Source organism: Macrosteles quadrilineatus, unplaced genomic scaffold, assembly GCF_028750875.1.
Source record: "Macrosteles quadrilineatus isolate MER2022 unplaced genomic scaffold, UCM_ALF_1.0 Scaffold_7__1_contigs__length_78375512, whole genome shotgun sequence".
Lineage (NCBI taxonomy): Eukaryota > Metazoa > Arthropoda > Insecta > Hemiptera > Cicadellidae > Macrosteles > Macrosteles quadrilineatus.
Window position 1 is genome coordinate 20,215,645 of NW_026542600.1, and position 144,179 is coordinate 20,359,823.

The 144,179-nt window shown below is 33.9% G+C and overlaps 4 protein-coding genes across 8 annotated transcripts; 2 read left to right on the plus strand and 2 right to left on the minus strand.

Moving 5' to 3' along the window:
• Nucleotides 1-15,542: 15,542 nt before the first annotated feature.
• Nucleotides 15,543-67,934, minus strand: LOC128997980 (plastin-2-like). Of its 2 annotated transcripts, none has more exons than XM_054423863.1 (14): nt 67,745-67,934; nt 44,301-44,468; nt 41,389-41,497; nt 38,985-39,138; nt 37,327-37,534; nt 36,658-36,812; nt 34,560-34,665; nt 33,725-33,938; nt 31,879-32,017; nt 26,695-26,834; nt 25,957-26,108; nt 23,961-24,062; nt 23,276-23,377; nt 15,543-19,817 (listed from the first exon to the last, which is right to left on the minus strand). In XM_054423863.1, the coding sequence occupies exons 1-14, from the start codon at nt 67,835-67,837 to the stop codon at nt 19,749-19,751; spliced, it is 1,911 nt and encodes a 636-aa protein (XP_054279838.1). In that variant the 5' UTR covers nt 67,838-67,934; the 3' UTR covers nt 15,543-19,748. The 2 variants fall into 2 exon arrangements, with proteins under 2 accessions (XP_054279838.1, XP_054279839.1); XM_054423864.1 differs by lacking the exon at nt 67,745-67,934 and adding an exon at nt 45,962-46,024.
• A 6,394-nt stretch (nt 67,935-74,328) lies between these two features.
• Nucleotides 74,329-99,392, plus strand: LOC128999128 (protein O-linked-mannose beta-1,2-N-acetylglucosaminyltransferase 1-like). 2 transcript variants are annotated; one of them, XM_054425491.1, is made up of 14 exons: nt 74,329-74,443; nt 79,923-80,069; nt 80,616-80,772; nt 83,234-83,469; nt 84,640-84,795; nt 85,989-86,093; nt 86,595-86,754; nt 87,917-88,020; nt 93,228-93,404; nt 93,785-93,917; nt 94,442-94,582; nt 96,110-96,283; nt 97,318-97,449; nt 99,229-99,392. In XM_054425491.1, the coding sequence occupies exons 1-14, from the start codon at nt 74,431-74,433 to the stop codon at nt 99,311-99,313; spliced, it is 1,920 nt and encodes a 639-aa protein (XP_054281466.1). In that variant the 5' UTR covers nt 74,329-74,430; the 3' UTR covers nt 99,314-99,392. The 2 variants fall into 2 exon arrangements, with proteins under 2 accessions (XP_054281466.1, XP_054281467.1); XM_054425492.1 differs by lacking the exon at nt 97,318-97,449.
• Nucleotides 99,393-100,898: 1,506 nt separating this feature from the next.
• On the minus strand, nt 100,899-119,684 carry LOC128998648 (uncharacterized). Of its 3 annotated transcripts, none has more exons than XM_054424874.1 (6): nt 119,578-119,684; nt 117,925-118,143; nt 108,544-108,749; nt 106,292-106,430; nt 105,407-105,537; nt 100,899-101,413 (listed from the first exon to the last, which is right to left on the minus strand). In XM_054424874.1, the coding sequence occupies exons 2-6, from the start codon at nt 117,965-117,967 to the stop codon at nt 101,120-101,122; spliced, it is 813 nt and encodes a 270-aa protein (XP_054280849.1). In that variant the 5' UTR covers nt 117,968-118,143; nt 119,578-119,684; the 3' UTR covers nt 100,899-101,119. The 3 variants fall into 3 exon arrangements, with proteins under 3 accessions (XP_054280849.1, XP_054280847.1, XP_054280846.1); XM_054424872.1 differs by having other exon boundaries at nt 100,941-101,413; nt 105,407-105,540; nt 117,925-118,087; nt 119,578-119,679; XM_054424871.1 differs by having other exon boundaries at nt 100,941-101,413; nt 105,407-105,540; nt 119,578-119,673.
• Nucleotides 119,685-123,944: 4,260 nt separating this feature from the next.
• LOC128998856 (uncharacterized protein K02A2.6-like) lies at nt 123,945-128,006 on the plus strand. The gene is made up of 2 exons (XM_054425213.1): nt 123,945-126,473; nt 126,576-128,006. The coding sequence occupies exons 1-2, from the start codon at nt 123,945-123,947 to the stop codon at nt 128,004-128,006; spliced, it is 3,960 nt and encodes a 1,319-aa protein (XP_054281188.1).
• Nucleotides 128,007-144,179: the final 16,173 nt, after the last annotated feature.

Sequence of the window (144,179 nt, forward strand, 5' to 3'; positions counted from 1 at the left end):
GAAACCCCACCAGGGGGCAACCTTTTTGTTGTACTCACACCTATATGGAATAGCCAAATTGCATTACATAAAGGTGTGAGGCGATTTTAGTGATGGAATGATCAATTAATGTAAAGAGTATATTTTGAAGTAATAAGTAAGTAAAGAACGTTTATTTTTTTTCTTTACAAAAAGTGATAGCACTAATATTGAGAGGTCTGGTAACAAGGCAGATTGGCTCTTCTACGGACAGATTGGCATAGATAAGATTGATATTGACCCTCAGAATCTTGTTATCTTGTCACTTGTTATCTTTAAGACAGATTATACCCGTTCATATTGCAGTGTTTACTTGGTTATTTATTATCTGTGTATATTTGTCCGTGATTGTTTATATTTATTTATAGGGAAAATTGAAACATTTTGTGAATTTATAAAACTGAGGTCGATTGCATTTTTGCGAATTTGATTTCAAAAAAAAAAAAAAACTTTGCAATTCAAAAATGAGACGTCAATTGTACGGTCCCAATTACGTAACTACGGCAAGCGATAGGGCTCAGAGGATGGCAAGCAGGCGTCATGTGTCAGACGAAGGGCTTGTGTCCGGTAGGGTTGGTGCGTCACACGCAGAAACAGGAAACGTTCGTAGCAATCATGTCTCTCCCCCCCCCACCGATTCGTTCCGCGCTGGTCACGTCACATTTGTAGGAGAAGAAATAGAGCGTATTGCGAACAATGTAGTCGGCGATTTGAACATGTCGAACAGTGATTGTTTGTTGGATTTAGATAATGACGTGTTGGAACAAGCTGTGCACTCACGTTCGCATCTCACTTTTGATTCGACCGCAACAGAATATGTCACGATTGATGAGGGAACCTTTCGAGATCGACGATCGTCAATTCGCGCGATTGAACCAAGGGTTGAAAACAATGCAATGTCTTCGAATTTCACATCGTCTCCTCGTGCAGCGAACCACGAACAAATTCGTTTCGTAGCTCCAGTACCGGCGAATCAATTGCAGGGTAACTTCGTTCATCAGGGATTGTCAAAAACAGATTCTATTGTAATAATGGAACTTTTGAGGAAGTTGAAGGACGTCGATGCATCGAATGAATTTGAGTTGGTTACATTCCTTAAAGATTTAATGCCGATTTTTAACGTATCTCCGTCCCACGACAATGAAATAATTAAGTTGCTCTTACCAAAGGTCAAAGGTCAGTTGTTTCAGTTATGGATTGAGTCCGTAAGTGCTCAATCAGGGTGGAATAATTTGCACGTCGAAATTCTAGATAGATTTATCCCATCAATGCGACGAAGAGAAATAGAGTCAATAGAGTTAGATCGTCCACAACGCATCGAAGAAACTTTCTCAGATTATTGTGAACATTTATTATCTACTGCGTTTGCTCTTAAGACAAACTTGTCTGAAAACGACGTCATAGAAATAGCGCTGAATAAATGTAGGCCGGAAACAAAGTCTCATTTTTCGTTCGATTCTAGGCCACACACAATTCAAGAACTTCGTAGACTAGCTACAAGAGTCACAAGTGCCGTCAGGGCGGAAACTCGATATTTTGGACCGACGATTTTCACACCACAATTTCACACACCCCCACCCCAAATTATTCCTTCTCAGAGACCCCGACAACCTTTTCCCCGTCGTAACGACTCCAACGATCTTAGGAATAGACCCGCCGAAAGAATCATAAAATGTTTTCGTTGCAATCAGGAAGGACATTTAGCCAGAAACTGTAGGAGCTCTTTAAACTGGTAAATGACATCGACGAGGGGGCCCGGTGTCATACAAAACTCGCGACCATCCCCAACAAAAACAAAATGGAAGCCGTAGATTTAAGTGGTAAGTTGCCATTTGCGCATGTTACGTTCGACAGCTCATTAAAATGCATTGCTTTGATCGACTCTGGTAGTAGTAGGTCATTAATTAGTAAAGAATTATTCAATATGTTGAAAGATAAACAACTGGTGTCAAATGTAAATAAGGTAAGTCATTCTATGGGTACTGCGTCACAGCACAAAATCACCGTCAGATACGAAGCTACAATTCATTTGAAGTTAGGCGATTTTTCCTGGAACTACGAATTTTGGGTTGTGAATCAACTGCCGTTCAAAATGATTTTGGGTTATGACTTCATGACTTTCACAAGGATGTCCATAGATTTGAATAAGTCAATAATAAAATTCAACTTTGCTGACAACGAACACTCTCTTTGTTTAGTAGGCGACGATGAGATTCCGCGTTGCGAAAAACAAGATTTAGGCGATTCTCCCCTCACTCCTGAACAGAAAACAAAATTTGACGATTTATTATACAGCTTTAACGACGTCATATCAAATAGAATAGGCACAGCGAAAACAGAACCGTATAAAATCAAGTTCAGCGATAACATCGTTCCGTTTCGTCAGAGACCTTATCATTTACCACCAGATAAGATGGTTATAATGAGAGAGACAATACAAGAGTTATTAGATCAAGGTGTCATTGAGAAAAGTGTTTCTGAATTCAGTTCTAGTGCATTTCTACGTCCAAAGAAAGAAGCTGGTAAGTATAGGCTAGTTGTCAATTACAAGGAGCTAAACAAATACATCGAAATGGATAGTTTTCCGCAGCCCGAAGTTGATAAAATTTTTCAATATTTTAAAGGTGCTAAATATTTTACTACGCTCGATTTGAACAACAGTTACTATCAGTGTTTGTTACATCCTGACAGTCGAAAATACGCAGCTTTCAATGTAGGGTACGCATTGTACCAACCACGAACTTGTCCCCAGGGTATTAAAATAGGTAGTCAGGTGCTAGGCAGAATTGTCGACGAGGTGTTAGGAGATTTGAAATTCAAGTGCGTCGTCAATTTTGTAGATGATCTTTGTATTTATAGTCCTGATCCAGAGACACACTATCGCGATCTGAAACAAGTTTTACAACGATTGCGGGAGGCCGGATTGACTGTGAAACCAAGCAAGGTCACTTTAGCGAAACGCGGCATTCGATTTTTGTCACACGTCATCAAAGACGGAAAATTGTATGTCGACGAAACCAAAGCCGAGGTGATTAGTAACTTCCCGCGACCACGAAATTTAAAAGCAGTTCAACGATTTTTGGGAATGGCAGCGTATTACGGGAAATTCATTCCTGATTTTTCCAGTGTTAGTCGTCCACTCAATATGCTAAGGAGGAAAGGTGTCCGTTTTAAATGGGGTAAAGAACAGGAAGAAAGTTTCAATAAATTGAAGGAGTGTTTGTCTTCGCCTAAGGTGTTGCATTTGCCCGATTGGAAGCAGCCCTTCGTTCTGTCGTGTGATGCAAGCGAATTTTCCGTCGGATGTGTCCTTGAACAGATCAGAGATGGTAGAGCTGTCCCCATAGCGTTTGCGAGTCGGACCTTCTCAAACAACCAACTTAGATATAGCATGTATTTAAAGGAGTTTGCTGCCGTACTTTTCGGTTTAGAAAAATTCAAAGATTATTTGGCAGACAGACCATTTGTCATTAAAACTGACTGCATGGCTATTACGTATGTGATGGGTTGCGATAAAAGTGTCGGAATGTTAGCTAGATGGAAACTACGACTCTCACAATTTCCTTTTGCCAAGATCGAACATTGTAGGGGCACCCAAAACATTGTGAGTGATACTCTGAGTCGAATGTTCGAACCTGAGGAAGCTATAAAACAAAACAATACTCCAAAACCTGATCAAGTTTGTTTTTTACAACATTTTCCAGAAACGTTCGAATCACTCAGTGATAAGCAGAGGGAAGATGAAACCCTAGGTAAAATCATCACTGATCTGGAGAATGGTATAACTGTACCTCATTATTGTATAAAAAAGGGCATTCTAAGATTCCAGAGAAACATCAAATGTTCCCCAAAGATTGTGGTACCTAGTTCAATGCGTGTTATGATGATGAAATATTTCCACGACATATCCATTCACTCTCATTGGGGCATAAAAAAGACTACAGCACGCCTAATAAAGAATTTTACATGGGATGGAGTTTTTAACGACGTAAAAAATTACGTACGTTCATGTGAACTATGTCAACTCTCGAAACCAGCCCAGAATTTACAGATAGGTTTGATGAACTCAAAACCACCCCAGAAATGTTTTGAACGACTCCACATTGATATGTTTGGTCCACTAGTAAGATCTGTTTCAGGAAATGCTTATGCTTTTGTATGTATTGATTCATTCTCTAAGTTCAGCTGGATTATTCCAATGAGAAAAGCAGATTCAAAGACAATAATTAATGCGTTAAAGGATAAGATTTTTTCACAACATGGGTTGCCAGAAACCATTGTATCGGACAATGCATCCATTTTCAAGTCCGAAATGTTTAGGAGCTTTTTATTTGGTTTAGGGGTGAAACACATAACTACATCAGTGGCTAGGCCTAATTCAAATCAATCCGAGAGATTAAATAGAAATCTCAAAATGATACTCAAAATCTATCATTCTCAAACCCAAAAGAAATGGGACGAAAATATACCTTTCCTTTGTATGGGATTGAACTCTGCATTACACGAAACTACAGGTGTGACTCCAGCTTATGCATTCCTTGGTAGAGAGTTAAACCATTCACTCAAACTACACTGGGACCTTGGCGATGAATGCTCGACTGAAACAGCCGAGGATAGAGTGAGTAAAATATTAGAACACTCTAAGAAAGCTCATCAAAAGATAAAGGAGAGATACAATAAAAATAGAAAACCGTCTCCATATACTGAAGGTGATCTGGTATTATACAAAAAATATACGCCTAGTAACAAAGCAAATAAAATCAGTCATAAGCTAACTCATACCTGGGATGGACCGTATACTGTAATTAAAGTATTAAATCAGGTAAATGTAAAAATCCGTCTGAATCGGGACCCATCCATTGCGAAAGTAGTTCATGTATGTCAGATAAAAAAGTATTATTCGAGAGATTAGGGAAAAAATCATTGTTGTTAATGCCTACGTTTGTTTGAGGGGGTACCGACTCGTTTTTTTTAAACACAATATTGTTAATTTTAAGGCGGTAACACCAAACCATTTTTTTCTCCAACAGTGAATAGTGTGAAGAGAAATGTCACCCGTCGCTGTGAGTGTTTTGGGAGACTCGCAAGGGGTCAGGCTGGTCAGAGTGGGCGGCGGACAACAATCAACTACACAACAATGGTCGATTGAACACAGTGTTGCTCACGGCGGATGGACTACTCAAGATCTCAAGTGCGCTATCAGAAACCAAGTGTCAGTGCTAAAACCCACATGCATAATTTTCATTGGAATTAATGACATTTTCAAATCCATTGCCCCAGAGAAAACCAAAATCAATATAAAGACAATTATCCGTTTACTGAAATCCCACAACAAAACCATCTACATTACCACCCTCCCTCCCACTTTACATACCCCCCATATTCAACCCAAAATTAAATCCTTAAATATTTTTATCCAGTCTTTAAATAATCCTCCATCCATTCAATCAATAAAATTCCATAAACTATTCCCACCATTCGCACCAATGAATCTATCATTATACAACAAGAAGTATCGAAATGGGAAGCCAGACAACGTACACCTATCAAGTACAGGTTTCAAACAGCTGGTGCGCCACATCTCGATGACCACACTCGGCGCCACACACGAGTCGATGACCTACTCCCCACCCCACCCGCCCCACTCTATCGCCAACAGCTGATCGCCGATAGTGAACCATGAATGAACTGCTGCTGTCTGCTTCATTGAGTGCTAGGTAATTCTACAGTGTGGTTAAGCGTGCGCGTTTTTCACCACTCGTGTGGAGTAGATGTAAGTGGTAATTTGTGAGACACTTTGGTGTCAGGTATTGTCAGCTCTCCCATCTCAAATCGCTCTCGCCCTCAGTACAAATAGAAATAAGGCAAACAAATGAAATGAAAAAAAAATGGAAAATGGAAAAAAAAAGAGAAAATAAATGTTAAGCAAAAAAAAAATAGAAATAAGAAAAAATGAAAAAAAATTGTTTTAAAATAAAATTTTTCCCAGCATGTTTTTCACACTTTGAAAATATTAATATTGAATATTTATTATATGAGTATTATTAAAAAAAAATGTAAATGTGAAGAAATTGTTTCGTGTTTAAATGTATGTAAATTGTAACTGTGTAAATGTGAAACTGTTGTGTAAACGTCTCTCCGCCGTCACAAGCGTCGCGTCGCGCCGCCGGTTTGAAAATTGTCCCGGGTTGGACGAAGTCTTCTTGCGGACCTTGTGGTCGCTCGGGCCAATTTTTTTGGCAAGGGGGCATCATGTACCGATTCAAAATGAATGACCAAATGAAAATTCAAATCAAACTGAAAACGCGCGAAGGCAAGGACCAACAACGGCCAATCACGTGAGCGCGGAGGAACACCAATTTGCTGACTTGTGCGGACGTCTTTTTTCTAACGGTCACTTGGGACCAAGCTCTGAGCCGCGATGTACGGAAATCTTTAAATTCTCCTTTTCAATTTGCAAAAATCACTTTTGGTAGTCGTAACGTGTATTTCGTCAACGAATCAATTGTTCGATCTCCGGAGTGCATTGATATCTAAAACCGTGAAACAGCATTTACTAAATTACGAATTGAAACAAAACGAGTCTTTAAGTTCGACGTCGACCGGCAAAATTCGTCAGATTTGACCATTTTCGTAGAGCCTATCCCAAGTACAGTGTCGTAATTATATGTTTATGTGTCGTCAAAATTGTCTTCTGTGTATGTAAGTAAATGTTTTGTGTAAATTGTATTTATATCATTAGGAGAAGCCAATCTGTCCACATTCATATTTGTTTAATCATGTTTCTTGCAGGTTTCATGTCTTAGTGTGTAAATTCAGTCACATTGCTTTAGAATTATTGCCATTTACTTATTTTAAAATACATACTGTGATACATTTGTAGATATTGTTATATTAATAATTTGGGTAAATTTTTATACCAGTTAAATTTCATATTAGTTTTGTGCTTAAATTCAAATTATATTGTTAGGGTAATCAGCTGTCTGTCACGTAAAACTGTTACAATTTGTTCTTGCTTTAATACTTGGGTTTGAAATCACTTCAAAAATACATAAAGAGATCACTGAGAGTATTTGATTGGGTGCAAATTCAGGTTTCAATCAGAGCATTGTCCCGGTTGAAGGTTAGGTGTCAATACAGGCTACAAGGTAGGCTTCCATTAACGCCATAAAAAATCATATTTTTAACTTAAATTAAACAAACGACTCAGTAGTCGTTTTGGTCCAGTTTGCTACTGAGCAACAAAGTGTGCTGTACACAGATCTACGAATAGCCCCTTTGCACATAAGATCAACTGGCCAGTTGTAAGTAAATACCATACTTTGGGAAGCCTAATAGCCTAAAATAGATTGAATAAATTAAACCTAGGTTCCCGAGGCTCTGCTGTCAATATTTCAGGAAAGAAAGTCAAAAAGACCACAATCAATACTCTCTCACATTAAATTGAAGTGTAATTAGTAGAAACTAGAATATTATTAATTATAGCTGAAACTTGAATATTATTAATTTTAGCAGAAACTTGAATATTAATATTGATTATTTGTAATATTTGTATTATTTATAGTGATAATACACAAAGCTTATTCTTTCATCAATTTTATTAATTCTCCTGTGTTAATCTTTTCAAGGTAATCGGCTTAACCGGACAATTGCAATAAAGTACAATATCATTAAGTAGTCAATTGACACATAATTTATTATATATTGGTTCATCAATATTTTGCATAATCGTTTCAATATTTCAGAGTCGAAACCAATGTTTTAACAAAGTTTCAACAAAGAGTGTAATTTTGCATTCAGAGTATTTGATATACTTTTTATTGCATCTTAAGAAGTGTTACGTTTAAGATTATTGAAAGCACTTTCAGGAGGACATATCAGACCTCTCAACGGTCCATAAATCGGACTTCTGGGATACACAATTATCAGGGCTCAATACAACATCTTACTTCCACTGCCGGCTCTGTGATTGGTCCTCAGTTGTCTGATCAACTAAATTAAATTCATTGAAACCCCACCAGGGGGCAACTTTTTGTTGTACTCACACCTATATGGAATAGCCAAATTGCATTACATAAAGGTGTGAGGCGATTTTAGTGATGGAATGATCAATTAATGTAAAGAGTATATTTTGAAGTAATAAGTAAGTAAAGAACGTTTATTTTTTTTCTTTACAAAATTCAGGCATCTGTCAATCACAATGCCAAGAGTCTTTGCCTTCTCACACACTACCAGACTCCGGCCGTTGAGTCAGACAGACACTCCAGCATCTCCCAAGGTATGGACTTGGTCCAGAGGCGCTGTATGCAAGACAGTGCACTTATCAGGGTGTTGGATATAGTATTCAAACATTTTATTTCAATAAACTATGGTTTATATTATATTTTCTCTTTTTCCAGCTGCTATGAAAATGAACTTTAATAATTTTGAGACATATGATTTTTGAATGAATTGTTATGTTGTTGAAAATAGAAATAATAGTTTGGTAGCATTTTACTATGATTGAGTAACTTTTCTTTTGTGAATAATTACATTATTTTCTGCCCAGTATCTAGTCTATTTCTCTTTCCATTTTTGACTTTTAACATTTGGCGACGGGGATGCCATTTGGCGACCGTGACAGGACTGTATGAGTTCTTAATCAGATAGTCACTATTGAGATAATGGAAAGAAATAGGAAACTAAGAAAAACCTTCAGAACAGCATTTACCAGAATTTATAATGGGATAAATGAGGAGCTATGCAAAGATGAGCAAGACCTACACAATATACAGGGTAAATTGAGTTCTCTGGAAGGTAAGATAGAAGAACTAAAAACTTTGGACAGGGAAATTTTAGATTTCTTGCTTGATTCTGAAGCAGATGAAGAAGAGTTAAATGAAGAAGTTAGGCTAGCAGATGAATATGTAGAGAAGTTTAATCAAATTAGTTTAGCTGTACAGAGTAGGTTGATTAGGGCTAGGGCCACTTCACCTAATTCCAATGGGTCTGTAATGAGTAAATCTACTGCTGTTAGGACTAACCTGAGGCTACCTACTATTGAATTCACAAAGTTTAGCGGGGATTTGAAGGATTGGCTACCTTTTTGGGCACAATTCAAAAGAATAGATGATGACGAGAATATTGACGATATTGATAAATATCATTATCTTGTGCAGGCTACTTTAGCTAATTCTAGGGCTCGTCAGCTGGTCGAAAGCTATCCTGCTACCGCTGAGAACTATTCAAAAGCTTTGCAAAGTCTTAAAAGTCGTTTTGGTAGAGATGACCTTCTCATAGAAGTGTATATTAGAGAGCTTTTGAAGTTAGTGCTGAGTAATTTAAACAGTAAGGTAGAAGTTTCTTGCATTTACGATAAACTGGAAACCCAGTTAAGAGCATTGGAGACATTAGGAGTAACAACTGACAAATGTTCTGCTATGTTATATCCTCTTATAGAGTCTTGTTTGCCCGAGGAACTGTTGAGAGCTTGGCAGCGTCACTCCGGCTATGAAGTTGATGCTGAACTTAAGGATAGACTTGATGGTTTGATGAAGTTTCTGCAAAAAGAGGTTGCTAGCGAGGAAAGGATTACTCTAGCTGCATCTGGTTTTGAAAATAGTAAGCGACCTAACCTACAGCCTAAAGTAAGTAAATCTACTGTATTTCGACCTAAGCCTAGTTACGCCAGACATACTGAAATGATGCCGACAGCTGCTGGTTTAGTTAACCCAACGATGTCTGATAATTTAAAAACTAAAGATGCTAAATGTATGTTTTGTGGTTCTAACCACTTAGCTGAAAACTGTAAAGACAGTAAATTGACAGTAGATGAGAAGGTGAAAATCGTTGGAAAAAATGGTTGTTGTTTTACTTGCTTGAAGTATGGTCATAGGAGTGCGCAATGTAAAGTTAGAGTAAAATGTCCCATCTGTGGAAAGAGGCACACCGCTGTTATGTGTAGGGCATCTGCTGCAGAAGGAAGTTCATTGAGTGAACAACCAGTCAAAGAAAGTTATCTAGCAAACAGTGTTCACACAGAAGTGTTTTTACAAACTTTTTTAGTAAAAATTAGAAACCAAAATCGAGAGCGAACAGCACGTGCATTAATAGATACGGGATCACAACGGTCTTATATTTTGAAAAATACAGCAAAGGAATTTGGCTACGACATAGTCAGAAAGGAGAAGCTAGCTCATGCTTTATTTGGTGGCACTAGTACTGAAACAATGGAACATGCGTGTTATAAGGTTAGATTAAGTGACTTAAATAACAGTTATGCATGCAATTTTGACGTTCTTGATCAAGATATAATTTGTAACGATGTTACAACAGTTAAGCCTGGTCCTTGGTCCATTGAGCTTGGAACACTGGGAATTAATGTAACAGATGGAGACGGGCCTATTGAAGTTCTGATAGGTGCAGACGTTGCAGGGAAACTTTACACTGAGAAACGATATCTGCTTTCCAACGGGTTAGTTGCAATGCACACTTTGTTGGGCTGGACTTTAATGGGAAGAACCACAGTTGAAGGGAATGACAGGTCCAGTTCTATGGCAGTAACTTCTTTACTGTCCCCTATTGATAATAAATCCATTTCAGATTTGTGGAGATTGGATGTTTTAGGAATCAAGGATCCAGTGGAGGTAAAGAGTGAATCTTCAGTTAAAGGTAGAACAATGGAACATTTTGTAGAATCTGTTTCAGTGGAAAATGATGGCAGATATCAGGTCAAATTGCCATGGGTTGAAGATCACCCGCCGTTACCCACTAATTTAAAAGTAGCACAGAAGAGACTCAGTAGTCTTACAAATAAACTTAATTCTAGTGGATATCTTAGTTCATATCAACAGGTGTTGTCTGACTGGGAGGAATTAGGTATCATAGAGAAGGTTAACGATGCCGATTTGGAAATTGGTCACTATCTACCGCATCGACATGTGATAAAAGAAAACAGTCTTACCACGAAATTGAGACCTGTATTTGATGCATCTGCTAAAGAAAAGAATCAGCCCTCGTTGAACGATTGTCTAGAAAAAGGTGACAATCTAATTGAATTGATTCCGTCCATATTAAATCGTTTTAGACTACACATATATGGAGTTGTTGCTGACATCGAGAAGGCTTTTCTACAGATTGGTGTACATATGGATGATAGAGATTTTCTTCGTTTTTTGTGGATTAATGAAGATGGTCAATTGGTTGTTTACAGACACGCTAGAGTGGTCTTTGGAGTTACCTGTAGCCCATTTATGCTAAGTGCAGTAATAAAACTTCATTTAGAAAAAACATTAGACTTGATAGATTCGGGATCGTTAAACTACTCAAGGAAAGTAGTAGAGACACTGTCGAGAAGTTTCTATGTAGATAATTGTATGGCAAGTTTTGATGACTTTTCAGATTTGAATCAATTTGTAGATCAAGCGACTTCTGTAATGAAAGCTGCTAGATTCTGTCTTCGGAGTTGGGAGTACACAGAAATTCAGAGTTTCAAAAATGATTTTACCTTGACACCTATCTTAGGTTTAAATTGGAACAAAAATACTGACATGATTGAGTTGAATTTTGAAAACTTTGTTTTTAAAGAACCTGAAATAGTCACGAAGAGATCTATTTTGTCTTTTGCTCACAAGTTGTTTGACCCCATAGGTATAACTTGTCCTGCTACACTCTTACCTAAGATATTGCTGCAGAAAACGTGGGAAAGTAAAATTGGATGGGATGACAAGGTTTCAGAAGAGATAACACTTTTGTTTTTAGATTGGGCAAAGCAACTTGAGATTTTTTCAAATTTGAAATTTCCAAGATATTTTGGAAATGAAATCGGAGGGAATATTTCTTGGACAGTTCACTGTTTTTGTGATGCAAGCCAGGACGCTTATGCGGCTGCTGTTTTCCTGAGGGGTGAATCTAATGGACATACCACAGTTCAATTAGTTCAAGCGAAGAGTAGAGTTACACCTGTCAAGAAGATGACTATTCCTCGACTGGAGTTATTGGCGGCTACCATTGGCGCTCGTCTAACTGACAATGTCTTAAAGAGTATGGGATTTGAAGATGTCAAAACATTTTATTGGGCCGACTTAACCACCGTTTTGTCATGGATTCGTCGAGAAGATTACTGGGGAGTGTTTGTTTGGAACCGAGTAAAGGAAATAAGATCCCTTAGTAACATTGAATCTTGGAATCATGTTCCAGGCCATATGAATCCAGCTGATTTGCCGTCACTTGGATGTTCTCCTAAGCAGCTAGTAGAGTCGAAATGGTGGGAGGGACCACAATGGCTAAGAAACTCATCAAACTTGTGGCCTAACCAAAACTTCAGTGATGATTGTGATGAGAAAGAAGTAAATTCTGAACTTAGGAAGATCAAATCAACTACAAAGATTCTGATTAATTCAAAACCTGAACCAGATTGTTGGTATTACAGATATTTCTCCAGATTTGATAAAATCGTCAGGTTGGTAGGCTGGATTTTGAGATTTTGTTGTAACACAAATATGTCTAAACAAAAGATATCAGGAGGATTGTCGGTTGATGAATTGATTAAGGCTCAAAATAAAGTGTTTAAACTTATTCAGAAAGACACTTTCCATAGTATCAAGGATGAAAAATTGAGTTAATTGTGTCCGTTTGGAGACAGTGATGGCTTATTAAGGTTAAAAACAAAAATCACAGAGAGACCTGATAGTAGAAGTTTTAATCTTCCCATCGTATTGCCGAGTAACCATCCTGTTGTTCACAGATACATACAATACAAACATGAAGAAAATTCACATGTTGGAGTCCAAGGATTGCTATCTATTCTCAGAGAAGAAGTTTGGATTATTAGTGGGAGAAGAACTGTAAAATTAGTTATTGACAAATGTGTCAAATGCAAGCGATACTGTGTTAAAAGCTAGAAGATAAACAAGTGATAGAAGGTGTGAGGAAAAATTAGACCACCACAAAAATACCTGAAGCAATAATTAATATTTTGACTTTGCAAGTCAAAAGGTGGGAGAATGTTGGATATAGTATTCAAACATTTTATTTCAATAAACTATGGTTTATATTATATTTTCTCTTTTTCCAGCTGCTATGAAAATGAACTTTAATAATTTTGAGACATATGATTTTTGAATGAATTGTTATGTTGTTATTACAGAAATAATAGTTTGGTAGCATTTTACTATGATTGAGTAACTTTTCTTTTGTGAATAATCAAATTATTTTCTGCCCAGTATCTAGTCTATTTCTCTTTCCATTTTTGACTTTTAACACAGGGTTCAGTTTGAGCCCATTGACAAATGACCACTTGGCGATGCTCTCCGGGTCAGCGTTGAGTTTGTCAATTGCTTCTTTCATGAAAACAGGCTCAAAAGAAAAGTGCAACTGAGAATCGTCTGCATGAAAAGTGCCGTAGAGTTTTGTACACAGCTAGGGAAGTCAGCTGTATAAAGTGTGTAGAGAACAGGGCCCAAGCAGCTGAATGATATTGACCATAATGGTGCTGCACCAATTCATCTGGGGAAATCATAAATAAACTCTCCAACCACCCAGACACAGCTTTTGCATATTGTATCTCTGCAGATATTTGGCACCTTAAGAACATGTCAGCAGGTGTCGCTGTGGTTTTCAAGAGTTTCTTTGGCAAACCAACTTTGGCTGACTTTATCAACCAACACCTGACCAGTCAACAAATTAAAGATTGCTCTACACACTACAGTCTATGGATTGGTTACAAAAGCTCATTACTTTAGGAAGCCCACTATTGGATACTATGAGAAAGCATTTGAAGCGCTCACAGAGGACTTAGTTTGTCGCCACTGGTTAATTGTATTCATAAGATCCACTAAATTTGAGAAAACCCCACGATCAAATCTGGTGATCTTAGGGCCAAGGAATATAACCAAAACGTGAAATAACCCTTCCTGGAAACAGTACTTTCGACAGCCATTGAATCCTGAGCAATGTGCCCGGTGAATCTTGTTACATAAGATAGCGTATTGTTCATGAAACGCTGTGACCTTAAAAGTGTGCCAGCATATCAAATATTACAAATCAAAGCTTTCCTAACCACCGGTTCAACATTCTGCAGCATCGTAACAGTTGTTTCAAGCAAGAGGCTACTTGTTTCTGGATCCCTTTGCCTTAAAATTGTTAACCCACCTCAGAATTAATTGAATTTTGGCTGTAAACAATATCATGGCATCCAAGATGAATGTTAACCAAGAAAAATAGCTACACTGCCGTGGGTTTGCCATTTCACACATACTCATCATAGGCGAACATAGGGTATGGAACTGTCCAATAATCCATGGCTACTAAAATGGAAGGATACACATCAATGAAACAAGGGTGGCTCCAGAGGGCAGACCAGGTGGGCCTATCCAAAATGTTGGTGGATATTTAAAAATTATAAAAAAGAAACTGAATTATATGTAAAGAAAGGGAAAGCATTCAAACTAATTATTTTGCATTTAAATTTTAAAATTACCCCCTTTTTGCGGGTAAAGCCCTTCAAACCTCTCGTATTCCGATCAAACTCTCTCTTGATCCTTGTCTGGCCTACCAAAAAATTGTACCTGGAGCCGCCCCTGCAATGAAAGACGACCCAACCCCTCGCGACAGTAATTGTGACACGTATACCTACTATTTGTTAAAAAATCATCTGGTTCTTGTTTGTCATCCCCTATAATGATGTATATTACAGATTATACTACTCAGGAATATAGCGTTAAAAAATCATCTGGTTGTTGTTGGTCATCCCCTATAATGATGTATATTACAGATTATTGTACTCAGGAATATAGCAAGTAATTGGTTTTATCTTATTGGTTAATGATAAGAGGCGCAATCAGTCAAGTTGTAGATGTAGTATTCTGCTGGTATCAATTCAACATGAACGTTTTAGATTGCTAGTGGATGTGTTACCTAGGATATCCTAATCAATTTCAACTTGAAAAACAATGGTAGTCAATGAAAAAGTCCACTCATTGCTGTACCACACAATGCCAATTTGGGGAAACACGTCTAGTCTAAGTAAAAAATCTGCAATTCCTTTTTTCTCAACTCTTAAACATTAGGCAATATACTTTTTTTATTCAAAACAGCGTCATAGGATATTAACAGGTTGTCTGTATGTTCATATTTCAACCTAACTAGTTGAATTGGCAGATAAAAACATAATACACTGATGTCATGAAGTGGTCCGATGGAATCATGTTCTGACATTGGAAGTAATACAGCAAACGCTCACTTTAAACTTGTGGCTTACAGGTAATCCACAAGAAAACGTAAGCATAAAGCAACTGATAGCAGCATATGCCACTAAAATCTCCCGCTTTGTGTGACTGGGTGAACTTGACTTATTTATGGAAAATATATACAAAAGAAGTACCAAAGAGGTGGGTTAAAGCCAATAAGTGTTTCCAACCATTTGTTGAAAAAATTCCTTTTTACTGGCCAAAAGATAAAAGTCACTTACCATTTATATAAGCACACATTACTCAGATTTTCTCACATGAAGGAGGAAAAAATAAAAGTTTTTATCATTCACATAGTCTGCCACAAATTTATAAAGTTTATTTTTGTAAAACATAATTATTTGCACTAACATTATGTTCATTAAAACTTAATTAAATAAGATATGTTATACAGGAATGATAAACACAATATAGTAACAAATATCTTACAAGTGCTAGGCACAAAAATGAAGCTTTACAATAAAAACATTGCTTTTGAAGAATAAATATCTAAACAAAATAAATGGGAAATTAGCTTTTTAGCAACAATTTAATTGAACTAAGGCCAAACAACATATTACAATAACTCCAGGGTTATGGCAGACAAATGTCGAGAAGCACGTTGGTTAGTTAAATTAAACATTACAAAGTTTAAAATCCTTTAGCAGTACTGATTAAATTACAAAATGTATAAAAGTTACCTCTAAAAAGTCTATAAATTGTACTTTTTATAAATACAGACTTTGACACTCTTATAGTTTCCATTATTATAGTAAACATCATTGAATGTTGAAAATGTAAAGGGATATTAATGTTACAAATATTTTATATCCAAAAGTCAAACAGAAAAAAATGTGAAAAAACAATTAAATAAAAAGCAATATCAATTTAACTGATCAAAACATTGGAATCTCGAGCATTTAACATTAAACTTGTTTAATGGATATATTGGTGATCTAAATCATCAGTTATGTTAAAACATGTTCATAAACTTTATAACTTTGAATATTTCCAAATAATTAGACACTCAAATATGAATGTGAGAAAATATTTAAAGTTGCAGGTTTCAAACAGACAAACCTTGTATATTCAAAATATAGATTTGCATGAGGGACAAATCAGACATTCAAGGCCCTGCTGAAATTCATTGTAACCTTAGATTGTATTTGTATGACAATATAATTGAGATCTAGTTCACAATGTGTATCACCTAACTTAAAATAAAAATCAAATTAAGGTTGAAAATGCACTGAACTTGTGTGGTAGCTCCAGTTATTGTCCGTACTGAAGAAACAAAAGCTTGGAATCTGAACATCGTATTTGTTCTACTGTGAGTCCACATTAAACAGGTTTAGTCTGTTCACACTACTTTAATAGTAAAAGTTATAAGCAAAACAAGTTTTTCAATTTTTAAAATTGGCAGCTCAAAGCTTATTTATTATTATACAATTCCACTTTATCAAATAAAACCTACTTTCCACAAATAAAAAATAAATATACTTTATAATTTAACAAACTGATAAATAACATAAAAATTGTAACTGTGCATAAAAATATTCCAACCATAACATACCGAATATTTAAAAAAAATGTAATAAAACCTTTATGACTTAAACTAAACTCAAAATTGCACAATAGTATTTAGCATTATACTTTGGACAGTACCGAAACATTCTCCTTAGCTCATTTCAAAACACACTCTTGTGTTACTCATAAACATTGTTAATTCAAAACATACATTATACATATATACTCTGTTGTTGAATTATCATCCTTATAGATCAGCTGAAGACAATTTTAAGGTATGTTTCAGTTCGGTTCATTAACCAAATTAAAAATGAAGTAGAGAACACATTTTTATTCACAATTTGATTCTTATTATCTAAGCATATTTAAATAGATATGACAATCTATTTGTGAATTATTGATTGACCTTTTGCATGACAACCGTAGGATAAAGCAAATATTGTAAGATGCCTAAAATAGGCTTTCAAATAAGAGAGAAAAATTTAGTCAATATCAGCACACATAGTATAACCAAAATTAAACAGACATCAAAATTGACTTCAGCCTTACACTAGAATGAGACTTGTAGCATTCAAAGTCAATGTTGATGGTAGTTTACGCAACGATCACAGTGTTAACGACACAAGTAGAAATTTAAGGTACAAGCCCTGGTGAAAAAACTTCTACCAGTGTCGTTAACACTACTTATGCGAGTTGTGTACACTACTTTACCTACGACCGTTTTTTAATTACTAACAACCACTACTCATAACATTTAAGGGAGGTAATGTTTGCGTTTATAACCTCTCATTACCACTGTCAATGATCGGTCTTAACAGCTAATTAGTTAGAGTTTGAAGCATTAAAAAGTTACTTCTTTTCTCTCAATCCATGAACCTCATTGGTCCGCTCCTCGTTTGGTTAAGTAAAACAATGCTGTTAAGTGAATCTTTTTAATTCCAAGAACTCAACTGAAACGGCTAGTTCAAAAAACGGCTGTTGGTAAAATATGAAACCAACACAAAGAAACAAAATTTTCTCTAAAAAAACAAAAATAACTCCTGAGTTAATCAATAAAGTAATTAAAATACACAATGATTTCCATAAACTCTAGCTTGATAAATATTGTACTATGAGTTTGAATGTATCGCCACATCTTAAAATTATTTGTGAGCAATTTTAATTATTATCGGGTGAATAGTAACATACACCCTTACAAAGATTACTATACCAACACTCAATGTCGAAAACACCACACCAAAATTTGTATTATGTTATACAGAGATACTTGAGTCGAGAATTTAAAAAATCTTATCATTCATAACAACACTAATTCCACACACACACAGTATTAATGGAAGTTTGTACTGGACTGTAGCAGTTAGGTTTTACATTAAGTAACACAAAAACACATCTACACCATGAGTTACTTGGTTGAAGAATAAGTAAAGTTACTAGGGGGTAGTTGAAGGTTCTACACACAAGTTACATAGCTCACACATTTCACTTCTGATTTTTTAACCATTACTTATGAGTTAAGTTAAAGAATACTTCAGCATTGTAAAATATTTCATCACTAGGGCATAAAGTGAATCTTTTCAATCCTCGCTAATTTTCTGACCTCTGCTTCAACTCCATCGTAAAACTTGAGCTCTGGTCAAAAAGTCACTTTTGCCAGTGTGATAAACTACATTTTTCGTCATATCGCACCATTTTAAGCAAACTAAGTTACAAAACAAAAATACTTTCCGTGTAAAGATAACATCTCAAAATGACTTGAACTCGTTTTTAATTTTGCTAATGCAAACACACAGCTTTTAAGTACGTTATTCAATTATTATGTCTATTACAACTGTGTTAGTGTACATTATACTATCAATATGTAAGGAAATTTGTTAGTTTCTTACATCATTTTGGAAACAAATTAGTAATATATTCAAACAATGTCTTTCAAAATTACTTAAGTTGGAATGTATTAAGACTATTGGTTTATCAAATGTAAAACATTGTCTAAAAACAATTATCTTTTAAAAACTTTCACATTATGCAAATTTCCCCTATAGGCAATAAGCTATTACCTTAGATCTCATGGTAAGGACTACACCCAAGAATGATTCACAAAGTTTGTTTTGATGTCCACAGAAGCCACAAACACTAGTCGTTCAGATTAATATATGTGTTCATTAGCACAATAAGTTGAGTAAAAATGATCCGATCTTGATTAAATTTGGTACAAACATCTAAACCTATATTCTCAAATCAACATGATCAGACTATTTTTATGGGGTGAAAATTGTTTGCACGCTTATAAGTTAGGGGGAAAAAACAGTACATTGAAAACTTCCATGTGATTCTTGTAAGTCAACTGTTGTAGTTAGCTTGTTTATGGATATATTATGAAAAATTTTGGCAATAATTTGATTTCATTTACCAAATTAAAAACACACTATCATCTTCCCTGTAGCAGCAAACTTAAATACTCATTAAACCTAATGCTATTTAAATAGAGAATAAATCTGACATGATAACCCAACCAATCTGACATGATTGTAGTAAATTACAGTAAACCAGGCAATTGGAAATTCGCTTAGTCTACAAATTTGATGCAGCGGGGGTATTCTAAACTGTTATTGGAATGTAACTAAAATGATAGTAAATAAATGCCATTTGATTATTGGTATAAAAATTGTCTTTCCAATATCCCATACAAAACGATTTCCATATAGATGATTTTCTGATAATTTGAATGATTAACTTGGAATGTTTGATTATATTTAAATAGAAAACCACACTAAAATAAATATAAGTGTCAAACAAATCTTCGCAGCAGTAGCTGAATTCTTGTTATTTATAAACCTGATAAAGGATGTAACATCAATTTTCATGAGGGTGACTACAAAGCTTACAAAATACTTAAGATTAATGGATAATGAAGAGCATTGGTAGCGTTATATACAAGTGATCTGGAAGCACCGTAGCTTTTGCGTGTTTAGTAGTTATTTACAAATGGTATCGTTGTTACTGAGGCTTGGAATCCATGTTGGGAACGTAGTCCATAGCCATGAGACAGGCAAACATGGTCATAACCTAGAACAAATTAACACTCATGACATAAAACAATGTAGTTCTCACAAAAAAACCTAAGTATGAAAATAAAATTTTTCAGTTAAAATATACCTAACCCTTCTTGTAACTGTTGATTTGAATTTGAAACTAGATAAGTAATGTTAATAAAGTGTTTTACAAATCCCGAAAATGTGTTAAAGTTTTTCGAAAAGCCGCCAAAAAAATATATTTTGTATAGTTTATTTTGCTTTTTTATATTATGACCACACAATAGTTATTTGTGTAACTAGTGGGCGAAGTGGCACTTTGCTGCACACGAGAGCAAGCGGCTCGTGCGGAATGATCTCGAGTGTAGCAAAAGGCCTTTTGCCTCCGTGTTACACATTATATTTTTCCTACAGTCACTATAAAGCATATAAATAATTATATAGTCTTCAAACACTATACAACACGTTTTTAGGTTCAGCTGGCAACACAAATAGGTGCCCTAGAGAAAGTAGTCCCCGGTCAGTATCACTTTGCTATTTTTCCTCGGCAAGCAATGTGCTCCGCGACTTGAGAAAATAGTTCCGTATGTTTTTGTAATCTGAAGTGGTTCCCGCGCCTAAAAAAAATGCTTTAAAGGTATTTTCTTGTTTATTACGATGGTAGGAATGTTTTAAAAACGTTTGAAAGAAAAGTCCAGAAAGTTCAGAAATACCAAAACTATAAACACGAAATGACAGGTTAAATCGTAGTTATAATAGTCAATCAGCTGCTCATAGTATTATTATCTTTAAGTGTTGCCAACCTATTTCCAAGCGTACACGGATTACTTGCATAATAGAACCACGCTGTTTTGTGTTGTTTCATTGGAATCCTGATGTGCGCCAAAGTATAAACTGTACGACAAAGTATAAATATGCAGTAATTAGCAGCTTTCTGTACTATAAACGGTACAAGGAAGCCAACTTTGTCGGGTGACTGTAGGAAAAAATTATTTTTTGTTATATTTATTTTAATTTTATGTTTTACTTTACAATTTTATGCTGAATAAGAATCCAGCCCTCAAGTGCAACAAATAATTTATTTTAGTCAGTTAAGGTACACAAAACCCAAAAAATGTTTTTTGCATGACAATAAATGCAAGCGCATGGGACAACAAGAGGGTCAACTAATCCGAGTGGAAAGGGTTAATATGTATTTTCCTCTCTACTTCGATATCAAGACTATTATAGCCTATAAAGACCCAGAACACACTATTAAAAAATTAGTTTTGCACGTAGTCTATAATCTACTAAGGTTTTCTGGTGTATCTGTCGCTATGGATCATTCTATTCAGTCATTTTAGTTCAGATTGTCATCTGTTGACTTGTAAATATACCGTATTACATAATATTGATTAAAAATATTTTAAAATTTTAAGAGGGCTTGTCTTGTGCAGTACAGTACTGCATGCCCTGTCTATGTAAAATAATGTAAATTTAACTGGGACGGGTGGCGTCGTCCTGTAATTCAGCTACTAGGAGGTCACGAATTGTGGATATTTATAGGGATGCGATGCTCCCTGGTGTGGATTAACGTCCGCACTAGTGAGTACTACGACTATCCGCGGTACTATCCTGATAATTAGACCAATTCGTAAATTACAAGGAAAAAATGTGGTTCCGATTCCACTATAAACTGTAGGTCCCTTAGGTGCCATTAGCTGTATGGGCTATTAATTAACAGCTGTGTCTAAGGAACATGTCAGCCTTAGTCACTAACAAGACTACAAGATCGCGTCACTCATCCTACACTCATCCTTCACTCATATTTGGGTTAAAATACACACATAGTGGCGTCCCCATCTTAAATAATTGATAATTGATGTATAAGATATCAATAAAAAAACCCTTTGTTTAGCAGTGATTAAAATGTAGCTAAACTAATTAAAACAATTAATAATTGTTTTCCAAACGAGACTAGTAAATAATTAACAATAAATTACAATATGAAGAGTTTGCTAATTTATTGATTGATGGCTAATGCAAGCCCCTTTACTAAATATTTAAACAGAGAAACATTTTAGAGCCTTTCAGACATATTTATTAGATGAAACCATAGTTTAGCATATTAATTTTTACAATATATGTATTTCGGCGTCAAGAATGTCTGCAGGTAATGTGTTCTGAGGTCACAAATAAAATACAGATCTTAGTGAAGAATGTCAAGACCTCATGTTAATTAAAATGATCTGCATGTTTTTTTTAACTATATTGCCAAAGTGTGTCAAAGACCATAAAATTAAACCTCGGCGTTTATCAGATGCTAAACAAATATATTTTGTTTGGTCACATTTAGCAATGACTAATAATTGTTAGATGTTTAGGTTTTATTGTTTAATAGATAAATTAAAGTTTGATCACAAATAAAAATACTGTTTAATTATATTTCCTTTGATTATTCTACATTACATTGTGCGTAGCTATACACAGGAAATGCAGTACTGTAATGTATTGCACAGGACTGGCCAACGTTTTCTCAAAATTTCAAAAGTGAACAATTCATTTTATGTGATATAATTTAAATTTAAAGTAAGCAGATGGACTATCCAACCACCATGACTGAATACAATGGTCCATAACGATGCACATACCATCAAAATATTGTTATAAATCCATGACTTTAAAATCTAATTTTAAAGGTGTGTTCTGGGTCTTTAAAATAATATTTTATATAGATTGCACTAAATAGAACAATACTTATACAATATCAAACACGAAAAAGGTAACTAATTTTAAAATTTTGCCAGCAAAGCGGGTGTAAAAAATTGTGATATGTCAGCGGTCACAATGCTACTTCAATGTTGTGAGCCGCTCCGTTACCCACAGATAGTAGTGGGAGAGGCGCGGCAGCAGCGGACTCTTTTGCTTACCAGCCGAGTGTGATCAAGTTAGACGTAAAAAACATTAACAAAAACGTAAAAAACAAGGCAGCTAGCATTAGGAAGAAGACGAGAAGAGGTACCTGGGCTGCCGGATATAATTTATTATAATGAAAAACCTGGCTAAATTCATAGGAATAACAATTGACGAGTACATCTCCCGGGAACCACACAAAAAACATCCTATCCAAAAAAAAGAAAGTGGCCTCCTACCACTGTCTTAAAAAAACTAAACTTTGGAACATGGCTGATATAAGGAACATCGTTCGTAGAAACGTAACATCACGGCTACTGTATGAAATTGTACTAATCTTTTGTGAACACCCTGTATATAAATTAAAACTATACCTATATCAAACACTCTAACTAAATTGAGAACATTCTCTTACTTACTTATACAGTTCATACCACACAAGTTGACATTTTAATGTAGCTAAGCTACCTTATGTTAACAATACTTGTTCAATAGTATTGAACTCCTGTTCAAAAATAATATCCATAAAAAAACTTGTCTTAATCTTAATATAATTGTTTCTGTAGAAAAGCTATTGGCATATAACAATCCATGACTTACCATTTTTGGCTTAACTTCTACAATGTCTTCTGCGAGGGCATATACTCTTGCACCCATCCTCCAAGCAATAGAAATGGCGTACTTGGCATTCGCAAGCTTGTCCTGAAATCATAGGATATATTGTTAGGTTCTGTAACACAAATTATTGAATAACATCTATTGATAAGGGAATCTGTCCAACAACAAATGCTGAAACTTAATTGACTTTCTTTCACTTAGGTTAGGTTAAATCTAAATAATAAGGGAGTTAACAAATTATAAGGTTTTTGCTGTGTTGTATTAATTATTTTTGTCACTAGAACAATATTTAGATATTCATGGACAAGTCTTCATCCACACAGTCTAACAATATTTATCATAAGAGTAATGTACATTAAATGAGAACATGTTTAGTCCGAAAATTAGTGATTTGGCAGGATTTCAAATTTTAACCTGGGACCTCAGGGATCAAAGTCTCAAGCTTTACCACTAGACCAGTTCGCTTCTCATTACACAATAGATGTCTGTATATTTAATTCAGATTACACTATTCATATTTTCTCTGTAAAATGTTTTCCATTCTATACATCAACACCAATATTGGACATATTGTAACAAAATGGTCCCAGGAAAGTGCTTCTTGGTTATTTTCAAGGATTAACACAACTGACTAGTAAAATTAATTTATGTCTAAGTAATTAATCACCTCTTCAGTGTCCCCTTCTCTGAAATTCTCATAATTGATGCTTCCTGGTCTGATAGCATCCATGAGGTCTAGGAGCACTTTAGCATCTCCTATAACTGGGTCCTGAAACATGACATGTTTTATAGAACTAAGAACTGGGAAAAATGAATGTATAACATGTCTCTGCTCATTCTGTTGAAAAGAGGGAAAAAGGCAATACAACGAATTACAAATGCATACATTCAACAACCAATTAAATATAAATATAATAAATATTTCACTTATACTAGAGTCAACAATACACAACTAGTTGATAAATCAGAGAGCAATAATATGAAAACATACTTGATTTTGTAAAATAAGGACAAGTACAAGGTTATAATTATAAACCTAACGAATATTTAGACTCACTGATGTCACACCAGTCAATAGCCACCAATAATTCTCATAAAAAGTTCTAAGAAACATATTTGGTAGGTTAATGCCAAAAAACTTTAAATACATAGGTAAGAAAGTTCTCTATTCATCAGTTGGTATACAGAGAACATAAACAAAAAAATCAACATTCTTGTATAACTATTTTCTTTTTAAGTACAAAAATTAAATTTAAAATGACTACAAATAAAGAAGCTTCAATTAATTACACTACAGTAATATTAAGGTATTCATGATATTTTATGGCAACATGTCAACGCTAGACAGAGCCAGGACTATTAGCGTAACTAGTCCGTCTTCTTCGCCCCAATGCAAGTATTACCCGTGCGCCCCTATTTGTAGACTCATTCTACCCCCCCCCCCTAACCACCAACGAAACTAACAACGACATTTCTCGTACTTCCACACTTCCTGGATACTATCACTACACAACGATATTGTACAAGCCCTATCTAACTAGAGAAAGATTATTCAAAGAAATATAATTTATTATGTGCAGTAATTTTAATGTTAATTATTTTAAAAAAATTATTGAAGGTAAAATTAAGTTCCTAAACATTTCCAAACACCATTCATAACTGAAGTAAGGATCACTTTACATACTTACAATTAATTAACATACTTTTTAAGATTATAAAATAGAGACTTCTTCTTACTTTACTTTAAATTTTATTTATATTTATTCAGTCCCCTATATACAGCATACATGATATTGCAAGCTAAATATAATATACATGTTCCGTTTCTCAAACTGATTAATTTGACTAGATAATGCATTCTTACAGTCAGAGAGCTGCCTACAGTTCATAGTGACAACAATGTACGTTAATTCCTATTCCCTGACAAAGTCCCTCTTTGTTTGAACCGCACGATTGTTCAACAATGACTGACAGGGACACGTGCGTAGTTACTAAAATAGTACTGTAAGATTTTATCTATCTATTTTTGTAGCTAACAATGATAAATAAACACGACTGTCTATTCTTCTGATAAGAACGCATAAGCGCAGATGTGTAGTCGGCGCGGAGGAGATGATGATAATAGTAAACAAAAGGGTCACCAACATTCTGTTGTGACTGTAATGGAATAAGGTACCACAAATATTTTTGTTACATTTATTTTTGGTAAGCTACAGGGAGTTTTGCTTCAACATATTTCTTATCTTAACATTTTCCATAATATCAGTTTTTTGTGCCCCTCTAAGGCTTGCACACCAATGCACCACATTGGTTGCATTGGCGTTAGTTACGCCACTGTTCAGGAGTTAAGCCTCCTTCCCCTCTACATAGGAGGGGGGGGGGAGGTTAAGTCCTTTGGGTCCTAAGTATGAGCCCAAGTAAATCGCACATACATATGTATTCATCTAACCAACAGATGTTAACACACACACTATCATGCCTCAGAGGGTTGGTATTCTTATGGTTCATCGTTATTCCTATGAATGATTTTTGCTACTCACTTTGAAACTTTAGTTTGATTGTTAAAACTAGAATGCAATTCTATTTCTACTGGCAAAGTTGCAACAAATAATAGGTCCCTGAACAACGTATTACGTACAAGAAAGGCACGTCTAATTACTAACCTGGAAGCCCCTGAGTGTGGTAGGTTTGCCTGCAGAATGCAGTTTGTTGTTGACCCACGTGACGATCTCTCTTTCAACTATTGGACTACCAGTGTTGGCAAGCTGGGTAAGGATTGAGAGTGTGTAGGCTCTCATCAACTGCCAGATCAGCGCTGCGGTCAACAATAATACATGAGTTTCAGAACAAATTACGAATTTGAAGAGGCATACACTAATCTCTTGAATTTTAGATTGCTTGCCAAAGACATGTAGGTGTTTGCACACACCAGGCCACAATCACTTACTGTTAGTTCTCATGGTTGACTGACCCAAAATTTATATTTTGATACCATTTTACACTAAGAAAACTCATATAGTTCATAAAAGGAACTGTCCTATCCCTTCCAGGGGAGTATGAGTGTATATGGAAGAAAGGACAGTTAGTGAGCCATGCAAAGGCAATCAAATACTGAAGAGAATATAAATCTGTTGACTTGACTTTCAAACAAATTACCATTAATTTTATTAAAGAAAACACCCCTCCTAATTTCCCCGTTGTTCTAAGAAATGATTCCAAAATTAAAAACTTAATGATTAGGGACAAATTATTTTGTCAAGTAAATTAAATTTGCATACTAATTCTGTATGATTGTCAAAATTGAAAAGGTGTAAGAAGACAACACAGAATTAGTGTCTTGTCAAAGAATAGTCGTCTTTTTACAATTAATTGTGCAACCATATGAAACAACAAACCCTTACCTAATGTCAAGGTGGCATTTCCATCATTGATGTCTTGTCCAGCAATGCCTACTAAAGAAAACTTAAGTTCTTTTCCTAACTCTATGGCGTAGTTGCAGTTTTCTAACTTTTCCATGAACTTTCGCAGTTTTGAAAATTTCCTGAAACAAAAATATTTATGTCACTAAACCTGTATAGAGTTAATAAATAACATTAAAAAAACATAAAAAAGTTAATGTCTTATTCACTGTAGCTGGTGAATATTATTAAAATCATAAGAGCAATATTTTAGAGAAAATTATGGAAAACAATTTTGAGAATAGGAATTATTACTTATTCTTAAAACAATATGTTTTACTAAAAGGCTAGTACATACAGGTATAATTGAGTAAATATCAGGTATATTATTGAGAATTTGGACAAAAGTAATAAAATCCTATTCTTTGAAAAATTTTAACAAAGGAGTTAAAGTTCATTTTACACTGATTATATTACATTCTCACAACTTATGTTAAATAATGATGGGTAAAAATAAAAAATAAAATGTTAGAAAGAACATGAAAACAAAAAAAACAGAGTTACAACAATTATTTGGATTTAAAAGGTCAGTAAGAAAAAGGTAAAAATAACATTGATAAAGTTATTCAGCTCAAGCTATGCTTTGGAAAACGTTGATTGTTAAAAACGGGTAATTTGCTTGTTATTAATGTGAATAAACAACAAATAACTTATACTCTATTTTAATTTAGGTTGGATGGCTATAGTTCATATTATAAAACTTGAAATATTTAACAAATTAGTAACACTAACAAGTGAAGGGGAACAAAACATAGGCAAGCTTGAAGTTGAATACAAGTAACAAGATGCCAAAAATAACATAGGAAACACTATTCCTTAAACAGGATGGCCCAACAAAATGCACATTATGATCATTATCAAGAATGTGTAAGTTATTATGTTCATGTAAAGTCCAAACAAGGCCACGGTTGATATGAATAAGTCAAAATTTAACATTTTCACCAGAAAATAGTAGGGTGCAACACGGTAACAATACACTGTACCCGGTTGGCACCAAAAACCTAGGAGCAAATATTTTGTTTTGAGAACCACAAATGTTTTGTACCTTTGACTACTGTTTATGCAGTAATGAAACTTTCATTTCATTGGAGGGTTAATGCAATGCATTTTACAAATAGAAAGTATTAAAATTGTGAATTATCAATTTTGAATCTCAACATAGTGCTGTGCTTAAATTTTTTTTGAAGCAAGGAAATCAATTTATTCAAAAATATTTTAGGTTTATGAGGGCATCGAACAATAATGCAAGTAGGTGAATATTTTTCCAGTATTAACAAACACAATGAAGTGGTGCTTATTTGCATTTATTATGCATGTGGTAGCCTAACTAAAGTGATGTACCCGCAAACTTGAAATCAAAATAAAAGACCAATGCCAATTTTTCCAAGTGTTTTAAATACAGAATAGAGGTTATCAATACTTTTTTTGGCAGGCAGTAGAAGAAATTTATTTCTGTTCTGTTGGATATTTTTATCACAAGCAATATGCCACTCATAACAACCTTTGCATGCAACTAACATACCTGTATTTGTATTTGACAGCAAATAATAAATCATACTGAAATAAATAACACACCACTTTTAGTACGTTCAACTGATATAGAATCTGGAAAATATTTTGAGGCCGAAGAATACTATTTTCACCGGGTTGTCTTATTTAACTTAGGCCTAGTTAGAAGTATTCTAATGCCTGCAAAAGGACAAAAAACCTCTCCCAATATTTGTATTTGTGTATAAACACTGTCAATGAATTGTTTACAGTTAAATCCAAATAAACTTAATTGCAATACTAATATTATTGTTTATAAAAAATACAAGGACACACATGGATCTTTACTATGGGTTCAACTTACTAAATTTTCTAAAGAAAACAACTCCGAAGATTATAAATAACTAACAAATAACTTTGAAATGCACAAGTTATACTAGTAGTATCACTACAAATGTTGCAAACTTATTTATATTTAGATGACTTTTATTTGCATTTATTTGCAAATAGTGATGTAAAATACCCGGGTATTTAAAACTCGGGGTAAATACCCTGGGTATTTACCCGGGTAAATACCCAAAATCCATAAATACCCGGGTATTTTGGGTATTTATGAAATCGATTGAAATTCATATATATTTACCCCTAAATATGTTATTGTTATCAGTACATGATAAATTAGGATAGTCTATAACACCTTTTACAGCAACTTGAAGCTTTGCTAGTACCTTTTATTTTATGATTTAGCACTTTTTTTAATAATACATAAAGTTTTTAAATAAGCATGGGGTTTCGTGTCTAAAATCGAGTAACATCAGTTAAATTTAACTTACTAAAAAATAGTATATTAAAAAAGGCTGTGGCTATTTCAATTTTTATCATTGAGAATGCTAGATAGAGAATGCTAGAAACTAAACACTCCCTATGAAATGAAATCAAGACAACACCTCATCAGAGAAATAGTGAACCTAAACCTACTTTTACTGTTATTAAATTATGATAGTTAAAATTTTTATTGTATAAATGGCTTGGAAGGCTAGACAGACCTAAGGCCTGATTGACATAGGCAGAATGGCAGAATACTAAAAGTACCTAATTAAACTTTTCTGTGTTACCACTTAGTTGGAAACAATAATATAGGCCTATTTGGATAAACCTACTAAAAAAATGTATCTCCTTTTTGAATGATTTATTGTGCTATAGAATCAAATGTTTTGTATCACAAGTTTATGAAATTAGTTTTTTTTTTTTTTTTTTTTTGATACCACTGATACCAAAAAAAGATCTAGAACAAAAATACCTATTATTAGGCCTAAAACCTGCCATCCTACACATTGAATTTTAATTATTTTCCTAAGTTGTTGAAACATAGGCCACTACTAGGTTAAATTTTCCTGTTTTTCTAAATAATAATTATTACTTTGCAAATTATTTTTCTTCACTTTCAATAAAATAAATTCATCTATCTATAAAAAAAAAAAATTCATATTTAGATTGTATTCATCTATCTAAAATAAAAAATCATAAGTAGTCAGGACCAGTGCAACCATGCGACCTGGGTATTTATGGCGATTATACCTAGAAGTAAAGTGCTAGTAGTGACCATATGAAATTTTGTTTAACACATTTTATCATCATTTTACTATCCTTACAGGGTAATAATTCCAAAAAAACATCTCAATCTTCTCTAACTTTAATAAAAATTATAAATACCCAGTTTTTGGGTATTTACCCGGGCCTGGGGTAAATACCCGGGTAAAAACCCAATTTATATTTACCTACCCACTGGGTATTTACCCGGCCCACATCACTATTTGCAAATATGAAAATTTACCACAGAAAAATCTGCCAATAATATTGAATAACATACAGCAACAGTCAAGTTAGACGTTTAAGTTAATGATACAAGTAAATAAAAAAGAATATAAAATAAATCAATGAAACCCCATCTCCTGAATCAAATAATAGATTGATAAGGAATCATTTTGAAATAAAAAACCATTAAAATCCTCCTAAAAACCTCTATTAAAATAAGGTTTGTAAATCCAATTTCCAATGTAGTTCCAGAAATATATGGAAATTGCAATAAATTGCATTAATGGTTCTACTTTGATATTGCATGATTTAATACCATAATCTATTAACAACAAATCAAACGATCACAAGTGGCCTATCAGGAATCAAGAAGATGGAGAAGAAATGGACTAAGAATTACATTAGGACAAACTGTTGAAAGAGACATAGAGATAGAACAAGACATGGGCAACAGAACTGGAAGAACCAGTGGGATGATTGGAGAGTTTATTAAAGCATTATGTTCTCCTAGGAACTCAAGATATATTCAAGAAAATAACTAGAGTGAGTGAGTAAGTTAGTATTGGTGCTATAGTTTAAAGAGTAACCTAATTTAAGCAGCTTTTCGGACATTGAGTTCAGTCAAGTAGTTGTACATTAATTTGAAAATAAATTTCATGTTGAGGGCCCCTGGATTACTGTATAGCGCCAATATGATGGGATAGTTTACCCTCTCAAGTAAGTTAATCCACATTTGTAGAGATCAGCTGATTTACCTACATATGTTTTGCCTAGGGATGGTCAAGTCTCGAAATTTCGGGAAATTTTTGGGAAATTTTAAATCTCGTTACACGAGACGAGAATTCTTTTTGGCCGAGATTTTTATCGAGACGAGAATAAAAAAAAAAAGAACAAAAATATTAAAAACGCCTGCAGAAAGTCAATGCAAGACCCGCAATACAGGAGCGTGTTGTAGTTGCGTTTCCTTTGCGAAGGCGTTCTTATTTAATTAAATCTTTAAATGTAAATATTACTTTAATTATTTTAATAATATTACTTTAATAACATTTTAGAAGTTTTGTTAAGTGTAAGCAGTGTGAGGAATGTTTTATTACTATAAAAAGTCAAAACAAGTAACTATTTTATAAAAATTAATACTGTATTGCTTTTATTTTATGATTTATTTTATTTTAGGATAAGTTGAACTCTATCCTAACTGATATCACTATGTTTCCTAATCGTAGGCATTTTTAATAAGTTAGGCGTGATTAATAAACAAATGTTATGCTGATGTTTTTTAATAAAAGATTGTAAATATTATTGCCTATTATCATTATTTTTGTATTCAAACAGTCATCTAACAATGTTACAAAATCAGGTAAAAATTTTGAACGTGCATTTCCCGTTGTGTATGAGAAGGGAAATCCCGTCTCGATCTCGTCTCGAAATTTTATGAGAAATAAAAAATCTCCTCTCGTCTCGTCTCGAACTAAAAATCCAATCTCGTCCATCCCTAGTTTTGCCGTTAATACAGCATCATCAGGGTGACAAAAACACAAACATAACTGTCGCACAAACACAAATAAAAAACTAGTACGATACGAACATAGCTTATTGTATTGAACGAACATATTGTGTATTGAAAATTAAGTAATCAAACTGAAACCTTTATTGTTAAAGTAATTTACCATTCAACAATTCAAAACAGTCGGACCAATTTACCAGTTTAGAAGCCAACCAGTAGTATTATAACTGCTCTCAAAAAGAAATTTTGAGGTCTGTTCTTAGATTTAAATCCTTCTACAATACATAAAACATGTAAATAATATGAAAATAGCTAGTTACCTGTGTACTCTGTTCCAGTTGACAATGCCAGGTTTGATTATGTCATAGAGTTGAAATATAATGAGGCCATCAGCAAGGTCAGAGTACAACCAGTTGACATGGGGAGTTACACCCATGGAGTTCATCCAGTTTCTGTATGCTGCAAAACAATATTGGTAAGTCTTGGTACAAAAATAATAAACTGTTCTAGTAAACATTTGTGACTAACGAGCATCTTATTTAATCAATCCAATTCAAGGAAATAGATCTTATATATTTTGAAAAAGAGAAATCTAAAAGTATATCTGCATTAAAATCTTTAAAAGCATAAAAAAACAGGCTTGCAAAACTAAATCACAATCGCCTGTAAGCACAGTTAGTTCATAATGGATACATTTTAATTTGTTTGTATTTATTTGTTATAATGAAGTTTTCTATGTGGTCTTCCTTTAGTGATTTTACAACTTTGGCTGAGCTTGTGCAATATTATTGTTATGTTTTAGTTTTTAGTAGATTCTCACCTAAGAAGAAGATCAGATTTCAGATACCATAATGTTGTGAGAACTTGTTTTTGATTAATTGTGATGAAAAAATGCAGTAATAAACCCTCAAGTAACACAAACTTACAACCGTCAAAAAACCGTTATTAACTTCAAAATTATAAGACTTGCATTGGTGAATATGGAAAACCAGGTAAAGTAAACTTCTTTTTATAATCCATTCAGACTTCAAATACCTGGTCGGCCATCTAAGTATGACTCTCTCACTCGCTGCTTTGTCAATAATCTTGTAAACAAACAAGTTACAACGTATTCATAAAGCTCTATTTTATACATTTTACTGCTGTTTTTATTTACTATACAGTACACTCTCAATTTATCCGAACCTTTAGGTTATCTGATGTCGTTTTAGGCCTAAATATATATATATTTTTATTCCCGGTCGGGAAACAATAATAATTACCTTTTAAGGAATGTTTCTGTTGAAAATAAAGCAAAAATAGCAAGTAATTTGTGATTTATTAAAATTAATACTACAAATTATCTGCAGTAACCTAGAAAATGAAAATAACACACAGTACTATGTTGGCTGCTAACTGCTGTTGGTTGGTAAGCTGGACGTGACGTCTGCAGACCATCAACAAAAGCAGTGACATTTCTACTCGGGCATTGCCGGCTCGTATAGCCTTTTGCCAGTGTTTGTCATTACAATGTTTTAATATTGTCATGATTGTGTCAAGTAGGGCCTATAGTAGTTTACTTTAACAACTATAGGGACTACTCTTATTCTGTTTTTATTTAATCCTGTAGATTTTTGACTAAGTATCATTTAATAATATGTAGCCTACTGTATTTACAGTCTTCCAAGACAATTTAACAAGTGTTAAAGCAGTTTGATTTATTATAAACACTGTCTTATATAAAAAAAAAACATTATCCATCAGAATAACATTTAATAATAATTTTGTATTCACTATTAAAACATATACCTTACTACAAGTCTTTGACTTACTAATGTGGTAACGTAACTCCTAACCTCAAAATCTAAGAGACCTCCGTGTTATCTGGGATTCTCGGTAACCGAGGTAGTGCCATTCCCAACGACCTTAGTTAATTGAGAGTGTACTGTATTTAATACAATGTTTTAAAATGTATAATTTTTTGTGTTTACTACTGATGTTTTGTACTTTTTCAATCCAGACAACTTCTGAATAAAATGGAGTTTACTGTGTAAAATAAAGATTTATCCTATTTGAAGAACTGTCAGGAGAAATTATAACTATCTCAATACAATTTGCGACTCAAGGTTTAACAACTCGCAAAGTTGTAATTTATGTTCAAAGAAATAATAAAGAGTTGGTTCATACTTTTCTCTTCACGTGTTTCTTCAAGGTTTTCCAAGCCCTCTATCTTCTCCTCGGGCTGTTCAAGACCAGGATAGAAGTTGAAGAGGTTGGCCACGAACGCAAGGTTAAGCTTGTAGATTCCTCCGACGACGTCACTCGGAGTCACAAAGGTTCTGCAGCCAAGCTTGCCAGCTTGCTGGAGCATCAGCTCAGCTCTCTTAAGCAAGTCTTTCTCCTACAAATAAAAGAAGTGATGAGACAACATAATACATACTGTCATAACGTCACCCCCAATCTCCAACTGTTTCAGATACTGTACTAACTCCAACTGTATTCTCACTTTTAGCTTTCAGTCCCTCTCTGTTATGTTCAACTATGGTCCCAACTGAACATAACTGTATATTAGAGTTTAAAACATATTTAAATTTAATGTACCATCACCACTACAGATAGAGGAATAGAGTAAAAAATGAAGATATCAGAAGAAAGGTGGTTGAAGGAGGAGTTCTTCTCAAGGATTCAGGTCAAACTGTGGCACTTAGGAGTCCTTCTTAAGGATTCAGGCCAAATTGTGGTACAAGAGGAGTTATTCTTAAGGATTCAGGCCAAACTGTGGTACAAGGAGGAGTTCTTCTCAAGGATTCAGAGCTGAAGTGGGTCAGTACAAAAAGCAAGATTAAGATAGTTTCAAGATAAGAGAAGAGTGTGGGAAGAGAAAGATCTCTAGGAAAATGTTGATGGTGATAAATGGAGGGAGACTGGGAGGAAGATCTAGAAGAATTTGCCACAAGAGAGGAGTTGAAATAATAAAATTAGTTGTGGAACCATAGTTAGTGCAATCATAGTCAATTCTTACCATAAGTGCTTCCATGGTGACACCTTTCTCAATCGGGGCAATCTGTTTGATGAGGTGAGAGTATATTTCAGAATCTGTGATGTCTTCATGGAAGTTATTGCATCGTCTGTGAAAACATCAATATATAAATTAATCATACACATTTTTAGAAATGGATTTAAAAATGGTTAAAAGCATCATCAAGAATTGCATTATGTGACAGATTATTGCAAGAATTTTCCATTACACAGCCTTGGTCCAAGGAGAATCAAGAATTATTTTTTGATTTAATTCAAAATCAAAGCACTTTCAAAAAAAAAAAAAAACAAAAAAAAAAACATAAGACTTTAAATTTAAACAATACTGTGTGTAATGCTCAGTTTGTAAGTAAGATTTCCAGTTTGCATTTTAGGTAAATCTTTGAGGCAAGATGAATTCTTCCCAATTGTTTAGGATAAACTTTGGTGCAGGAGAAATTCATCTTGAATGTTTAGGATAGATTGTGGTACAATATGAGTTCTTCTGGGAGATTCAGGTCAAACTGGGATACAGGATGAATTTTTCTCAAGGATTTAGGTCAATCTGTGGTAAAAGAGAATTACTTCTCAAGGATTCAGGCCAAAATGAGGTACTGGAGGAGTTCTTCTCAAGTACTCACGTCAAACTGTGGCACTTAGGAGTTTTTCTTAAAGGATTCAGATTAAACTGTGGTAAATGAAAAGTACTTCTTAAGGATTCAGGCTAGACTGTGGTACAGGAGGAGTTGTTCTCAAGGATTCAGGTCAAACTGTGGCACTTAGGAGTTTTTCTTAAAGGATTCAGATTAAACTGTGGTAAATGAAAAGTACTTCTTAAGGATTCAGGCTAGACTGTGGTAAATGAGAAGTACTTCTCAAGGATTCAGGCCAAACTGTGGTACAGGAGGAGTTCTTCTCAAGGATTCAGGTCAAACTGTGGCACTTAGGAGTTCTTCTTAAGGATTCAGGCCAAACTGTGGTACAAGAGGAGTTCTTCTTAAGGATTCAGGCCAAAGTGTGGTACAGGAATAGTTCTTCTTAAGGATTCAGGCCAAATTGTGGTACAAGAGGAGTTATTCTTAAGGATTCAGGCCAAACTGTTGTACAAGGAGGAGTTCTTCTCAAAGATTCAGGCCAAACTTTAGTACAGGAGGAATTCTTCTTAAGGATTCAGGCCAAACAGTGGTACAAGAGGAGTTTAGTACAGGAGGAATTCTTCTCAAGGATTCAGGCCAAACTGTGGTACTAGAGGAGTTCTTCCAAGGATTCAGGCCAAACTGTAGTACAGGAGAAGTTCTTCTTAAGGATTTAGGCCAAACAGTGGTATAGGAGGAGTTCTTCTCAAGGATTCAGGTCAAACTGTGGCACTTCAGAGTTATTCTTAAGGATTCAGGCCAAACTGTGGTACAAGAGAAGTTCTTCTAAGGATTTAGGCCAAACTGTAGTACAGGAGGAGTTCTTGTTAAGGATTCAGGCCAAAAAACAGTGGTACAAGAGGAGTTATTCTTAAGGATTCAGGCCAAACTGTGGTACAAGAGTAGTTCTTCTAAGAATTCAGGCCAAACTGTAGTACAGGAGGAGTTATTCTTAAGGATTCAGGCCAAACTGTGGTACAAGAGGAGTTATTCTAAGGATTTAGGCCAAACTGTAGTACAGGAGGAGTTCTTGTTAAGGATTTAGGCCAAACAGTGGTACAAGAGGAGTTATTCTTAAGGATTCAGGCCAAACTGTGGTACAAGAGTAGTTCTTCTAAGGATTCAGGCCAAACTGTAGTACAGGAGGAGTTCTTCTTAAAGATTCAGGCCAAACAATGGTACAGGAGGAGTTCTTCTTAAGGATTCTGGCCAAACAGTGGTACAGGAGGAGTTCTTCTTAAGGATTCAGGCCAAACTGTAGTACAGGAGGAGTTTTTCTTAAGGATTCAGGCCAAACAGTGGTACAGGAGGAGTTCTTCTTAAGGATTCAGGCCAAACTGTGGTACAAGAGGAGTTCTTTTCAAGGATTTAGGTAAATCTTAGGTACAAGAGTTCCTCTTGAGGGTTAGGATCAAACTTTTCTATAAGTGGAATGGGATCTTTTGCAGACACTGGAATGGTACACACCTAGGTACTCCAGCTCTTTCCAGATGATGGTTGACCCATCGTAATAGGATTGCTTCAGGTGAGAGTTTCATCAGATCCTCAATGCCTTCTCCATCAGTCAACAGAGTCGTGAGTCCTGGACAGTTCTCCAGGTTGATTTGGTTGAACAGTCCTATCTGTAGAGAATATAACCAAGAATTCATGAAGCTCTTTAGCATATCTACATTCACTATTGATATTGCACCATGTGTCGTGGAGCCAAAAACTGACTTGACTCACAAATATGAATTTGTATTTTTTTACGTTCAATTTCTGTCATATTGGATGGCCAAACAAAGGTGATGTGTTTATATCTCTTGAATTCCTAAACTAAAAAAAAGAGAAAAGGCAATGGTGTATACTATGAAACATACAAAAATTGGCACAACGTAGTGTTGTCACTTGAAGATGGTCATGACACCAATGGCTGTCATGATAAAATGTCGTAGTAGTTGCATTGGATGTAAGTATTTTCATAAGCCAAAGCATAAGATAATAGTAGTACCTAACTCAACAAAAATCACACCCCTTTTGTCCAATAGAACATCAACAAGCAAGTAGTTTTTTATATTAATATTCCATTAGATTTCATTGACTGATGCCAATTTGGAACCAACCAAAGATAGTGGCAGCATAACAAGTAGTACTTACCCTAATGATTTGCCACAGCAGTCCAAGCACCAGATGAGGTTTGCCCTTGGCCAGGTCATGAGCATCAATGTTGACTATATTACATCCGATACTTCTGCTACTGTTAAGAGCCATCGTTAAGTTCTCCAACTTCTTATATACTGTCAGGTTCTTCCTGTTGAGAGCTCGTGGGTCGATTGTGTCAGGACAAGAATGGTTGATAACTTTGCTGAAAAAGTAAATAACATGTACCCTTAGGTTTACACTTTGAACCCCAAGTATCAAAAGATTGAATTAAGCCGATTTATATAATGTTTTTCCTAATATTATGAAGACAAAAATAAAAATTCTAAATTCTTATGATAAATGTTATTGGTACTGTAGTTTACACACAGCAAGAATATGTAAAGAGAAAAAATATCTGAGGTACAACTCACAAAGCATCCACCCATCTTCACTACCACCTATTTTAGGTAAGATTTACCTTCAAGCAATTTTTAGGAATACGTTATATGTTCATCACGGAAGTTAATTTTAAAACAAATTTTATATGATTCTTAACTTCACAAACAAATATTAAAGCAAAATATTAGTATATTGAGTTAATGCTCAATTACAGAAAATATTCTACAAGATTTGTGTCAACAATAAAAAATGATGAAGTGTGATATTATGAAGTAAGTAATTTTAAAAACTGTAAAATGTGTACAAAGTCATTTTAGAGGATTAAATTTGTAAGTAAGCATCTCTGATTTCTTGAGAACTGATTTATATAAAATTGAACCACTGCAAAGTAAATATTGGGTATAGCTATAGATGAGGATGGATAAAATCCCATTTTCAGGGGTGTAAAACTTTTTTATAATATAAGCTAGTATTTTGAATTTTCTTAACCACTTACTTGCAAGAATAAATCACTCATCAGACTAAGTCAAACTGTAGTTGCCAGATTGTAAATGATAAAATATCATCAATATACATATTGTAAAGTAACCTGATTTTACTGATCTAGGCATAGTTGAGTAATAGCTCAGCAGAATTATCAGGTCATAGACCCATCTAGCTTGCATCAGCTTATTGGTTCAATTGCTAACTAAGAGCTGCATACATTTTCCAAATTATAATTTCAATGAAGACGACTAATGATTTGAGAGTTCTAGTCCAAAGATTTTACGAAGTAAATATAAAATAATGTTCTTAGTTGTTTCCTTAAAGAATTTAGTTTATTATGATTTACAAAAAATATGTTAATATTCAAAATCACTCACTTACATATTCATATACTATAAAATGATCATCTATAGTATTATGATCATCTTTAATCAGTGCTGTCTAAACAGTTTTTCGCCAATAACTAACACTAGCAATAATGCAAAATCAATTGAATATCAATTTAATCTTTTTGCAGACCCAAGCCTACTTGTTATTGCCTGGGCATTTTCTATTATTAGTTGATGATATAGCAAGTAAATGTATTTCTCAAGTGTGGTTAATAGACTTATACACAATAACACCAACTTTATAACAGATGGTCTCATACCCTTGTTATAAGTATACATTGTAAAATAGATAACTTATATGTAAACAAAGCAATTATTCTGTTATATTCAATAGTGTAAGTATATTCAATAGTGTAAGTAATACAAATGTTTAGCATTTGTAAAGTTTACAGTTCTTACCATAGCAATATCCCATCTTTGACTTTATCATAGAGAAGTTTGCCCTCAGGGTCTATGGGAAGTAGATGGGATAGGTCCGGATCACTGCCTAGGTTACTGTTAATCCAATCAGAGAACGCCAACTGTTCCTCTAGCCTTACAGAATGTGTCGTTCCTGCAAAAATACCACACATTATGTTTCATAGATTTGAGCATTCAGACACAAGTTAACTGATTCGGACTTATGTCCAACCTTAAATTACACAATTACTATACAACAAATACAGTACTATGGAAGTGCATACAATCATTGTGTATTTTATACAGTATTTAAAAAAAACCAGTAACTGTTCTGTGTTATTTTATTGTATTTGTTATGTCCCGAACAATATTCTTGTTAACTTTGTTTATATACAGTACACAGAATTAGACATACATTTATTTTATAATAATGTCCATTGCTGTATAATAAATACTGTACTGTATATCCACGATAAACGATTTATCATGCTTCTACCGTTAACAAACGGAGAAATGGGAGCTTGAGCTCCAATTATTAGGGTTAAGCATGTAAAAGTTGGGTTACAAAGGATGTGACCTAACACAAATTGTCAAAATTAAACACCTCAATATCTTAAATTTTTGGTACAACACCTTGATAACTCGAACCTAGATTATTTGAAAACTCAAATTTTAGCCTCCCCCTTCAGTTTCAGGATACTGCGGTCCTCCTGTAGTTGAATTAAACCATTGACAGAATGCACTCTTGTCAAACATAACTTCAATTTCATCAAATGGTTACACTCATCAGACACACGTGTGATAGTGATTAGTCTCATTTAATCATAGGTAAATGATTTGATGTCGATTAGTGTTGTGTAAAGAGTGACATTTTCATCATGAGGACAGAGTTGGAAAAGGTTGACAGTAGCACATTCTATCAGTGTTCAGTGAAACTATAGGGGTAGCGGATTTTTATCCCCCTGGAATTTTACCCCCTGGGCAAACGTGACGTCACAAACCAGGGGGTAAAATTCTGGCCGCGAACTTTTGAGTTCTGCGACATCAGCTCGATGGATTAAACGCGGAATTAAACGTATATTTTCACAGTTGTGAATTTAATCAGAACACATCAAATTATAAGAACCTAAAATGTACGGCCCGGATTTTTACCCCTGGATTTTTACCCCCGGAATTTTACCCCCTGGCCAGACATATAAATTAGTGAGAATGATTAATTATCTTGATTCTCTTTTAATTTAATAGTAAACATTTTATTATTAAGTAGCCTATCTTAATTTATTTGTAACATCAACTAATCGAACAGGTTTTTTATTTTAAATTTGAGATTCGAGTATCAGGATTCGATCTTTGAAGCCAACTGTTGATTAATATAACGTATAAACAAACATCAGAATGGTAATTAATTCAAAGATTTCTTTAACGATTTATTTTATACAACCGTGGTAAAACAATGTTTTTCATTTGTATTGTAACAATAACAAAATATGCCTTATTGGTTCTTTACGAATAAATGTTAACCCAATTATCATTTAAATGAGCTACTCAGTTTATTTTACATACTTATTAACCAACAGTTGGCCCCAAACGCAAATCCCGAACATCAAAATTAAACAGTGAATTCTGTTTACTTAGTTGAGATTACAAAATAAATAAATAAAGATAGGCGACTAAATAATGAAATGTTTACAATTAATTAAAAACAGAAATAAGAAAATCAATCATTCAATTTCTAAAATTGGCCAGGGTGTGAAATTCCGGGGGGTAAAATTCCGGGGGCAAAAATCCGGCCCGTGCATCTTCAGCTGTCTAAACGCTAGTTATATGGAGAGGGGGTAAAATTCTGGTTTTTATCGCTAATCTAATTAATCACGCTCTGGCTATTTTCATTAGACTTCCAAATCCGCGGGGGTAAAATTCCGGCCGCGAACAAACTTTTGGCCACTCAGCTTACTACGTCATAGTGACAGCTTTGCCCAGGGGGTAAAATTCCAGGGGGTAAAATTCCAGGGGGATAAAATTCCGGCGACCCAAACTGTATTCTGCTTATATTTATATTCTCCAATGCCATTAAAATATAACATGATAGGTTTTCTGACAGCTGATTTTAATTAAAACTTTGATCAAATTGATGGCTTCACTGAGAATATAAATAAAGCAATGGTGTCCATCACAAAAATGTATACAATTGTTAAATTCAATGCAACTAAGTGCTTTTATGTGCTCTTCAATAAGTAAATGTATTGAAATTTTCATTTAATATGAACAAGGTAATAGTGATTGACTTGACTAGTGATTTTCCCATTTGCATTATTGGAACTGTTTAAGTCCAACACCTGCACCAGAAGTCTGCAATAAACATCAATACTGTAGTACAAAATACAACAATCAGCTGATAGCTGACCTTCACTGGAAGCATCAGACATTCCTCCGAGAGTTTCCAAGTTCTCTTTCTTGGAGACGACTTGTTTGAACGTGCTTCCCACCTCATTGGCTTTCAGTTCCAAACACAACTGTGGATAAAACATACAACATTATATGACTTGTCATTGATAAAAACCTAACCTCAAATCACACTTTAGAACAGATCACCTACTTAGGAATTTATTTTAACAAAATATCTTTGCTTCTGATCATTAATGAAAACTCATACAATCATCAAGTGGGATACTGCTTTCTGCACAATTAAAAGATGTAAAATAAAACAAAATCACAAAACCGTTTATTAAGATATACATTTAATTCAAAACACAAACGTCAGAATGTGGATGGATGTTTGAAAATCGATTGATAAGGGAACAGGTACCTAATTTAATACACGACTAACAAAATTGTTTGGCAAGTGGTACTAATTAGCGAAATTCCCCTGTAATTGTTTAGAAAAAATGTTTGTCGCTTGAAAATATATGTGATAATGAGTGTAAAACAAGATTGTAGAGTGTGAGTGTTTAACTATTGTTGATTATGCCAATAGGAAGACATAGATTGGCACATAATTGTGAATACATTACATATTTAGTTTCTACACAGTGTTTTTAGGCTTAAACCATCTGACAAATCAGAGGGCACAGTTTCAACCATTTAAACTCCAGGGATATTTTAGTAATTTAACTATGTCTATTTTTATTGTGTTTCTTCTTATTTTATGTGCTCAGAAATCCAAATTATTCTTAAAAAGTTTAAGGTTAACAAACTCAATAACGATTGTCAAAACGTAGCTAAATACAAGAAGCAAATTGCAAAAAATCGAACAAGTGCATTACCACCGAGCTCTGCCACAGAAAGGAGTTGCACACTAAATGATGGGATTGAACCCTTGATCTATAGCCAGAGCCAATGTCTTAGTCCACTCAGCACTGCGTAAACACAAAGCTCAAGTGTGGTTGTAAACTCAACTCTTAGGTCGCAGCACTGTCAGTTACAGCTTACAGCTTTTATTGGAACTGTGCTGGTATGGATTGGTTGATTTGCCAGAGAGCTTGAAAAGTTATTCTACAAAAACCTCATACAGTTAATTATTAAAACTATTATATTAAAGAGATTAAATCTATATTCAAGAGATTAAATCTATATTAAAGAGATTAAAAAATCTATTATATTGAGCAGCAGGCTTGAGTGAGTCTCTGGCGCTGGTGTGAGGGGTTGTTGGCGGCTTGTGTGAATGGGATTTTGAGGATTACAAAATTTAATTTCTTGATGTTTACTTATTTAATGTAGAACTTTAGATTATTTAAACTAACTTATATAAGTGAATAAGTTTTAATTTATTTATATTTTAGAGGTTAAGTGGTAGAGAGGACTTACAAGTCCTAACATCGCCTCTTAAATAAACATAAATAAACATTTTAAGCACCTGATATTCCAATTGATTTAATATGATTGCCTGTATCGCTTCATCTGCAAATGAAACCAATCACAATACTGATCATTGATGTAAAAATGAATAAAGATCGAATGACATTTGATCTAAAGGTGAGGTAAAAATGCATTAAGAAGGCATCTTTAAAATAAACAGATTATTACATGTTATGAAATTTCAAATGAAAGATTATACATAAAATGTAAAAATTTAACGCTGACATGAGCAGATTCTTGTAAATAAGCATCCTGATTGTATGACCACTCTAATTTAAAATTGTGCTTTTGTCTTTAATTATTTTAATTTTGAGAATGTCATTGCAAAAATACCTCAAGAGTTAAATAATTAATTCTTTTATAGCTGTATCGGCTCTTCTAATACAGGTACAGTTCTCATTGTATATTACAGCTTTTTGTTGCTGCTAGTTGAAATTGTCTGTCGTCATAAATGCAAAAAAATAATACTGCTACACCCTGTTAGTAAACCTTAAAACTTTTTAATGATATTGAATATCAGAACCAACTTGACCAAGTTGAAACAATTTGTCAAAATTATTTAACTTCTTTTAAATATGAATACTCATAAGATAAACATGGGAAATTCCAGAGTCATTGGGACCCAAAAGGATTTAAAGGACTTATAAGTTAATCGGGAATATAAACTATCGTAATGCCAAATTTAAGACCAATCCGACCAGTAAATAATGTGTGAACTTCAATCAAGAAAAGAAACACACAAACTTATAATATTATATTGTAAATAGTTACAAAAGAAAGTGTCAGTATGACTATAAACTTGTCAGCAATCAAGTTAACAGTTCCATAAATGTCATTATCAGTCAGCACTAATGGTGAAAAAGTGTTTCCATTAGCTGTTGACAGTACGTGGAAAGTGATGAAACAAGAGTTTGAGTTTACTTACACTGTAACTCACACTTGTGTCCAGTTTAATAATTAAACCAAAAAAATGTATATAAAGTCACCTCTCTTGAAATCAATGTTATTACAAATAATAAACTACAGACTGGGAACATAAAATCAAATAAGTTTTTCTCAACGATAACATATATTATAACAAATAATTACAAAGAGGAAACTTGAATTCTTGTTGATTTTCTTTAAAAGTAATCTCATTAAAAATTGACTACACAGGAAACTTGACGTTTCATCAATTTTACTAACTGGATCTTTATTTACAAAGATATTTTTACAGTTATAAATAGTTGAAACTCAATGAAAAATGTAATCTTGTCGACTTCATTTCAGCACATTATCAATAAATCATAAAACAGCATACATTCATAATACATTTTATCAACATGGGCAAACTTTTTATACTTTTTCTTTTTCCTTGTAATATATATATATATATTACAAAGTTTCTACATATTGAATAAAAATACAGTTTAGGGAATTTTCATCAAGAGAAAGATAAATGAAACAAAATGTGAGGAGTACCTTTTCAAACTCGTCGAAGGTGAGTCTTCCCTTGTGCTGTGTTTTCTTTTGGTCATCGTAATCTTCTATCATCCTCCTGACTTTCCACCCGGGCATCTTGAAGCCGCATTGGTCGAGGGCGTTTTTGAGTTCTGACAAATCAATGTAGCCATCTCCGTTTGTGTCGATCTGAAAAAACCAAATTGTTATTCAACAAACAACAAAATAGTTCTCTAAAATTGTTTTAACATTTTTTTGGTTTATTGTACATAGTCAGATGAGAAGGCCAAGGATGAATAAAAATACTTCTGTCTCAGCAAACCTGCAAACTATGTTAGATAACCACTAGAAGGAATTTTGGTTATACTATCAAAAGTACATTTTTACAAAAGCTATATCTATAAACAAGCTATTTACAGAAATTGACTTATTGCTGCATGGAAGACAAAAATTATGCGTACAATTTTTGATATTACTGAACAGTAACTAAACTGTTTGTTTTCAAAATGATTAGAATGATAAACAAATCTAGATTTTTTAAAGTTTCGGTAAAAAAGTGTCATTTTGGGATTACAGAGTAGGAAGGCCAGGCTCGTGGTTTGCATATGATACACTATGGGCTAGAGAAATATTTGCACCTCCCCTCTCCCTCTCCATGCGAAGGAATTTTCTCTTTCTTGCACCCCGAACAAACCTAAGATATCTTGCCCTCCTGCCCCTTTTACAGAAGAGGCCCCGCCGAGGACTGGTTCGCAAACTAATTTTAAGAGTTGTTGCATTTGGTTTTAGTCCGTTCAAAAAATTTTGGCGGTTTGAGGCGAAGTTCCCCCACAACTTTTTTTTCTGCTTCATGTATGTTGCATCGGATTGACGTTTTTACAAATCTCAAATGTTGAGGCTATGTTTTAATGGTAGGATCAAAAAGCGGAGGGGATAGATTTCTTCCCCTAAAACCGCCTAAATTTTGTGAATGGAGTGTAGTCTTATGGGACAGTTTGGCTTCTAGAGACCCCAAAACGAATAGGTCCAACCATGAGGAATAGGAAAAAACATATTTACCAGTACACGTAAATTCCCTAATAATGAAGAACAGTAGTACTTGATAATTTTTAAGTAAAACGTCTGATTACATTTTATCAGCACACTGATTACAACATATTGAGGCCATGGTTTGTCAAGTGCTAACAAAAAGGAAAAGCAATATCTAAACACTCTTCTGTGGATATTCGTTATAACCTTTAACCTTTTGACAACTATTATATTTTCATACGTTTTTTAGTTGAAACGGAATAAAATCCTTTAAAAATATTCAAAATCTATTCTAATTGGCACATAGAGCAATTATGATGTGCTAATTAAGATTTAGTTCAATTTTTGGAGTGATAGCAATTGATCATGGACTAGGGCCTACATTATTTTATTGTAAACTGATCCTGATATTACAACTATATGTTTTAATAAACAAATTCAAAAATAATCATTTCATGTGTACTCTGAGTGAGAAATTAAGTAGGTAACAAATTAATAGAAGTAGTAAGCCTATTTAAATCACCCAAAATAAAAGAAAGTCTTAAGAAATAAATATTTAGGTTGCTTGAAACTCTTTATCAAATCAGCACATCAATATATAAAAAATTCATAATAGCAACAAGAAAGCTAATCGATGCACCAGAGAGACTCACGTTTTTAAAGGCTTCTGGAACCTGAGCCAGAAATTCATCTTGAGAGTATTTCATGTTTCCCATTGGAACAAGTCCTAGTAACTGACATACCAAACACCCCCCCCCCCCCCCAACCACTTCTCGACTCCCGCACCATTCCCTATTGATAAGCATTCTTATCACCTAATACAGCCTGTCCTTCAATGAGGGTGATAACTCTATTCTGGTTGTCTTATCAAACCAAAGATACTATAAGTGCCAGCTGTTCCTTGGTTCCAGAGTTTCTCAAGGGATTACTTATTGGATTGAATCAATTTCAAGTCGAATTGTATGTACAGTACAAGCAACGAAAATATAAATAGCTGCTAATTTATGGAATACTTTGGTTATGGAATGCCATGGGGAAAATAGATTTAATGTTGTTTCTATTTAGTAAACTAAAAAAAGGTTTATCAATATTTAATCAATTCTATCATGAGTAATGAACTTATAGTATAAATTTATTGTTTTCCCCACTATTATAGAATTTATTTAGTAACATAGTAAAAAGAATTGGCCCGTAACAATAATTAAAAATTTTATCACCAATTAATTGCAGTTCTCAAAAACGTGCAAGAGAGTAACTATATATTTCTTTGTACACAATGCTAAGTTCTTCTCCTATGCCGAACAAGTATAATGTTTGAAATACTTTGAAATAAGACAAAACTTAACGAAGAAGCTATTGTATTTTGAACTGATTCTACGCCTATGGAATGGCAAGTATGAGAAGTGAGTGAGGATGTAGAACAGGCCCGGTCCCACGACCCAGGCTACACAATGAAACAGTTGTAATTTGCAATCTCAGCCTCATTCATTAGTCCACACTTCTTCACTCAGATCTACTGGTAATTGTAATGTTCGGCCAGTCCCTTCTACATAACTATCTAACATGCTCCATTAATTCCCAGTAGCAATCTTAGAAGAAGAACGGGCATTTCAAATTGAAAGATATAACTTTTATAGTATTTGTTTCATAAATTTTGCTAGGTGTAATTAATTAGATTAATTCTTTATAGCTTTTAGTAGAGTTGATATCGACAGTTGCTACATTATAATTAATTGAACAATGTATTTAAAATAAAAGAAAATACTGCTAACCTTCTCTATATTGAAGGTGCTGAAACGCATACCAAACAGTGACTATGATATAAATAGTGGTGTTCCTGTAAATTAGTGTTCAAAACCCCAACGCTTGATGTCCAACGTGCCACTCATATTGTATCAAACCATATCAACATGCATTAAGATGATCCAAAGGCAAATTAAAAAAAAATCGTTACGGTACCCATTCTCAGCTCATGTTAAATATTTGTAAAAATAAATATTTCAAAATTAAAAAAAAAACTTTGTATTCTACAACAGAAGGTTAAAAAATGCTACGCAAAAACACTAAAACGTTTCCGTTAAACGTCACAAATCAAATCAGATTCATTCATTGCTGCAAAAATAGCGTGTATGATTAATGGTTGAATCATCAAGATAATCACCAATGAATCACAAAAAAGTATTTTAATAACATGAATGATCGTCCTTAAAGAGTCCTTGGAGGCTAGGGGCCATTATTGGAATATTTCAAACGGCTGTTGAAGGGTTATTTATTATCCAAAAATATGTTTTTCAAAAGTCATAGTGATTGCAATTCTAGTGCACTGTGAGATCAGAATTTTTTAATTGTTTTCCAAGGGAGTCCACGGAGGCTAACGGCCATTTGGATTTGCCCGCCATAAGAACAATTTTAATTTTGTTAATTTCAAACAGCCGCTGAAAAGTTATTAACCATCTAAAAATATTTAAACACCAATCTAATGTTAAATATCTAGTGCACTGTAGGATTGGACATTTTCTTCTTACTTTTGTAATTATTTTTTGAGTTATAACGTCTAGGCTCCAAGGACTCTTAAACCATTATTCCAAGATACTCCTCCTTTTTGCAGTGCAAAATAAACTACATCAGTATAAAACGTCCACTACTAATTCTAAAAGACGGCTGTGTTTTCAAAACACTACAACCCAGGCAATATGATGGCAGGACAGTACAACTGAGTAATGAGTCATAACTCGACAGCTTGTAGGTTAAAGAAAGAGAGAGAGAGAGAGGTACAGGGAGGCACAGGTTGTAGGTGTAGGAGTGAACGGCACGATGCCAACAGTCAACAATACAATTCCAGGCACCCGGCCACTGCCACTGCCGCCAGTCCTGGTGGTACGTGAGTGGACAGCAAAACACTCAAAGTTACTGCTCAACATACTTTACCCATACTGGAGTAGTTTGCCAACATCAAGTAGTCAAATTAGCGGTTAAAATTACAGCATGGGTTTAAGTGAAGAATTTTTCAATAGAGAGTAAATGTTCCTATGAGAGACATATTTATGTCTTCTACATTGAGCCTGCGGGCTTTGAGCCATCGGGTCGAGGTTATACAACGTAAATAAAAACTAGTGATTTGCGGGGTTTGAACCCGCACCTACAGTATAGAAGTCTTGTATAGAAGACCAGCCGAGCCCAATCAAGCGGCAAATCCCGGCCTAGCTCTGACTCCAACTTTTGTTTGAATTTCTTAATAACATGTTGTAATTCAAGTTGATTACTTGTAGTATGACGAGTTCTTCATATCCGCGGTACGCTGCTACGTATTCCGGTATGACAAATTGACTGATATTACTAGTTCTGAGAAGTTTGTGTGCAATGAACTCTGACGAACGTTAACAAAGCAAAGTTTCAAAACCTCGGATGATGCATGTTGATACTTTACAGAGACTTAGCATAAGTCGAATGGATTTTACATTCAAGAAATAATTCTCTTATCGAAAAATGCGAGTAACTTTCGAAAACGTTTGCCTACCATCGCTAATCTCCCGAGCAACTGTGTAACAACGTTTACCAAGTATGTCAAAAAGGCCAAGCCCTTATTGGACAACTTTGACACCCGCCCCTATGAAAACTGCAATGCCTAATTTAGCGTTAGGTTATATAGGTTTACAGAAGTCACTTAGCCGCCCGAGTTTTTAACTCTTTCTGTGTGCCTTTTGACTAAAAAAAGGGCCATTTAATTCCCATATCAGTTCCAGTGGGTTTAACGCCTACTGAAACGGGAGTTATTATACATCGATGACTGAAACACCTCGATCGGATCCCGTTGTGCGCGTTACCTTTTGATCCATTGCCCTCACCACAAGATAATACTTAACACAAATTTTTGATTATTATCTAAAAAATAAAAAAAATAGAGGTAAAATAAATGAAAATGCATTTTAAGTAAGCTCTGGTTAATCATAGCCTTCTACTTTTTATGACTAAAATAAACTAAGTTAAATCCCAAAAATATGAACTTGAATACCACACAACGTACAACCGAGTACGTAATTGCAAATGTAAACAGTATCTCAAACATTCCCACAGTAAATAAACATCCTTTCTGGGACATGCTTCCGTAATTAGAAACAACACTAGCACAAAATAAAGAGTATTTTGTGCTAATAGTCATAAACGGAGGGCCAAGGTGAGCAATTTCCGTTGGGTTTTGCAAGTTTGCCGAACCGAACATGTGTCGTGTTCATCATGCGTAACTCATGCGTTATGCGTCATGTGCGTGTGGTCGCCGGTCGGTACTGTAATGATAGGCTATTTGGCCCCAGACATGCGAAATCAACGCCTATTTAGACGTAAGCAAAGAGTGAATGCAGTATTTAATTTTTGCTGGCTAATGTGGGTCCTTATATAAAAAAAATTACCGTGGGGTTTATTTATTTTATCGTATAGATTAATATTACCAAACCTAATTATTTTTAATTGTCAAAATCACAATGTGATAAAATGGGAAATACTACGACGAAGATCGGCCAGAATTATCCAATTGAAAAAGTAACATCGCTTCTTCAAAAAGAAACAAAGACGGGCACGAATTACGAAAACAAGAGTAGATATGTTGATGATGGAATAGTCAATGGGTTGTCAACACAAGCAAGTTTTAGGTTTGTCATACTTGACCAAATAATTAATCCAATACAGATATAATTGTGTTTCTAATTTAGCAAACCCTAGTTTACTTCTAAGAGAGGAATGCAAAGCACTTCAGTGACGTGTATACAAGTTGGACAGAAGCACGTGTAAATAAACCTCAAACCTAAAATCTTTGGAAGCAAAAACATGCAAAAAACGAACAAATAATTTATAAATCGATTATGAGCAAAGTGTGAGAATGTATCGGCTGCTGTATCCTGGGAGCTGACAGCTGATCCTGGGTCGTGACGCATCACAGCAGAGGAATGCCGCCTCTCCTCTCCTGCCTGAGCCTGAGTCACCGATATGGTAATGACATCGTGCCCATCAACCCAAGGGCACGTCCTAGTGTTTGTACGCATTTAAATGCCCATTCGTTTCGTCAACCCGAAGTTTAAAGTATTCGTGTTCATCTAATGTTTGTACGCATTTAAATGCCCATTCGTTTCGACAACCCCAAGTTTAAAGTATTCGTGTTCATCTAATGTTTGGCCTAGTTTTAATGCCCATTAGCTGCTATAATCTTCTAATTTGAAAAGTATTCTTGTGGTTTAGTGTTTGTCACGTTTAGATGACAATTCGTTTCCACAATCTAAATTGAAAAATAATCGTGTTCGTGTAATGTTTAAAAACGTTTAAATGCCCATCCGTTTCGACAACCCGAAGTTTAAAGTATTCGCGTTCATCTAATGTTTGTTCGCGTTTGAATGCCCATTCGCTGCGATAACCTTCTCATGTGAAAAGCATTCTTGTGCTTTTGAAGAGTGCATGTTTCTGTTGCTGCTGAGATAAATTTTCGTATTACTTAAATGTTTCTGCGATACTGTTTGGGTGAAAAGTACCGGCTTCACTAAAAACATTCCTACTGAGGTGAAAATATTTTAAATGTCCATTCGTTACTTTTCCTGGAGTGATCTTGTTCAAGACTTATGTTTCTGTTCAAGATAGTATGTTTAAGTCCAATGCACTTATGAAAACATATGGTTCTCAGTTGAAGAGAACTATTTCTAAATTGGAAACTCCCTCATATAAAGGTCACATGATAGATGACAACTATTTTGCTATTAAAACGTAGCGCAGCTCGTGGCCGCCACAACAGAAGGCGATTGACTTGATTGCAATGTTTACAAACTTGCAATGTTATTGCTACTGAACACTTTAGTCGGCTGATCACATTGCCGAGACACAAACAAGTGTGCTGTTAACTGCAAACAATCTTGAATTCATAAACACGCTGGCTAATAGAGGCTAAATACCCGCATAGCTGCTAGTCTACGTTGCTCTTTAATGTGCAAAGAATTTGTATAATGAATACTTTATTTATTCGTAAACAGTTTTCGTAGCGATTTTGATCATTGAGTAATTAATTCAATTTCTTTAACAAATAGAAACATTACATAGATTATTTACAACGAATACTCTTAAATTAGGTTCCTGCATAGCAAAGCTAATTCAGTGAAGATGGGAGGAAAACTACCGGTTCATCTATTACTACGTAGCTATACAATATCTTAAACACGTATTATGAACATCTGTTAATTTTGTCATGTGCTTTTGACTCTTCTAACATCGCATTTTCGAACAATGTGTTCAGGTTTGTGAGTAGAATGTCAAGTAAATCAAGATGTGAAACGGTTAAAGAATAAAGTAAAGTGCTACTTTTTACGAGGCGGAAGCGGGATGCGAACTCAAGACAGCTATGCCTCTTCATCGTAGATTTGGCCCTCATAGTCCGTCATGGACTCACCATAGAACGAAAGGATATGTTTCAAACTAGTCTATATCAAGTGTTTGGAGAAACTTTCTCACTCACGTGTGATGCTTTTGCAAGAACAGTTAAGTATACTCATTGTTCACGCTATGCAGATATGTTTCCTCGTTATCTCGAATGTAGGCAAGTAAAATCTCACTTAAATGACTCACGAGAAACCCCGTAAACCCGCTATCTGAAACTGACCTAAAGTGACTCAGAGCGATTAAGAGGTTCATCGATCAATTGCCAATCGACAATTCAAACTCGCAACTGATAGCTTTTAAAGCACACCGCCGACTCCATTATGTGTTTAGATTCGATTAGATAACATATGGTGGTTTATACATATTGGTGGTTTAAATAATACTGTATTGAATTAGGTGGAGTAAACGGAGTCAACACTATATTTTCCTCTCGTGGTTGGCACCAAACAAATTTAAATCTATAATTTTTTATTACGATTAAATATTGTTCAAATACCAAAAATATATTTAAAATAAATTTCTACCAAAGGTTTGAAGTCTTTAAAAGGTAACAAAGCATATCTTGTGGCCAATTTGTAGCAATAGACTAATTCAAGCTAATCGCTGTATCCACAGATTTCCTCTAGAGTGTTTAAACATTATGGAAGTGCAGTAAGTAATATATTTCATATGAACAATATACATTCATGACTATATTATTACATATAATTATTGAATTTGCAAAAACTTCATGACAATGGTTTAATTATTGCAATCGGAAGCTTGGATTTGTGCAAGTATCCTTGAGCCGAGGACTTTAAATGGATGGCAACTTAAAAGTTGGCTGTACATAGCATTTCGAGAATTTAAGAAGATTGAACAACAGAAAATGAAGAGTGTGGCATAATTTACACTACCGGTAATCACACTTATCCATAATTACCTTGACGATTATTGATTGTTCTTTATCAAAATTTTAATCATACAGTATTCTTAAAATTGCGCCCTCAAACAATTTGCCTTAATGTAAATTGGATACGGCCTTGTATTGAATTTAAATAAATACGAAGTAAATTAAGTTATCGAGTTGCTAATTCTGTTTATCGAAACATTTTTTATAAAGCCAGCGATTTTTATAACGCTGATATCGAAATATTTTTGTGATTTAAGTTATTTGTTACACATTAGTACACACTTGTTAACATTTTTATGCAATGGCAGTGAAATTAAGGTATGATGATGTTTTAGTATTTTTTTAAAACATTTTATTAATTATGTGATATCCTAGCCTACTTTAGGCGATTCTCAACTGTTAACATTTTAAATGATACCTTTTTTAGCTTTCCGATTACTATAGTGTTTGTTTGAACAAAAATTCTTTAATTATATTGTTAAAGAAGTCATCGTAAAACACTATGTAAGCATATTGCATCTGGAGAAATCTCTTGCCTTCTAATGTTTATTCATCCTGTTTGTGTTAATAAACAAAACAAATCAATTATTTATACAATAAACATGTTCAATGACACAATAAATCGTAGAAAAAAAAATTGTTTAAAACAGGGTAATACGAGTTGACACGCAATTTCGAGCGGAGCTATAACCAGTCACGTTCGCGTTTGCGGAATCGATGAGTGTGTGATAAGGTTACCAAGGTTAAGTTGCGGCAGAAAACCTTGGAGTGTCGCCGGCACAGGACATGGCGACATTACTGATAGTACAGTATATCACCACTACAATGCTGTAGCTCATGAACACTGCACCTTATCATCAACTACTACTGCTGTGTCGCCGGCGCAGGACATGGCGACATTACTGATAGTACAGTATATCACCACTACAATGCTGTAGCTCATGAACACTGCACCTTATCATCAACTACTACTGCTGTGTCGCCGGCGCAGGACATGGCGACATTACTGATAGTACAGTATATCACCACTACAATGCTGTAGCTCATGAACACTGCACCTTATCATCAACTACTACTGCTGTGTCGCCGGCACAGGACATGGCGACATTACTGATAGTACAGTATATCACCACTACAATGCTGTAGCTCATGAACACTGCACCTTATCATCAACTACTACTGCTGTGTCGCCGGCACAGGACATGGCAACATTACTGATAGTACAGTATATCACCACTACAATGCTGTAGCTCATGAACACTGCACCTTATCACCAACTACTACTGCTGTGTCGCCGGCACAGGACATGGCAACATTACTGATAGTACAGTATATCACCACTACAATGCTGTAGCTCATGAACACTGCACCTTATCACCAACTACTACTGCTGTGTCGCCGGCACAGGACATGGCAACATTACTGATAGTACAGTATATCACCACTACAATGCTGTAGCTCATGAACACTGCACCTTATCATCAACTACTACTGCTGTGTCGCCGGCACAGGACATGGCGACATTACTGATAGTACAGTATATCACCACTACAATGCTGTAGCTCATGAACACTGCACCTTATCACCAACTACTACTGCTGTGTCGCCGGCACAGGACATGGCAACATTACTGATAGTACAGTATATCACCACTACAATGCTGTAGCTCATGAACACTGCACCTTATCATCAACTACAGTACTACTGCTGTGTCGCCGGCACAGGACATGGCGACATTACTGATAGTACAGTATATCACCACTACAATGCTGTAGCTCATGAACACTGCACCTTATCATCAACTACAGTACTACTGCTGTGTCGCCGGCACAGGACATGGTGACATTACTGATAGTACAGTATATCACCACTACAATGCTGTAAGCTCATGAACACTGCAACCTTATCACTAAAACTATAAACTACTAGTACGTGGAGGGGGGGAGTCTTAAGTCTACTTTAAGTTTCCGATTGAGGTTACAGTTCTACATCCCCAAGGGACAGGACGTATCTTGGGCGGACATCTTTCATCCGTGCTTTTTTTAGAAGGTCGCAGGTTTGATTTAAAGTAAAAAGATTCTAACCCCAGTTGCCAATTGTAATTTAGCTATCAGTTAACGGCGCTATTCGACAAAAGGGCAACGATATAGTAACAATGCCAGGGTTTGAACTGACCCCTACAACAAATTCAAAACAATGGCGAAAACACAATATAAACCACCTATACAATATGTACTGGACTGTAGTATTAGTAATATCGAGTAGTGTTGTGGGAGTGAATTATGGTGTGAGGACAAGTTTCAAGTCGACATTCAAGTGTAGTTGTAAATGGCTGAAAGAACCGTAACCCTGGAGTTGTTGTCAAATAAAACAGTAAAGGTTGAGGTCAGTAGCCTGTACATGTAAGCTGTAACGTACCAAGGCCCTGCACTGGGCTGCTGACGATACAATGTCAGTGACAGTCCGTGCTATACTGCTCTCTGCTCAGTGTCATATACATACAGAAGTCAGCAACTTGAAAGGACTGAAATTATTTGTTTATTTATGGGGGACTGAGGAATAACATTGCAGCTAAAAAGAGTCGCAGATTGAAATTTGTTATTAAATTAACGGTTTCACTTGTTAGTGATCGGGTATTCGTGGGTAATCCTATTGAAGTATGTTGATACACACAGTATTAACATTAACAGGATTATACTGTTAAGGTCTCGGTTGCTCGAGTCATGGTTTTTCAGTGGTTGATTTAGCTATATGATATAACATGATCTAGAAGGTACATAAGGAGATTTTGCAAATTGGTTTCTATGGCTAAAAATATCCGACAATGTCTAAATATGTGCCGTATTATTTTTTACATTTCCATAGTTAACTAATCTTCTTTACCATAGAACAGATTGAAATAGAAGAGAGGATTTTAGAGAATTTTTAGCAGACAATCTCCAATTCACACTTAATAAGTTTTGTACCCAATTTACATTGCATTAAAAAACACAAATCATCAAATCAGATGGCTCTTAGTATGAAGATTTTATAATTTTTTATGATATACCGTACTACAATAATATAATGTTGTATTTTTCAACTTTTGTAACTTAAAAAAAAATTATACTACAGCGGGATCTCAATAACAATTAGTCTCACGGAGACTATTAAATAAAACTTGTTATCTATGTTGACTTTTGCAAAACATGAGATTAGGGGAAAAATAAATTCTAGGGGGATTTGAAAATTACGGTTCGATCCTGAGAAAAGTCAGTAGCTTTTTGATGGTTCAAAACTGGACTCAGGCTGTTCCTAATCATAGGGCTTTAAATAAATGATCCTGGCTAATGAAACAGCTGATCTTAGTCAGTGACAAAGCTACACAGATCATCTCACACCATTCTACACTCATTCTTCACTCATATTTGGGTTAAAATACGCACCTAAGTGGCGTCCCCATCTTAATGATTGATTGATTGATTGATTGTTATAAAGGGTAATCTGTTATCGAGGTTCCACATTGTTTTAATTTGATAACGGCACCGACGACCGACAATAGAGTTTGGTCAGAAACCGGTACTGACACATGACTAGTTTTCAGGACGAAGAACGCCGTGAATCATCGGTCCCGATCTTAGGTATTCGTCCTATCGATCAGTAAAAAGGGCTTCCACAGTTTTCTCTGACGGCCTACAAACATACAACACTTCCGTGTAGTCAGAGTCACTGAGTCATCAGCGTTACGTGTACCTACGTTGTCGTATGTCGCGTGGAGCAAGTGACTCATGGTTTCAGTATACCCCCCCCTCCCCCCTCCCGGCGATGGCTGGTTCGCCATTTGGTCGAATATTCAAATTTGGAAGTGAGAATACAGAACGGGTTGAAACTTATCAAAAATGATACCAGTACAATTGTTAACGGCTAGTGATCGATTACGTCTCAGTACGCTGATGTATAATGCAGGGTGTTTTTTTATCACAACCCATATTACAAGTACGGTAAGACCGTTAAACAACAATATAAGCTCATATTTTGGTATCCCTGTTTTCATTACTTCATTGTCAATCAGCTGATATGCATTGTTGCATATTTATAGAGTTTCAGTGTTATTGGGTAATTCATTGTAAATAAGACTCAATATGGCGTTTTCGGAAGCTCAAAGAGTCTGTATAGTAGCCTATATTGGTTTTATACCAAGGAATTTGTGAAAAGTTTCTAGGTGTGATTCCAGTACCTAAAAAATCAACTATTGTCAGAATTGTTAAAATTCAATGAAATCGGATCAGTAGAAAACAAAAAACAATCTTTAGTCTTATTTACAATAAATTATCAATAACACTAAACCCCAAAGATATCTATGCAACATTGCAAAAATAAAACAGTGATACCATCATAAGCTGGTTTTGTGGTAAGAAATATGTGCATGGTTGGTTGAATTATAATAAATGCCCATATAAAATCCCGCATATGTGTACGTGTAAATACTGTAACAATTAGTACCACGAATGGCACGAATACTAGAAAAGACCCGGTATGGATCATAAACAAATTACGTTTTTGACCCGAAAGTAAACAAAACCATTATACTAATAGATTAACATAGGTTTTGTTTACTTTCGGGCCAAAAACCTAATTTGCTTATGTTTATTATCCATACCGGGTCTTTCTAGTATTCGTGATTAGTACTGATTTATTTGTTCACGATAACGTTTTGAAACGTGTATTTAAGGAATAATTTATTATAGTTCGCCTGTGGTTGAACTTTAATAGTATTTCAAAATGTACACAGCATGTTGTGATACTTATCGAACGTGTGTGAGTGATAATGATGACGAAATTTTACTCATGTAACTGGACTAAAATCGTAGATGTGTACTAAGTAGTTAAAAATAACGATTACGAATTTTACAGTTTTGTAGAGGTTGGCGGCTAGTTGTTAAACAATAAATGAAGTTTAATTCATGTGTAAATTTCACTGCCATAACTCAACTCCGAACGGGGTACGTATGGATTTTACACAGCAGGAAATACATTTGAACATGACTAAATCGAAAGTTTTTAAGGATTCACTAAAACATCCCCATTTAGCAAAAAACGTAAAACACTTGGACAGTTGAAAAAATCGCCAATTCATGTAATTCCAGATTTTTATATAAATCTTTGTCATTATTATTTTATACACCGTAAGAAAAAGTCAAAAGAAAGTAGTAAATCTCAAATTTCTAAAACTAACAAACAAAATAATTACTCTTTTAAACTCTACTATCCTGGTCATTCACCAGTGAAACGTTGGGTCGTTGGATAATTCGATGGTTCAACCAAACTAAGTTTTGCATATAGATAGGCCATAATTTAACTAATCAACCATTTAGGCATTTTTCGCGTAGAAAAGCGAATTATTTAATTTAGTCTAACATGTTTGAATGTTACCGGAAATTCGACAAAACGACAGGAAACATGAGATAAGACTGATAATTGATATACAGTAACGTCTCCCGATTTATGCTATTCTAGTGAACTCGTTCATTTAGTTATTGTTGATCTACTTTTGTACCGGTAAACATACAAACTCGCGTTTTTTTTTAATCGTGCGCCCCATAGAAAACTTACAAAACCCCCACTTAAACTTGGAACGAACACTCAGGTTTTCTGCTACGGGGATGGAAAAAATGTGTGGGGGTTTTTTAATGTCAATAAATATAGAATAATACAGTACAGTAATACAGTATCTTGTGGGAAATTTTCTCCATAACCATTAAACGTACAACAACACTTCAATATACGTTATGTTTCTTTTTAAGCTCGAACCGGAGGCTGTAATAAAAATTGAAAAAGGCCCCGACTCTTTGCAAAGTTATCGTGTTCATGAATACACACACAGACATACACAAACACACACTATGTATAACGAATAGTGTCTTGGCCTTTGGGAACATCAAAATTAAAAAATTAATCGGTCCGTGCCGCCTTTGTCTATTAATACAACTAGAAATTCCATCCCCATGTTACATTTATAGCCAGGCTTTTCATCCAAATTTTCGTAGTTGATGTGAGCCACATACAGATTGCGCTGATCTAAACAACTAAATTATGTCGAGTACACAATCCTTTTTACCGAGTCAAACTTAAGAGAATGACATAGCAACTGTTATGACCCATCAACCTGGTCAGCAACATAAAATGAGGTATAAAATAGAATTTTAGACACTAGCGCATTCTGTGACTGGCTCATACAACTACGTTCTTTTTAGGTAAAAAATTGGCAACAGATGGTACATATAGATAGGAAGTCTACTTCAGTATCCAATCGTCAATGGTGCCGCCAACGGCTATAGCATGGGTTTTAATGACTCGCGATTATTAAAACACTCTAAAATTAGTGAGTAAAATTTACATCTATGATTTTTATACATATTAGAGATATCTCAAAGAGGTATGGTTGGAACTGAAATTCTCTTTCGCTATTGTTTACAAACTAAAATGGACTAACAATGAATAATAACCTACAACGATAACATTCAGTTTTTAATGCTCATGTAGTTTTATGACATCGCAATGCAGTGGCACAATCCTCCTAGAGTGGCACGGATAAATTGCTTAGTCACGATTCAAGGATTAGTCATTTATCGTGTTAGTCATTTGGAAAAGACGGTGATCAAGAGCAAAATGTAGGACTTTTGTGTAAAGAATGTTCTCCTCGCGTTAAAGACTTTTAATTTTTCTAAATAGATTGACCTCAAATTTGTGGACCAACATGTCACGACATTTACACACAGCTAAACAATTTTGTGCAATCTCATCCAAATGATATCTCGCCCCGCATATTAACATTTGATTAAACACACTAATTTGGTGTCATTTCGTTCACGTGAAAATTTTACAAGGTGGCGACTGGCGGTGATTAAGGAATCCCAAAGACTTAAAATTGACTTTAGGTAGGAAGAGAGAAAAAATACATTTTAATAAACAATTGTATATCAAGGGCTACAGAACAGTTAGAGCATTCAGGAGGCGTTTAAGTTTTTGAATAAAAGTGTCTTTTGTATTCAAAAATGGAATGAAGTGTGGGAACAATAAGCTGAAATCAATGGTTTCCCTTTTGTACATACGATGAAAACGCATTAGCAGCATATTGTACACAATGTATATAATTTGGTAAAATAAGCTAATAGTCAAACCAATTGACAAGGCGAAATACCACTTTTTGCATTGCCAGACTTGGTTTGTGTTTAAAGATTAAACCTTTTTAGTAATGTGAAAAATTGACTGTGAAAGGCCACTGAAAATGAGTTCAAACATTCTGAAGGAGAATAGATCTCAAAACCAAAATTGCATTCAAATCAATCAATTTCATAAATGATGATACAATTTCCCCCCCCCCATCCTCTTTCCTGCAAATTCACCCAAAAGGAACCTTTTCGACGTAAAAAAAGGAATAAAATTCCCAAGTTTATGGATGTTACTAATCCAGAGATCCCGAAATTTTATGTTCATACATATTAAATGAAATGTCTTCCATTTCACATTTCTATGACTTGCATGTTCACTCTAAATCACATTATCATAAAGAAACTGACAACTAACTAACTGTGGGGGGGGGGGGGGGTCGTTATTTTATTCCAATGTTTTAAAGTTACTCTAAGCATCTCCTTATTTTTCATGGACACAGCCAATTGTTATAATGTTGACAATGCCTCCATTTTACAATATGGAGAGCCACTTTTAAATTTCGGGGGGAAAACGCATAAAATACAATGGGTTTTTAAAGTTCTACCCGTTTTTGAAAACGTTTTTATTATTTGTATTTTCATTACTCTTTTCTTTTTCGAGGTGTATCCATTCGAAAGTTAAAATTTAGAATTTCCAGTATGGTGACCAACTTAAAACTAACCCCCCCCCCCCCCCCCCACCCCCCCCTAAAACTGGTCTGAATTTTTTAAGTTCAAGTCAAATTAGGTGTATGGCAAAAAACTATAATTTACAGTCTCAGTTGTAATGAATTATAAGATTACCAATGAACGGTACAAGAGGTAAAGACTAGCATTGACAATTGATAGAAAGTAAGGACAAATAAACACAATACAAAATTATAAAGGTAGGCTACTGTTGTATAAACGTTTTACGAGTTTTTGCAGACCTACCAAGTGAACAATAACATAGGTTTTTGGATGAGATGGTACGACACGAAAACACCATTGGTTATTGGCTGTATTGCTGTATTTGAACCCTGCTCTACACGACAAGACCGCTTGACCAGCCTTCATTTCATGGAAAGGTTCGAAGTTTGGTATAAACAAAATGGACTACAAATAAAATAAAATTTTTAATACCGGTAATCAAATAACAATTTTAAACTGTCATGAAACATTTACAACAGAAGGTATAATAATAATAATAATTATTATTATTTTTATTATTATCCTAAAGCATTAGAAACGCTTTAGTTAATATTGATGACTTGAAAGTTTAATCGCTTCATATGAGATGTCCAAACTTAACTAACTGTTCATTCATTTATTTGTGTAGTTGCTCAAATTTTCTCAAAACAGCCTCTAATATATTGTTAGGTTATACAAAACTATGATGTCATAGGGATTCAAACCTTAATTCGTTTAAGAAGCTGTACACAGTCTGGACAATATAAGTAAAATCAACTTATTTTAATTGAGTACCTAACTTTTGACGGTTTTGCGCTTTGGCTATATCACAGGAAACAACACCTTACTATTACTAATTTATTTAAATATAATTTCAACAATGGTTAAGCACAAGTAGTAAAAGTTAAAAAATGCTCTCAACATACACCGCTAAGAGAAATACCTTCAATCGTCTTTAGCTCCTAGGAATACAAATTTAATAACAGCTGGAGTAGAATATTTGAGATGCTAATTTTAGATGTGGAGTAGGAAGGATTATTCGATTAACATTTCACAATATTGCTAGTAACTGGTTTTTAACATATTTGCTACATCCTGTAATTTCTGTTAGTTTATTTTATGCTTTCCTCTTAAAGATCTCTAAGTTATCAAAACTGCAGTCTATATACTTTCATCACGTCCTCTAAACTCCCTAAACTGACTAACAGTATGTCTAATTTTTATTAATAACAAAGGAAATGTTTATCTGGTTCTCAAATAAACAGTAAAATATCATTTAGATAGCTTGGTTAGCAAGTGTATTTTTTTACTATGTATGTCATATGTCTATCGCAATTCATTAAATCATCAACTTATAAAGGCATACTCGGTCATCAAAAGTGTCATATCACCTGTCATATAGATAAACTTATCATATTTATCATCAGAGTGCTTGATATTATGTAACACGTTAATCCTTAAACCTCTGAGAGAATTATCAAATACCCCCGCCGCAGCCAACCTGCAGACTAAGCGAATTTCCATTTTACCCGGTATAATTTATACTAAATCTTCTCCTTAAAAATATCACATTTATTCCGGCTATTTAAATAGAATTAGTTTAACGAGTACTTAGGTTTGCTACAACAGAGAGGGTAAAAAAGTCTTTTAGTTTTTTTTGTAAAATATTAATAGTTTAGTAAGAAATAGATGCATTTTCAAAATTTGATCTAAATATGTTCATAAACAAGCAAACTACAACAGTTTACTTATTCTCCATAAGAATAACATGGGAATATTAAATTTATATGTTATTTTTAATTTTCTCTGTAACCATAAGGCGCATAATACGAATTCAATATACTAAATTATTTGTTTTTTTAAGCTCTACAAAATGGTTTGGAAAGAAATTGCCAAATTCTATGTTTTTTGGATCAAAAATGGGAAAAATCTATTTTTACTCCATAACCCCCCCCCCCCCCTCCCTTAAAACCCGTTCCCATAGTTTGATTATGCTGGTTCGCGGACTCGTTCGAATAAATGTAGGTTTACACCAAATTTAATCAAAATCGGATCATTTTTGCTAGAGTTATCGTGCTAACGGACACATGAATTTGAGCGGATGGTGTTTTCTGCCTCTAGGGACCTCAAAACAAAAAATAAATCGGTCGCGGGTCCAGGTCTTACCATGAGTACTACGGTAATAGCTTCTTATCTATAAGTAATATCTTGTTACACTCACTGGGGATATGCACAGTTACAACACTCGTATTAGGGATAAAGCAGCAATTGAGTACAATAGGCTCAGCAAATCACTGTCTAGTCATGTAGTACTATCCCTTAAGGTATATAATAAGGCAATTAATCTTAGTAAGAAAAATATACTGTTAAAGTTTTTAAGAACAAATTTTTGAGTGGTTATTAAAAAATCCTTTCTATTCACTTAGTGAGTTTTTCTTATTAAAACATATAGAATTTTAATGTTTAAAATCTGTTATGTATAATTTTTTATTCTTGTATAGTTCCTATGAATTGTATATTTCTATGATATGTGATATTACCCTTATAGAGACTTGGCATTTCTGCTGTAAATTTGACTTTGTTAATGCTTATGTAGCCTGAAAGACAATAAACAAATTCTTATTCCTTATGTTCGCTAAAAAGTTTACAGTTACAGTGAACTGGGAATTTGTTTTTTTAACAACCTAAACTATTCACATCTTACAATATAGCCTAGGCCTACATATCAAATAGGAATATAAAACTGCATGTAACTTTTAGCATATTTCCCATAGAAAGCTATTAATAAGCTAATATTAATAGTATAAATAACATCATGAAGGTAAGGCCTGGACCCGGGACCGATTTCTTTTTTGTTTTAAGGTCCCCAGAGGCCAAAAACACCCTCCGTTCAAATTCATAATATAAATAATATAAATATATGCCCGTTACCACGTCAACTCGAGCAATAAAAGATCAGACTTTGATGAAATTTGGTTTAAAAGTGTAAAACAAAGACGTTTATACGTTTGGGAACCAGCAAGATCAGATTATGGGACCGGGGCTGTTTATGGGGGGTTTTATGGGGTAAAAATTGGTTTTCCTATTTTTGACCCTTAAAATATAACGTTTTGCAATTTCTTTCTAAAAATTTTTTATAGCTTACAAAAAAGAAATAACTTAGTAGCCTACATTGAAGCGGTGTTGTATCAGTTTAGAGAAAATTAAAAATACCCCCGCCGCAGCAAACCTGCAGACTAAGTGAATTTCCATTTGCCATTTGATCAAAATATGTTCATAAACAAGCAAATTACAACAGTTTATTTATTCTCCATAAGAACAACATGGGAATTTTAAATTTACAGTTTTTTTTATTATTTTCTCCGTAACCATTAGGCGCGTAACAACGCTTCAATTCACTAAATTATTTGTTTTTTAAGCTCTACAAAATGTTTTGGAAAGAAATTGCTAAATTTAAAGTTTTTAGGGTCAAAAATGGGAAAAAACCAATTTCTACCCCATAAAACCCCCCATAGACCCCTGTTTCCATAGTCCGATCATGCTGGTTCGCGAACTCGTTCAAATAAACGTAGGTTTACAAGTTTGTACCAAATTTCATGAAAATCGGATGATTTTTGCTCGAGTTATCACTCTAACGGACACATATATAAATATATATATATATATATGAATTTGAACAGATGGGGTTTTTGGTCTCTAGGGACCTCAAAACAAAAAAGTAAATCGGTCCTGGGTCCAGGTCTTACCATGAGTACTACGGTAATAGCTTATTCCCTATGTGGGAAATTCGCTAAAAACTACGGTGTTATGTGTGTGAGTTATATATTTAACTTAGGTTATATGAATGTGAACGAATGGTGTCTTTGGCCTCTGGGGATCTCAAAACGGAAAAGTAAATCGGCTCTGGGTCCAGGTCTTACCATGAGACCTACGGTAAAAGCTTATTCCCTATTTGGGAAATTCGCCAATATTCCCTATATGGGAAAATGCTGAGAGTGAAATTCTATCCCCAAAGCTATTATCAGGGTAGCCAACCTTCCTACATTTTTGGGACAGTCTCATAATTTATGTATCCATCCCTCCTTATGCATTTTAATCCAGGGTAGCAAAATATTCATATGAACTTGCATTTAAGTTTGAATTTAAAATACATTCAACCAATTTACACTGAGAAATTAGTTTCATTCAATTGTACTAACAAATAATTTTGTAAATTTCACATGTTCGATAGGGTTAAGTTATATGTACATAAAAATAAAATTGTGCTATTTTAATCAAACTTTTAAGTTATCATTATCAGATCCTTATAAGAACTAATCTTGCCTTAAGAGGTGCATGCATAGGCCTACACATTTTGTGTTACGATAGAATAGGCCTAGTAAAAGCTTGTTGAATAAGTCGATTAGTGTTTTATGTTGATGTACTTTAAAGCGAATTTCCAATTTAGGGAATAAGCTATTACCGTAGTACTCATGGTAAGACCTGGACGCGGGACCGATTTTTTTTCGTTTTGAGGTCCCTAGAGGCCAAAAACACCATCTATTCGAATTCATATATATATATATAGGTATAAGTTATATATATATGTGTCCGTTAGCACGATAACTCGAAAAAATGATCCGATTTTGATGAAATTTGGTATAAACGTGTAAACCTACATTTATTCGAAGGAGATCACGAACCAGGGGGGTTTTATGGGGTAAAAAGAGGTTTTTCCCATTTTTGACCCAAAAAAATCAAATTTAGCAATTTCTTTCCAAACCATTTTGTAGAGCTTAAAAAAACAAATAATTTAGTATATTGAAGCGTTATTATGCGCCTCATGGTTACGGAGGAAATTCCAAAAAAATTCACATGTTATTTTTATGGAGAACAAGTAAACTGATGTAGTTTGCTTGTTTACGAATATATTTTGATCAAATTTGGAAAATGTTTTTATTTCAAAGTAACTATTAACATTTTTTACAAAAAAAAAACAAAAAACAGTTTTACCCTCCCTGCAGCAAACCAAGTACTTGTTAAACATTTTTAAGTAGGCCTAGACATTTTGGTGTATCAGGAAAATGGAAATTCGCTTAGTCTGCAGGTTTGCTGCGGTGGGTTTTTTTTAACTTCTGACACATCTCGTCAGGCTAGCTTTAATTCTTTTAAGGATTTGAAGATGGCATGTGCAATGTGCATGATTATGATGAAACTTAGACCATAAGGCAACAACAGGTAATTTAACCTTTTAGCGAATTTCCCTCTCTATAGGAAAGAAGGTAATAATATATATATATGCAGTGCTCAATATGAAAAAAATAAGATGCTGGAACTGTAAACCTATTTAATGTCATTAGTACCTATTTATGTCAATATTTTGGTCTTTCCGAAAGAGAGGTACTGGAACTCCGTTCCGCCACGTTCTCCCGCAAATCGAGCATTGTATATCAGTGTGTGTGACAATGAACACGAAAACTAGAGCAATTTCGGTCCGATGTTGATGGCATGTATGTGTTTCATGTAGAGCTGGTCAACGTCAGGAAGATCAGCTAGGCCTAATCGGAAGAGGATGACATAAGGGTTTAAATTTTTTCAAATTAAGACTAGGTTCTTAACAAATTTGTACCCTTTGAATATCAAATTGTCTAATTTTCATTAGGCTATACCCATCATATAGAGCTTTAAAAAACAAATAATTTTGTATGTTGAAGTGTTGCTGTGCGATTAATGGTTACGTAGAAAATTAAAAAACTGTAGGCCTAACTTTATAATTCCCATTTTATTCTTATGGAGAACAAGTTAATTGGCTGTAGTTTGCTTGTTTACGGATATAGGCCTATTTTGATAAAATTTGGCAAATAAATTTGTTTCACAATAAGTTATCTACTGTACTGTTAACGTTTTAACCCAAAACACTTTTTTTCTTCCTTGTAGCAGCAAATCTATGTAGGCCCGGCAGTACTCGTTAACCTAACGTTAAAAGCTAGTTGTTCTGCCCGTGCCTCCCCAAGGGGAGAGAACGCAGAGAAGATATGACGATTATTTACTGGCTCGTCCAATGAAAAACTGCTGGATTATTAAGCGCTTGTTCTTGATGTAAGATGTAGATCAGTTTTATCTACGTCCATGTTACGAGGAAAATGTGTTTTTTTTCTCAGTCAGACACATAACGACTCCTTCCAATCTCTATAGTTCGTGTGTCACTTGACTAAGAACTTACACAAAATTTGCCAGCTCAATTGCTGTGTTTTTAAAAGTACAACAATGAACTTAACAAAAACAAATCCAACAGATGATGTAGGTATCTCCAATATTTTAAATGTGATTAAAAATGCATGTCTTTAATTAGGATCTTGCATTTAGGAGAGGGTTTATCCAAAAACTGATATTATTCACATCAAGACCTTTCATTTAAGTATGCGGTTGATAAATGCTGCCAACCTCGTATACTCGTCAACGATCGGCACTAGTACAATTTATTTCTGCGCGAGTGTTGAAGCGCTGTAGGCTACTACGGCTACGGCCTCAAAAGACGCAGGTTGTCACTGTTGTCAGTAAACTGTCAAGCTGTTTACAGTACCTTAACCTCTAACTTTTAGATAATATTCGGTGCGAAGAAAGTTTGTTTGTGATTTGATTATTGTAAGTTACTGTTCAATTGTGCATTAGATAATGACCAAACGGAAATGCACATTTAATAGTGAGTTACAAGCGAAATATCCGTTTATTAAACATAAGTTTGAGACGAACAAAAGTGATGTGACCCACCATTTGTGAGTGTCCTTCGATCAGTTCCCGGTGTTTACGTGCACTTGGTGAAGCTATCCACTTTTGAGGAGATTTCTAAGTAAAGATATGTTCCGTCCAATGAACTTACAAATAGGTTTAATATGATAAAAACTCAATTAATAAACAATTTATGTTTTACAAATTATTACGTCTAGATTGCATAAAAACACTAGTTTACAGCTATTATTTTTTTAAATCTTTCCGGGGGAGGATCCCCAGACCCCCCGGATCGGGGTGTCAAACATCCACGATTGAAAATAACTCTTAGTAAACTGCTTGTTAATATGTAATTATCTTAAACTAGGCCTAGAAATGATATAAACTGGTAATTTTTCGTAATAATTGTCCAAAGAGATCCTGGTGATACTCATGGGAGACAAATCTGCAAGTTTAGGGTTTAGGTTAAGGTATCGAAAGAAGAGATGCAAAAAGCTTGCATTATCATATCTGTGACTACAGCTAAAACATTTGTTAATTGGTTTTAAAAACAGATAAACACTTACAGCATCAAAAGTCTCCTTAAGTTCCGAATTTTCGTCACTCATTTTACCGTTGCCGTTCGAAATCACTTTGTATCTGTCAACAGTTGACGCCATGCTCGACCTTGCCTGTCTTCAGTGTCTTCTGTCTATGTTGTGTTTAGTGTGTGTAGTAAAGTAAGTAACTATAAAATAAGCTTAGTGACAGTGACACTCCGTCGGTGACAGTGTTGAGTGTTTCTGCTTCACTCCTAGTGATGGGAACTATCCGATAGAAACAAACGATTCATCCGGTTGTTGCGCGCCAACCGATTCATCCGATGGTTACTTTAATTTTCATCCGGATGAACCATCCATTCTATCACAGGTGAATCAGCCGAATCAACTATCTAGTCTGTCTGTAAACCACCCGTTCCACGTTTTCATTCAATTGTAAAACTATCCGTGTGGAATTTTCGTTAGTTTAAACTATGAATTAGTCATTTGACAACTGAAACTGTTCTTTATTTAATGGTGAAATTGTTTATTTGCCCGATGAGTTAATTTGTTTAACTTATTTTTCTACAAAGGGATATTAAATGGGTTATTTATTCATCCATTATCAGGTGAATCATCCAATCATCTGCTCATGCTCAGAACAACAGTAACTTAAATGCATTTGGGCAGATATTATTAATTACGTAGTTTAAATTATGAAGACTTTTTAATTTGTACAAACAGCTTGTTACCTTTTTGGCGTAAAATTATTACGTGAGTAATAAATATCCAATATACCGAGTGGTCATAATTTAGACACATCAAAATATTAAAATTAAATAACCAAGCAACTTAGATAAAAGGGAATTATCTTCTTAAATAGTGAATAACAAACCTTAAGGAAACATTAATTATTTATTTTAAATAATTTTAAACTAATGAAACATAAATAAATATATAGAATAAAAATAAAACAGAAGAGGCAAGTAATTTTTTAACAATACATATTAGTTCTTTAATCACGCAACACATATTATTAATTACTATTTGTTGATGATCTATTTGTTCATGCACGGGTAAATCCTCCGAAACATGGCGCTGGATAGGACCGCCAAATGCCAACATAACCAAAACTATCTATCTGATCAGGCGCGCGAACTGATGGTTTATCCATTCGTTCTCTAGTTGGATAGTTTTATCTGTCTCCGAAAGCAGCACGGACGCTCCCCACCCCACTACACTCAAAACCATCGGATGAATCATCCATCTGAAGACTATCGGATGAAAGCAAAACCATCGGATGAAACATCGGATGGTTGAAATCAGTCGTTTGTCCCATCACTATTCACTCCACTCCCACTGTTTCGTTTCACTGTTTCTCTATTCTGTTGAATGAATAAGAATAAGAAGTGTGAATAGTGGGCGGACCCAGGGCTGTCTTGATTTTGACGCCATTCACCGTTAATTTGATCATCAGTACTATATCAAACTCACATAAATTAATTTACTTGTCTCTATGAATAAAATAAAATATTCAGTAAATAAAATATATTGATGTGCATAACAGTTGATACTGTGCTCGGTTTGAGTTAGCATTGATTATATATCTCCAAAAGGAAACGTGTAACGTTATGGTACAAATTTACCACATATTGTTGCGGGAACTCTTCAATCATAGATAAAACGGTACTTACGTATTATACGGAGGCCACTTATTTTACAGCGCGCTGCGGCGGTTAGGTTAGGTTGGGTTATCATAAGTTTTTATGACTCATCTCGTATAGTTCGATTCATAACGAAACTAGGAAAGTTCTACAAACATATTTATGATAACCCAACTTAACCCAACCGCCGCAGCGCGCTGTAAAATAAGTGGCCTCCGTATAATACGTAAGTACCGATAAAACATACTCCTCAAACTTCAATGTCAATTTAATCGAAATTTCTTCAGAGCTGGCTGCTTTTTTTAATTTAATTTGCTTTTTTTTAATTTTTTGTGGATGCTTATTTGTTTTCATTATTGACCAACTTATTGTAAACTTTCTTGCACATACCAACACGATTGTTCAATAAATTAAGCTCAGAATTTGAGTAATACGGAGGTGTGTTTTTCAGCCGTTCGGGATAGGTTTAGAGCCCTCTTAAACTAGAGCGCTGGCAACTTATTTGATACTCTTTTATATAAACAAAAATATAATTTCGGGGCAGGAAAAGTCTGTGATGGCACAGAAGTCAGGGGTGCCCATCCCCACCTAGACTCATGACGCACCCCCCCCCCCACCCCTCAATTAGGCACCAGCCCCCCCCCCCACCATAAAGCCGGGTTTATACGATGCCAGTTGGCGAGAAAATTTGCAGGAGACAACTGACTGGCTTGAAATTACTGGCTTCATGTAAACACTTCAGGCCAATTGGCAAGCCAATTGGCCCGCCAATTGCCCCGAAATTCAGTTGTCTCCGGGAGTAGACTGAGGACAATGAGCTGGGCCCAGTGAGGCCCCCACCCCTCGAAAACCCAGTTGTCGTGACAATTGGCACCGTGTAAATGGTGTAGAGGCCAAATAGCACTGTCCTGTATTTTGGCAGTATTACCCTGGTTCGCTGTAAATGCCTGGGCAAGTGTTGGCCACGTCTGAACAGGTTCTCGTTCAACTTGCCTGGCCTACGACAATTCCGCAACCACGTGATGACAATTGGCTAAGACAATTGGCTTGCCTAACTGGCATCGTGTAAACCCGGCTTTTGAGGTACACATCAAATGTGAAACATTATTCCCCCACCCAGCATTATTCGTAAAACTAAAAGAATATTTTTAGATTTTGAACATTCAAACCCAGTTAATCTATATAAATAAAATTAGGGGTTTGTCTGTAAATTGCTCAGAATTATACATATTTTTGATCATTTTTACAATAAAGAAGTTGAAATATGTCTTATATCTCAAATTCTGTCTCTCTGTCAAGGCCCAGAAAGCATTTTACGCAGCCACAGAAAACTAGAGTACTGATCATGATTCTAATATTTTATAATTCTATTAACAGGATTAGTGAGAGTGTCCTTAGCCAATAAATTATGGCCTCACGATTAAAAAAAAAATAAATAACTGACGATCAAAACCCCAGTTTGTGTGATTTTTTCAAGTTTTCTTTCTCCATGTTTACGTCAACGTCATAGAATACGTCATATATGAAATTACGATCAGCTGCTTGGATAAAGATTCCTTTATCTAGCTGTCACTGATATGTTTACATAAATGAAACGAATACTGTGTAAGTCCTAAACATTTCCGATCACGTTTGTAAGCAAATCCAAAATCAAGTGAGATTAATAACCACGTGGCTTACATAACGGATTTGATTTATCACAGGTAGGCCTACTTATATATGTAACTGTAAATTAAATTAAATAACAACCATCATCTAGGTCGGGAACCGGAGATTCTGGATGTATCAAGTTGTACTTGAGTTTTGATTACCGGGAAAAGGACCGTGAATCAGTGTTGTCCAGGACTGAGAACGGTATCCTTCTATTATAAATAAAATTATGGTTTTACGAGAGCTTGCCCCGTGGTCGAAAACTCGACCAAAAGTATGTATTCTGCAAATTTCTATATTTTCAACCCACACTGTAAAAATAAAACATTTGATTGGAATTTCTTTAATCTGTTTTGATTTTCTGTTTATATTATTTTGTTGTTATTTCGTCACCAACATAGCAATCTGAGAAGTTAATTTCTGCGAATCTGTATCTGTAATTTGTTTAAAGGGAAAAGTAGTCAGAATTATAATGGTCATTTTAAAAGACTTTGACAGTGCCTAACATGACTTACTAAAAAAATTGATATTTAGTTGTGTAAATGGAGAAGCTTAGTGTTGGTTTTAATCGTACCTCACTGGCAGACATCAGCAGTGTGTTGCAATTAATCATAAAAATAGCCAAAACAAATGAATTACTTATACCTGGTACTGTTCAACAAAAATCAATAAACTACTGGAGTCCCTTGTCATAAGTCAAAATAAAATCGGGACCGCTAATAATTAATTATTCTTAACATTTTGTTAAACAATTGAAAACAGAATATTTTATAAAATAATAAATGTGTTTAACAACAGAACAATAAATCAAATCTAGCATGAGGCAATTATTAATTAATTAACCTTTGGTTTATGATACATCGTCTCCCATCTAACAGATATACTGTTTTTTGTCAAGAGTCGACGAAATGGTAGGTCTACGACCTTTCCCAGGGTCTCCTGGCCAAGAGTCAGTTGTAAAATATGTTTGCGGGGGCGGCCAATTTGTCCCAGAGGGTTCATGGAGATTAGTGCTGGACATGTTAACGTATCAAGATTATCTGGATAACTGTAATACTGAAGTTTGGCTATAATAAGGAGGTATAAATAGATTATAATCATATTATTTAAATATGCGAATACACTTCCAGGTTCCTAAAAATGCATCGCATAAGAACAGTTAAATATGTTACCAACCAGAAGCAGTCAATATAAGGCCAGAGAAACATTTTTTTTTTCAATATAAGCAGTATGTAGTGCAAACATTTTTTTCTGCAAACATTAGTTGCAATCCTTTTTTTTCGTCCTAAGACGCTAGGACCGAGCCTGGGATTGTTTTTCACATTACTTCAGGCCAGACCTAGGGGTTGCGGCAATATCACTTGGATAAAATCCATTGGTGATTGGGCGGGATTTGAACCCGGGACCTCAGGTACTGAAGTCCCGCGCTCTAACAACTAAACCAGCTCGCTCCCCGAGTTGCAATCCATTAGCTTTTCATGGTTATTTAATTGGACCTAAACTGTTGTATATTTCAAGAGATTTAATTCTAACCTTTTACTTAAAACCTTTAATAACTACTAGAAAACACCTAAATCCCATTATACGATGCTTCCAAACTAAACATAATCACTGATGAACCACGTTTCTGTTTATCTTAGTAACAAAATCCGTATTGATCTTTTAATTCAATGATCGTCAGTTTTAATTTTAACAAGAAACGTCAATATTTTATTGGTTCGGTTATGTTAGTTAATCTTTTTTTTTTAATAACCACGTAGGAATAAGAAACATTAATTTGATAACTACGCATTCATTTAGTTTTGGAATTACGAATTGAGTTTCTATTTCACGGTAAACATTTACTAACGGTCAAGATTATTTTTGTAAAACAAGAGAAAGAAAAAATTCTAAATTTCAATGTAGCCGTTGTCTGTTGCCTCAACATTTGACAAGTTATGATCATTTGATCACACTAATTTCTTTGTTAAAAATAGTCCCTTTATCTTGACCGCTTCCTATATAAAAATGACTGTAAGAGTCTAAGAATGGTACGGGAAATTCCCTCCAACACTCAGTGCTATGATGAAAACACTGTTATTGTGTGATGAGAATTGTACTAGGTTAAAGCTGCCCGTCAGAACTATTAAAAGACAGACAAGAAACACAAACATAAAGGGGTCGATTTAATCTCATAAAGAAAACAAGAATTGACTTATTGTGCTTAGGAAAAGTGAAAATAATCGAAAGATATGAGAATGAATTGGAGAAATAATGTCCATCTAATGATGAACTATACAAACCCCATAGAATGAGTCAAGAGTCTGCATAGGTACTCTAAGGAAGCATAGTTTCAACAAGAGGTCGGACAGATGAAGACACCACGCACAGTGAAGACATTAACCTATGGCGATCAAACCAGCTAAGAAAAAACATAAAACCTCAGAGTAATAAAACAAAATTTTTTTGTTTTATTACTCTGAGATAAAACTAAGAAAGAATATTCTGAAGTAATGTCACGTCTGTGCGCTTGTATGTCCATGAGACATTTATTTTGGACTGTCTTCTTGATGACACAACAGCCAATCATTCGATGGTTAATGCAACTGAATAAAAAGAAGTGCCCATCATGTTATGATTCAAATCTAAAGAAATTGTTCGAAAAGACAGGATAAATATGAATTAGGACTTTTTTCAATTAGTTCTTCAAAGTTAAACCAAATTTTGAAAGATGGCCAAAACTGAAATCTTTGATAAGTATTCAACCGGCTTACATTAGGAATAATTTAAGAACTTACGAGAAAATGCTTTCTTATAACGGAGTTAATTATTGTAATCGCTTACCTAAAAGTTTAACAATAGCTGTTTCTTTTTTTAACTTCATTATTGGTGTTGGCGAGTTTACGTAATCCAAAAGAATATTGCAGACCTCTTTCATATTGGCATTCAGATCCTCATCATATTATACCTACCAATTAAATTGATTTCCCAGCTTGATAAAATACAACCTAGAATATGGTCGCACTATTTCAAGATGTTTTTGAAAACGTAATTTAACTACATTAGATTCCTCTTTTCGAATGATCATTTGACTACTTCGCGTATATTTATTTTTAACATAAGAAGGTATTTATTTGCACAGATTTATGCAGACATATCTTTTTCCATCCACAATCAAGATACTGGTACTCATCTTTATCGCTGTATTAAAATTCACCGAGTATAAGGGGTTGTGGAGTTCCTGAGTTCCACCATCCTTATTGATCTGGACCAGAACAAAACGCATCTCGGCGCAAGTCTCTCATCTCATCTCCCTCTGGTCTCACTTTGATAGCAACATTGAGGTTATGTGACAAGTGAAATGATGGTTTTTGACTACATTTGATTTTGAATAGAAGGAAAGGTAGTCAAACTAATTTTTCGTGATATGAAATGTAAACGATGACAGCTTACCGTAAGTAAATTAATAAATTTATTGATTGTCAGAGGTTTTTCAGCAACATTAACATTATTTACACATTTTAATTATACACAATCAATGTATCAGTCATTAAACATATACTGTAAAACATGGGAGTTCGCATTGCATTTAAACAGATAGTGGTCATAATATTTATTGATGTTCGCTTGTCTAGTAATGTTATATAATTGTTATATATAATCACGTGCTCTACATTGTTTACTATCCCGCTTTGACACTATGAAAAATATATGCGGGATAGAAGAAACGATATTTTATTATAAGCCAAACAGTAAATATTGAATTTATTTTAGTGTATGATGTACAAAGTATTTTGGCCTAGATTGACTACACTAACACTTTCTGCCGACGAGTAAACTAGTTAGCCACCCGTTAAATAAGAGTACTTTGCAAACTGCAATCTATATAATTCACTCGTGAAAGATCAAATGAACTTAATAATTATACGATAATTGATATGGAAAAAATTGTATACATTCTTTGGACGTAAATAATTAGCATTTTTTAATAGTTTATAATGTATAAATACAAAAAAGTTGTTCATAAAAATATAAAATCTAAACATAAATTCAGTTTCGAATAGGGAATTGTTGTTATCTTTCATATAACTTTTGCTCGAATTTATAAGTTATAAATAAAACGATCTGACCAAATACATCAATACATTTTATTTTTCGGACCCTAAATTATACAGCATCTACTACAACGCATTTGAAATAGTTAACTGTCATACATGGTCCTTGTGATCCCATTTTCCACTTAAGAGTCTGTTTGAGGAAACAAAAAGAATTCCGCCACAATAATTAAGTAAATTAATACGTTGGGCAACCATTTCGTCACCCTATCAAAAGCCTACCATTTCGTATATACGCAAAAAAGGGTAATTCATCAAGCAGATGCATTATCAAGGCTACCTAGTGCTATTAGTTCTGTAGAAGATCAAGTAGATGCCTATTCACTTACTTGTCAACACTATTGATTTCCTTTGAAGAAGTTTGCGTCGAAACACTAAAAGATCAAGCATTATGCAAAGTAGTTAAATATGCACTTTAGAGGCTTCCTCGATCTGTAAACATAACTTATAGTGTACACAATTGTTGTTTATTTTTTTATGTATAGTAATACCCGTCAGCCTAAGAGATGAGGCTCTTGAAGTTAGTTCATTTTAGTCATGCGGGCATAACCAGATTTATAAGCTGATACAGTAGCACTCAATTCTAGCAAGACTGTCAAGTCAACGCTTCTCCAGTTTTCACATTAAAAAAGCAATTATTTAGGATTTGAGTTCTTGGTCTTGTTGTAGTCAATCAAGCTACTGGGAATAATATTATACAGTAAGTAGTGTTCGAATAACTATGTAGATTATTTGTGTAAGAAATTAGCTAAAATAACTTTTATCATTTTACAAATTTAAAAACTGTGTCAGCAATCTTTGCTGTCTTGTACAACTCGACGAAGTCCTTTGTAACGATGATTTATTTAATGGCTATTTATTTTATTAACAGCTAAGGAGAATTTCTAACAACTTTATTTAGAGATCCTAACATCCTCCCTTTCATAAACTTAGGTCCTATAGTAATATGTTCTATCACCTAATTAAATTAACATAGATTAGAAATAGCAATATCACACTATAATCAAATGGTATGGTCGTCGCTTGTCACTGCAAGCGCTTGATTTATACTGTGTTATAAGCCAATCATCGGTCCCATAAGGAGACACGAATCTCGGCTTCTCAAACAATAACTTTTGAGATTAATATTGAATAAACTATAATCAAACATGGCAAGGCAATTTGAGGTAGTCTTACAGCTCTCCGAAAATCACTGTGAGAACCAACGTATACAAACGCTGTTTAACTAACTAACATTACTTAAAATCGAAAAATAATTATATTATTCTTTGAAAGGGTAGCTTGAACTTCTAAAATTTTAAGTCAGGTGTGTTTGTCAACCTTTATACAATTAAAATTATTTAAAAACATTTACAAGTACTAAGGTTTTAGAGGGAGTTCGATTCCAGGGCCATCTCTCGGTGATTTGAGGAACTCTCTACCGAGGAACTCTGTCACTACCTAGCGGTGACTATACGAACACGAACTGACTGTTCTGTGTTGTGTTGTTGTTGTGTTGTGCGTGCGCCTGTTTGAGTCTTGAGGTTATGTTTTTTTAACCAGTTCCAGTTTTTAATCAGTTTAGTGTTTCAGTTTTGACAATCTCTAAAGAAAAACATAGAACTTAAAATTTTTATCTTAGTTAAATATAGTGTCAAACTAAGAAAGTGATTTTTGAACTAAGTTTTGTTTTTTGAATGGTATTGTCAAAGGGGGCTTACTATTTTGTTGACCTGGGTCAACAAATTCAATAGGTAGGCCTACATTTAGCAAAATAACCACTAAGAATGTGGATATTTACGTGAAACTTATAACGAAGGAATATCAACATAATTCTACACGTAGCCTATGTAACATTTAGTAACGATTAACAAATATTTACCTATTTGAAAAAAAAACCGCCGTAAAAATATAATTTTATTTTGTTTAAGTTACCCAGGTCAATCGCCAAAAAAGGTAACTTACTTAGAATTATTAAGGTTAACATGAAACTTGGAACGAAGGCATAGGTACCAACATGTATTCTATACATATGTAAAATTTGGTAGGTAATGATAAAAAAATATTTAAATATTTTTTTGACAAAAATCCGCCGTTAATAACTAATTTTATTTTGTTGAACCGGGTCAATCGTCAGAAAAAGGTTCTTAGAATTAAGCTCTATACATGCAACTTTGAACGAAGGTTTATCAACATGTATAAATCATAAATTCCGAGGATAATGCAAATCTTAAAAATCGTTTCAGTTGGTAAATGAAAATAAGCGTCCTTCCAGATGAGGTTGACTTGGAACGATCATTTGACAGTGTATGCTCAAAAGTCTCATCGGTCACATTTGCCTTAAAGAGACTAGCAAAGTACTATACTTAATACTTTTAATTGAAATGGCAACCATATACTTACAAGTTCTCACGAAACTCTTTTCATCTAGCTTATACCAGCCTTATCCATCGTTAAGACTTACCTCACTTAAGGAATTGTATTGTGGGGTGGTTGTACAATGTACAGCCCAAGTAGCAAGAAAATGTATACCGGTAAACAATATTGTAAAATATATTGAATCAATATTTACCCAATATTAAAAACTATTGATTTAATATTGCAATAACATTTTACAAATATCGATTTGAAACAAAAGACATTTATCAGTAAATATTGAGTCGCAATATTGAAATATATTGAAACAAGGCAAAATAAATATTGTTTCTTTAAGTTTTTAACATGGTTTCTATATTGATTCAATATTTCAGCCTAAACATAAAAACACAAAATAATAAAGATTTAGTATGAAAATCATTATTATCAGCAGTTGAGTAAAGTGATTAAATAGGTCATAAAAACAAAATTTTTAAAAAAACTAGAATAAAATTTTTTTGCCCTAGATGGGTCTCGAACCCATGACCTTTGACTTAGGCCTATAGGCCTTACCTCTGAGCTATCTGTGATTGTTGAAATTATGAGTTTTCAAGTGTTATAAGAGCAGCCGACGGTTGCAATGGTCGCAATACTTGAAATATTTTTGATTCTACAGTATAATATGATTCTGTTAATCAGTTTAGGCATCAAGTAGTTAAATTGTTTTTCTGTGAGTTGGAGAGGATACTGGTATTTGAATATAGATTATTTAATTACCATTAGGTTAGTAATGTTATTATAATTGATTGTTATATGATTAATTGATCTTTTCCCTTAATTGATTGATCTTAAACTATTAAACATGTGCTCATATAAGTTAAAGAATATTAATTAAAAAAAAAAAAAAAAAAATATAATGAATTATATTTTAAGCAGGTGTTCCACCACTGTATCTAGTACCACAACTATCACAACATTATCTTTGACAGATCCAATTTTCTCTAAAATCGTCTTATATTCTGCTGTCATAGCATTTATGTTCTTATAAATAAATCAATTTGTTAAAATGCATTTTAGAATGTTTCATACTTAAATCCAACAAAGGCCCAACGATTCTTTCCTTTGTAGGGCCAACAAATACAAGTTTCCGTTGGGCCAACGTTGGCAAGGAGTTAAAATGTCCTCCAACCATTCCCAACCGTGCCGACCATTTCCCAAAGTTGGGCCAACAATGTGTGCTACTTGGGTATGCCTTGAAGTACATACCCCTAGAGGAACCTTTTTGCTTATTTTAACCCAATAAACCATTATGAAGTTTAGTGACGGACTTTACAGACCATCAGACACCCTGTATTATTACAATTGACAGTGGCATATGACAACAATTTCTACAATGATGATAGCTGATAAAAAATCTCCTAAAGTGCACAGTAAAATGTTATAATAGTAGGTTTGTTTATGCCAATGGTGCAAAATTGGTTTGTTAACTACTAACATGTAGGCCTACAGTATTGTGTTGCCGATATTTATTGAATATTTCATCAATATTTAAACTAAGTTGATAACAAGATTTTTCTATAGATATTGTTCAATATTGGAAAGGAATGAAAACAATATTGTTTGAATATTACCTTAACAATATTGTTTTACAATATTGAACAATATTGGGAACATATTTAAACAATATTGTTTTAATATTGAATTATAATATTAACACCAATATTGTGCAATATTGGCAAAATATCAAAACAATATTGTTTTAATATTGAAGAAATCAATATTTTTGTAAATATTGGACAATATTGTTTCAATATAATGATAATATTGTTTTGCTACTAGGGAGGTTATCTTTTTTCTTGGCTTTTCAAACTCCAAAAAAAGGCAGTAAGAACCATTGCAAATCTAAAAAGAAGACAATCTTGCAGGGGGGCATTTGCATCTTTGGGTTTATTAAGTCTGCCCAAAGTCCTACACCTGGTCTACAGTCTGGAAACAGTGGTTCATTGTTTTTTTGAAATTTAGCTTAACACGTGGTTCAGACATACACAACACAATATGAGAAGACGGGTAAACTTCCGTCTGGGCCAGCACAGAATGGCAGTATTTGAAAGCTTACACTCCCAAGCTGGCATTCCTTTCTTTAACAGTTTGCCCAACTGGCTCAGAGATAGAACAAGTCCCTCCTAAATTAAAACCCAACTAAAGCACTTGTTGTCCATTGTCCTCACAGACATTTTACTTGGTGGAGGAATTTTTTAATTCACTGTTGGTAGTGTATTTAAAAATGAACGAATGAGAGTGTGCCTGTAAATGTATGTCTGAATTGGTATTGTGTATGACTGTTTTTATGTTTATTATGACATTTGCTGTGGAAAGTCACTGTAAGCCTCACCGTAGTACTGAGGTGCACAACAGTCAGCCTAGTTACTGCGGGATGGCACTAGTGCTATCTAGGTAACTGATAATTCGTTGACGATGTTTTAGCTCATGTACGTGCTAGCCTGGTATTATGCACAGCAACTCTGTTACTTCTGCTGGTCTTCTCAGCGCAGAATTGGTTGTCATGGTTTGATGAAACGTCTGTTCAGCAAAATGGAAATGATAGCTTATTTAATAACACTCTTGGTGAAGGTAAACAGTTTTTCTTACAGTATGTTATTTACTGTTAGTGTAAGTGACAGAGACAAAGCAAAATTCATAAAGCACATTATTTTCTGTTAGTGAGTAGGCTTATGTTTCAGACACATAAGCCAGAAACATAGTTTTGACACAAGTAAACCATTAGACAATAATATTATGTTACACTCTGAAGTTGGGGCATTATCATGGAGAGAATTGCCAATGGTGATATTTGGAGTTTGGTCCTTGACTACCACGCTAGAAGTTAAACTTATTAGATAATATTTAAAGTTACATACGTGATACCGGATACCCTTTTTAAATATTTGTTTTTCTTGTATCTGAATTATTGCACTTAATTTAAGTCTATTATAGTTAATGATTAAATGAAGAGAGAACTGTCTTTGAAATAGGCCTAGCAAATTTACTAATTAACCTTTTAATTTTATTAGGATATAAATTTTGACAGTTTAATTAAATGTCCACAAACTCAAGTCCCTATTCAGTATATTCAGTGAATTGGAAATTACATCACTCAAACCATAATATATTTTTCAGGTGGGGAACAGCGACAGGTACAAGATTTTATAGAAATTTCTGAAATCCTACCAAATTGCGGGATCAAGGAGCAATGTCCTGAGGAGTCATTTCCTGTCCATATCTACACAGGGCAAGATAAGGACGATCAACCCAAACTGTGCATAAGGGGAAAATAGTAGGTCAAACTTATAGGTCAAAATTTATATATTTGCCTAGTAATAATAGGAGATAAAAAACTATTTGTTCCAAGTAGTTAGGAGGGGGTAAGTGAGATCTAAGGGAAAGTAGGATATACAGATAAATTAAACTACAACTTTTTCTTGTGGTAGCCTCACATACAAAAACAATAAACAGTGTCAGCAATGACACATAGTTTTTCTTATTAGCATTTCAACAACCCTTATCAGGGGTAAGCGGTGGGAGTTACTATGATATTTTAATGGGGAAAATCACTTAAGCTAAATAGCTTTTGAAATGTAATTTTTACAGCATTAGGGGTTGTTCCGTTTTGTTTAGAGTTAAAATGACCTTAACATAGGCTACCAAATTTCATCAAAACAGGATCACAGGTGAAGTATGTAGTTCACACTCCATCCACATATACACTCAAACAGACGTCACTTCGAAAACAACTTTTTTAGGGTTCAGGGGGACCCAAAACTTATATTTCCATACAAAACTCAAAATAAAAAATGTTGACGAAAACAAAATTTTTTTCCAAATGAATACTGTACTATCATTGACTATATTGTACAGTGAAAAAGACATGCCATCAATATGAACCAGCTGTCTCAAATTTTTTTAGAGAAAAAGAACATAGTTCTGTAAGCTAGTCACATAATGTGCTAGTTACTAATGTTCTATTTTTTACCTTACTTTTTGTTGCGCGGATATGGGTCACAAAAGCTGTTATGGCTTACAAAAAGTTGCTTTGGTCAGTTTGCCTTGGTTAAAAAGTCTGTGTATTCAACAGAAATCAGTAATGTACATCAGCAAAATCTGTTGGTGACTCACATCAACTACGACGATTTTGATTTACAAACTGACGACAACTTTAGCTTGGGAATGGATCAATGGAATATCTAGTTGTATCAATGGTCAAAGGTACTATAAGAGGAGCAAGTAAAAATTGAGCCAAACCTTGATTGAAAAAAGGTATTGTGATGTGAAGGTACAATTATAGTATGTAAAGTTGTAAATAGTAAATATGCATATCTGACCAAATATTTAAAAACATTATTTCCCCAATTTTCATGTAAGATTTGGAACACTTTTGGGATTTGTTCGGGACAGTAATCTAACTCTAATTTTGTGATCGTAGAAAATGTCTGCAAAGTTCTTGCGATTAAAAATTCACAATGTTGCAAAAATTGACAACGGGCCAACCTCGATCTTTTCGTTTATGAACAAACACCTTTTAGTACACCTTGATCATGATGACATCAAGAATTTTAAGAATAATCATGGTATGGTCGTAGTTAAGAGATGGGTCATCATGTTATCACGAACGTGTAAATCAGATTATAGCTAGGCTGATTTTGTTATAAATGCACAATACACCAAATTTACTCAAGATAATAGTGCTCTAACCTGTAAACATGTGAGACGAGCTCTTAACCCATTTGCATCGGATGACGTACCAGTACGTCAATTCAGTGATGTACAGTATCACGGCTGACGTACTATTACAGCTAGACTGATTTTGTGATAAATGCACAATACACCAAATTTACTCAAGATAATAGTGCTCTAACCTGTAAACATGTGAGACGAGCTCTTAACCCATTTGCATCGGATGACGTACCAGTACGTCAAGTCAGTGATGTACAGTATCACGGCTGACGTACTGGTACCCACGTCATTCATGAAATTTGAAAATTTGGGTTTTTCAAAAAATGAACCATTTATACTTACAATATATACATATAATATTTAAATTTGTTTATTAAAATCTTATTTTCCTTGAATGATTTCATATTTACATAATACAGGCAGCTATTTAACTATTTTTATCAAAAGTATGAAAAATAGTGAAAACGTGTCCTAAATACATATACATATAAAATATATTATTTTTGTATACATTATAGGTTTTATATTATTTTCAGCTATAAAATACTATAAAACAAAATAAAAAATAGTCTAATTTCTGGCTTCTTTTTTTCTGGCAGGTATATGTACCAATTTTTTGTAGAAATATATAAAATAGTGTAAAAATATCCTAATTCTAAATACATATACACATATGTGAAAAATTCAAAATAATATAAAAATATTTATTTTATTATTATTTTCAGCTATAAAATAAGCCTACTATAAATCATCATAAAAAATAGTCAAAAGCATAAGTTATATTTTTATTTTTAATGTTTCCGTGATACTGGGATTTTTGGTTAAAAAATAAAACGGTACAAATGGGTTAAATGTCTAGTGATTTTAGTTTTTGGGGTTGAAAAAAAGACAAGCTTGATTTAAAAAGAAAACAGAAAAAAATATGTATAGTTTTAAACAATACACTTCTTGTTAACACCAGTTTTAAACTAAGCATTTAACCATGACTAAGTTCCTTGCCAGTTGGAATTGGAAACCTGGCTGCACCATTCGCAAATCTTAATGGTCAGTGTTGTTGTTTGCAGTGTCATAGGCAACAACATCAATGGAGGAGGGAGGGGATTGAATGCTGCCATTGTTGACTCAGTCCACTTCCAAGTTATAGCAGTGCACAACTTTGACCTCTATAGCCAGAACAGCACCTCTCTAGAACTGTGGTTGGCCAATCAGGTCCTAGATAACGACATCATTATCGTCTTCACGTTCGATGAGGCCTCAAAAGAACTTAGCCGCAAGGCGAAATTGTCACTCTATAGACTAGGTAACTATATTAACCTAAATACTGCAAGTAGATTTATCATACTCCTGTGAAATATGAAGCTGTCTTTCATGTGTTTCATATCCAATCACACTAAAATTTTCTTATATTGACTAAAATAATTTTCTTGAAACTCAAAACTGGTTTGAAATTAGACTTATGTTTGAAACTAGTTTGTAATCTTTTAATTTACCGTCTGAAACCAGCTGTAAAAAGTTTAAAGTTTGAAGAATTAAGTTTTACAGCATGTTTTTTTAATCCTATCTCCTTTCATGACTTTGATTTTGTAAGAAATTCTGTTCAAAATGTATAAATGAAAGATGAACAAAATAATAATGAATGTTTTTGTAGCCATATTTATAATGTTACTATAATTTACATAATTTATTAAAAATTTGGTTAAGTATACTTTAATCAGAGTTGATATAAAAATTGGTGTCCGCCCCTGCGGACGAACCCCCCCCCCCTGAAGGAATCTTGAAACAATGAAATGAAAATTAATTAAGTTATGAACAGCTCAATGCATTAAAAATAAAGCGGTTGTTTAATTATGCATTTAATCATACTTTAAGTATACAATGTTATAAAAAAAACTGTTAAAAATTATAATCATGGACCTCATCAGGTAAAAGGTTCTGCTAGAAAGATTACCTGCTTTTTTCTACTGTCAGAACATATAAATAAACACATAAAAATGATCAAATTAAGAGAAATTATGATTTTACTTGCGATAGAAAACTGGTTAGTATACGGTTTCTATTTAGACCTCTTTAACGAAGAACTTAGATATTTTTAATTGTTCCTTCATCATTAATAACACATTATTTAAATTGTGTTCATTTTATCCTTACATTTTGTATCAATCTTTTACATGCATTTGAATATCTCCAAATCTTCATAAAGATTGAAGGGATAAATAAGTATTTTGTAAATGTTTTTGAAATGGAGTGGTGTGTTCAAAGTAGCTCAAAAATGTGTTAAAATTGTTTTATCGTCATACAATTTTTAATAATTGAACTGTTTAAGGGAAGGGTCATTTCTCGACCCCTAGAACAAGATACCGGTTACCCTTATGAAAAGATTTTCATCTATTTTCACTATCTACTTTGATGGTTTATGATGACTGAATGATTGAACTCGTATGGTAATATTTTTAATAAACAATGATTGCAGGAAGTGGCAAAATCCAAGATTTGCAATTTCGATCGCAATGGTACATGATTTCACAGAAAGGAATCAATGGTTTCACCTCTCTTGAAAAGTTGAATTTTGCCAAAAATGACCGCTGGGGAGAAGTAATTGATGAGAGAATTTGTGTGCCAAGGCAAAGTGAGTATTTGAATTTTTAAATAGTGAATTTGAGTATATAAGCAAAAGAGTTTAACATATAAACCAAGATTTATTTGAATGAGCTGATTGCAAATCAGTGGGTGTGAATGAAGGGTGAGTGTCGAATGGAGTGAGATGACTTGTGTAGTTTTGACTGACTACAATCACCTGTTCTTTTAGTCAGGATCGTCTTTTAAAAGCCCAGTGATGGACAGTTTGGAACCAATTGGTATAGTGATGAATCTGTACATAGTAAAAATTCTCCGTTTTTACTATTATTATCGAGCTATTTGAAAATTCTCTACACCAAGTTGATGGTTAAAGAATGATTTCTCATGCAATATTGAAGTGTGCTTCTAAATACCAGAAAATTAATCCATTGTTAGGATGCTACACAGACCTATTGCGACTTTCTGCTTCTTTTTAAATACTGTACAACTCTTACAATCAGGGCCGTCCCTAGGGATGGCGGCGCCCTGAGCAAAAGTTTTTGTTGCGCCCCTCCCCCCAGTAATAGTCACATTCGTATATCTTAATACTATACAAATTGCCAGGGCCCGCAGCTTGCCGGTTGCCCAACCTTTTCGGACGGCCCTGCTTACCATAAAACTACCTATATCTCTATTCTTCTATGTGGGGAGCGCAAAAAGCCCATCAGTGGCTGACGTGCAACAGGACAAGGTTCGCCTCTACAGAATCAATCAATCAATCACTATTCTTATAATGTAAGACTTGATAAGTAATCAATTTGTTACCTGATGTTTGTTAAGGTGTGTCTATCTGCGTTAAATGCATTTTTAGACCACACCACAGACAAAGACGGACTAGTGTTTTCATAGACTTCTTGGGGTGCGGACCACATGCACAAAAACACAAACTCCTTTGCTATCCAGTTGCGGACTGTGACATAGACTCCTCTAGAATGAGTCAGCGCGTCCCACAGTCTGAACCCCGCTGGTGGGATTCGGCGTACGATTCTTAGGAAAACAATCTGACGTAGCACTGTGTATTGTGATTGTGTGTATTAATACCTTGAGCCTGCGGACTCCGCAGGCTCAAAACCGTACCCTTCTGCAGCGTATACCCAGCAGCTAGGAAAACTCGCCTTTACCATTTTATTTGACTCAGGATTAAAAGTTAACTTTGACAATAAAAGTCCATGATGTAAGCACTTACTGACTTGCTTATTCCAGTTCCACCAGTCACTATTACTCCTGACCCGCCTCCAAGGAAGAATCCGATGAGAGAGAAATTTTGTGAAACAGTCGATGAAATGAAGTGCAAGGAATTCTGTGGAGGTAAAGTAATACCATTAAGCTTTAAGCTATACGTTATCATCAAGCAAGCAGATAATCCGTCATGTAGTTGTAATATGGACACATACACAATTAATACCCTTTGAAATTTTTCCTGGCGGATCACATAGCCTCGATGGTTACAGTAAAGCGGCGTAAGGATAGAGTGGCACTTGCACCACTTGGGTATTGTAGGAGATATTTTTTATATATCGCCATTGATGATTTATAAAGGTTTTTGTAAGTAGCCCTAACAATTTTTTTGTTTAATTCATATATTTCATTGACACTTGCAACACAATTTTGGTTATTCATAATTACCATTTGATCATCGCAACAAGATGATGTCTTCTTGATCACAAGAGATATTCTCAATTCAATCGCGGTCGCTTGTTCAATCTATGAGCTTACAATTGAACAATATTGTTTATGTCATCACAATTTTTATTGTTATGGCACAGTTGAAATATAATCTTATAAAAAATATGTTTTTTATGTCTACAGCTATAGCTCAGCACGAAGCTATCTACCCAGCTCTGTTGACCAATCGTAGCTTGATAGGAAACCCAGTCTACTCTACGCCCTTGATTGTAGTTGGCGGTTCTTCTCTGGATACACTTTCTCTCACTCTTCAGACTTTAATCCATCAACCAGGTATCCACAGGTAAGTACCTCGGATAAACACGAAGCCACACAGTTATGACCCAACTATCAACCCAAAAGGCTAGGTCATACTATAACTCTGGAACCAATGTGTGACTGGGAACTCAGAAAATCCTATTCTAGTCTTTATTTTTATTATCAAATGATGGTATTCAAAAGAATTATCTAAAAATTGCTTCACAGGTATTTAGGGTGATTTCTATGAAAGTTATAAAAGTATTGACTAAGAAATGTTCAAATGAAATAAATAAAAAAAAAAATCTTTACCGTTTGTTTGTGGACAATGTTAAACGTTTAACTAAGTATAGGCCTAGAGTAAATTTTAGTAATGTTGGATGGAAAAATTATTACAAAGTAAAACATAACAATACTTTTAACACTTTAAGGGTAAGTGTTAAGAAATAAAATATGACTGTATTTTTTCAAATAAAAGAACTCAGTAAAGATATTTAAAATTGTACATTTAACAAATTGTTAAACACAGTTTTTATTGAACATATTTTGTAATTCTGAAGTTCAATATTTTAGGACAACTTATATTACCTATCTTTTCTCAAGAGTAATTTAATTTTAGAACCAAAAGCATCATAACGTATCATAAAGAGTGGATGATTTTTGATTTTGAGAGAACACCAATAGAACAGCACGCTCAAAGTCTCCAACGGCTTTCTTTCTAAAGAAATATTTAGGAAATTTAAAATAATTTCCAACAAGTTTCTAACAGTTCTGATGCTGCATATTGTTTTACAGTTTTTTGTGTGCTAAGAACATTTGTAAATTAGGAGATGTGAGAATCAGAGGGTTGGTGGAGGGTGAAAAGGGTTTAATATTCAGACTCAGAGGTTCATTTCTGATACATCAATTGCTAGAAACCTAATGCTGTATAGGCTACATACAATACTCTCCTCTATGTGGCACTATTGTAACAAATTTTTAAAATCCGTGATTTTGTCTTATAATGTATGTTATATTTTCTACTATAGTATTTTAGGATTACTAAACTTCCCAGCCTACAAAATAATCTCCTTTGGATACCAAAACGAAACAAAAGTTATATATTAAGAATACTAAGCAAACTTAAAAGGCATGCTTCCATGACCAGGCAAATTAAAAATCTTTTATTTACAAACTGATTATTCCAGATTTGTGTCTTATGTTATCAGCCCAAGTGTACTTGTCCTCTATCCAGAAGCTAACGAAGAAATGGCAGAGTTGGTAAGATTGTTCTCCTTCCAACCAGTTCCGATCAACTCAACAGCTAACAATGGTAATTTATAATCTTAAATCTACAAGTACAATACACGTCTGATAATGTGATAGCTCTTGTTTGTTTGTACTAATGTGGTAATTGGTAGCACAACAAGGCAGCCAATGTAGGGTATTTAAGGTCCAATTCCTATGCGGCAACTGATACGACTCTAGCCACGCGTCTAATTCCTATCCCGCGACTCCCTAGTGACTACTGCAATTACACTCTTGACCGTAATGGAATAAGCACAGTTGGCAGCGAATATATTACTTGGAGAAGAGGAGGAAAAGGAAATATTCATGTGCATGGTAAAAAACAATGAACAACCTAATCCATTGTTCATGGTACGGTGAAAAGAGGGGTTTCAGAGTATTCTTATTCAGAGACATCTTCTTCAAGTATTGGGCGTGCTTGGGGTTGAAAACGTATGGGTGGTGACGAACCAGTTCCATCAACTTTGAATCATCTATAAAGGTACACACCTCAAACTCCGTATGTATAAACTATAAATTCGTTACAGCCGCGCGACTGAAGCGACTGGACTGCTCACGGAGCAGTCGAGTCGTGACTACTCTAGCCACGCGGCTCTAATCGCACCAGTCGCGTGGCTGTGGATGCTGGATAGGAATGGGTTGCATTTACTTTGCATTGAAGCAGTCAAATTTTACCACGCGACTAGAGTCGTAACAGTCGTAGGATAGGAATTGGACCTTTACTGAGGGGCAAATTGTTATTTTGTTTCAGGGGTCAGGGAAAATGTCCCTCAAACAATTTTAGTTTAAAACACTTTAAAACATGCTTTTGGGCTATATAACAGCCGGGATTCCCCTTCTTAAACGTTTTTATACACTTACTTGTTTCTACAAGTGTTATGAATATTTTTAACTAATCCATACAAACATAATAATATGGTAAAATAAAACTAACATTTTAAATAGTAAATAATGCACCAGTAGATCCAAAAACGACTTATTTCCTTGACTAAAATTTAATGCTTGAATAAATAATGATAAAAAAATTGTCCTCTTTGTTGACTGTGTATACCGTAAAATACTAGACTATAGACACAGCAATACTTGGCAAGGCCATACATGATATGAAACAACAGATTTTGCTTCTATGCGCTTTTGGCTGAAACTTCTCAAACTGACTAAAATGTCTTGTAATAACCAGTAGTACATTGAAGAAGCTAGCAAGCTAAACACGTGCCTAAGTTAAGTTTGTTTTATTTCTTCAACGGCTGTAACAATGATTTGAAGCGCTCTGCTCCTGTGAATTGTTCATTTTCATGCATTTTATTTTGCCATCCCAGTTTCAAGAATTTGAATTTTATTATATTTACCTTTTGTTGTTGCTTGAGTTCTTGTAGGTAAGATGTTTGTGTCCCCCTATGTATTTTGCCTCCTTTTGTGGCATATTCAGGGGTCTTCTTGTTCATTCATCTTCTTATCACTAACACTATAGTCTATATATTTACAGTAATTTTTACAGTCACTAATATTGCGGTCACCCCAGTCCAAGAAATGAAATGGAGGATGAAAGATCTTAAGCATGAATCCACTGCATGTCCGTAGTCACAACACACATTGGCCCGACCGCAATACTAGTGACTGTGTGACTAGTGTGTGTGAAAATATTTGTATACAAAGTTAGTAATAAGGTGGTGAATTGATTAGGTTGGCAAAAATAACATCTTATATACAAGAACTCAGGCAAGAACAACAAAGTCAAAGTCAAAGATTTTTATTGTCTTTAAACACATGTGTGCAATTGACAAAGTCACAAGCATATAATGTATGTAAATAGCCTATTCTAAGTAAAAGGTACATTGAAAAATAGAATATTAATTTATAGATAAAAACAATAACAAAATATAAAAACACCAGGGAATGACATAACAAACAATTAATATAAAATCTAAACAATTATCCAATTTAAATTCTTAAAGTACTAATGTCACAAGCTAAAAATTCATCAACAGTATAAAAAATATGTTCTCTTAACCATATTTTAATCTTATTTTCAAACTGTTTTGAAGTTATATTCCACATGTTTTCTGGCAGTTTATTAAATAATTTAATTTTCATATAAACATGACTGTTTCTTGTTTTTTCCAACCTTACAGAGATTAAGTTAAGAAGATAGTTTTTCCTCGTTTGATAGCCATGTATTTCTTTTCTAACAGACAATTTACAAATAGAATTCTTAACATCCATCAGGCAGCAATATATGTACAAATTTGGAAGAGTCATTATTTTAAGCTCTTTGAATAAAGGAACACATGACTCCCTATCTGAAACATTTGTAATGACTCTTACAGCTCTTTTTTGCCACTTAAAAGCCTCTAATGCACTACACGAGTTGCCCCATAAAGTTATGCCATACTTTAAGTGAGAATGAAAAAAAGCATAATAGGCAGTTATCAGCATGTTTTTGGTTACACAATCTTTCAACTTTCTAAGAAGGTGAATTACTCTAGACAGTTTTCTACACAACTGCTCGACATGAGTTTCCCAACTTAACCTACTATCAAGATAAATACCTAACAACTTAACAGGTTTCACATCTTTATATATAGAAAAGTCCAAAGAAAAGATAATTTGTTCAGTCTTTTTCTCATTAACAATTAAAAGATTAGAATGAAACCATTCCATTGCTATTTCTAAGGCTTGGTTCTCAGTTCTTATTAGATCATCTAGGTGTTTTTTACTGTTAAGAAGTGTGGTATCATCTGCATATAACACTGTGGCACAAGGAATATTTGAAGCAAAATCGTTCACAGCAATAATAAATAAAAGAGGTCCAAGGACTGATCCCTGAGGCACACCCATTAATATTGTTCTAAAGCCAGACTTATCACTGCCCTGTACCACCATTTGTTCTCTACCACTCAAGTATGATTTAAATAAATTAAGTTCTTTACCTCTGATACCATAGTGAAACAGTTTGTCTAGCAGTAGCTCATGATTCATGCAATCAAAAGCTTTAGTAAGATCTATGAGTAAGGCAGATGATAACAGCTTATTTTCTAAGTTTTCTAACACTGTTTCTATCACATTCTCTACTGCTTTTACTGTATTTTTACCTTGCATGAAACCATACTGTTCCTCACAAAACAAATTATTAGTCACAAAAAATGTATCAAGTTGAGCCTTAATACAGGATTCAAAAACTTTACTTACTATAGGAACCAGAGATATTGGTCGGTAACTAGATGGGCTCAACTTTTCACCCTTTTTATAGACTGGTATCACTTTTGTTACTTTTAGTGCTTGCGGATATATACCCTGTTCCAAGATCATATTAAACAGTAAAGTCAACGGTGTCACTATCACCTGACATATTTCCTTTAGAACTCTATTTGATAAACCATAGTAATCTTCACTACATGATGAACTTAAGCTAGTAACAACTTTAGTCACATCTATACCTTCAATTGTTCGCCAAACCAGATATTTATTCAAATCTTTTTTTCTTTCAAGGACAAAATTATTTACTAATTCTACTGCCTTGTCATGGGATTTATTCTTATCACTAACAACATTTATACTACCGGTACTTAAAATATTAACAAAATAGTCATTAAAAGTATCTGAATCAATTAATACATTTTCTTGCTTAGTGACATTACAATTTGACTCAGTTTTTATTAAAGCCCACGCAGCTTTACATTTATTTGAGGAACTTAAAATGTACTTTTCATTTGCAACTTTCTTGCAATAGTTAACTTTGTGTTTGTACCTTTTTTTTACATCTATATATTCTTGTTTGAAGATATTTTCATTTTCTGTGCCCAAGCTATTTTTATATCTATCATAAAAAGCATTTACATACACTTTAAAGCTCTTCAATTCTGGTGTATACCATTTTAAGTCAGGCTTTTTTCTAGTTTTCACCTTAACTTCCTTAACCCTACAGCATTCATTATATGAATTTGTCAACAATAAATTAAAATGATTGAAAGCTATATTTACATCTCTTATACTACATAACTGCGTCCAGTCAATTTGGGACAATTTACTTTTTAAATTGAAAAGTGCTTCAGGTGTCAGTTCTCTGACTTTCTTAGTCAAAACATTGTTAGGTATCACACTTTCCACAGAAATTTCTTTAAATTGAGCATATACCCCCGCATGATCCGATAAATGAGGTTCTATTACACAACAAATTGTTTTCTTTCTATTAAAATTACTTACAATATTATCTATGCATTTCCCCCCCCTAGTCGGTTCCTCATTCAACCAATACATGTCAAAGGATCGCAATAAATTCAAAAATGATTCTCTTTCATGTGATTTTGACAAAATGTCTATATTAAAATCAGCTGAAATAATATGCTTCGACCCAGAAAATTTACCATATAAGTGTAACAAAAACGATTCAAATAGATTAAAAAACATACTAATATTAGAATCAGGAGTTCTATACAAAGTGGAAACAACTACATTATCATTAGGTAACAAAATGGCAGTAACTTCAAAAATGCTGTCACAATAGAATTGTTTCACATCTATAGCTTGAACCTCAATCCCATGCTTTACAAAAATAACACTTCCACCCCCTCTATTCAGTGAGTTATCCCTAGCACAAATATTACCCAAGTTGTACCCAGCAGGCATATACAAACGGGATTCTTCTTCAAACAACCAGTGCTCATTTATCGTTAAAATATCACATCTTAAACTACTTAAAAAAACATCTATTAAATTTAACTTATTTCTCATTGACCGGACATTACAGTGATAAATACTAAAGTTTGTTGGTGAGAGTTCTATGGTTGACGGTCTAGTGTTGGTGGTGAGTCGTTTCCCAACAAAGACTCGGTGCCAGGTGGGAGAGGTTGTTCTTCATTTGGACTCGCTGGATGATTTTCCGTCTTCCTTGCCGTCACAGCCTCAGATATCTTTTCAGAGAGCCATTTTTTCCCTTGCTGGTTTAGGTGAAGACCCTGACGTGTGTGCGAATGTCTTCCAGCATTGCTCGCTTCCACCAAGATGACATTGCTGTATTTTTCACTAAGCCAACAAAGGTAAAGCTAATCATTTTCATAGTAATTATTTTAACTTTTTCAAAAAACTGTGATGACATGCTCACATAGAAAATCTTCCAAGACAATTTTTACTCAATTCTCCAGTTCCTCTTAGAAATTTCATGATTGTCACATTTAACACATGAACTTAAACTACAGTGGTTTGTCTTTAACTTTTACATTTGTCTGATTTCAGAACACATATTGTTTGGGCTACGGTTAGTAAAGAAACGCTTTCCAAACAAGAAATATGCTATAGTTCTTGATGAAGGCTTAATCTTGTCCCCTGACTTTTTATTCTACATGGCTCAGTTGGTTTTTCTTTTCCAAAAAGACGACTCAATTTTTGCAATATCTGCTTGGAACTCAAATGGTAAGTTTGTTTTCTTGATTATTTATGTATTAGCTAATATAGTTATACTAAATTTCAAATGTTGAATACTTAAAAGGGGTTCCAAGTCATTAAAATGGTCTTATAACTATAAATTTAAATTGATCTTCACAACTGTTAATGCACGACCTATGGTTGGTCAGAATTTAACATATTCATTGGGGTTGTAAAACCCTTTATAAACTGGGCACAATATTTCAAAAAATGATGATAAATTTGAAATCACTTAAGTCTTAAAACATTAATACTCTTTTTCATAATGAGTTTATGTATTATGTCAAGTTTTTTACTATGTTGGAAGTAGATACATACTTAGTTGTTTTCCCACACCTCAGAGTATTGTATTTCTTTTAATCTTCCAGGTTACAAAAACATCTCCAGTAATCCTCACTTGGCTTATCGATCCGAACATTTCCCAGGACTTGGGTTTTTGTTGCCTCTCAGTGTTTTCGATAAATACTTAGAAGGGAATTTCTCCTCTTGCTGTAGCCAGCCGTAAGTGTTTGATTTATTTTAAATTTTGAAAAATGTCTAGCTATGTAAATCTAGGAGAATAATATGATTGATGTAATATAAGTGATGATGATGGTATGGATTAGTTTATATTTTTGTAACGTCAACATACTCTGGTGTGGGAATTTTGAAGGCAAATACTAGTGAAGGGTGAATATTGTTAAAAGGAAATGCTAGTAATGGTCGTACACCAAAGTTTACCAATACAAAACTCTAAACTGAAGACATAGTCTCAGAAGTTAATAATTGATCTAAAACTAATCTAACAAACTGGAGTTTTTACAGATCACAGTTTTGGTAGCCTTTAATATCCTTAGTAGCCTGTTACTCATGTTACACTACCATTTTTAAAAGTATTGTTTTGCCAGATTCTTTAATGAAACACAATCAATCATTGTATATGAGTGAGATATGTTTACGGTTTTATAGTTCAATTTTAAGATTGAAAACTTTTGTGTTGAAATCTTTTGTGTTGAAAACTCTGATGGTATGTGTTTTTCTTACAGAGCAGTTCTCGGCTGGAATATTAATGGCAGTGTTGTGATTCCTGATGTGTCGAGAGTTCTTCGAAGACCCAAAGACTTTCTTCACTTCCCTCCAGAAGACCCTCAGTTCCAACTCTTCACTCAATCTAGAGCTACCAACATGTAATTTAAATAACATTAACATTAATATTTACTAAAAGTTTAAACCCTAAATGACCTTTCAACAAACCCGCTGAGGCAGGCTCAAGGCGGGTTGTTCCGATAAGTGGGCCAACCACAGGGCACTGTCACATTTCCAATTCTCGGCCAACTAATGGCTGTGACGCACAAAAGTGCCATAATGTGTCGTATATTATAGCTGAATGTAGTTCTATAAAGCGCTGACTAGTAGCTGCACTTGCTAGGTCCAAGTAAAGAGCAATAATTACAAAATATATTAGTAAATAAATATAGGATGGAGAGGACACAGCTAACTCACCTGATGAAAGGTTGCAGATGAGTCAAAGAACACATAAAATCACACACATAATTTACTTAATATTTCGCCTCTTTCAGAGGCTTCTTCAGAAGTAGGCCTAGATGGTAGTTACAAAACAACAGTTGAAATAGGATGACACAGTTTGAATTCAAAATGTCTGACAGGTTGTCCAACTGACACTGCACAAAGCACTAAATACAGGCACATTGCAATATTGTATTTACATATAATATGTACATTGAAAAGCAAATTAGTATTTAATCCAAGCTAAATGCTTTTTCCTAAAAACATAACCTTAAAATATATTAGTAAGGATTGATGCAAAACCACTACAACACTGTAATCTAAGTCTGTAACAAAAAGTGCAAATAAAAAACGACGACCACAAAAAAGTGAGGAAAATCGTGCCTCTATGAGAGCATAAACAGATAAACACATGTGACATGCACACTGGCTGGTTAGTAACTATTGACATCATGTCTTTGGGCAGTTATGAAGAAGATAAACTGCACCCACATCGAACGTTATAAGTGAAATATGACGTGGTTCAGTTCCCATTCATCACCTCCCCCTGAAGCCACACAGTTTTGACTGTTAAAAAAAAAATTAATAGATGTGTTAAAAATAGGCCTTTTTTATTTAAGTTGTTGTTATTTACTTTAGAGGCTTATTAAAAACGTGTCATGCAAAAAAAGAAATATAAAATACAAATTTGTCACTCAATAAAGGTTTACAGCAGGGTTTTTTTAATAAAGGGCCCCGGGGCGCAAAAGGGTTTAAGGTTTTTTGGATGCGCAATGAAGAGAAAAACCCCCCTACAAGGTAGGTGAAGAGGAGCACATGTATCTCTTGGGGCCCGGGCCATAGCGAATCACATACAAACCGCAGGCCTTGTTTTCAGTTTAAAATTTGAAGATATTCTTCCAGGTGTCATGTTGGGAGCAGTGTATGGAAGCAGAAGCTACAACACACAGTTTTTATAGTTGAACATTGTGTGTGAGATATATTTCTCTTTAGCAACCCAAATGCAGCGACAATCTACTAGAAGTAGGAGGGGTGTGTATAAAAACCTGGAATACATAGTTATATTATGAATGAAAATTAGTTTAATAATTGATCTCTCTCTGCAGGCACCCCTAATTACCGCCACTGTTGGGTACCTAATTCAGTTATGCAAAACATCAGTTTACAAAGTTGATCGCTGGTTCTAGGGATGATTCTGCTTGGATTGAGAAGCCTCAGGAGTTGGTCAAAGAAAGATACTTCCAACAGCTGGTGAATCTCATCCAGGAAAGCACAACCTTCCATTTGTCTGACTCTGACCTTCATTTGTGTCGGGAGGGAACTAATGCTGCTGCCTTGCAAATGCTGCATGAGTTTTCTGGGTTAGTTGTTACATGTTACGTAGATACTAGAGACCAATACTTCATTGATATTACTTGTGTTGTTTTCTGCTGTTATATAATTGATTAATTAGCAAAGTAATAAACTACATTCTAATTTTGAAATCCTATTATACAGGATTGGTAAAAAGTTTAAAGACTGTTTCCACTGTTGAACAGACAACGTAAATAAAACTAACTGGCCTACATCTAGGCAAAAAAATGAAATTTTTGAGTGATATAGTAGATTTGTTCATTGCTCTGTAATAGAATATTTTTTGAAGAGCCTCAAATTATCAAATATAAGCTAACATAAAAAGTGTGTAATTTTATTGTACGGTTTTAGGAACATCTGAGCTAGAGATTTGTATATAGAAATTCAAAATGAAGTGTTCTTTTATAGGCTTATAATTAGGCCTAATTAAAATATCTGGGGCAGTTCCTGAAAAAAACTCAACCAAGAGCAATGGACAAAAATGCTATTTCACTATAAAAGTTTGTTTTTATTAGTCACTATAATTTATCAAGTTTGCTTAACTGCTATTGTTCGTTCAAAAGTTATAAAGTGGCCCTAGGTATTTGTTAACCCTGTAATATGATAGTAAAACGATCTTTATTCATAAAAAATGTGCAAAAAAACTCTTTACAGCAGATAGGTAGACAAGTGTTTGAGTTTAAAAATCTAGTTATCATTATTCAATTTTTGAATAATTAAAACACAGTTAAAATCAATCTGAATGATTGGAACTTTTTTTTTTTTTTAAAGAGGTTGGCGGCCTCTTTCAACCTTGCATTTGCCCGTCCACATAGACTAAGCGCCCGTGCGTGGATCGCTTAACAGCAAAGCAAGGAGTGAGCCGGTACAGTACAAAGGTGAACTGTACTGATAAAATGTTATCGGCAGTGACCAGGATCCGAACCCACGACATCGCTGCCTTGGGCCCGAAGTCCGCGACGCTACCGACTGAGCCACCGACTCACTAATTATATTAATAATACTAATTAATATTGGAACTTTGCAAGCATTCTTTTTACAGGAGGGTTTTTGCCATTTACTACAGTGAAATGGATTACAAAAACTCAACTACTTTGAAAACGATTGCCAGATGCTTTGGAATGTCCATGCCACCAGATATAAAACCCCAAGGGTTGTACCAAGATGTTTTCAGGTGGGCTTATCACATTTGTTAGATATATTTAAACTATTTATTTTCAAACTTTATATGAAATACAATGAAGCCAATATAGTACTCTAAATATTTGAAACTTTATTTTATCCAGTTGTTGGCCTTTATTCATTCTCAGCGTTACTACAAACCTGAAAATTTTTTTTTTATGACATGCTCTCAAAGTCATTTTCTAAAAAGTTGTCTCTGGTGCTGGCAATAACTATAATTTTACTTGCAACCGTTTTTTTTTTTTAAATAGCCGTTTTATTTCAGTTCTTAGAGTAGAAAAGATTCACTTAACTTAACAGCATTGATTTTTTTACTTAACACGGGTAACGGACCAATGAGGTTCAAGGATTTAGAGAACAAAAGTAAAATTGTAATGCTTCAAACTTCAACTTATCAGCTGTTCAGGCCATACTAATTTATTGTCAATGAGTGGTGCAATTAGTCTTAGGTAAAAAGATTCCTTGCATCACTATCAGTGGCAATGAGAGGTTATAAACCAAAAAATAACCTCTCTCTTAGAAGTTATGAGTACTGTAATGAATGTTAGTAATTAAAACACTGTTGTAGGTAAAGTAGTGTACGCAACTCGCGCAAATAGTCTTATCGACACTCATAGAGGTTTTTAAGGAACTCGCCAAGGCTCGTACCGGTACCTTAAATTTCTACTCTTGTCTTTAACACTATCATTACGAGATTGTTGCGTAACGGGATATAACAACAATCTGATATCTTTAATGGGCCTGGGCCCACTGGTTCCAAGAGGCCGAGGGGGGCAAGAGGTTTTAGGTTTGTAGGAGGCAAAAAGATGAGAAAAATTTCCTCCCAAGGAAGGAGGGAGGGGCGCAAATACTTCTCGGACCCATAGCAGGTCACATGCAAACAGCAGGCCTGCTCTTTCCCATTATAATAATAATATAATACTTAAAGAGATGTTTCTATCAAGTTTCATTTCAATGTTCTCTCTCAACACAAGTCAAGCCTGATGGTCGTGTCTTTAAAACTATACTACAGGGTGTCCCGGAACTCTCTACCAATATTTTAGGGCATTGCTCCTGGGTAAGAAACATAACTAAATATCATATTTAAACTGTCCAGAAGTCCTTAGTTACTCACACAGCCGCCATTTTGTTTTTTTCAGTTATTTATTTTTTTCTAAAGAATAGTTAAACATACGAAATGGAAACTTTGCACAAACATTTATGACAACTAGACAAAGCTACCAAAAAATTATCACAATTTTTTAAATTCATAAAACAAAATGGTGGCCATTTAAAATTTTTGTAAAATCAATGGTTTTTGAGTTATTTAAGAAAAAAATTTTTTTAAATGGCCGCCATTTTGTTTTACGAATTTGAAAAATATTCATACTTTTTTTGTAGCTTTGTCTAGTTGTCATAAATGTTTGTGCAAAGTTTCCATTTCGTATGTTTAACCGTTCTTTGGAAAAAAATAATAACTGAAAAAACAAAATGGCGGCTGTGTGAGTAACTAAGGACTTCCGGACAATTTGAATATGATATTTAGGTACGTTTCTTACCCAGGATCAATGTCCTAAAATATTGGTAGAGAGTTCCGGGACATCCTGTATATTGAAAATTAATTAATAATTCTGAAAAACCCATGGAGTATTCAAGAATAAATATTTTTCAAAATATAGAATAGTTACCGTATGGTTTTTATTCAAATACCAATGTAAAGTTAGGTTTCTAAATGCTCTGTCATTCTTTGAATATTTTAATCTTTGATTAATTATGTTTTGATTTCCTACAGGTTTGCCATTGATGGAAGCACAGTGTTGTTAATAGAATCACAATCACCTTTCTTCAAGTCAAAACTTCGATCTGTCACAATTTAAATAGCTTTATAAATCTTATAAAAATGTTTAGTTTATAAAATATTTATACATTTTACAAAACAAGTATTTCCTTACTTCCTCCATTCATAGTAAAAATCCTACATTGGTACAAAAAAGGTAAGCTAACCCTTTATCTTACAGCTATCCTAAAAATATAGATCTATTTTCTTACGATGGGTGAATGACATTAATTTAATTCTATTGTGAGAGAACAACAATATTTTTTAGTCTTTTGTGTTCAAAATAGCCAGTAAATGTACAATAAAGGAAACACTCTTCCATTATACCTGAAAATGGCAGGTATGTACTCAATGTCATAGCCAAGGGTTCTTATGGATAAAAAAGGTAGAATAACAACACTGATAATGGTAATTTTGAACTCATTGTTTAGGAATATTAACCATTTATAAAAATAAAATGTATTTAATGATTGTTTCAAATATTGTATGTTAACTTTTTTAATACATTGCCATGTTAAAGATGTAGCTATTTTTCTAATCTACAGTTCAATGTAGCAAACGTCTGAGCTGCTAAAATTGAATGTCTTGTCTTAGAGTATGTTTGAATCATGTCAAAATGAAAGGCCAGGTTATTGTAAGCTATAACTTATTTTTATCCATCAACTATCATAATGTGACATACTAAATTAGGAAATACAGTAGAACCTTGTTAATTCGAGTAATGTTTGTCTGTTCCCCTCAGAAAACCTCTAAAATCCAAAAAATAATATACCGATAATTCAAAGTGATTTTTACGCTTAATACAACCTCTAAAATTCAAATTTGCGCATACTCGAGCCTCTACAATTCGAATTTTGTTGCCGTATATCAAATTGTTACCTCAAAAATTCGAAGTCAACCTCTACAATTCAAACTGCGTAAACATAAGCCTCTGTAATTCGAATTCAGGACAAAAAGTATGCATGTTGCAACATGAACTGACACTCTTATTGATGTACTCTTATTGTATTGATGTTCATTAGTCTCTGTTCTTTCAAACTCTACACTTAAAACTGGGATCTCTATTATTCAAATTTTATTTATTCTGAGCTCTATAATTCAAACACTCTATATTTCAAACTTCCTAAAATTCTAAATATATTGTCTTTCCTCTGAAATTTGAATTAGCGAGGTTCTACTGTATAACCTCAATTGTAGTATATACCGGTACATTATGAGAGGCTCGGCCAACTCCTGTTCTTGTTGAGTAAAAAAATGTTACAACTGATTCATCTAGATGAAATGTCTTGTCCAGTAGCCAAAGCCAATGGTAAAACTAAAACAAAATAGTATTACTACAATTATAACCAAATACAAATTGGAAAACCACAGAATAAGATGCAAGCAGATCAATGTGGTTTTTGAATAATATTTTTGAAATTTACGTTTAAAATTAATATAAAAAGGTTGGCAGTCCTTTTTATCCTTGAATTCGACCATCCACATAAAAGTCAGAGGCCTGACAATGGAAAGTATTAGGCAAAGCGGTTAGTGAGCTGGCAGAGTACCTACACAAATGAACTGCACTGATAAATTTTAAGTAGCGGCATCGGGAAACGAACCCCCGTCATTGCTCCTTTGGTTCCATAGTTCACCACTATGTCCATACATAACATGGGAACCCTACACATCAATGTTTTCACATAATATTTTGTATCAAAATTAATTCTTTATTCCAGAAAACATTAAATATATAAAATAATATAATTTGTTCAGTAATTATCTAAAATCTAGTACAACCAAATTTATCTTAATCTTAAAGTAAATCAAAGTAACAACTTAATGAGCACTTATTCAACTGTTTAGGCTAAAAAACACTAAATACAAAAGTGCTGTACACAAACAATAACATAAAACTGAAAGGCTGGGAGGGAATGAAACTCAAAGAGACAGTTTGATTTGTGGGAACGTGAGGGACGGAGTAGTTTATCCTCAAGAGTCTATCTGTAGTTGCTAAGTATATGTCAAACTGAGAAGCTGTGCAGCGCAGTCGAAACTGATGAGGGGAGGGGGGAACTGATAGACGAAGATCAGACACTGACGTGTCAACATCTCCTGCGATCACATAGCTCCTTATCTCAGCGACTGCAGAGTCAGAGATCTGATCAACAATCACAGAATAACATGAGAGCTGTAAACCTTCAAAAGTGGAACTTAAATTTAAATACATTTGAAAAAAGAGGGTTTAGGAAAAAAGATACTTTACTTATTCTGGAAACCCATATGACTGCAGTTTATAAACATTTTGTATTGTTGCGTAGCATATTATTAGTAACATATGATATCTTTTAACATAAAAATCAGTGGATATTTTATGACAGGCACAGGACTCTTGACTAAACCCTCATGCTATAAGTAGCATTGACTCATAGGGATTATAGAACATTATGCCATGAGTACAAAATAAACACTTCAAGTGTTCAATTAATGCAATCTACTTAGCGTATTGTACATATACACTCAAGCACATAAATACTGCTTTTATTTTATAATTCAAAATACACAGCTTAAGCTTCTCTCATTAACGTAAACAGCTTGGATCCCCAATTAGTAAATATCAATAATTATGTTCTAGTGTGTCATAAATTAGCTTGTTTGGTAGTGACTAATAATAATACATTAAAATATAATTAAATAAACTATTTCGATAGTTTATTATTAAAATTTTGTTGTTAGTTTTTATGTTAGTGGATCGTCGTAACAAATTTTGTTTAGCATTTATTTTTCACGGTAGGCTAATCAAGTACTATCATACAATTTACAAAAACAAGAAATAGCAAATCATATAAAGACATGTATAAATATATGGTATATCGCGAGCTTAAGTGGTACTGATATAATGAAGAAGTTAACGACTGAAAAGATGTTAACCACTCAATCGCAATGTGAATAAAGCCAACTGAAAAAAGTATACAGTAGAAGGTTTTTGCAGACATTGGCTGATACACATGCAGGAATCAAGAGTATTTAAATGATTTACAAATAATTTAATTAGAGGTGCACTAACATATTCCCTGTTCCTAATACAAAGCATTCAGCCATGTTAGAATTCCTATGTGGGTGTAGAAATGATCAGCCTGATTCACTTCTGAGCAAGCCAATGGGGGTTTTTGTTCAAGTCAAATATCATGCTTAAATCATAAACCTGTCCATTGTCGCACAATGGTTCTACTTACAAGGCAAACTATTTACTTTTCCTGTCTCTAGTAGAGTTGATGGCCTCCATGCCATACTTTAAACTTATAATTTAGTTCAGCTAATACTTTCAGATTTTTATCGCATTATGTGTTTTGGATAGAGATTTTACAAAGTCTAATGTAAACTCTGATGATAAATAATTAATAAAGAAACTAACTATCTCCAAATATAACCTCTTCCTTGGTTGAAATTTATCAGTCTACATCTAGTGGAGATATAAGTTATTTCCACCAAAGATATTCATCAGGATTCCTTTTGAACTTTATCAATAAAAGTGTATAATGATACTCATGCTGTACCTAGTCTACCCTAACTGACTGGGACTCTTCCAAAATTTCTCCCAGACAAGTCGGCAGTTAGTTCACAAGACTCATTATTCCCTCTCAGGTCTTTTAGGATTACAATGGGGACTTCAAGTTCAGGATTTAGCCCACCCTCAAGCCTTATGAGATAAGTGGCTAGATTAAATAAATACAAATACAATTGGATTATTAAAAGGCATGAATGACTTAACATTCTAGTATCTATCATCTTGCAAGAATAACTGGTTCCACAAAATGTCTTCATGGCTATGAAGGATATCATTTCAGCATTTGTGTATAGCATTTTTAATTAAAAATGTTTTTGTCAAATTAACTAAATGAAATATTTATGATAGTATCTTGTTCGGCTAAAACATAAAAATATAAAATTAAGAACTAAAAACTCATGGAGGGGTTTTCAATTTTATTCAATGTTAACTTCTTGTAGCTCATAAAAAGCTACCGAGCTGTTGAGAGATGTATACATGGTAAATACCTTATGTACGAATTGTACATTGATATGATATTGTGGTAAATGAGATGAAATATGCAAATTGAACTACAGAAACTTTCATTTTAAACCTGAAAAGATTAATTTACTGTTTAAGGAAAGAAGAAGAGACAATCTACCAAGAACAACTAAGAGAAATAGTTATCAAACCATCCAGCATTCTAATCACACTTAATGCTGCAATAGTTTTTTTAAGAACTTATATAACTCTGTCTTGTATATCCGGCCAACACATCTCTAGAATATAATGAATCATTAAGTAAAGGGGAGAGTCAATGTAATACAAGAATGAACAGTGTGCATAGATTGAATAATTTAGTGGCGAGCGGAATTATTAGAACCCTTCTCCCACAACCTTCGCGTCGCGTCTGTACAGTCATCTAAAATATTGACTTTAGATCTTATTTAAATACATATTTAAAGTAGGGAAAAGTGGAGGAAAAAGTTGCCTGTCTCTCTCTTTGGCATCCTAATTGACACAATATTTCCTAAATTGATTAAATTTAGTAATTATCTTACTACGTAACTGCCAGAGTTCCGAGGATAAATTGAGCAATCATTGAAAACAATATTAGTTTAAGTGATTTAAAATTATAAAAACGTAAGATTCGTTAATCTTAATGATTTTGAACGGAAAAAGAAACCACCAATCATAGAGTCAAAACCTAAAAGTACCAAGCAAAAGTTCTTTTTGGTCTGTATCTTGAATGGAGTATTAAAAACTAGAATTGAATCAATTGAACTGAATTGGAATTGAATTAACACAGAAATGTTATGACAAGAAAAATTATTTTAATTTTATTTTGCAAAACCAAACACACATCTGTATTCAAGACAGATTTTATCATCTCTGTTGCCGTACATAAACCACAAATTTACAGACAAATATGAAACATGTGTAGGTAAAATGGTTTATACATTTTATAGAAGAAGATAAATATGGATATAATGCTGGAAATGGAGCGTCCATGTAAACTTAATTTGTCAAATTCATGTCTCTGTTCACTAATGTAAGCGTATTCCATCGGCCCCATCCATCACAAACTTTCAACAAACATATTCATCCTCAATGTTTACAAGGTCAAAGATTAATGTCAAAACTTTACCACTCACTGCGCCATTGCCAGTCAACCTGATATTTACTAGAGTGTCCTGTTTTGTTAGTGATAACTTTTCTTGCCCGTTTATATCTTGAGAAAATATTATTCTTAGAACTTGTATCCTAGATTGATATACAAGGTGTGTTTGAAAACTGTTATAAATTAGTTTTTTTTTAAATACAATTTAAAATTTGGTTAAAAAATGTGTGCTTCATTGACATAATAGATGAGGGGTTTTCTATCTCAATACAGTACAGTAGACCCTTCTTATCCAGACACCTTTAACCAACTTAAATTTAACCAAACTACACTTGGCAGAAGTGACATCTCTTTAAAGGACAATTTTTGTTAGCAACCAGACTGGATTGGCAGGAAGTGGGTGGTACTGGAACGATGATGATGTTTTTGTGGGAAAGATTCAAGACCAGTGACCACTTGTGAATATAAAACCATTTAACTAGAACATAAGAAATTTATTTCTCCTTAGATTACAAAAGATAAATTTTTGACCTTCATTTTAGTTTTGTCACCATAGACTTTCTGGTCTGTGTAGAGTAGTGATAAACAAATAGTGAAACACTGTTATAAAATATAAGCCAGAATGATGAGATAGTGCAAGCTGATCTAGAATCTTGAATCACCATAATCTGTCTTATCAGTCCAAGACACTTCCACTCAGTGATGGTTATAGGACCTTGTCAAGGAGGGGGGGGGGGGTTAATAGGGGTATTTTCACACTGACATCCAGGAGGGGAGTCCGGAGGTCCCCCCTCAAGATATTTTTCTATTTTCAAAGCCGTTTGTTGACTTTTGAAAGCCGTTTTTAATGTATAGAACTGTGTCCAAAAACCTCCTTTATGCTTTAATGATGAAAAATATGTTTACGTTTATATTTCCAGGGTTAATGGGGGGGGGGGGGGGGGGTTAGCCCCTATAGCCCCCCTCGGAACCACCAGTGCTTCCACTTCTATGCTACTGTTTACCTGTTTGTCATCAAGGTACCAGGTGATGTTCACTGGGGGATGACCTCCCCTAGAACTACACCTAGCAGAGATGTCTTCCCCTTCATTATACACACTCTTGCTAGTCACTAGGGATGGTCTTGATACAGGGTCTTCTGAAACCCGCAGCACATTAATGTAGAAACATTGCACTATATTGTACTGCAAGCTTTGCCAGTTGTTAGAAAAGGATAACTTATTTCCACGTCAAAGCTGTATCCTGTTTTAGATTATTAAAAATTAACACAGTTGAGGCAAAACTAAAAATACACCTTTTTTGTAAATTATAGAGTACCTATTTTGAAATCACAACAACTATAAATATCTAAAGAATTATATAGAATTTTTCAGTAGCATACTTCGTGAGTGAGTGGCTCGTTCAATTATAAGTTCTGTTTGAATAAAATATTGCTACCTACTGCTGGTTCATGAAAATGACCATCGTCTTTGGACTACTTCAAAATCCTTCAGGATGAGCGTTTTTCCCATAAGGCACATTGGGATGGCCTTTAAGGGCCATCAGCTCCGCAATAATAAAAGAATCAATCAAAATAAGTAATCAACCTAACCCATTGTAAAGTTTTAGACAGCTGAATGCATTGAACTCATATTTGTAGTTTGTTGATAATAATTGAATTAAGTGTGATATAATATGTAAGAAAAAGAACTCGTGCTTTTTTATGTTGTTTATGGTGTGTTCCTAGTGTGGTGGCTTTAGATGGCCTAAAAATATTATCCAAAATAGGGTTTCTTCCTGAAACCATCCAGTTTTGAATATTCCATACCCCTAAACCCTCAAAACATGATACCTATTGTCTGCGGGAGGCCCTGTTTGCTTGTTTCTGAGTGTAAAAACTGTTGCCTCACCTGTGACAGAGACAAAGTACGACTTGATGATGGTGTGGAACAGTGGTTCCTCAGTCACCTCACATTTGTAGATACCCGCCAAACCTCGATGCATCGGTCCAAGTGTCACCACTGACTTGTTGAGACTATTCATCTGTAACTATGGTTACAATGTGACTAGACAGTTCTTATTGAAATACTTGCAGCTCTCTATCCTTTGCAAAAGGGGTCATCTATTTAAATGTTTAGGGAATAATTTTAAAGTACTGTAAAGTTTGGCTACTAGAGTAACTGCCATCATATGAAAATGCTAAACACAATATGGGTCTCCCATTTCATTGTCACGAAGAATAAATTAACTGCTGAATATTGCTTTAGAAAAATTCCCATTAGTGAACTAGCTTTTACCATAGGTCTCGGTAGGACCCAAAGCCAGGACTGATTTACTATTCCATTTTGATGTCTCCAGAGGCGAAAAACACAATTCGTTGAAGTTTATTTATATATATCTCCATTAGTACAACAACTCAAGTAAAAATGATCTGAATTTGATAGAATTTGGTACAAACGTGTAAACAAACCTAGGTTTTTTTTAACAAGTTCATATACCATCATGATCGGACTATGAAACTAGAGGTTTAAGAGGGGGGGGGGGGGGGGGGTTCACGGGGTAAAAGTTTGTTTTTCCAATTTTTTTCCTTCAAAGTATACAATTTAGCAGTTTCTTTCCGAAGCATTTTGTAGACCTTGAAAAACGAATAATTTATTAGAGATATTGAAGCTTCGTTGTACGTCTAATATGTTTATGGGAAGATTCAAAATAACTAAATATTTAAAATTTCTTTGTTAATCTTATGGAAAATAAGGAAACTGTTGTAGTTTACTTGTTTATGGATGTGTTTCAATCAAATTTGGTACAATTATTTGTTTCATACCAAGCCATTAGTATTTAAATAAAAAAAAAACCTTTGTGATTTTTCTTTTAGCAACAAATCTAAGTACTTACTAACCCTGGGGAATAAATATAACATGTTTTATGGAATATTTAAGTAGAAATCTGATCAGGCTATTCGCTTAGTCAACAGGTTCGCTGTGGCAGGGGTGTTAAAATATTTAATATGGATTTATCAAAATACATTATAAATAATTTTTGGCTTAAGAAAATAACTTTAAAATATTAAAAAGATTTATTTTCATACAAGTCTTGTGATTTGGCTAATTTTGTATAGATCAATAACATTTGACTGGAAATAATATTTTTTTGTGTTCCTTAATGAGCCACTTCTAGTTTTACTAGGTTAGATGTGTAAATTTCCTTTAACGACAACCATCTATTTGCCGATACTTCCCTACAGGGAAATCTGCTAAAAGACATGCTGTTAAGGTCCTTAAGAGGCTAAAATTAGGGGAAAAGTTAACTTCATGATGAAATGCAATAAACTTCTACAATAATTGCTGCTGGTATTGTACGAATATTTAAATGTTTATTTTTACCATTCTTATTATTTGTATTCACAAAACTGTAACCGTTAAAGGCATTTACATGTTACTTAATACTATTTTAGTAAAATGTCTGTTTCTACAAGGGGGTTTAGACCAAACATCAAATGTAAAAGAATATATTTAGTCACAGTAACAATAACAGGTATCATGTTATAGTTAATTCATCAAAGTGTTTGTTCTTGTTGTTGTGCTTATCTGTGATTCTTTACCTGGAGTGTGGAGAATACATTCGCTTAAGGATTTTTAGATGCTGAGTTTAGTATCACCAACTTACAAGAATGTAAATTGGTATGTTTATTTCAATTGGTTTTTGTTTGGATGTAATAATATTTATTATTTTCTTTTGCGATTAAATTATAACTCTTTACTTTTATAAATGATTTGATATATGGTAAGTAAAGTTATAAGTGATCTACGCTCATTCATCAACCCAACTTAAAAACTAATACGCTTAGAATTACTTTCCATCTGATAAAAATTGCAGTTTGTATAATAGTAGACTACACAAACATTTTTCCATTAGAAATTGTAACATCTAATTGTAACTATTACTGAATAATATTCTATAAATACCTGGAAATTTTGCATAAACATTCATCAAATAATTTCCACGCTATCAACTCTAGTATACTGGTTATTGTTTTATTTTAAATTCAATGTCTTAAACTTCAATATAGTTATATACAGTAACAATTTAAGACCTCAGGTTTAAATGTTACGTACAATACTCATATTAGCAAAAGTTCTAAATAATTATTTTCCAAACTAACATGTACAGAAGCATCTTGAAGAGGAAACATCATGGTAGGAGGTCTGTCCCGGGGAACGAAGCGGAAGAACTCTGTGTCCTCCAGGTACAGCTTGGCGGTGTAGAGGGAGTTTCTGTCAAGGTGGTAGGCACAAGTTAGTGTCATGAAGCCTCCGGTCCTGACTGCTTCGGGAGCCTCAAGAGTTACATCTCTGAGAGATTCCAGTCCTACAAAAAGTTTTGAAACCTATCAGTGCTGCTTTGATATCTCAAATGCTTAAAAACCCTGGTTGTCTGGACCTGGTAGCCGCTGAGGGACATAGAAAACATAACTATTTCCCTCAAACGTCTTCTCTGAGACTGGGATCAATTATATGTCCGCATCATAATGTCGTGATAAAAGTTTTAACATATCCCGCGATCGAGGCCAAATAAAGAGTATCTTCCACTCCCACGACTGCCAAGACATCATCACCGTCACCCGTGCTCCCACCAATATCTCTGTGTTTCCCCACGGTCACAAAGACATCATTATCGCTTTCGCGATTGCGGCAATATTATGACACTCCCTAGCCGTAGCAAGGACATCATCATCATCACCTCTCGTGATCACGGCAAATCAAATCTAAATTAAATTTACAACAAAAAGATTTCATACAATGTTTTGAATACAAAAAACTGCATAAGCCATGCATATTCCCCTGCTCTACATCTCCCAATGTACATCCCCAACAGTATGTGTCTGTGTCTGTCTGTATGTATGTGTGGATGTGTACACTGTACAGAGCTACAGACCACACCTGTAGTCCGATTTTGACGAAATTTTGTACGAAGGTACTAATCCATGGTATCTCCAAGTGTTTTTTTCTTCATTTTTTTTTATTGATTTTCAATGGTGATATTCCCATAAAATAACAGGAAAAACCCCAAACGATTTTGATAAAAATTTAGTATATGTTATAGTCCCTTAAATTCTGAACAAAATGGTAGAACTATCTTTGCTGTATAAATTACGGTCCAAAAGTTATTATAACTTATGTTATTTCCCCATAAAACCCCCATAAAATAACAGAAAAACGGATTTTTGGAAAAAAACTGGTTTTGATAAAAATTATTATCTTATGGTCCTTTTAATTCTAAACACAATAGTGCAACCCCCCATTGCTATAATAATTACCGTTCAAAAGTTATTGCAACTTTTGTGATTTTCCCTAGAAAATAGTTACTCCCATCCCTCCGCTTACCCATGATAAAGGTTGTTGACAAGCTAATGGGAGAAAGTATGAGTCAGATTGCTGATACCGTTGATTTAGAATGGCGTACAACAACGCCTCAATACATTTAATTGTTTGTTCTTTAAGCTATACAAAATAGTTCAGAAAGAATGCAAAATTTTATGTTAAGAGTCAAAAATAGGAAAACCCAATGTTACCCCTAAAAACCCGTTCCCATGATTCAATCATGCTGGTTCACGAAATTGTTTGAATAAATGTAGATTTACAAATTTGACTGAATTTCATCAGTCAGATGGTTTTATTCAAGTTTATATGTTGTGAATACTTAAATACAGTTATATACAAGTTATATGCAGTTTACTTTTTAATATGCTTTAATTTACTACTTTAATATGCAGTTATATGAGTTCATTATTAAAACTGATGGTGTTTTTGGCCTCTGGGGACATCAAAACAAAAACATATATAGGGTCTAGGTCTTACCATGAGACTTACGGTAGTAGCTTATTTCCTAAATGAGAAAGTTGCTTAAAGTTCACATGGCATAATTTACACATAAACGCTTAAGATTGTTATGTATTCTGTCTTGAAGCGTCAAACTACAAGTGTGTCTGTTTGAACTGTTAACTGTGTACACAGGAGTTAAGTATTTCCCACTGACTTATTCTTAATATGATTCTACGTACGTGATTATAGAGTACACAGATGCTGAAACCTGGTATTCAATGAATGATATGTAATTAAAATTTGACAATAAGGGATAGTGTCCCCGTTTTACTACACCTGTTTAGATGGAATGACTAAGTTTACGAAAAAAATATAGATTCTTAACATACACTTATCAAACAAAAAACCTGGTATGTTTTCGATGTTTCAATAGATATTTTATAATTGGAATTTAACGCTAATTTTACTCGTTCGGTATTTTTGCTATTACTGTACAATATGAATACCTACTGATAGTGTATAGTGATTGAGTAGCGTGGACTTTTTGTACGCATAGACTTATTATTGAGTGCTCACTAAATATCCTTCTAGATGGATAGCCCTTTGAGTAATTATAAAAAGCAAATTTGAGGTTTATTTCACCTATGTGCTTTAGTTTCGACTCACATTCCCTCCGTGCAGCACCACACACCTCTATCCAATTTTATTTGTGTACGTATACCTATTTAAATATTTTCTGTGTCATATTTTATTTTGTTTGTGTTTATTTATGTTTCAGATCTTAGCAGGTTTGTATAGTTATTGTAACTTTTGTCCTTTTTCCCGTTATTTGCAAATTATTTATTTTAAATGTCACAATTTTTGTTTTCATAATCTGAAATTTTCTGTTTTTTAAACAAAATTCTCTTTATATAAAGAAATTATGTTAAGTTTGGAAAGGGCAAGGAAAAAATTATTTTGTTAAAAACCACAGAATGGTATATATCCGTGTAAATTTACATTTTGGGACATATTTTCACATTTCTAAATCCACTTTGATCCATATTATCCAAAGATAGTTCGCAGAATGAAAGGCAACCCTGCATATGAATAGTAAATAATTAGTTACTAATTGACACAGACACGCTGTATATTTAGTTACAATAAACCTAATCTCGAGAATAATGTATGTGTATGATGTTGCATAATAGCATAATGTGTACACTAATATATACTAAGTAGACGTCATTCAATCACTATACACTAGTTACGACTCTTTGATTTACTATCAGTAGATATATTCAGATCGTACAGCAATGAAAAAAACTTAAATAGCAAAATTAACATTAAATTCCAATTAAGAACTATCCATTGAAACATCGAAAAGTTCACGATCAAAGTTGTTTATTCCAAATGTATTATCTTTTTGATTAAATAACTTCTTGATCAGCATTGTACGTGTTAAAAAAATATTACGGAAAGTAAATAAAAGAAACGTCTTATAACAATAAAAACATATATTTATGCTTATACACCTCACAACCTTACAGTCATAAATATACTGCCTATTGCCTATTGGGTCTGATGATGATTGAAGTGGCCAATCGAAATCGATCACCACTTACCATTTCTTTTATTTTTATATTTACTGTCTTGTGAGTAACAGTATAAGCGTAAATATATGTTTTAAGTGTTATAAGACTGTTCTTTTATTTGCTTTCCTTAACCTTTTGATTGTCATTGATCTTAGCTGTAACGATCCACACTTCACATAGGTTTATTCCAGTAAAGATTATATCCGTAAAAGGGCGTCAGGTGTACTCAGCTGTATTATTCACTTTTAATATTTAAACAGATTTGAATCCCGATAAAAAAAACGGATACAAAATTTGTCTAAACATATTTTGATGAAGAGTATAAAAGATGGTTTGACGTAGATAAAGTGAGGACAAAAGGCAGCAGCGAAGGGAGCGTGCCAACACGACACAATAGCGGGCGTTTGTCTTCCAAAATTAGCTCGGTCACAATGGAAGCTTACGCCAAGCGTCTCCGTGATTCGGGAATCGTCACAGGCTGCTACAAGCTGATAGTGTCATGTATTTTGTCTGATTGCTAACTACCTAGATGTAACTCGGCCGACGATGATCAATATGCGTAGGTACAACCTGCAGGGAACAAAAATAAAAAATCTTGCTTACAATTATGAAATAATAAGCATTACTTAGTTTATGCTGAATATTATAGGGTATAATAATCCAAGTGGCGTAGCATGTCTAGGAAAATTATCGTCTAGATCAATATTATTTATAACCAAAACACTACACATACACTTTGGTCTACAGAGTTTTAAGTCAGAAAAAAATAAAAAAAGTCACCGCACCTGTTTAAGTCGGACGTCAGGGAGGGGCTCATTTAGAGGATATCCGGATATCTTAGGGTACCATATGAGATAAAACTGTAATGTCAGAGTTTGAGCTAAAATAGTAAAAAGTGGTAGACCTATGAGACCTATGAGAAAAATTCCAATAAAAGGTGTAAGGTGTACACTGGACCTTACGAGATGTGGGATGAGATTCTAATAAGTGGATATGACTTAAATCATTATGTGAGGTTAAGAGCTAAATATTTGCAGTGACGCACATAGAGCATTATGAAAGTCGTCATGCATTACTTATTGCAGTAAAACACTCTAAGTATATTACAAAACATAAATGTGTAAACGCAACATAATTGATCACAGGATTAAATGTATTTTCTAAAAACCCCGATCAATTCAAACACTTGTTAGAGAAACATTTATACTAGTGACCACAGCTAAAATTCAAAATGCTCCACAAAATTATCGACTCGATGGTTAAATTTTCTTTATACATGTTAATACTCTATGTAAAAGACATCTTAAAAAGTATTCCGTTTGAATTGGATATATAAATCCAAACGAATAGTGTTTTGGCCTCTCGGGATATAAAAAATAACAAGTAAACTGGTGCCAGATCTAGACCTTGCCACCTACGGTAATACAGTAGCTTTTTCCCTACATGGAAATTCTCTAAAATGTAATAAATCGATTATAACCTGTTGAGTGAGTGACAGGCTAGTCATTCGGACATATCAATGTCTACCTTCAAACAGTGTCAATAATTCCCGCACCGCAGACATTTCCAGGAATACACACCGTACGTTGAAGCAAAAGCCAGGTGCCATTAAAAGTTAATTTAACGCATCGATCCGTTTGCTGGTTTATAAACTTAAACAATAAAAAAAATCCGTAATACCTGAAGCTATACTATGTAGCAAACAGAAGAATTGTGAAACACGAGTTAGTTGATTGTTGTTTAAAAGAAATAATTCATTTAATATACTAAATTTTAACGAATGTTGTAATTGACAGGATGACAGATTGAGACGAAAGGTTGATCTACACACATGAATTCAGTCACAGTCCAGTCTCAGTTGCATACCCAATTCTTCAGTCAACCGTCCGTCAGTTGGTTTCAGTCAGTCTTCCGTCACTTTATTTACAGTGATGTTACAGTCAAGAATCTTTAAATATAACACAATATTCTACTAAATTTTCATCGTCCATCTTGTTGATTGTTACAAACAGTAACTTAAAATATAAACACAATCATTTAGACAAAAAACTATTTTCTAACCTCAAAAATGTCCGTCAGGTGTTGAAACAACCCTAAAATATCGGTGGGAAGAAATCTGAAAATGACTGACGGACATCGGCAGAGCGACTGACTGAATTGCGACGGATGAATGTGGATAGCACAATAGAAAATACATTGAGGAATATTCTTTTTTACTGTGACGTGACTGATGTGACTGAATTGTGCCGTGCGGAACTGATGTGTGTGAATCGACCTTAATGCGTGAAATTGAATCACCCCAATTAACATTTGATAATTTATCCTTTTCGTGTATTTTACCTTGTATCTAAGAGTTATCAGGGTATGCTGTTGATTCATGACAATGCACTGTGCGTCAAGCGTATTCAATTATTGACAAAATAGAATAACAATGAAATGCACTAAATTATTACAATTATATTTGTTGGTTCAGCTTTTTATTTTAAGGAATACGTTAGTTTTTTACAATTTTTTTTGACATTTTCATAACATCATTAAATTGCAAAGCACAATGACTGACGCTCAGCATTTTCATGAAGACTACGGCAATAGCTACTTCTCTGTAGGAAAATTCGAAAAAATTATAAAAATGAAAAACATCAGTAATTTCTGGTGTATTTACTTTATTTAAAACTAAAACAAAATAGTTTAACTAATTTTACTACCTTTAAAAATAAAGAACTTTCCACTTTCAGAATTCCTTAGCTTGTGTCAGAAATAATTAATCCCTCAATGACCTTAAGAAAAAGTTAGGTCACAATACTGCCACTAGGCCATGATAAGACTCACACTATTCTAGTGTTTTAGTTTGGTTAGTACTTGATATAAAATGTACAGTATACCAGCAATCGTGTTTATCTTATTTACAAAAGTTGGAATCAGTGATGCAAAGCGAGCGACTTTTTTTGTAAACGGACGGATGAATTGCAACCAATGACATGCATTTTTTACTGTGTGGTTGCGGACGATCAATATCCAAACCGTACCAGATCTGTCACTACAAATATTTTTAAATTTTGAGTATGAGTTTTTTTTTTTTATTAAGGCTATAATTAAAATTGTTGGTCAATTGAAAAAGGTGCACATTTGGGCCCATAACATTTGTTATTGTTATTGTAATGAATCGGTTAACAGACTTGTACGGTTTCTTCATTGATGGTTAAAACCTCAAACCTTAAAAGTTAAGTACTATTAAATTCACAAACTTTAGTACAATTTTCCTTTGATGGCATTACGTTCTTTTGAGATGATTACATTTGTGAATTTTTCAGCTAAACAATTTAAAAAATGAAGTTGTAAAAATTTTTAAATTACATATAAAAATATAAAGTAAAATTTTAGATGGTTTCACTAAGCTTAAATTTTCTAACCTAAGTTCATAAAATCATGGAAATACAGACAGAAAAGTTTGTGTAGGGAAATATGTAATTTTGTCAAAGAAAAATTTTGTATGTATACTGTCAGTTTGTTTTTACCATGCTGTAAATTATTGACTTAAGTAATCACTCAAACACATACTTTTGCCGTAAATGTCCTAAGTAATTACTTATATAAACACATGAAAATCGTTTGTACACAATCCTGTAAAAGTGTTTTAGTTTATAAGCAGTTTGAAATACACGTGCAGTTCTTACTAAGAAGACTAACTCGCTGATATGTCAGGTTTATAGTATGGTCAAGGGGAAAATAATGGAAACATTAAAAATTAGGAGTTTTAATTTACCAAACTCGTAAATGGAGGCTAGGTTTGGAAACAAAATAAATATTTGAACATTATGAAATCCAAAATCGGAGAATATTTCTCGATTATGTATTCTTGCCTAACTCAGTTTATGGGACAATAATTATGAAAAATAAATAATTATATTATATTTAAATAATATTACTTTTAATAAGTACCTACTTAGGTTTGCCGTTACAGTGAATTTAATAAAGTATGTTTTCATTGAAATGCTACTAGCTTGGTATGAAATAAACAAACACGTCAAGTTTTATAAAAATGTATCACTAAACAAGCAAACTACAAGAGTTTATTTATTCTTCATCACATTAGCATGACAATTTTACATTTACAGGTTTTTTCGAATTTTCCTTGTAACCATTAGGCATACAGTTATGCTTCAATGCACTTAATTATTTATTTTAAGCTCTATACAATAGTTTGGAAGCAGTGGCGTAACAAATTTTTACGGGCCCCCCTGCAAACTTATTTTTTGGGCCCCCTCTTATTAGTTTATTTTTAGACCACCGATACAACATAATAATGTTACATCACTACACCATTATATCAATATTAGTGTTTGTAAATAGTTTTGAAATAATTGAAATCGAATAAAAAACCTTATTTTCCATCCGTCTATGAGAATGTTTATATCAAGGAGGTTAAAAATTTTACATTTAATTTATTACACATGTTATTAATTTTTATTACCCTGATAATTAGACTAATTCGTTAATTACATGGCAAAGATGTGGTTCGAATTCCCCTATTAAACCCTTAGGGCCCCCCGCATTGCGGGCCCTGCGGGCCCTTCTGTTACGCCACTGTTTGGAAGGAATTCGCAGAGATTTATGTTTCATTTATCAAAAATGGGGAAACAAGTTTTTACCTCACAAAACCCCGTCCCCATAGTCCGAAAATTCTGGTTCGGGAACTGATTTGAATAATCGTAGGTTTAGGCATATACCTTTGTACAGAATTTCATCAAAATCGGACGATTTTAACATTGAACTCTATTGTTACTTGAAGTTTGAGTTTTTGGTGGATATATCCGTTTTAGATAGGTACTGTGTGTGTGGATGTGTACAGAGCTACAGAAGACACCTGCGGTTAGATTTAGATTAAATTTGGTATCACTGGTATATCCAGATGTTTTAGGGAAGTAGCTATTACCGTAGGTGGCATGGTAAGACCTAGGCCCGGGATCGATTTATTTTTTCATTTTGATGTCCCCAGAGGCCAAAAACACCATTCGTCAAATTAAAAAAAAACTCAAATAAATATATAAGTCCGTGAACGGGATAACTTGAGTAATTTTTGTCTGATTTTGATGAGATTTGGTTTAAAGGTTCAAGACGGGATAAACTTCAATGAGATCGCGAACCAGTATGATCGGGCCATGAGAACGGGGTTTTACCGGAGGTTTTATGGGGTGAAATTTGGGTTTTCTCATTTTGACCCTAAAAACACAACATTTTCCAATTTATCTCTAGACCTTTTTAAAGAGCTTAAAAAAATTAATTTAGTATATCAAAGTGTTTTTGTACCGTTATTGGAAACGGAAAAATTCAAAAAACTGTAAATTTAAAATTCTTATGTTATTATTATGGGGAATATTGTAAATTGTTGTAGTTTTCCTGTTTATGGATATATTTCGATCAAAATTGGCACATTTATTTATTTTATACTAAGATATTAATATTTTACTAAAAAACACTTTATTCGTTTTCTTGTAGCAGCAAACCTAGGTACTCGTTAAACCTAATGTTATTTAAATACATTTATTTGAAAATCAATTCAGAAATTTTTATTTATTTTTGTTTATTTAAGGCTATTTTCCAAAAAATAAAATTACTTTGATTTAAATTTAGCATGTTGTATTCCTTATCTCTAAACAAAATGTTACAACCCCCATTGCTGTAAAAATTACAATACAAAAGTTATTGCTTCTTACGTGATTTCCTCCATAAAATACCATAGTTACAACCGCATATCCGCGTTGTTGACAAGCTAGTGGGAGAAAGTATGTATCAGATTTCTGATACCGTTTACTTAGTTTAATTTCTAAATAAACATGTCATTTTTGTCAGAATATATTGTTGTATAGAGATTGCGGGCTTTTCATGTCAAAATCACTCACCAATATATGTATTCCAGGAATATAGTGGATGTATAAACGCTTTATTCCAGAAATTATGTGTTTGACAATGGCAGCTCGCCGAAACATGCAACACTTTGACCAAGGTTACAATTTGGAACTGATAAAAGGTGATGCAAAACAATTAATCAACGAACAACGAATTTCAATAACTGTTCAACTAGAAAACTTATAACCAATAATCGTTTGAAGACTAAGACTAAGATGAATAAGGAAATAATGAACTTACCGTGAATCACGTAAACTAGAACGACCAAGAGAGTAGCCAACATTACAAAACTTGTAAACTTCTGTATAATATGAATATCACTTATAAAAAACCAAATATCTAACTTGTAAAGCGTAAGTTATGGTTGTTTTCAATGTCGGAAAGTTTTAAGTGGGATTCTACACTGTAAATTTGAATCAAGTGTCAAAATATGAAGTTAGAAATAGTTGTAGACTTATGCTAAATAGTGAGATTAATGATGAATGTAATTAACAAGGTATTATGACACTAGCTTGAAGTCAACGTCTCAATGCGTTAAGTTCTCATCAAGAATTCAACACGCAAATAGTCTCATAAAAAAAAAACGAGGGAATTTATTTTTACCATAAAATAGAATTTCAGTTATAAAAGTTCCCAAAATAAAGTTAGACATGCACAATTTTATTCGCAAAACTTTCTGGGGAAAGTTTTAATAAGTTTTGTATTTTTATGATGCAGCTCTATGTAAAATAAGTTTTTTTTCACATTTGTGATGGTAAATAGGATTTAATGATTGTAAATAAAGTACTAAAAAGAAAACATAAAAAAGATTTATATAAATAATAATTGTAATTATATCACTAAACCAACTGATGTTTTTTTTTTTAACTTGTGCTTACTACAAATTTCACCTCAGTGTATTTCTCTATTTTAATGTGATTTATATTTGTCTACAAATTCTGGAACTAAGAAATTAATGCCTCGCATTTTATAGAATAAGATAGTACAACCCTCAAATATGTTATGCTGAGATATATTCTATGCCTATATTCTAGGTTATCTGACAGTTTCTTCATTCACAACAACTACCATGTTTGTAGTAGTAGAACCTTGATAACAAGACTCTCATGGGGATTATCAAATAAGAATTGTTATCAAGGTTGACTTCTTATTGAGGTTTGCAATAACATCTAATTAAAGGGTAAAATAAATTCTAGGGGTTTTGAAAACGACACTGGTTATCAAGGGTGACTTGTTATCGAGGGTCTTGTTATCAAGGTTTCACGTAATTTACTGCCATAAAACTTTAATTTACTTTAAAATGAGCCAAGAAACAGGCTCAACTTAGAAATTGTTCAAACATTTTTTATTTGACGTGACTGACTGGCCTTGGAAACAGTTATACAATAGATGTTTCTGTGAGAATCTTTGTTTGAAAATATTTCCGTTAATCCTATAAACATAACATTACTGACGGATTAAGAGAGTTAACAAATGGAGCATTGTTGATTCTTGTCTTAAGTTTACCCTGTAGCAAAATATGTTTAATTAATAAAGTAAATTGTTCGCAAAAGATTAGAACTGTAATTCAAAGTATTAGTTATTACAAATTAAAAATATCTACGAATATGTTTGGGCGTCAAAGTTAAGAACTGTTCATGTAAGTAGTTTTGTTTAAGTTAAAATTTTAAATGTATACATAAATTGTTCGCTTGAATGTATATTGAGTTTTTAGGGACATTCTCAGTTTTTATAGCCCGAAATTTTAGTTGGTAATTAATTTTTTTTAACAAACGTTTTTGCCTAAAAAAATTTTGATAAGTTAGTTTTGAGTGAATTTTTACGATTAAAATTTGAACAAATTTTTAGTTTAAGTAATATTTATATAAGTTGTAACGATTGACATGCACGAACCAATCGAATATATTGTTTTCAGTTTTCTACTCTGTTCTCCTAGTGTCACACATTGCCACAGTCACACATTGTCACAGTACACTTTGCCACAGTCTAGCTACGTCGCACGACCGCGTCGCGGACTCGACTGAGAGCGTCTATTCCCGTATCTTCAACTCTCTAATATATCTTTCCTATCCCCCGTCGTGTCCTCCTAGAACATCTCATTACTGTGGAAATTATATGACAATTAATGTGGATTATAATTCTATATGACAATTAGTGATTTTCCCATACAATTCCTATATCAATCGTGCCAAATGGGACAAAAGATTAATTGCATACATTTTTACTTTATCGGGGCTATGGCCTATACGAAGAAAGTATTGTTTTCGTCAAAATTTTCGAGTTTGAGTTTTGAGTGGATATATCCGTTTTGGGGTATATATCCCTCTGGACCCAAAAAAGTGGTTTTCGAAGTGATGTCTGTATGCGTGGATGTGTACAGAGCTACAGACTACACCTGTAGTCCTATTTTGATGAAATTTGGTATGTAGGTACTAATCCGTGGTATCCCCAGGTTTTTTTAATTTTTTTTAATTTTGATTTTTAATGGTAATTTTCCCATAAAATAACGGAAAAATAAGATTTACTAAAAAATGGCGTGAACTATTTTGATAAAAATTTAGTATTTATAGCCCTTTAAATTCTGAACAAAATGGTATAACTCCCCATTTTATACCAAAAATGACGGTCCTAAAGTTATTGTACCTTATGTTATTTTCCTATAAAACCCCCACAATATTACAGAAAAATGGATTTTCGAAAAAAGCAGGTATTGATAAAAATTAGTATGTCATGGCCCTTATAATTCTTCAAAGCTGCAATTTCTAGAGTAAAGAGTTGAGTAGCTTAGCTATTTTCAGCTATTGAAAAGGAACAGTTTGTCACACATATATCTAACAGTTTATATACCTTTAGTTGTTCTATTTTTGTAACAAATTTTAAATAAGATTTTCACACTAAAAATAAACAATATACCGGTTCTCTTAGTCCTTCATTAGAAATGCAGGAAACTGTTTGGCGAAAAGGGTGGATCACTGAAAATTTTCCGCAATCTACCGGCACGTAGGTCTGAGTCTGGTAATTTGATGTACTTTAGACGTAAATTTACTTTATTCGCTTATTTAAAACACGATTATTAAATTTAAAATTTATTGCTATTTAGCTTAGCAGGAAATCACATACATCCATATTTGATTTTAAAATTTCAATCTATGGCTTTTTAATCAGTTGGTCTGTTATAATTGTTACCTATGACTCTGATTGTAATGTCGGTCAAAGATGCGTCCAGGATCCAAACAGCCTAATATATTATCAGCCTTAAATTGATATATGTATATAAATGTAAAAAATGTAATGTGTTATAGCCAAGTGAATATGTATAATGGAAGATTTAAAATTAAACTAAGAAGACGAGACCATTAACCTTCTTTTTGCTCTAAAAGAGAGTTTGATTGCTCAGGTTCAACATTAGTTTTATATTGCTGTCCAAAACGTGTTTAGGTTATCATCAGCGTCTAAAACCTGCAGCGTTGTAGACTGGAGTTTAAACATACTATCTGATCAATAAAAACATCAACCTGACTTCATTATCCTTCGCCATAATTGTACAACACCTAACATAATTTGGATAATCTTAACGTTTTGTACAATTCTTGTGTAATGTGTATATCGCTCTTAAACTCTTGTTTGAAAGTAATATTTTTCGTTTAAATCGGTTATTTGTACATTGGTCATTGATAATGTGGTTATGCCTAATTCAAACTATGTAACCTTAAGATTTTTCCTCCACGAGAATGACATAGAATAAGAAAACTTTAGAAAACAACGGAACTATCAGTAAGTGAACAAACTTAAAAGTTTGAATCTTTACAATTCGTATTTTAAATTTACATTTGACCTTTTCTCAGATTGTTATATTGTAAATTAATTGAACTAACGTACTCGAACTAATTTAATCTGATTTAATATTACAGATGTTAATGTATGGCATGTAACTGCGTTTTAGTGTTTAAGGTTAGCCTATATGTATTGTATCTTGAGTAGAATGCAACGGCTTTCAAATAAACTAGAATAGCTTCGTCCCGATCAATGTTTAGTGGTAAATGTAACAAACACTTATTTTAAGAGCCTACGGAAAGAAAGTCCTAATTATGTCATAAATTTAAGTTATCTTTTTTAAATTTAATTTGAACTCTTACTTTAACCGTACTTAGAAGGGTTCGGATAGGTAAAAAATACCAAAAAAGCATTATCAGTTATGCAATACTGATATTATATCCACAAATATGTAACAGAACACACCATTTTAGTAAATTGTTGTAGATTTTCGTAAACCTAGTTTTTTAAAATTTGCTGTTAGGTTGAACATGGACCCATTTTTGTAGTGTTTAAATTTTACTAAATTAGAATGATTTTCAGATAGGTTGAACTAATAGGTTCAATCTTTTGTATAAAAAATTATTTATTTTATTCGGACTCTAAAATATTTCCCTACTGTTTAAACGTTCTTTAGTTCTATTTTAATTAGTGAATCGTTTTTATGGTGGCAAAAGGGTAATGATGGCCCTAAAAGACTATATAGTAAATAGTCAATGCTAAAACGTAAAATTTTATAGTAAATAGTCATGAAACGTGATAAAGATGTTGTCAGTGCCAAGGACACATGTGTTCACAGGTTTTCTCTCTTGGAGTAATTACTATTCCATTCCCGACATTCAATTCAGGATTTCCATTAGATTACGTTTATTCGATTTCTCTCTATTTGTGCCAGTTATTCAAGAATTTGGTGTAGAGAGTGTATCGTAGGATGTACCAAAGTCATGTTCGTATTCTATACATTTACAGAAAGATCTTACGAAGGAAAGAATTTACATATGTTTGGAATGCCACAGAAATTGTAGCTTCATGTATTGCCTCGACAACGCATACGTTGATGTATACAGAGTTTTTTGTAAGAGCAACTTGATTTACATGAATGGAAATTCATTCAATTTATAGTTGAAAAAACTCCCTCTTATCCGGACACCTTTTAACCGGACATCGGTTTAACCGGACTACACTCAGACAATTTTTATCAGCAGATTGGATTAACCGGACTAGATCGGCAGGAAGTGGGCGGTACTGAAACAACTATTCTCGTGGAAAAGATTTGGGACCAATGATCACGTGTCTAAATACAATGCTCTCCCAAATTTAAGTGAACTACTGTGTACAGTATGCATTTAAACGGTCCGTTTTTACGAGTTTTTAGGGACGTCGGTTTAACCGGAAAACCGTTATCCGGACTGGCCTCGGTCCCGAGGAGTCCTGATAAGATGGAATCTACTTATAAAAAAAGTTGGTTATTTTTGTGTTCAATATCACACACAAAACAGATTACTGTACTGTAGTGTGAAAATTTGAAAATGCAAGGGAAAGTAAGAGGACTTCGCCTTGCATTTTCAATTTTTCACTCTCTAGATTTTAAAAATAAGAACTTGTAATTAAGCACACAGCAGCCTTATATTAACTGTCATATCAGCTGATAAAATCTTTTATCAGCTGTTTTTGTTTACGTTTTAAAACGATGACTGTTAATGTTTTACTTTTGTTGACGGGCTAACTTATAAAGCTATGGAGTAATTTGAAGAATTATATATGTTTTAATATATGAAAATAATGTTGAGTTTGTAAATTTATATAATAGTACGGTACACAAAAATATTTGAGAGAATAAACCAAAAACGTTTGCTTACGAATACAAGCTAATAAATCCAAACAAAAATATAAATGAAAAAGTAAACAGTTTTCCCCTAGTAAAATAGAAAGAAAATAAAATACCTGAAACAAGATTTTTTATGTTTTATGTAAGATGTAAAATAATTGTATGTGAAATTCGTGCCCAAGAATAGTTCCGGAGTGCAAGTCTGAGCATTAGTTACCCAAATAGCTATCTTGAATCGGTACATCAAAGGCTTGTATTTCCGTTTCTCTTCTTCTTCGTCAATCAGCTGATATTCATTGTTAGATCGGGTTCAGGGCTTTCACAAGGTTAATCAAGCAAAGAAACAAGCATAGTTTTTAACAAAGAATCTATGAGCCTTAAATATTAGAGCTTGATTACACTTTGTGCGATCCAATAATGAATATGATATTGTTGTATTAAGTCTGTTCTTTTATCATGTGTTTAAATATGTTTGTTGTCAGATGTTTTTGTAAACATTAGTTTAGTTTGAAAATAGAGTTTGTTCAAGCAAGATGTGTGAATAATATTCTTGTATAAGAAATAGAACATGGTGGCAGCTTAGTGGATTTTTTATCGAACAAAGTCTAAAACCAGCATGATGTCAAGTAAGGGCAGAAAAAAACGAAATACTCGTAGGCAAAGGTATGAGGACAATGAGGAGGATGCCCAAAGTGAATTCAACTACATGTCAGAAAGGGATTCTAGAAAGACTGAAGGTGAGTCACTAGGTTTTGCATTGGGACAGACAAACCGAGAAAATAATGCAGTAATGTGTACTCCTACTCCTATGATAAATCTGACGTTACCAACTCCAGATACCTTCTCTTTTACTCCGAATGAGTGGCATTCCTGGAGGAATCGCTTTCAAAGGTACAGACGGGGGTGCGGTCTAGATAGCACTTACGACGCTCGGCAAATCGATGTACTTTTGTTTACAATGGGTAGTAGGAGTGAAGATATTTTCGATTCGTTTTCACCAAAACCGAATACTTATGACGAGGCTCTTCGGGCCTTTGATGCATACTTTGTGCCAAGACGAAATATCATTTATGAGAGAACAAAATTTCTGAGACACAAGCAAGGGAGTGATCCATCTGAAAAATTCATAACAGATTTGCATGGTCTTGCAAAAACGTGTGCATGGGGTGAACTGAACGATGAGATGGTGCTTCTGGTCCTCATTATTGGTATGAAAGATGAGGCTCTAAGTGATAGACTCCAGCTGGACTCTCAATTGACTCTGGAGAAGGCGATTAATACCTTGCGCCAACACGAGGAGCTAGAACGCCAAAAACGTGAGCTCGCCAATACTAATGTTTTTATGGTGAATCAAACGTCAATACAAGTCGGTAAAACAAGTCTGTCTGAAAGAGCTGGTGAACAGAAATTCACCGAGGATGCTATGAGAAAAAAGTGCAGGAAATGTGGTTATAACTGGCACGGATCACTGGCCGAATGCCCTGCTAGGAAAGCCAAATGTGACAAATGTTCCGAGATTGGACATTTTTTTCGATGTTGTCCCTCCCGCGAAAAGTGGATGAGAAAAAACAAAAACGTTGTTAAGGAAATCGAACAGCAAGATTCAGACAGTGGTTATCAACAGGTTCCTGAGATTTTCATAGGGAATATAGACAGCAGTGACAAAGCCTGGGTCCAGGAGGTAAAAGCAAGCTGTGGAAACCAAGATTTAGGTCTTATAAAATTTAAACTTGACACAGCAGCTGATGTAACCATGATTCCAGTAGGAGATCTTGGTGATTTTATTAAGACTCTGCCTCTAGGAAAGTGCAAATCCCCTGTGTTTAGCGCAAAGAAGAAAGAACGAATCAATATTTTGGGAACTTTAAGGCTAAAGCTTGAACATAAGGGTGTATCAGTTTATGATCTTGCGTATATTTCTGAGGAGATCACTGTTCCACTTCTTAGCAGAGGTTCCTGTGAAGAGCTGAACCTGGTGAGGAGAATTTTTTCTGTAGATTCACATGATATTGACTGGGCTACTAAGTATCCTAATTTATTTCAAGGGCTGGGAAATATGAAAGGAGAGTACAAGATTGAAATGAAGGAGAATGCAGTTCCTTACGCTATATCCACCCCCAGGGTTGTACCAATACCTTTAAAAACCAAGGTGAAAGAGCAGTTAGACGATATGCTTGAGAAAGGAGTGATTGTTCCAGTTGAACACGCGACTGATTGGTGCGCACCAATGGTAGTTTGCGCAAAAAAGGGAGGTGGGGTTAGGATCTGCGTAGACCTATCCAAACTCAACAACAGTGTGAAACGTCGGTTTTATCCTATCCCAAAGATCGAACTTTCATTGGCCGAGATCGCGGGAGCCAAGTACTTCAGCAAGATCGATGCGAATTCCGGGTTCTGGCAACTGAACCTTGCAGAGGAGTCACAAGATTACACAACATTTATCACCCCTTTTGGGAGGTATAAATTCCGTAAGTTACCTTTTGGAATTACGTCCGCTCCTGAAGAGTTTCAGCGCCGCATGTCAAAAGCTTTAGAAGGGGCAAAGAACTGTTTAGTGCACATTGACGACTGTCTGATATGGGGAAGAACGAAAGAAGAACACGACGAGTGTCTTAGGGCCGTTCTAGAGAGAGTGCAAGCTAATGGAATCACCTTGAATAAGCAGAAGTCGGAGTTCTGCAAGAAGACTGTGACATTTCTGGGGTTTGTGCTGTCTAAGGACGGAATCAAGCCTGATCCAAGCAAGGTACAAGCGATTGTGGACTTACCAGCTCCAAGAAACGCTAATGAAGTACAAAGATTCATGGGCATGATCACTTTTCTGGCAAAATTTATTCCGAACCGCAGTGAGATTTTGGAGCCAATTACGAGCTTGTTAAAGACTAAAAACGATTTCCTTTGGGGACCAGCTCAAGAAAACGCTTTTGTCACAGTAAAACAGATTTTATCATCAGAGCCATGTTTGACTGTTTACGATCCGCAAAAACCCTCGATTCTTTCTTGCGATGCTTCAAAAAAAGGTCTTGGAGCGGTTTTACTTCAAGTTGAAGGAGAAAACAAGAAACCTGTGGCATATATATCTCGGACTCTAACGCCTGCTGAAGAAAACTATAGTAACATTGAGAGAGAAGCGCTTGCGTGCACATGGGCAAGTGACCGTTTGAAATGTTTCCTGATGGGTAAAATGTACACAATTGAGACCGACCACAAACCGCTTGTCTCAATTTTCAAAACACAAAATTTGGACGAGCTCTCACCGAGGCTACAGCGGTTCCGAATGCGTATGATGAGATACGATTATCGCATGACCTGGACCCCAGGAAAAGACCTTGCCATAGCAGATCTACTATCAAGAAGTCCTATTCCGGCTGACGAAGATGGCGAATTGACCGAAGAAGTGGAAGCCTTCGTCCACGAAATCAGTCTGATTAGTATAAACACTACAGATGAAAATGTGACAAAGGTACTTCACTCACAAATGAGAGATCCAATCTGTGCACAACTTAAGTTACAAATTTTAGACGAATGGCCTGTAAAATCAAGTTTACCTAATGAGATTCAAGAGTACTTTAATGTGAAAGACGAGTTAAGTTGTATTGATGGGCTATTGCTTCGAGGAACTCGGATGATAATACCTCAAGAACTACGAGCGGAAATGCTCGAGAGGCTTCACAGTGGACACTTGGGAATCACAAAAACAAGGAAACGTGCTTTGGGAACCATGTGGTGGCCTGGAATTTCTCAAGAAATAGAAAGGAAAATCAAATCGTGTCCAGTGTGTATTCAGAACTCAACTAATCACAGTGAACCATTGATTCCGAGAACTGTCCCGGATTACCCGTGGCAAAATGTGTCTGTTGACTTGTTCAAACACGAAGACAAGTGGTATATGGTTATCGTGGATCACTACTCAAGATACTTTGAAGTCGAGGAAATGCATCGAATGAGGGCTTCAGATGTGATTCGGGTTTGCAAAACCACATTTTCACGTTTTGGAATTCCTCAACGTGTTTATTCAGATAGTGGGACACAATTTCACCATATTGACTCAAGTGAATTTAAATTGTTTGCAAAGGAGTGGGGGTTCTCCACATTCAGAAGTAGTCCCCACCACCATCAGGGAAATGGGGCAGCTGAAGCAGCTGTGAAAGTAGCAAAAGGGCTAATGAAGAAAAACAAGGATAAATTTGAACTTGCCCTACTTTCTTACCGGACCTCACCTCTTGAAACCGGCTTTTCCCCATCTGAACTTATGTTTGGAAGGAAATTAAGAGACAATCTTCCATCTACTTTGGTTGGAAATCCTGTGGAAAATAAGAATTTTCTTGAGAGGGAGAATAAGTACCAGAATAAGTACAAAATACAATTTGATAAACGACATGGAGCGAGTGGTTTAAGTGAATTAGAAGTTGGAAGCATGGTATGGATCACAGATCTACGTCGACACGGTAAGGTAGTCAGGAAATTGAACGAACCACGTTCCTACCTTGTGGAAACTGACAAGAGAACTATTCGCCGAAACAGGAAGTTCTTAGTTCCTGCACCGTACTACGGAGGAGATGGAATTCTTTCAAACTGTTCATCCATGGTCCTTAATCGTCCATGCAACTCACGTGATCGTCCAGGAGCTGGCACAGTAACCCGTTACGGAAGGTCCATTAAGAAACCGAGGCGGTACTGAGGTTCATAAAGATGTGGACATCTTGAAGCGGGATGTTGTATTAAGTCTGTTCTTTTATCATGTGTTTAAATATGTTTGTTGTCAGATGTTTTTGTAAACATTAGTTTAGTTTGAAAATAGAGTTTGTTCAAGCAAGATGTGTGAATAATATTCTTGTATAAGAAATAGAACAGATATAATTTAATATAACCTGTCTTAGTTGTCAAAATGTGTGTCTTTTATTGAAAGAAGTAATTAAAATCCTAAGTTATATTAATGATCTTAAACAATTAATGAATAGGCTAATTTTGCGAGATTTGTTTTAAACTCTTACAGATCCTGTTTTTCTAATTTTATACGTGTGTAAATGGTAGATTCTAAAAGCACATCCTAACTGTAGACTTATGTGAAAATACGACATGTTATCAAATAGTTTTCCCTAAATAAAGCGTTATTTGTATTACTGGCAAAACGGCTATTTTTATAGCGAGTTTAACACTGTTTACGCAAATTTCTCCACTGTTTTTCTTTGCCGCGCTCCAGATTTTAAATCCAAAATATAAAGAGTAAACAAAATGGGTAAACAACGTTGTGTACGATTGAAAATAGTTGGTAAAACTGGCTGTAAATATATCAGCTGTTGTACTGTTTATTGTTGCTGGATGTATTTTTGTTGGCTCCACGTGTAATACTTGACTGTTGTCGTAACCTATATCTCGTTTAGTAATTTGTGAAATTATTTATTTTTTAGTAAAATCGATTCTTAAGTTTTGGATAGTGCAATTCGTTTCTATGTAAGTACACATATGTATATTCTATGCCATAACATGAGTATTGATTTTGACAAACAATATACATATGCATTTTTCATATTCAAAACAAATTAAGCATCATCAAGTAATACTTTGTCCCATGGTACTTTGTTTGATTAATAGTCTAGAAGAATTTTCAAACACGTCTAGAACTTTTCGTTTCTCCTACTATCAACAATCAAATAAATGTAGTGAAAAATCAGTCGGTTTTTATTGGTTCATTATTAAGAAAGTTCATTAGAAAAACATTAGAAAATGTACCATTATGTGAAGTAGGAAAAATGTACAGAGATAGAAATCCAGGGAACCAAGAGAAAGTATGATGACTAACCGATAACTAAAGAATAACGCTTAGTGGGAATTAAGGATTAATAATAATAATAATAATAATAATAATAATAATAATAATAATAATAATAATAATAATAATAATAATAATAATAATAATAATAATAATAATAATAATAATAATAATCTTTATTGTCATTCAGCAACATAAAATTACAATAGACAACGTCAGAAATCAGGACACAAATATGACATCATGCTTAAATCTATATCATCCTTAGAAGCATTGAACATTTTGTTGCATAAAATGTACATACAGGCCTAATATTTAAATTTAAAATTCTAAGATTGAATGCTCTTACACAAATTTATAAAAAACTTAAGTAAATAATGCTTCAAAACTAAACAATTTGTAAATATTCAGGAAATTTGTAAAAAGATTTTTGATCATGCAGGCTGCCTCCTAGTGGCCAATAGTGTTAAGAGTTCAGAGTAAATATTTGTGTTTAAAAAATCATCTATAGAAAAAAAGGCTTTGCTAATTAGCCATCTTGATAATGTTGATTTGAAAAGGTTTATGTTATCAATATCTCTAAATGGAATGGGAAGTTTATTGAAAAGTTGTAATTGTAAATATTTATGGCTTTTTGTGAATTTTGAAAGTCTAACTGGTGGGATGTACAGGTTGTTTGATTGTCTAGTTGAGTGGTTATGTATTGAGTAAAATTTGTAATGTTTTGTTTAACATAGACTAAATTATTAAAAATATAAATACTTGGAAGTGTCATTATATTATTATTTATAAAGAAAGGTTTGCAGTTAATTAATAGAAAGTTGATTAATAGAAAGTTCTTTCTGTTTTATGTCAACTCTTTAACTCTTTTAGTTACGTTAACTATTTTTAAATATAGCAAAACATTTATATAATAATAGTAAATACTATGTTTATTAATGTGAAGATTATGTTTTTTAATAAAAAAAATCAGCCATGAAAATAAAAAAAAGGTTTGTCCCATAATGTCAACAAAGGATGCCATATTTATACAAACTAACTTCTTGATCAGCATTGTACGTGTTAATAAATTTACGGAAAGTAAATAAAAGAAACGTCTTATAACACTTAAAACATATATTTACGTTTATACTGTTACTCACAAGACGGTAAATATACAAAAAAGATAGTAAGTGGTCATTCGCCAAATGGGTCTGATGATGATTGGAGTGTCCAATCGAAATCGATCACCACTTATCATCTTTTTTGTATATTTACCGTCTTGTGAGTAACAGTATAAGCGTAAATATATGTTTTAAGTGTTATAAGACGTCTCTACAGTCATTAATTTAGTCATAACGTCAGTTACATGGATAATGTTACAATTATTAATGCCTAATTCATTTCAAGTATATAAAATTATAACCTACAACACTACAACATCGTTAGCAGTGGTGTAGTCAAGGGTATATTCTCCCACAATTTCAGAACTTATATGCCTGTTATTAACATATTTGTCTATAGACAACTTTCTAATAACATATTACAAAATGCTTTGAGCGCAAATATAATGTAATATTCGCCTGGAACTAATGGCATTCCAATTTGGGAACAAAAAATTATCTTCAATGCAATTAGTTAAAACATTCTCTTAACCACCAACACATAACAATATTTATTAGGTATTAACCACATATTAGTGGCAACTTCACTACTTACATTGCTGTCACTGTTCAGCAAATATTTACCTATTTAAACAAAAACCAAGTTTCATCGCGTTATGTGATATTTAATACATTATAAACCCTAATAAAATCATTTTGCTCATATTTTTAATTTACGATTTACAATCTAGTACTCGAAACATCTTAATTTTAGCTTTTGGTGCGAAATGGCCTATTTTAGCGAATTTCCCTATAGGGAAAGTAGCTATTACCATAGGTGGCATGGCAAGACCTAGGCCCGGGACCGATTTACTTTTTCATTTTGATGTCCCCAGAGGCCAAAAACACCATTCGTCCAAATTTTTATATATGTATGTGTCCGTGATCACGATAACTTGAGTAATTTTTGTCAGATTTTGATGAAATTTGGTTTGAAGGTGTAAGGCGGGATAAACTTTAATGAGTTCGTGAACCAGCATGACTGGACCACGGAAACGGGGTTTTACGGGGTAAAAATAGGTTTTTCTAGTTTTTCACCCTCTAAACACAAAATTTCACAATTTCTCTCTAAACCTTTTTAAAGAGTTTGAAAAAAATAATTTAGTATATCAAAGTGTTTTTGTACAACTATTGGTTACAAAGAAAAATTCAAAAAATTGTTATTTTAAAATTCCTATGTTATTCGTAAGGAGAATATTGTAAAATGTTGTAGTTTGCTTTGTTTTTGATATATTTTAATGAAACTTCGTAATTTATTTATTTTACACTAAATTATTATTATTTTACTAAAAATACAATTTTTAACCCCCCCCTGTAGCAGCAAGGTTTTAGGTACTCAATGTTAATTAAATACATTTAATTGAAAATCAATTCAGACAAATGTAAATTCGCTTAGTCTGCAGGTTTGCTACGGCGGGGGTAGGCCTATTTATAGATATCAAACCCACTTTTTACAAGTTGGATTAATACATCACGCCAACTTTGATACACATTATTACAAATAATCCACTATGAAAGGGTTTCTTTTGTGATACAGGTGAACTATTAGTTTTTTTTGTTGACATAATGAAGTTACAGCTCTGAAGTTGAACCAAAGAGGCACTCAGATGCAGTACAATGTTTTTGTCCACGGGAGGTCAATCCACGGGCATGGGTAACATCAAAGGACATCCACTAATCAAATTATTAACAGTTTCGCGCAGTTTGTCAAAGCCTGTCCTCTTTCAATCATACGCTGCAAAATACCGCAAATTGAATTAATCTAGACGTTGTACATAGCAAGATATTCAACCACTTCTGGCTTATTACACTTCAAAAGGAGCAAATAAGTTTTGTTAAAATATCTAGACCAACCAATAACTTATTTTTTAAATTTAGCAACAAAGTGATTCAAAAATGAAATAAATTTTGCATTTCCCGCCAAAACTTCTCTTATATTTGTGACTGGATGTGATGCTAGATACGATGTAGCCTCGTAATTTATCGCAGGATGACATGCGAACAAATTCTGGTTTATATGTATTTATAGGTGTTTTAACAGTAAGTTAATTCAAATTCAGTATACTGAACATTAATTTAATTGTGGTCGATGTGAAGTGTTTTAGTTAAATTCATTTACAAGAAGCCCCCCAAAGACACTAGTAGGCTTATCCTTGGTTCCATTGTAGATTATGGTCAACATTTGGTTAATCAGTGGTTTTGTGGTGTATGCTTGGATAGCAGAATATGATTAGTTCGTGGTTAAATCTGTGGCATAATGTTTGTGCTTAAATGTTAAGTGGTTGTGTTGAAGGTTTCACTGGTCATTCCTTTTAGAAAAATATATAACTCTAGGACTCATTTGTTGTTAGTACTTCTTCGGGCTTCTTCAGTCTATAGTCCGATCATTTTAGGGTTTTAAGTGGAAATAATCCCCTAAACGGAGAAACTTTGAATATGTGTAGTACTTGTACCCTGTAACAACATAAAAATAAACATTTATGCATACTGTGCTACGGCCGCCATCTTGGAAAAAGGTGACCAAATTTCAATTTTTTGATTGTATTTTACCGATCATTGAAAATCTCGTACAGAAATGTTGTAAAATAGTTATTTGTGTAACTAGTGAGCAAAGTGGCACTTTGCTGCACACGAGAGCAATGTTTAATCACGAGCCGCAGGCGGGTGCGGAATGATCTAGAGTGCAGCAAAGGCCTTTTGCACTCGTGTTACACATTATATTTTTCCTACAGTCACTATAAAGCATATAAATAATTAGTCTTTCAAACACTATACAACACGTTTTTAGGTTAGGTTAAACCCATGCCATGAACGGAATGGGAAATAATACTGCACCATCTGATTGTAGTAGTAGTATCTTTAAGAGTTACTTATTTTCAAGACAGGTATAAACAGTAATAATCAGTATAAACACATAATAAACAAATAGATTGTTCTTCAAAATAGGCCAATAAAACATTTTCTGACAGTTTTGTAACTTACTTACGCGCCAAGAGGAAAACAGTTTGTATGCTCGTTCATACTCCCTTCTTGATTATTTATGTAACAGGTTTAATGAAACAGGTTTTCAGTTTCTGCTATTTCTGGTCTACCATTATATTTACAATCACTTTCACAGAGTTCATTATTTTTAAACATGTTGGGCCCACTTATAATTCATCTTTCAAATGCTACACTTCAGGTTATGTTCAAACCAAGCGTTGAACGAAAATATAATATAAATTATTGACACGAAATGACAGGTTATATCGTAGTCATAATCATCGACATATAAAACTAACTGGATTGCGCGCAGGCCGTAAGGGTCGTGTAGAACTTTCCGAGCCAATACAGGAGTGTATCGGGGTTGCCGCATGGGCAAATTGAAGGCAGCATGTGGGATATAGCGCGCGAAACCGTGTCTTCGACACTTGACCTTGGGCGCACGTGCGTGTTACAAAAACCTCCCTCAAAAACTATTTTGTTAGCATGTAGAACCTTTGCTGGTAACGTTTTTCTTAATCATAAAGGTAATAATGAATTTGGCGAGGAAAGCCATGACATGAAATTAATCAAATTAATTGGTATTATGCTTAACAAAATTATATGCCACAGCATTTCTAAGCGTAAAACAGCAGAAGCTTCTCTGTCAAAGCTTGGTATGCGGCAGAAATTAAATAAGCTTATTCTTTTTAGCAATGTTTAGGCTAAATATGTTTCTTTGTTTTACAAAGTTTCCTAAATAAAATGTTCTTGTACAATCTAACCTCGTTCTTACTAATACCTAATACCTTACCCCAGAATATTTGGTATTTTACGAGAAACTGATAAAACCCATTTTAACATAAACTATTTTGTATTGTAACATTGAAACATAATTGGTTTCGTTAGAGTAGTAAGTGAAGAAAGAACAAAGTCGTAAAGGTTTCTTAATTGTAATATTTTATTACTTTTACCAGCTGTGTGCCCGTTTCACGCACGGGGCTCTTATAGTAGTCAGTTGAAACCTTCTTATATTAAGAACAGCAGTTGGTTTGCATATTTTCAGATTATGGCAAAACTATTACCCAATAAACCTTCGCAAATACAGTATCTGACAGTTTCAAGCCAAAACAAATGCTTCGCAATTAAATGTCACGCGGCTCGTGTTGGTCCATATGTTAAATCCAATGATTAAACTAAAAAGAGCTTTATAGGCCTAGATCTATGAGGCATATCACTAAGGCAAGTCTATAGTTGAAAGTTAGTTCCACAATGGCTAAAAGTATTTAAAGTATTGCCTCAACCTCACCATTTAACACTTTATTCGGGTTGACATTTTCATTACCTTTTTTTCGTGACATTGAGAAAAAGGACACTAATGCGTTAGCAATAGACATACACACAAAAATACAGAACTTAATTAAGGAATTTGCAACGCTTCAAGCATAACAAGTACATATAAAATTAGTATTTGAAATCTTTCTCAAAATCATACAATTTTATCATAACAATTTATATTTGCTTAGACCGAAGATGACCCGAAATGCTGTCAAAATGACGGCTTACAATATGAAATGAAGTACTATTAGACGATTTAGATTGGTAATTTATAATACAAATTACCAAAATAGGCCACGAACTATTGATACATGAACAACGTAAATCGTAACGATTCATGATGGTTTGCTGAACAAATGTTTTACTAAAATGAGTTATCATTGTCTTAGCATAAACGAACATTTTGGAATCCAGACAGAAAAAGCAAAACTTATACAGTTAAGACATCAATTAAATTGAATACGGCTGTAATAAGGTGCAACACCAACGATAACTTATTTGTATCTAATCTATATTTATATAGATTCCATCATAAAAAATTAAAATCGGAATTTAAATTATATTTGTTAAGGAACCTCAGTGTGAAATATCCACCGTCAGTTAATATTTATTAATTGTTGTAATTATTAACTAAAAAAACTCGGTTATTTACAGGGTTATTTTTACACTTTTATTACTTGTACAAAAGTTCATGTAAATTGATTATTAAAATGCCTTACATCGTTTTAGTAGAGAGTAAAGGGCTGGATAAAGTGCATCGTCCTGGCCGCGACAATGCTAAGATGTGGCGCAGCGAGACGCTTAATCCCACATGACGCCTGCAAAATCTAAAACGCAACCCCGGTCGTTGGCTCGGGTCGCGGAGCCTAGCAGCCGATCCAGTTAGTTTTATATGTCGATGGTCATAATAGTCAATCAGCTGATCGTAGTCTTAAGTGTTGCCAACCTATTTCCAAGCGTACACAGATTGCGTGCATAATAAAACCACGCTGTTTTGTGCTGTTTGGTTGGAATTCTGATGAGCGCCAAAGTATAAACCGTACGACAAAGTATAAACCGTGCTACAAAGTATAAACCGTGCTACAAAGTAAGTAAATGCAGCGATTAGCAGCTTTGTGTACTATTAACAGTGAAAGGAAGCCAACTTTGTCGGGTGACTGAAAGAAAAAAAAAGTTGAAGAACACAAAAAATACACCTTCTTAGCAATGACAATATTTGCCCTATCTCTAACGGTTATTGAGGAAAATTAAAATTAACAATTAATTTAAAATTCCCATGTTATTCTAATGGAGAATAAAAACACTGCTGTAGTTTGCTTCTTTACGGATATCTTTTAATACAACTTTTATTTTATAATAAACTATTAGTATTTTAGATAAAAAACATTTTACAATCCTCCCTGTAGCAGAAAACTAAACACTTGTTAAACCTAACGTTATTTAAATATATTTATTTGCAAATCCAATGAGACAAATGGAAATTGGCTTAGTCTGCAGGTTTGCTGTGACGGGGTATTGTTTATACATTCACTACACATGAATCAGCACGTTTATTACCAACTATTGGGGGACGCGGTTTATTCTGTAGTCAACTTAATCGCGAACAGCATTTTTAGCTATGTGTGACTCTGTGGTTCAGATTCACCAAGCTTAACTATGTATTTTAAGATGGTATTTTCAATGTTTATAATGTAGTTTGGTATCTTAGGAATCCAGAGTTACTATGGTTACCTTGGAAATTCGGTTAGATATTTCCCCCAAGAATATATTTGTATTTGAACATTTCTATTTGTCTGATTGGATTTTCAATTAAATCTAAATAACGTTAGGTTTAACAAGTATCTAGGTTAATAAAATAGGAATTTAAAATTTGATATTAATTATTTAAATTTACTTCAATACCGTTAGAGATGGGGAAAATATTGTAATTACTAAAAAGATGTATTTTTTGAGGTCTTTAACTTTTGCTTGATCAAGATTTCTGTATTTCCAACAATTTGTGAAATATGGTCAATAAAGTGAAAACCATAGCATGCACGAATGTTAATTTTTGACATGTTGTTACTGGGTACTAGTACTACATGTAAAGTTTCACCATTTAGGGAATTATTTCCAGGAAGACGGATATTTTTCCCTAATATGGACAACTAGGACAACTAGGGGAAAAAGTATTTTCTCGTTGATTAGGTGGTGGATGTATTAGCTTTTTATTGCATTTCTTGTTATTGTTGTATTTCGTTTTTATTGCATGTATATCGTATTTACAGCAATGTTTTCCCAATTACTTGTACTCTAATTCAAGAGACCTTAGTCATTGATACATATTAAAATGGCATAAGATTACCTGTTTCTGTCTGTGATCCTAAATTTGTCGTATTGAGCAGCAGGTTTCTAGGTTATAACCTCATCATCAGGCTCTTGTTGTCACTCTTGCTATATCGTCGAGTTTTATAAACACACAAATACACTAACATTGAAATAAATAAAACACTAGACATATTGACAGACGATTAACATAAATTCGGGAACTGGTTCCACACACAACGCGGCACGAGCACGAATTTGTATCCCCGAAATTTGAACTAGTTCCTGAGTTGAACTAGTTCCCGAATTTATGCGAATCGTCTGTCAATATGTCTGTTTTATTTATTTAAATGTTAGTGTTTTTGTGTGTTTCTAAAACTCGACGATCTCGCAAGAGTGACAACAAGAGCCTGATGATGAGGTTATAGCCTTGAAACCGGTTGCTCGATACAACAAATTTAGGATTACAGACGAAAAAAGGTAATCTTATACTATTTTAATATTTAAGAAGTGATCCTGGACCAAAGAACATCAATATGAACATTGATACATAATCAATGCATTGGTCCAGTAAAGAAAAATAAATAATTTCTCCATTGATTGGGTGGTTATTTTTTCCTATCGTTGTATATAGTTATTATTGCATATGTATCACATTGACAGTAATGTTTTATCTGAATACTTGCACTATAATTCAGCTTTATAGATCAAGGTATAATATTCTATGAGGTTAACAATCAAATAAATCAAATATATCTTTTTGTATGATACCTATATCCAGAGGTTCTATTAGACAAGGTTGTGCAAATTACAGGTATTAACTTGACGTTTCATAGAGATGTCATAAGCCGAGTTTAGTTTGCTTAACTGGCATTACTTCAGGTGACTGCTGGCCGAGTTAAGCTCATTCTGGTTGGAACACAGACAGTTAACGGTAGGTTTCCTTGTCGTTGTTTATGTAGAATGAAAGGCATGTTTCCAAATTAAACTAAAGGGTTTTCTATAAAAACACAATTTAACGATAAGGGATCAATTTAAAAGAAGCTTTTTATCAAATTTCCCATACATGGAATAAGATATAAACGTAGGTCTCATGGCAAGACTTGGACCCGGGACCGACTTACTTTTTAGGTTTAATGCCCCCAGAGACCATAAAAACTATCCGTTCCAATGTTGAAATTCATATATCCGTACTATATGTGTGTCCGTTAGCTCGAGTAAAACCATCTGATTTTGATGAAATTGGTACAAACCTGAAAACCTACAATTATTCAAAGGAGGGTGAAGTTTTGTTTTCCCCATATACGACCCTAAAAAACATTTTGCAGTTACTCTCCAAATAATTGTGTAGAGACTAAAAATCAAATTTTCAATACATTGAAGCTTAGTTGTGTGCCTAATGATAACAGAGAAAATTTCATTTAGGCTAACAGTAAATTTAAATTTTTATTTAATTTTAATTTCAATGGCCAAGACCTTTACATAATTGATACAATTACAATCATACATACTTAAATAAATATACAGCAAGTTGTACAATGCAATAAATAAGAAACTTTACCTGCATGATAAACATAAGCAATAAATAACAAATAAATACAGTATGTACAATGTACATAGTTAAAAGAATTGAAAAAAGCAGGGATGATATTACTGCAAGTTGACTTGCACATTGATTGATAGATATAATTTAATTTTAAATATTACAATCCATCTAGTACATATAGTACATAGTAGTTAGAGCACAGGACTTGGGTGTCTGAAGTACCGGGTTCAATACCCGCCAAATCACCAATGGATTTTATCTAAGTGATAATGCAACAACCCCTAGGTCTAGCCTGAAGGTAATGTGAAAAACAATCCCGGGCTCGTGCCTAGCACCCTAGGAAAATAATACATATACATAAAATTGTTAGATGAATATGTGCTTGATGCAGAGAATTCAGACGGACCATAGCCTTTTTTAAAAAAAGACTCTGTATTGTCTCCATACACGACTGGCTACCAGTGTGTTTCCAAGGTGAAGAAATCTTGCAAGAGGAGAATGTTAATTGTATTGCAGTGTCACCTGCCGAATAGATCTTGAGAACGGGCTCTAGAAGACACGGGGAGGCCCACTTGGGCAAGCAAAGCGGGACAATCAATTTGGCCATTGATTAGATTGTGGAGCCACAACACAGCGTCTCATGTGAAGATCTAGCATGTGTCAATCATCTTGCAGGACAGCCACTGGGACTTGACGTACTGAATGTCTTGACAGACATCAAGAAATCTGAGGCATTTCTTCTGGATACCTTCAAATTTGTGGGTAAGCCCTAGGTGGAAGGGTGATTAAACTGGGCTGGGGTACTCTAGCTAAAGTCTAGCATAGAGTCTCGAGAGCAAAGAAAAGTCCCATGTTATTCTTATAGAGCATAAGTATAATAATTAAGTTTGCTTGTTTGTGGATATTCTGATCATATTTGGAAAATGTACTTATTTCATCCTAAGTTATTATTATTTGACTACAAACGTACCTTAATACCTTCCCTGTAGCAGCAAACCCAAGTACTCGATAAACCTAATGTTATTTATTCAGGGAATAAATCGGACATGTTAAATGTTTAACGAAATATTTAAGTGAAAATCCAATCAGGCTAATGAAAATTTGATTAGTCTGCAGCTTTCATGCGGTATATTTTATATTTCCTAATTATTTTTCTTCTTTTGGTTTTGTTTTTCTGCATTCTTTTGTTTTTATTCACACTATCAATTTTTGTTGTTATTTTTAAAAAGATTTTTATATGTTTTAAAACTCACCATGAAATGTATATTGTAGAGGAGTATAAATAAATATTATAAACAAAGTGGCACTTTGCTGACTTTGAGAGGAGCGTATAAGGAATAGTTTCTCGAGTGCAGCAAAAATACCCTGGCCCGTACACGTTACACTTTCACTGCACAGTGACATAAAACAGAATGGAAATTTTAACCTTTTTCAAATGTTGGTTCACCGAGAAGCACAGTGGACAATGCTGATCAATTTCTTAATTGGTGTACGGGTTAGTGAATTCAACGAAAATATTCTTGGCTATTTCCGTCGAATACTCTGGCCTTTATTAATTAATCACTTTCCTTATTTATTGAATCAATAACCTAGTAAAATGGGTTTGAAATAAATTTATAAATTAATTAAACTTAATTTAACCGTAACACTCAGTAAGACTATTTAGCATGAGAAATACTCGAGTATATCGGATTGTCTTCAAAAGGTTTACATGTGAACTGCTCAGGACAGCAACGAATAATCCAGCTGATTATTTGGAAGATTCTAGAAGCAGTGAGTTTAAACTAATTGAGACCGATTTGAAATCATAAAGAAACCTGATTTGGACTTGATAGTGATCGAGAGAGCTCATTTTAAAAGATTAAAGTGTGTAGTTATACTTTATTCAGTAAATAGACTCATAAACATAATATTCGGTAAAGTTAAGTAATTATTAAAAAAAATACTCTTTTCCTACAGTTACCTAACAATGTACATGTTCTCTCACTGATTTGAGAAAGCAAAGTGGCCAATTTGCTCACCAGTGAGACAATGTTAACATTGTCTCACTCTAATTACTTTGTCTCACTCCAGATTTGCAACGTGAAGACACGAAATAGTGAGCTCGTAACATGCAGAGAAGGTCGTATGCGCGAAATACGTTAATAGCACTGGCTGTAAATCAGCTGGTCAGGTCAGCTGTTGTACTGTTGTATCATTAAATGTCATATTAAACGTTCACTTCTGTGTAAAAATATGTTAAGTTTCTTTACCAATTAATTTGTTTTATGGAAAAAATTTTTTAACTGTAGGAAAAATATAATGTGCAACTCGGGTGCAAAGTGCAATTGCCTCACTCGAGAAACCGAGTGAGTCAATTGCTCCCTTTGCTCACTAGTTGCACAAATAACTATTTTTATGTGACTTTTTAATATTTATTTCAATTGCCTTGCTTAGCAGAGTATTAATTTAATTTTGGCTTCCGTAATATAAATTTATGAAATATTTGTATGATCTGATTGCGCTGACCCCGAAGGGCCTTTCAAGCATCTTCTATCGATAATATTTAGCAACAAAACAAGCACTAATTTAAAAATAATGAGATTTAGGATGTAATTAATCTTAAATACTGCAATTGTAAACTTTTCTTTTGTGTACGATATGCTTAATTCGTCAATGTGAAGATTAGATTTAACAGTATTTAATAAAACCGTTATGTTTTGTTCCATAACATCAAAATAGACTACTCTTGATACTCAAATAATACGTCAACCATTGCCTATGTTCCAACATGAACTCATGCTAAGTTCAACTCAAGCTTTTAAATACTAAATTCTTCTTAAAGCTGGAGGACACCAGGAAATTAATGAAAGTGAGAAAATTTTTGAAACGTTGTCAAGCACAAATAGGAATACAATGAATAGACATGAACGTAAACAATGCTTTTACTATTAAAATATGAATAGAATTCTTGATAAGACCGAAAGAAAAAAAGTGATTAAAATCAAATAAAACATCAGTAGAGCTGAATCATTTACTTTTATTTTTGAAAATTCAAACGGGAGGGAACATAGGGTTTTTAATTTGATAACGGCCTTTTGGGTTATGCAGCCTTAAAAAATGTTGGTTGTGGTGAGCGGCATGATCAAACATTGGTTTCATACTACCTCCATCTACCATATAAAAGATATAGCCTATGATTGGAACCAGCAAAGATTTCTAAGTCTAGCAAATGTACTGTTTTGGACCTAGCCTACATAATTGATACAGCACATTGAGAGTTTCACAAGTTGATCTACCAACTATCGGATAACTCTTGTTCGTAAGTTGACCATTATTTATTCACTGGGCTATCAATTAATTAAACTATCTAACGAAAGGTCAAGATAGTAAATAGACCCTAACAACTTGGGCCGTTCATTAGTAACTTGGACTGTTCCTTAAAAAAAAAAAAAAAACTTAAAAAAATCTTAATATCGTAACTAACACCTGAACGAAAAAATCAAATTAAGGCCATTTGAGTTCTCATAATTTTGTAAATAACACATATATGCTTGTGTTAAGGTGCACAGCCGATTTGAAACCATTTAAAGACTGAGAATTTGGAATTTTGGGTTTCATGTTTTCCTTTTCAAATAATAATAGCAACAAATAACGGTCTGGAATATATGCAAGTAATACCAGCAGATACGCTGTTACACTCTTTTAGTGACAAATAAAAAAAAATAATAAAAAATATGTTTGGCTAGAAAATTTTTTAATTGTATTTTTATAGCATTCCTACAGAATCTATTTCTTGAAACGTATTAACAAGTATGTCAGAGGTAGTTTTATGTTTTCACATGTGAATTAAGTCACTTCACTTACAGGTATGATAGCATGATGTCATTTCACTGATTATTACACGCAAAGTAATGATAATTACACTCTAGTGCACTAATTTTACTTTATCACACTTCATATTTCCAACCTAAGACACAGGACACGACCCCATAAGCATGGATGAAAGCGATACCATGTTAAAGTCACACAGGCTGTGTGGGTTAGCTGTCAATTAAACACTGTTAAGGGACGTTTAGAGTACGGTGACAAGGCTTTTAACTGTTGTTGTTGAAGCCTATAAAGAGGTGATTTATAAATTTACTCAACGATTTTTCTGTAATATTAAACGTAATCTATGAGTATTATTTATTTCCCCAGTAATCGTATTTATTAGCCCAAACGTATTTGGTATAGATAGTTTATAATCTTTTCCTACCGGTAAACAATTAATCCCAGTTAAAAATAGATTTACAAATTTTTTATACAAGAGTTCAATTGTATGTTTATGTTTTTAAATATCATATTCTTTAAAATTATCAGACTATGTAAAGACGGGAAGTCATAAAAGACTGACACATTTCAACAATAATTTGAATTTCACACAATTTAATAAACCTCTGATAAGCAAGGCAATTTGAATAAATATTCAAAACTCATATAAAAAGAGGATTTTTGTGAATCACTACTTAATTTTGCTGAATATTATGCTCCTGCATCCATTTACCAGACCTGTTGCATTCACGATCTACTCGCTCCGGTATGTATTTCGATGTATTTGGATCTCGTATTTGGATTGTAGTCAGGACTAGCAAGTGCCCTGGCTCCCACATATAAAGAAATACATGTATATAATCACACAATTCAGTGAAATAAGTGAAAAGAAAATATTGTAAAATGGCATAAATATTGTAAACACACTAAACAAAATAAAGTGGAAATACTAATTCCTAATGCTAATTCCAAATTAAATCCTGCATATAAGTCTCCAATAACCAGGCACACCCGCGCTACATACTCACCATGTAAGTTTGATCTTTGCCCCAAACCTATCACGTTTTACACGGTTTTCAATGTGGTCAGGAATAAAATTACATATTCTGATTGCGGATATTAAGAACAATTGATTTAGAGATGGTTCTGGTGAATCTCAAAGAATATATATACAGGGTGTTTTTTTTTAACTTGCATCTTTATTTATGTAAAAACCGCAATAGATAAAAATATGCAGTTGGCGGGAATCATCTATTGACGTAGGGGTCACAATTTTTTTGAATTCGACGTTACATTCACACTCCCCCCCTTTCCCCCCTGACCCCAACTTAATTTTTTTAAATAGCAAGGTACCCCTTGTGACATATCAAATAAAAGAGCATGAAAAAGAAAATGTTTGATGAAAAAAAAATTGAAAATCGGTTCATAAATTTGTGAAATATTCCCCCCATCCCCCCCCCAGAACTTAATTTTTTTTAATAGCAAGGTACCCCTTGTGACATATCAAATGAAAGAGCATAAAAAGAGAAAATTTTTGGTGAAAAAAATTTAAAATTGGCCCATGAATATGTGAGATAATCCCCCCCCTTTCCCCTACCCATAACTTGTTTTTTAATAGCAAGGTACCCACCCTTGTGACATATCAAATGAAAAATAAATTTCACCAAACATTTTCTTTTTTCATGCTCTTTCATTTGATATGTCACAAGGGGTACCTTGCTATTAAAAAAATTAAGTTCCGGGGAGGGGGAGGGGGAAATATCTCGCAAGTTTATGAACCAATTTTAAATTTTTTTTCATCAAACATTTTCTTTTTTCATGCTCTTTCATTTGATATGTCACAAGGGGTACCTCGCTATTTAAAAAAAATTAAGTTGGGGGCAGGGGGGAAAGGGGGGAATGTGAATGTAACGTAGAATTCAAAACAATTGGGCCCCCTACGTCAATAGATGATTCCCGCAAACTGCATATTTCTATCTATTGCGGTTTTTACATAAA

Coding starts and splice junctions, on each gene's coding strand:
- LOC128998856 (XM_054425213.1), top strand. CDS start 123,945: ATGTCAAGTAAGGGCAGAAAAAAACGAAATACTCGTAGGCAAAGGTAT. Junction 126,474..126,575: donor AAGCGCTTGCGTGCACATGG/GCAAGTGACCGT, acceptor AATTTGGACGAG/CTCTCACCGAGGCTACAGCG.
- LOC128998648 (XM_054424872.1), bottom strand. CDS start 117,967: ATGTTGGCTACTCTCTTGGTCGTTCTAGTTTACGTGATTCACG. Junction 105,541..106,291: donor GTACTTTGTCTCTGTCACAG/GTGAGGCAACAG, acceptor TGCGGGTTTCAG/AAGACCCTGTATCAAGACCA. Junction 101,414..105,406: donor GGTACCTTGATGACAAACAG/GTAAACAGTAGC, acceptor ATTGTTGATCAG/ATCTCTGACTCTGCAGTCGC.
- LOC128997980 (XM_054423863.1), bottom strand. CDS start 67,837: ATGGCGTCAACTGTTGACAGATACAAAGTGATTTCGAACGGCAACGGT. Junction 36,813..37,326: donor TGCTGTGGCAAATCATTAGG/GTAAGTACTACT, acceptor TATTCTCTACAG/ATAGGACTGTTCAACCAAAT. Junction 23,378..23,960: donor GAGAAGGGGACACTGAAGAG/GTGATTAATTAC, acceptor CTATGATTTCAG/GACAAGCTTGCGAATGCCAA.
- LOC128999128 (XM_054425491.1), top strand. Junction 80,070..80,615: donor TAATAACACTCTTGGTGAAG/GTAAACAGTTTT, acceptor TATATTTTTCAG/GTGGGGAACAGCGACAGGTA. Junction 93,918..94,441: donor TCCTCTTGCTGTAGCCAGCC/GTAAGTGTTTGA, acceptor TTTTTCTTACAG/AGCAGTTCTCGGCTGGAATA.